The sequence below is a fragment of the Notechis scutatus genome, chromosome 13, assembly GCF_049901735.1.
Source record: "Notechis scutatus isolate UNSWTSFEM ecotype Mainland chromosome 13, rNotScu1.2, whole genome shotgun sequence".
Taxonomy (NCBI): Eukaryota; Metazoa; Chordata; class Lepidosauria; order Squamata; family Elapidae; genus Notechis; species Notechis scutatus.
In genome coordinates, this window is record NC_142021.1 from 388,349 (window position 1) to 499,220 (window position 110,872).

The 110,872-nt window shown below is 60.7% G+C and overlaps 5 protein-coding genes across 6 annotated transcripts; all 5 read right to left on the bottom strand.

Moving 5' to 3' along the window:
* Positions 1-4,997: 4,997 nt before the first annotated feature.
* On the bottom strand, positions 4,998-42,115 carry MYO18B (myosin XVIIIB). The gene is given in 47 exon segments (XM_087942826.1): positions 4,998-5,216; positions 5,741-5,939; positions 5,941-6,985; positions 9,379-9,552; positions 10,283-10,324; positions 11,809-11,942; positions 14,949-15,134; positions 15,224-15,300; positions 15,303-15,360; positions 15,657-15,740; positions 16,149-16,265; positions 16,344-16,457; positions 19,647-19,802; positions 19,968-20,072; positions 20,170-20,280; positions 20,363-20,557; positions 20,757-20,880; positions 21,215-21,369; positions 21,699-21,823; positions 22,478-22,586; positions 23,352-23,471; positions 24,957-25,046; positions 25,363-25,506; positions 25,656-25,784; positions 25,863-25,928; positions 26,567-26,676; positions 27,529-27,721; positions 28,104-28,287; positions 28,991-29,150; positions 29,365-29,497; positions 30,231-30,311; positions 30,581-30,773; positions 31,098-31,204; positions 32,265-32,422; positions 33,303-33,447; positions 34,174-34,237; positions 34,574-34,674; positions 34,816-34,958; positions 35,070-35,268; positions 35,379-35,429; positions 35,431-35,556; positions 35,752-35,864; positions 36,461-36,778; positions 36,994-37,630; positions 37,880-38,035; positions 38,441-38,625; positions 42,046-42,115. Coding segments are annotated over 46 exon segments (7,485 nt in total). The 3' UTR covers positions 4,998-5,216; position 5,741.
* A 1,499-nt stretch (positions 42,116-43,614) lies between these two features.
* On the bottom strand, positions 43,615-59,982 carry GRK3 (G protein-coupled receptor kinase 3). 2 transcript variants are annotated; one of them, XM_087942498.1, is made up of 21 exons: positions 59,797-59,982; positions 57,641-57,717; positions 54,265-54,338; positions 53,359-53,460; positions 52,989-53,063; positions 52,631-52,692; positions 51,904-51,955; positions 51,539-51,630; positions 50,918-51,017; positions 50,445-50,523; positions 50,191-50,321; positions 49,772-49,866; positions 49,546-49,653; positions 49,319-49,385; positions 48,904-49,004; positions 48,319-48,385; positions 48,080-48,175; positions 47,701-47,863; positions 47,305-47,441; positions 47,105-47,218; positions 43,615-46,847 (listed from the first exon to the last, which is right to left on the bottom strand). In XM_087942498.1, exons 1-21 carry the CDS (start codon positions 59,907-59,909, stop codon positions 46,686-46,688), a joined length of 2,067 nt encoding a protein of 688 aa, XP_087798624.1. In that variant the 5' UTR covers positions 59,910-59,982; the 3' UTR covers positions 43,615-46,685. The 2 variants fall into 2 exon arrangements, with proteins under 2 accessions (XP_087798624.1, XP_087798625.1); XM_087942499.1 differs by having other exon boundaries at positions 53,272-53,460.
* A 1,944-nt stretch (positions 59,983-61,926) lies between these two features.
* CRYBB2 (crystallin beta B2) lies at positions 61,927-64,161 on the bottom strand. The gene is made up of 6 exons (XM_026685515.2): positions 64,056-64,161; positions 63,449-63,515; positions 63,113-63,231; positions 62,794-62,926; positions 62,358-62,500; positions 61,927-62,222 (listed from the first exon to the last, which is right to left on the bottom strand). The coding sequence occupies exons 2-6, from the start codon at positions 63,494-63,496 to the stop codon at positions 62,054-62,056; spliced, it is 612 nt and encodes a 203-aa protein (XP_026541300.1). The 5' UTR covers positions 63,497-63,515; positions 64,056-64,161; the 3' UTR covers positions 61,927-62,053.
* Positions 64,162-65,184: 1,023 nt separating this feature from the next.
* On the bottom strand, positions 65,185-88,865 carry KIAA1671 (KIAA1671 ortholog). The gene is given in 14 exon segments (XM_087942497.1): positions 65,185-66,586; positions 66,780-66,866; positions 67,036-67,178; positions 67,318-67,428; positions 67,623-67,812; positions 67,897-68,128; positions 68,618-68,736; positions 75,729-75,857; positions 76,046-76,359; positions 76,362-78,657; positions 79,565-79,658; positions 80,202-81,050; positions 81,052-81,733; positions 88,795-88,865. Coding segments are annotated over 13 exon segments (5,250 nt in total). The 5' UTR covers positions 81,696-81,733; positions 88,795-88,865; the 3' UTR covers positions 65,185-66,544.
* Positions 88,866-89,499: 634 nt separating this feature from the next.
* Positions 89,500-110,324, bottom strand: SGSM1 (small G protein signaling modulator 1). Its single transcript, XM_026685472.2, is given in 26 exon segments — positions 89,500-93,831; positions 94,100-94,267; positions 94,539-94,635; positions 94,885-94,994; positions 95,196-95,278; positions 95,389-95,513; positions 95,690-95,993; positions 95,995-96,209; positions 96,335-96,406; positions 96,611-96,793; positions 96,998-97,126; positions 97,209-97,354; positions 97,545-97,609; positions 97,963-98,101; positions 100,485-100,611; positions 100,874-101,037; positions 101,241-101,308; positions 101,517-101,641; positions 101,957-102,088; positions 102,347-102,492; positions 102,653-102,720; positions 102,936-103,088; positions 103,628-103,790; positions 104,508-104,583; positions 108,969-109,484; positions 110,163-110,324. Coding segments are annotated over 26 exon segments (3,825 nt in total). The 3' UTR covers positions 89,500-93,742.
* Positions 110,325-110,872: the final 548 nt, after the last annotated feature.

Genomic DNA, 110,872 nt, shown 5'->3' on the forward strand with positions numbered 1-110,872 from the left:
TGCTGCAGAATCTCCGCTGTAATTGTCTTTACCACTTTGTTGTCCTCTTCTAAAAATATACATGGGACTATTTGTTCAGAAAGACCCTTCTGAGCCCAAGGAAAATGGAGCAGGTGGGGGAAGGACCACGGCAGAATCTCAGGGGAGGGGGGCTAAGAGAGGGTCTCCGAAGGAAACAGCCACACACCTCTCTGGATTCCCCCATCCAGCCCTGACCTGCCGGGGAATGGGACGGATGGACGGATGGACGGACCTCCAGCCAATTAGAGCAGCAGACAAGGCAGGCCCTGGAGGTCTCTGGGCCCCTGGATTGTGCTTGCTTGCTTCAAGGATTGAGGGAAGAGGAAGAACAGGCATGCGGGGGGGCTGCAGAGTTTCTCGGGGTCTGAGGGCTCGCACCTGCACAAGCAAGCAGTGTCAGCCCCTTTGAGGAACTGGACCCTTAGATCCCACCCAGCATTCCCCACTGTCCAGCGCATAATTGCGGGCTCCGGCCTTCCCCCATGGCTGGCTCAATGCTTGGGGGAGGGATGCAGACAGAGTGTCTTTGGGGGCTTTGCGCTTGCCGCTCCAGGAACCCCCCCCCTCCCAGCAGCCCCAGCGGGCGAGCAAGCGAGCGGCTCATAGCTGGCATTTGTATTCCACCCATTCAGCCTGTTTGAGCATCGCCTGAGAAGAAGCTGCAGCATCGCTTCGGTGGCTCCATTTGTCTCCTTGCCGGCTTCAGCCCCCGCCAGCAAACAGCCATCCTACTCCACCCCTGCCCCTCCTGGGCAACATGGGGGTGGGAGGGAGGGGACAGGGCCTCGGCCAAGGAGCCTCCCAACAGCACCCAGAAAAGGCCCCTTCTGCAGGGGTGTGATTGAAGGAGCACATTGGTCAGCCACAGGAGGGTCTTCATTGGGGTCAAGAGCATTTCCAGCCTGGACCCAGCTTCCTTTACCACAAGCCGGGCGGGAACACCCGGCCAAAGCCCTCCCCCCACCCTGAAGGGGAGGGGCGAGGGCTCTCTTCTCTTTGGAGGCTGCTCCACTCCCCACATGCCAGTCAGGTCTCCAGCGCCTGCTTTCCAGTGATGCTGTTGGGGCTCAGCAGGAGACCCCCGTGCGCCCCTCTTCTCCAGGGCTGCCTCCTCCTCCGCCCCCGAGATGGGGCTGCCCCCACTGGCACAAGTCAAGCCGCTCCGGGCTGGCCCTCACGGTGGGCCCAACATTTGGCGAGGCAAACGACGCTTTCCCAAGAGAGGATGTTTTTATTCATCAGGGGGGCATGAATGCATGACAGCTTTTAATTCCTTTAAAACACAGAAGACCAAAAAAAAAACCAAAAAAAACCCCATCCCCGAATCAGTCCAAGAGGCCCCTTGGATCCGTTTGGCCTTGAGGCCGATCTCGAGCACCGCCAAGGAGGAAGAGGAGGGGACCTGGCCCACATGGCCTGATTCTGCAGGAAGGCAAGCAAGAGGGGGTGGACAACACCCGGGCCGGGGAGGGGGCACGGGGAGCCTGTGGGGTGCATCCAGCCCGCTGGGGAGCTTGCAGCCCACAGGGGCTTCATTGCACAAAATACTTAGACTGCCCAGTGGAGCAAGAGAGGGATGTGCCCTTGCATGCACACAATCCCCCCCACAAAACTACTCCGGAGGAAGGACTGAAGAAGCCCAAGCAAGGAATGTACTTGCCTGCTTCGGGCTGCAAGGGGGAGGGGGGAGGGGGCACAGACCCTCCTTGGCACCTGGGCCAGGCCAGGCCTCGGGCGGCTGCCGAGAGGAAAGGCTCTTGAAGGAAGGAAGGAAGCCGGCTGGAAGAAGGCCAAGGCTGGCGGGAAGGAGGCTGCCTCCCAGAGGGCCCCGGGCCCCACTTGGTGCCACGAAGAATCCTCCGCCTGCCAATCCTTCCCGGCCCCCCTTGGCAGACAGCTGAATGCCAGGCTCCCACGCAGGGGTTCTGCTTGCAATGGCCGCCGTAGAGCAAGCCAAAGCCGCAGGCCCGGGAAGGGCCCGGCCAGGACCCTCCCGCTGCCCCCCGCCTGGCTCCTCTCCCCCAGCAGGCACCATCAGGGAGTTGCACATGGAGAGCGGGGGCAGGGGGCCCTCTATTTTTAGCCCCCCTGCAGAGGCACCGAGAAGCCTCCAAATTTGTGCTCCGAAGCCCATTAAGCTTCAGAACAAACTGTTCGAACACGTCTTCCCCACCAGCCGCCAGGACCATCTGTGGCTCTGAATGCAGATGCCGCTTCGTGAGCGGCTTCCTGCCCCCCACCTTGAAGGAGGGAGCGCCTACCCTGGCCCCTTACACCAGCACCCCTCCCAGGCAGGCAGGAGGGGGCCCGAGTCCCCTTCCTCAGCCTCCTCAAGCCAAGGGGGCTACTGACCCATTGCATCCCCCAATCCCAACGCAGCAGGAAATGGGGGGAGGCGAGCAAGAGCCTCGCTGGGTCTGGCCAAGGCGGCCTTGAGCTGGAACATCAGAGAGCCTGTTGGGAACTGGGGGCTCCACACCTCCCCAGCCCCAAGCTGCCTTTCCCTGAGCGGCAGCAGCCCAGGTCCTGGGAGGGGCCGCCTCCACATCCTGCACAGAAGCCTCCCTAGCTGCATCTGGCCCCCTCCCCAGCCTCCCCCCAGCTCCTCCGTCAAATAGGAGGGGGAGGGGCCCTGGAAGCAGGGAAGAGGAACCCAGGCTGGGGGGCAGCGGAGTTCCCCTCTCCTTCCACCTGCTGCCTGGGGACACTTGGGGTCCGAGTCACGCCCTGTGGAAGGCGTGGCAGAGGGAGGGGCATCTCAGCCTCAGCCCGAGCTGGAGAGGAGGGGGGCCATTCAGCAGCCTCTCCCCCCCTCCCAGAACAGCTGCAATCAAGACCCCCCCCCCTTTGCCTAACAAATGGCGTTTATTCTGAGGAAAAGTGCTTACAGGTGCAGAAAAAGCAGCGCCTTTAATTGAAGCACAGCTAGCAGTTTAATGAAGCCATAAAGAGGATGCAAACAGGGGCATGAAGCGGGAGGGTGGGGGCGCTCGGCACAGGGGATGCTGGGGGAAGACTCAGGAGCCGCCTTAGCGGAAGGGCTGGGGGTCCCCAGGAGAAGGCAGGCGGACTCTGAGCCACGCCCCCCAGTGGCCAGGAGGGCTTGGAGGCCCCCAGAGCAGTCCCTCGGGGGCGGGGGGGTGGTGCTTGGCCACTGCTAAGTGGGGGTCCAGCCCCACCAACATAGGGATGCAGCTGCCCCAAGCAGCACGGCCCAGGTGGGGAATCTCCGTGAGCTTGAAGTGTGGGGGGGGGGCTCCATTCTGGCCCAAAGCCACAGCCGCCCAGGGGGGCAGTTTGGAGCAGTGGAAATGGTCGCCCCCAGCGCTGCCTGCGGTCTGAACTCTTGGCCCCAAGGGGGCTGGGCAGGGAGACAAAGGGAGGGAGAGGACCCCTGCGTGCTGGCCCTTCAGTTGGTCCGGGCCCCTGAAAAGAGCTTGGCCTGCGGCCCCCTCCGGTTGGGACCCCTTGGTGCTCTTGGCCACACGTGGCTGGAGTGAGTCTACAAAAGGAACTCTGGGCCCATTAACGTGGCTCAGCCACACTTTAAAAAAAACCCTTTGGAATGGGGGCTTGAAGGGAGAGGCTGCACCCAGGCAGCTCCGGCCAACAGGGGTACAGCCAGAGGCGGTCTGTGTTTTGTGCCCGCCTGGGTGCCCCCGAGCTCTGCAGCTCTGCTCTGAAGTCGCCCCGGCAGCACCAAGACCGGCCTCACCTGCTCACATTGGGGCTAATTGGATATTCTGAATGCCTAGCGCTGCCCCCCTCCCACCCCAGCCCCTGTCGAGCAGCAGATGGGAGCCGTGTGTGTGTGCGTGTGTGTCTCGTCTGGGTCAGGCTGGTTGGTCCTCTTCCCTCCGCCCTGCCTGTCCTGGGCGAAGGGCGGGGGGAGCAGAATCCACAAGTGCCCCCCTTTCTTCCCCTCCCCTCCCCCAGGCTGCGGAGTTCAAGGGAATGACTGGAAGGGGATCGTTTTTCTGCCTGTGTTCCGTAAACGCCTCCTCCTCCTCCTCTGTTAGCCACGCATGTCAGTTTCGACTGATGTGTTTACACACCATACCTGCAATTTGTTCCAAGCTCATTCAAAAGGCTCCTTTGTCTCCTGCTCCTCCTCCGGGCTGCTCTGGGGTTTATTCCGTGTCCTTTGCTTCCTTTTGTTGCCGTCACTCAGTTACTTTATTATTTTTATGTTCCAGGATTCTTTTAAACTCCTACAAGAAAGCTATAAATGGAAACATTATTTTCAGGGCTAATGCTTGTTAAACAAATAGCCTGTTGCTTCCTCGGAGGAAAACTCCCCGGCTACAGCCCAGCCCTGAAATAGCTGGCAAGCAGAGGTCCCATTTGCAGCAGCCAAAGGGACCCCTTAAGGGCAGCCAGCTGGGCCCCAGGCCTGGCAGCGCAATCAGCCTGGATTCTCCAGAATAGCTACAGATTCAGGAATTGCTGGCGTTCTTGGCTGTTCTCTTCCCCTCTGGGGGGGAGGCTCACCAGGGACGGGGGGCTCCGCCGCCAGCCGCTGAGATAAACTCCGTTGACCGAAAGAGCCCCTGGGGACACCTGGCTTCAACGAGGCAGCCCAGTGCTCGGTCTCCCGCTCCCAGGGAAGGCCTCCCCCCCAGGACTGACCAGTGATCCTTTCCGGGCTCAGGCCAGCAGCTTCCCACCCAGGGAGATGCCCTTCGCTGTGCTGGAGGGGCATTTTTGCACAGGAACTGCTCCTCCTCCGCAGCGACGGGGAGCAGAGCAAGGATCCACCCCCAGGTTGAGATGAAGGAGCCCCAGCGTGGGTGGGAAGGGAAAAGGGAGGGGTCCGGAGGGCTTCCTCCTCCTTCTCTGTCCCTCCCTCCCTCCCACATCCATCCCGCCCACTGCAGGCACCCCTCTTGTCCTCCCGGAGCCCCAGCAGAACCCCACCCCCAATAGTCCTAAGGACGCCTGACCCAACTCTCAAAAGAAACCAAGCGAGGCCCGTCTCCAAGAACCAAAGTCCTTTATTTGGCGTCAGTCCAAGAGAGCTCTCCCCCGGGCTCCTGACGGCTGCACACCTGTCTCTTTCACACCAAGACACCCACCCCCACCCCCCACCCCAAGCGGTTGTGCGTTAGGGCTCCCGCAGCTCCGGTGGGGGAAGAGCCATTGTCCACAGAAGAAAACCTGCTTGCAGATCTGTTTTCCATGCTGCTGCTGGAGCCCTGGAGGAGGAAGAGGAGGAGAGAGGGCAGCTGAAGGAAATCTGGGTCTGCTGTCCCCCACTCAAAGACCCCTCCTCCCCAGACCCTCAAGCCCTGCCTGGCTTCGGAAGAGCACCTGGCCGGGGGGGGGGGTCCCCAGTCCAGCTAAAACGTGCAGGTAAAGCAAGAGGACGTTTGCCGAGGCTGAGCGGTTCCCAGCCGGCTTCTTAACTGGCTCTCAACGAGCTCCCTGGCCAGCGGAGCAGAGCAGAGCAACCTGCAAAAGGCCCCAGCTGGACAAAGAGGCGGCCAAAATAAAGGTAGCGAGGAGGAGGAGGAATAGAAGGTAGAATAACAGGAGTTGGAAGGGACCTGGGAGGTCTTCTAGTCCAACCCACGGCTCAGGCAGGAAACCCTGCACCATTCCAGACAAGGGGTGGCCCAGCCTCTTCTTCTGAGCAGCTTCCAGGGCTGGAGCACCCACAACTTCTGGGGGGGCAGGTCCCCCCACAGATTCACGGCTCTAGGCAGGAGGGACGGATTACCTCACTCTTTTCCCAGGTACTTCATCATGATGCTGGTCACGTCGTCTTCTCTCCCTTCCGCCTCGGACCGTGGGTGGACCTTCGGCCCTTCCGAGCTCCCTCTGCCCACACACCCTTCCCCTTCCTGCCGTGGGACCTGGGGCCGGCACTTGACGCTGTCGGCGCTCTTGGAGGAGCCCACGGAGCCGGAAGAGGAGTCAGGAGTCGGAGAGGTGGCCGGGCTCCTCCTTCGCTTTCGGCTGTGGGGACAAAACGGTCTTCATCTCAGACAAGAAAGTGCGCTGAGGCGGGGCGGCCTGGTCTTCAAAATGGACACTGAGGGGCCGCTGCCCGTCCTTCCTCTCCTTGGGGCCTCTGGACAGGCTGCTGGTGGACTGAGCCTTCCGGATGGCCGGCAGGAAGTCCTCCAAGTCGGTGTTGGTTTTCCGCTCATAACTTAGTGTTGGTATTTTCCAAGAAAAGGGCTCCTTCCCTTCGCTCGGGATCTCCGCCAGCCTCTTGCTTTGGAGCGCCAGAGGCTCCTTCCCGAAATCCAAGGGGGGCTCCAGGCAGCTCCTCCACGGCCCTGGCTGCGATGGGCCCAGCACGTCTCCGCCCAGGATTGGAGAGGCCACTTTGGCGCCGGGGTCGGCTGGGTTCTGCACCAGGGAGTCATAGGAGCCAAACCTGGAGGCCCCTTTCAGGACCGGGGAGAGGGATGGCCGCACCCCACAATCCGATGAGAGGCTCCTCAAACTGGAGGAGCGAAGCAGGTCAACTCCGGGCTCTGCCCCAAGGCCACCCAGGAGGATGGGAAAGTCTTCGTGGTCCTTCAGGGTCCTGCATCTCCTTAGGACGGGAGCCCCGGCCGTTTGGTAGATGGGCAAGGAGGAGGAGGAGGAGGAGGAGGAGGAGGAGGAGGCGGCCTCCTCCAGAGGCTCCTTGTCTGTCAGCCGCTTCCTCCGCAGCTCCTCCACGTACTTGGAGAGCGCAGAAGACGAGGGCCACGTCTTCTCCTCGGCCAAAGGAGAGAGGTCCCTGCTGGCGGAGGGAGACGAAGGGACGTTCTCCTCCTCGGCTGCGGCAGAAGAGGACATGGGCCTCCGGCCCTCTGACTTGGGGGGGCTGCCGGGTCCCTCTTTGGGCCTCCCGTAGTCCCGCCTCAGAGATCCAGCGGAAGGGCCTTCCGGCCCTCCTCCGTAGTCCTTCCTTTCCGCACTCGGCCACGACATCGGCTGCCAGCTTGTCCCCTGGTCTGTGTTCGCCCTGCGAGGGAAAAGTGCAAGGAGAAACTCTGAGCCACGGCTTCACCCCACAGCCACCCGGGTTCCACAAGAGGGACGTCCACCGTTCCACTTGACCTTGAGATGGGCGGAGCTGCTTCCTCTCGAGAGCTTTTGCCAGCCAGAGAGAGAAAAGTGGCCGGACGGGGATCGCCGTCCCCCTTGCAAGGGCCTGGAGGGTGGGGATCCCAAACCGGGTTTGCCAGGGAGTGGGGCTATTCCTTCTCCTTTGCCCCGTACTGGGGGAGAGCTCCTTCCCCCCTGAGAGCCAGAATGATCACAGTCTCTCCAATGGAGGAAGGAAGTGAGAAAGGCCCCGCTGACAAAAGGGTTCCTTTCTTTTCCCTAATTTCTGCTCTGTTTTGAGAAAGACACCTTTGAACAACATTCAGCTTGGCAGTCATAAACCCTTCTGGCTAAAGAGAATGGATGCCGTTGCCACAGCAACGTTACACAGCCTGTAATCTGCAGAGTCAAGACCCCAGCGAGGTTGACCTGAAATGAAATCTACCCTGAGGGGCCTCTGGAGACGACCCTCCACCTGTCCACCCACCCACCCGCCTCTCCCAAGAAGGCTACAGAGGTTGGGAGGGCGGCCCTGGGCAAAGCAGCCGGCACAGGAGCCCCACCCCCAGTGACCTCAGACCCCAGCGGAAAGAGGAATCCGGCCACTCGCAGCCCTCCAGGCCCCTTTGCCCCCCACCCCCAAGGAGCTGGAATGGCGTGAAAAGAGGATCCCTGATGGGCTCCTGGCAAATGAACACCGCCAGCCCCCCCAGTCAGGCTCAGGGCAGAGGAAGCACCTGGGGGCCTTTCAGGGGATCCGGGCTTTGAAATTGGCCACGCAGGTGGGGCAGGTGGGGCCTCCTGCTGCCGCCTCCCCCAACTGCTCACTGGGGCCTTGAGCCCCTGGCTTTCCTGGCCCAGCCTGGCTCTGCTTCTCCCCTCCACCTACCTGTTTAGCATCGCCCCCCCACCCCCGCTTGGCACCCTCTCCTCCCTCTCCCACAGCGCCGGGGCTGCCTTGGGGGGCCGGGTTGGGCGGAAGAGAGAGCATCAGAGGGCCCACATGGGACAGGCCCTGGATGGGCTCAGGTGCCAGGCCTCGCAGGGGGGCCTCGTGCCAGGACCAGGCAGCCTTCGCGCTGCTTGGCAAAGGCAGGGAGGCCCAGGCAGGAAACCGTCCTGCCCCTCTATTGCCTTAGAAACGGGTCCTCTGGGAGGCCCAGGCTCTCCTCCCACCAGAGCCCCTCGGCCAGAGAACCCCAATAGGCAGCAGGGGGTTCCCAAATGCACCCAGGCCCCCCAAGACAGAGCTCCGTGCTGCCCAGCCGAGTGATGCTGCTCCTGCCTGGCTCACAGGCCAGCCTCACCTCGCTTGCCCACCGAAGGGCGGGTGGGCGGGTGGGCCTGGACCTGCCCCTGCAACCACCCCGAGGGAGACCCCCAGCAACTGGGAAGCCGGAGGGACAGGAAACCTCTTGAGACAAGAAGCAAGAGGCGGAGGGAAGGTTGGGCCCCCTCTAAATCCGAAGGGCTTGCTGGCCGAGCAAGACCCCTGCCCACCTCACAGGTACCTCCAAGGAGCCAGCCCTGGGGAAAGGGGAAGGGGACCCTTCGCAGCCAAGCCGGTCAGTGTTTGGCCCTCTCGGCCAGGGAGACGCAGCCCCATGCTTTGGGGGCAGAAAACGCCTTTCTCGTCCGTGCCTTCCAGTCTAATGAGCGGAGGAGCAAGAGGGGCCAGAAAACTCCCTACAGCTTCCCTTCCTCTCTTTTCACCCCCAGGTTTTTTGAAGGGAGCTCCTCATGGGAGAATCGGAAAGCATCCCTGAGCCAAACGGGATTTTTGCAGTGTGCAATCTGCACCAAAACAAATGACATACAACAGTAATTAGTGAAGATTACACAGCAATTAGGATGATTATTATGCTTATGCTAGTTGAAATAATTTATGCAATAATATCTGTACTGGAATTGAAGCACAGAGCATGTCCAGAGACAAAAGGAGAGAAGCGGTAATTGCACAGAGGGACGGAGCATCGGAAAGGCCGGGCAGCAGCGGCAGCAGCCATGACGGTTTGTGCTGGCGAGAAACGCCGGCCCTGCCTGGGATGACAACACACGGCTCCAGCCCTCCAGTGGCACCAGAAGGTCCAGGGCACCCCTGTGCCAGCTGCCACCAGGTCTTCCTCCAGGGGCTTGGCTGTGGGCTGAGGAGGGGGGCTTTCCTTCCAGAGGGGACCCCCTGCCCAGGGGCTGCAGAGGCCCCACCTCTTGGCAGGGACGCGGTAGGCCAGAGTGGGACCCAGCCTCAGGGGAGGCTGCCTTTGCCCACGGGGCCACGAGGCCCTCCTGCCCCCTTGGAAGCCCTCTCACCTCAGGCTCGGCAGGCTCCGGCCATCCAGCGACAGCTGAGAGCTGCTTCCAGCCAGACTGGGAGCTGATGGGGACGTCCAGCCTGACCCCGTCTCCACCCATGACCGGACGCTTCCTTCAGACTCCAGATGTAAGCTCAGTGACGAAGTCGAAGCCAGACTCATCTGACTCTCCCTGCAGGGAGGAGGAGGAGGAGGAGGAGGAGAAGGAGGAGGAGAGGGAGGGAGAGCTGCAGCTTCGGCCTCCTCCTGTGGCCCTCGCCTCCACACCATGTAATGAATTATTGGGATTAGGATTTAAGTTGCTGAGTCCAAGATGTGGGCCTGGCAAAAGACTTGCAAACATCTGGACATCCGCACGGCTGCTTCTCAACTTCAGCCACTTTCAGCGGTGTGAACTTCATCTCCCAGAATTCCCCAGGCAGCAGGCGATCTGTCCCTTGAAAGCACCACCTTCATGCTAGCTGGGGAATTCTGGGAGTTGAAGTCCACCCGTCTGAAAGCTGTTAAAGCCTCTCCCCCAGTGGCATCGCCCTGAACGGGAAACAGGGCAAGCTCAGGGCAGACCCTCCCTCACCCACAGGCACCCTGGCCAGTGACGGGCACCCCCCCCCCAGTGTACAGCTTGGCAGAAGCCAACGCATCTTTTGGCCAGCCGGCTCTGCCATCGCTGCCCTGAACTGCCCGGAGAAACTCCACCCACTTTCAGGAGGCAGAGTCTGGAAAGTGGTGAATTCTGCAAAATGGAATAAATCCAAAATCTACGAAGATCTAATCCGCCCTTCCTTTCTATTGGCTTCTACTCAGCAAGACCGTTTTTCACAGGTGCCAATCAATGGGCTTTACCCTGCAGCCCACCCCCACCCCCGTCAGCCCCAGCCAGGACCCCCTTTGGCTCGACTTACGTCTCCTGCCGGGTAGCGAGGGAATCCTGGGCCGTCTGGACGCTGCGAGGAAAGAGAAACCAGTCCTGGGTCCCAGTGGCCCCTCCCCTCTCCTGGGGACCCTTGAAATCCACGCACTCACCCACATTCACGCAGGGAAACTGAGGCCAGCCCCCCAGGACGGGGGTGGGGGGTGGGAGTCAAAAATGGCACTTAGTTTTTGGGGTTTTTTCCCCCTTTTAATCCTCTGAGCATCCCTTTCGTTTGAAAATTCAGATGCGGTTGGTTTTTTTCTGTACAAAATGTATAAACAACTGGATGTTGGCATTATTAATATTAGATAAACTGACCCGGGTTTCTCTCTTTTCCTCCTCAAAACTTGAGAGTGAAGTGGGGGGAAATGAGCCGTCCTGCAGGGTTGCTAATGCTCTATTAACAGGCTTAATCATTGCTACCACCAAGGAAAATCATTCTGCGAGCCGAAGTGACGTCAAGGCGGAGGAAGGAGCTGTGCTCAACGGGGAGGGAACGCCTCCTCCTCCTCCTCCTCCTCCGCCATTGCCGCCTGGCCACCCCGGGAAGATCCAGGAAATTACCAGAAGGTTTTCCGTTCTGGTCCATCAGAGGAAGCATCTGGGTCTGAATGGCCACCCCGCAAACATGCAAGGGGCAGCAGTCCCTACGGCTGTGAGCCCCCCCACCCCGGTATTATTTGCCATCCTCCCTTTCCCCCCACCCTCCCACCCTTGTCTTGTTGCTGGACTTTCCTTTAGCTGCCCTGATGGAAGCAGGCCTGCCCCCCCTCTTCCTTTTTCCCTGGCTGCCATTTCAGTCACACTCAGCAGCTCAGCAAGGCCCAGATCACAATCGCCCCAGTCTTTACACACACACAGACACACAGACACACACACACACACACACACACACACACACGTCATTCTAGGCGGTCTGCTGTTGAAAAGGTTCCCTTTGTGGGTTTGGCTCCTGGGATCAATTCCCTTTCCTGTTCAATATACAAAGCCGGAGCTGAGCTGGAGAACGGGGGGCAGTCGAGGAGGGAGGCAGCCTGGCTCTGCGAGGGGAACCGAGCCCCCCCGTGTTTGGGCTCACTTTCCCAGCCCCCACGAAAGTGGCTGGACCTCAAGCAAAAGGAGGCTGGAATGGAGCTTGGCATTAAGCAGAGTCCTCGAAGGAACGCAATCAGGGCAGGCCAAGCAAGATCTGGGGCCCAGGGCAGAGACCCCTGTCCAGGACAAAGGCCCCCCCGGCTGGTCTAGATCCTGGAGTCAGTTATCCATCCTTCTCCCAAAGCAGGTGGTGGGGAGAACTGCCGCTGCACCCCACTAACAGTTGGGGTTCTTGCAGCGGTCAGGAAATCTCCTTCCGGGCACCGTCCATGGTGATCCAACTCTCGCGGTTCAGCCGGGGCCTGGGTGGCCTTCCCAGCTTTTCTGGCTGAAAGTGGCCAGCTGGGCAAAGGCCGGGCCCGGTTGGAAGCAGGCAGAAGCTGCCCAGGCGACTGCAGGGCTGGGCTCTGGCGCACTCACCTCTCCGTCTCGCTCTCATCGCTCGACTGCACCTCTTCCAGAGCCACCTGCAAGCCTGCAATACGCCGGATCGAGGTCTCCAGGTCTGCCTGCAAAGTCTGCCTGACCGCCAAGAGCTCGTCCACTTGCTTCTCCTGGGGAAACGGGAGGGGGATTCAGGGGGAGGCAGGACCGGGGGCGGCGTTCCTCCGGAGAGAAACCTGCGGGGCCTCCAAAGCTCTTTCAGGGATGCAGGTGGGAAGACAACGCAGTCACACTACTGGGGCCTTAACTCGGTTATCGCTTTAACCCATTTTCCCAGTTTAACCCAAAGCTGACCATGGCTGCTTTGCACAAGCCCCTTGGGGGGTCTGCTCTGCCCTGAAGCCGCAGCGCCAATCCGGTTGAGGGAACTCAAATCTCAGGGCTTCTCCCTGGCATCTGGAAATGTCCATCCGCCAACAGCTGCCCTGCCTCCTCCCGTGCCAGCCATGGCCATGCCATCTCTGCCCTTGGCGCAGGGTCTTATTGGAGGCTCCAAAGGCTCCCAAGGTAGATGGAAATGGTCACCAAGGGAAGGCCCAGGGCTGGCTTTGTGTTGCTGGCTGTGGCTCCTTCGGGGCTTGGAATCGGAAAGAGGCGGCTCCCATTTGCTGTGGGGGGTTTGGAAACTCGGCATGTGGAGGCGGTCACTGTGCAGACGAGAGATATTTTAATGCCACCACACCGAGATACGTGCGTGCGATGACAGGGAGACGGGGCGAGGGGGCTGGCACAATTGCACATTTCTAAAGATATATTTCTCTCTCTCTCTCTCTCTTTCTGCCCTTTGCTATTTTAAGTATTCCTTGGAATCTCGAACTGCTCAAAATCTCCCTTTGGATTTCCGAGGGTGGCAGGTGAGCCCTCCCCTCCCCCCACGTGCTGCGTCCTCCCACAATCTTGAGAGGTAGGCCGGGCTGAAGGGCAACCCTAATTTCAGACTTCCAAGGGGCAAGTGGAGGGGGAACCCCGCCCCCTCTCGAACTCCTTGCTATGTTTTGTTCTTTTAAGATAAATGCACATAATATTGCCGTTCATTTTTAAAAAATACCCCGTGATTCCCAGACGGATCTTACAGTCCACTTTCTGCCATCTTCCAAAGGCGACGAGGGAGGGCCAGTTATACAAGGGGGAGGCCAAACACCCTCCCCGCCCAAAGGAGCAAGAGAGAAACACGACGGCGTCGCTGTTTTCACCTAGAGGGACCGACGGTTTCACTGCCGTTGTCTCTGGGGAAGGAGGAGTTTTCATGGCAGCTTCCGACCCTCAATAGCAAGGCTGGATCTGAGTCTTACCTAAAATCACTTCCACAATCCCACCTACAATTCAAATGCTTTTTTAAAAAAACCCATCCTTTCTCCAGACCGAACCTCAGCCGTCCAAGGGGGAAGCTGGGAAGGAGGAGGAGGAGGAGGAGAGCAGCCACAGTAACTGTCAAACTGGACTCCTTCCCCAGCCAGACTCCCCGTAGAAACAACCGGAACACAGCACAGAAAAGGAAAGGCACCCCGCTTTCCCCAGCCGCCTGTCTCTGCGGGGCCTTTGGCTGAAACGCTCCTCCATTCTGAGGGCCCGTTTCCCAGCCTTCCTCCCTTGGCACCGCTTCACAGCACGGTTTGCAGACAACCGGTTAACCCTCCTCCCTGCAGGAAAGATCCTTCACTGCCGCAGCAAAGTTGAGGCCTGCCTGCTCCATCCCGGCTAGTGGCTGCCAACAGGAGCCGCCATTCAGATCCTCTCTTTAGCCCTGGGGGAATTGGCTCTAGCCCACCCGACCTGGCTGACCAAAACCTTTGCCCACCAGCTGGAGCCACCCGGGAGGAGGCACAAACCAGCAAGGGAGCTGCGGTCCGACTTCCTTCCAAGCATGACCCTTGCCGGGTCCTCAGCATCCGGGTGTCCCCACCGCCTCCCTTCCTACGCATCTGAACGGTCCGAAGTCGAAGTCGTTTTACTTCGGCCACTGAACGTCCTGGGATTTCACTCGCTCGCTCTCCACCTTTTTCGGCGGGTGAAATGAGAGAGGCTCAGGCGAGGTGGGGAGGGCTAATCGTGGCTAATCCTCAGAGCAAAGCCCACGGCTGCAACTGGCGCAAGCCAATCTTTGGGGCTGAGAAAGAGCCCCCCCCGTTCTCCTCCCACAAGACCGCGGAGGGGCAGCTGCCATTTCCCCAGCTGTCTTGCATCCCTTGCGGTCTATGGCAGAAACAAAGAGGCTCCCCCAGCCCTCCTGATCTCCCCCAACCTCACCGCTGGCCCTCCGAAGGAGGGGCAGGGATGGAGCACTTCCAAGGAGCTCAGGCACTGCTGCTCATCAACCCTCCCACTTTCCAGCCATGAAGCCAAAACTAAGCGACGATGAAGGCCTGCGAGCTGAGAAGAAGGGCGGTGAAGGAGGAGGAGGAGGTTGCTCATGTCTTGCTCAGACTCTCTGCTTTCTCTCCCCCAGAGAATTTCTCTTGGCAGGCCCTTCCGCATCGGCCCCTTCTCTTGCAGCTCCTCCACCACGGGCTTGGTTTGCCGAAGGCATCCTTGGCTCCTTTAATCGGTGCCCAGACCAGGGGGGGGAGGTGGGCAGCGTTTCACACACTGTCACATAAGGATTAGCGGGACTCGAGAGCTCAAGGTGCCACCTTCCTGGAGCTACCCAGGAATAAAGACACAATCCTGCCCCCTACATTTCCTCCACACACCCCTGGGAAGTCCTCTGCCAGCTACACTCTGAGTAGCTACTATGGCGTTCTTGCGCTGGGTAGAAGAGGCCCCCGAGAGACCGGGGGCTCTGCAGCTGCCCCTCTTGGCGCTGGGCCCAAAGAAGCGGGGCAGGACGGCCCTTCCAGCTCCCCCGCAGGGGCCTTGCAAGGCAGGCCGTGGCCCCCAGCGCCCTCAGCCCCAAAGAAACGGGCACAAAGGGACCTCGGCTTCCCAAGTCAATAAAGGCCCCAACTATTGCAAGTCCTCCTCCGGGCCATAAACTCTCCCAGGATGGGTGGTGCAAGGCAGCCTCTTGTAAACAGAGGTGATTTTGAAGCCGTCTTTTCCCTCCCCTGGACCTTTGGGTGCTGAAGAGGCCGAAGGAGCCCCGGGGTTGCTGCTGGCCAAGGCCAGGCCTCTCTTACCAGATCCACCCGCCTGCGACTGGCCTCCAGCTCCCTCTGGGCCAACTCGCTCCTGTCCGCCTTCATCTCCTCCAGCCGCAGCCGGTAGTAGTGGACGTTCTCCCTCTCGCGCGCCTCGCTCTCCTTGGCCTTCTCCAGCTCCTCCCCCATCCTGACCACGCTGTCCCGCAGACGGAGCACCAGCACCTGCGGGGAGCAGCCGGAGGCCTCAGGGGAGCTGAGCAAGCCCCCTCCAGGAAGCCCCTCCCTCCCCCCCAGTACGACCAGCGCCGCACCTCGAACCGCTTGATCTGGACGCTCTGGAACTCCATCTTGCTCTCCAGGTCGCAGATCAGGGCTTCCTGGCGACTGAAATCGAGCGCTCCACCGTCGCCTGCTCCAGGTGGGCAAGCCTGGCCTGGGCCACCTGCAGCTGTTGGCAGAGCGGAAGGGAAGGCGGACCTCAGCCCAGGCGTCCCCCCAGCACGGTTCTCTGGTGGGGGGAATGGGGCGGCTTTGCAGCAAAGCAGCATGAAGACTGAGAGGGGAGCAACCCCAAACTCTGCGCCACCTCCAGCTCATCCTAGCAGCCCTGCACTCCTCCCAGAGAGCCTCCCCCTCAGCTCCAGAAAGGCCTTTGCTCCACCCGCTGACCTCCCGGCCAGCCCCCCGCCCCCCCAGGCCCTGCCCAGGCCCCTAGCTCAACCGGCATGCAGCTCCAGCCCTTACTCTCTCCTGCAGGACCTGCTTCTCCTTCTTCAGCTCTTCCAGCTGCCCCTGCAATTCTCGGATCTGGGCGATGTCTGTGGCTGACTGAGGGAGGGAGAGAAGCCAAGACCTCTGACCGGCCACGGGGTGGGGGGCGGGGGCAGCCCACGGCAGGTAGGGAGGGCGTGCTGGCTGAGCCTCGGCAAGGGGGGCAATCTGTCCAAGCCCGCCTCAGAGCACGGTTGCCACAGTCACCCGTGACCAGAAAGTTGGCCAGCGACACATCCTGACCCCCCAGATGTTCCCGTCAGCTCCGCCTTCTACCTGAGCAGGGGGTTGCTCCCGGGGGCTTTAGGGGAGGGGAGGGCCTTGGAAATGCAGAGCTTCCCGTTGTGTCGAGCAGACTCCCAGAAAAGTGGGAGGGAGGGAGGGAGGGAGGAGGGGTCCCGGTGGGCGGCCTAGAGATGGGGAGTCTGTGCCCGGGAGGGAGGGGTCCTCGGCCCACCCCCTCACCTGTGCGATCAGAGCCTTGTGCTTCGCCATCAGCTCATTCAGGTCCTCCTGGTCCTCCTCGAAGCGCTTGAGCAGGTCGGCCTTCTCGTGCTGCAGCTGGTACAGCTGCTCGTCCACCTGCACGAAACACAGCAAGGCCTCTAGGGGGGCTTCAGGGGGGGGGGAGGCGTCTGGGTCAAATATCCAGTCCAGTACCAAGTGTTTGTTCCTGGTGGCCGTCTCCAGCTCTGAGTGCAAATTCTCCACCTCGAGGGACAGCATCTTCTGAGACTCCTGGGCTTCGGCACATCTGGCTGTGCTCTCTTCGCACTGGCAGAGAGGGACAAAGGGACACCTGTGGATGCCGCTGCCAGGCCGGCCTTTAAACACCCCCCTCCCCCACTGCTGCTGGTGTCCCTCTTGGCTCTCCAGGAGCTAAGTCCGGTTTAGCCCCTGATGCAAGGGAACCGGGGGGCTTCCTCCTCCTCCTCCTCCCTGCCTGGGTGGGAGCACCTGGGAGGAGGAGGAGGAAGGGGGCCACACTTCTTCCCTAGCAGCTGAGCTGAAGAGCCAGGCTCATTAATTAGCCAATGAGGAGAATCTCCTCCAATTTGCAGAGATTAAAGCAATTTGCAAGGCAGAATTTATAAGCGGCTGTTTCTTGAGCAGCATCGACTGCAACCACCCGGTACAAACCCGGGAGGCCAAAAGGCTCTTCCACTCTGGGGCAGCCCCACCCAGGTCGGGCTGGTTTCTTCGTCTTCTTCACTCCTGGTGTTTGCCAGCACCTGCCCAAGGTGCCCACTAAGCCGGGCCTTTGCTCAGGCCCATCCCTGGGCCAGCCTGGACTCGGCCGCTCCAGTCAATCCCCCCTCCCCACCCCGGGTCTTATGGGGCCTTTGCCTGTTTGCGGAGGATCCTGGAAAGGCCGGCTCTGCAGTGGAGGAGCGTCTGGCCGTTTCGGTGGCCAATTTCTGCCCTAAACCAGCCTCGTGCCGAAAGACCGTAAAGCCTCTCCCACCCAGGGGCCACAGCCTACAGCCCAGCCTGAACAACCGGAGGAGCAGCAGGACACTTTGCAGGGGAGGGGCTCGGGCAGGAGCCTCCGGCTGCGGGATCCGCTCCCGGGTCAGAGGATTTTGCAGGGAGCCCTGGGAGCTGCCTTGCAGTCCGGCTGCCCCAGCGTCCCACAGCCGAGATCTCTCCCTGCAGGGAAAATGGGGCAGGGTGGAAAGAGGACTCGGCCCCCACAGGCTCTAAGGGCAGAAGGAGCCCCTAACGCTTACGGGCTGAGCCAGCTGCCCCCCTCCCCATCTCCAGGGGCTCCACCCTCCTTTTCGTCCAAGCGCTGGCGTGGCTGGGTGGCCGTGGCCACGTCCCACCAGCCCCCTGAGTTCGGTCGAATGTTTCTGCAGTCTTGCTTGTCCCCATTTGGGAAGGGAAACGGATTTGGGGCCAGGCAGAGCGCTCTCCTTCTGCCCCCGTCATTCAGATCGTGAACCCCAGAGCTCTGAATGTCTGGTTGCCTGTCCTGAAAGCTTTAGTCTCCCCCTCTCCCCCCACTTGCCTCCCCCTCCCCTCCCGGCCCTTCATTTGTCTGTTCTGCTTCCTCCTTTCTCTCTCTCTCTCTCTCTCTCCCCACCTCTTTTAAATCTGCATAATAAATTTTTCCCACTTGGGAGCAAGCAAACTGAAATTCCCATCCAAAAGGATACATAATGTATGAACAGATCAAACGTGTTAAGTTGGCAGCGCTGCCATCTGTTCAATCCTCTGCTGCACGTTGACCAGGCTCCCCTCCCCAAAGGCTCTGGGAAAGGGAAGGGTGGCAGCAGAGGGGAGTTTTTCCTTCAGCACCCCCCCCCCAGCCGCCACCCTCCACCTTTCCCTGCTGCTTAAACCTCCCAGGGATGGTGGAAAGGAGAAACCAGTTGGGGGGGGGGAGACGGGGGGGGCTGAAATCCACATGGATTGCAGGCCCAGCAAAAGAGGGGCTGCTGCCCAGAGGGCTCCCTGCGCCTCCCTCCCCCAATTGCATCGCCTGTCTAGAGGGAGCCTTGAGACTGGACAGCAACAGCCAGACCTCTGGGGGGCCTTTCACCTGCCCCCTTCTGGATAAGTGGGTCTTCCACATCCAGGAGCAGTCTACCCCAATCCCCAGGCATTTAAAGGCACCTAGCAGAAAGAGGTTTCCCCCAATGAGATGGTCCCTCTGGGGGGACAGATAACAGGCAGGAGACAAACTCACAGCCCAAGGACTCCATTGGCTGCTGCCCTCCCGGCCCTCCCATGTGTAGCTATGCACACTGCATTGCAGTGACCCCTATTGAGAAGATACAGGCATTACAGCGCAGTGAATCACTGGAGCCGTTTGGAAAAACAGTGGGGAATTAAAGCAAGAGCCCTTAAGTTCAGGGTCTCTCCCAAAAGGCCCAATTCTCTGTGAGAGCCGGACCAGATTGGAAATATACCTGAGGGTGGGGCAGGTTGCTCCCTCTCTCCCCTCTCAACCGCATACCCAAACCGAAGGGAGGGAGGGAGGCGCTGCAGCAGGCAGAGGGCAGGCGAAGGGATCGTCCAATCTCCCTCATCACCTACACACCTTGGCTATTATCTGCAAGACCCCCGGGGAGGCTCCCCTGTGCCAAGGGAGGCCTCTATCTAGAGCCTGAAGGGCAGCAGGGCAAGTAGCCCCTGAAGGGACCTGCAACTCCCCTCCCGCTTCTGCCAAACCAGGTAGAAACATCTGCAGTTCGCAGATGCTGTTTACACAGAATTATTATCCCAATTACCAACGTAATTGCTTGCATCTTCGGAATGGTGTGTTTTCGATGGAAACAAGCGAGGGGATTATTTATTGAATGTCTCCAGAATGCTTGTGCAGCTAAATTAGAATTACTCTTCCTGGGGAGGCCCCAGCCATGCAGCCCACCCACCCACCCCACTTTCGGGGATCAGATGAGTCTCCAAGACTGTCTGCCTCCTTTCCGGCTTCCCTCCCAGCCAGCCGCCTGCCCCGGGGCCCGTCAGCTCTGCCGCTGTATCCAAAGCCAGCCGAGGGGCTCTCCACCCCCAAACAGCCCCGTCGGGCCCCCTCCGTTGCTGGGGAAGCTTGCCAGGCGCTCCAACACCCCCACAGCCAACTTTGGAGGTGCCTTTTATGAGCCAAATTCTCCTCCTTTCCCCAGCAACTACACCGCTATTCAGAGGGTCCCCGAGCCCCCAGCCCCCTCCCAATAACAGATGCCAAGGGCAAGGCTTGGTAATTACAACCAGCTAACGCCCTCCGTTAATCAACGAAGGGCCTTAATTACACTCCACGCCCTTCCGGAGAAAGCGGCCTCTCTGCACTCCTTGGAAAGGAGAGGCCGGGCAGGAAGCAGCTCAGGGTTCAAGGGTCATCGAAGAAGGGCTGGGATCTCCAGGGCTGGGAGAAGCTTGCCAAGTGTGGAGCTTTTCCTTCAAGCTTAGGATCGATTCACAACCTTGGTGTGGAGGCCAAGAGGCTCCACTCCTCACCTGCCTGCGAAGCTGGGCCCACTCCTCCTGGCTCCCTGGTGGACCCGGGTCTGCCCCAGAGGTCTCCAGCAGCAGCTGGACATCTGCCAGCAAGGCGTGGGTCCTTTTCAGGTCACGGCGGAGTCGCTTCTCCACGTCGAAGTCCCGGTGGCCGATCTGAAGGAAGGAAGGAAGGAAGGAAGGAAGGAAGTGGGGAGGCCCTTGTATTTGGGCCTGCAGAGTGTGCAGCCTCTGGGCGCCGCTGTCAGGGGCGAGTCCAGCGGGAGAACCCCGGTGCCGGAGGTGCCCCCCGGGCCCGCTGGGTGGCTGCCCTTCGCTCACCTGCTCACAGAGGGTGGCAACCAGGCCCTCCAAATCCCGCTTCTCGCGCAGGAGGCTCTGCTTCTCGTCACACTCCTGTTCGCACTGCATCTCCAGCTGGCGAAGCTGCAGCCAAGCCAAAGGGAGACATGAGGGGGCCTCTCAGGCTGGGAGGGGACACACCCAGAGAGCACCCCCCTCGCCCCTCCCAGGCAGGCCCTACCCGCTTCTGGCAAGACTTGCGGGTGTCCTCCAGCTCCTCCTCCTTGTCTTCCAGCTTCTTCTGGTGAATTTGCTTCGTCTGCTCGATCTCCAGCTCCAGCCTCAGGTGCAGCTGGAGGGGACAACCAGGATGAGGGAAAGCAGGGGTTATGGTGGGCCGGTGCCCCCTGCAGAGGGGAAGAAGGGAGCCTCACCTGCTCCAGCTGCTCCACAGCCCTGGCCTGCTGGCTCAGCTCCTGCTGCTGCTCCTGGGTCCTGCATTCGAGATCCCACAGCTTCTTCTGCAGGGCGGCTGGGGCGTCCAGGCTGGCAGGGTTGCTGAGCTCCTCCACTTGGCAGCTGAGCGTTGCGACCCGCTGGCCCAGGCCCTCGTTTTCCAACTCTTTTTGCTGCCAGGTTGCGGGGGGGGGGGGAGGGAAAGCAGGAATGTGTGTGGAGAAGACCTGGGAGAGCCAGCCTCTTCTGGAGCCTGGGCCGAGGTCCAGGGGTCTTGCCAGCAGCCCCCCCCCCCACTCATTTGGGGCATTGGGGTTCAGCCCGGCAGAAAGGTGGCACGGCCAGGCTCCCCTGGGCCCCCCTGGGCCTCACCTCCAGCCTCTGCCGCAGGCGGCCCAGCTGGAACTGGAGGACGGAGTTCTCCTGCGCCACTTTCTCACGGAGGCTCTTCTCAAAGGCCGACCCTCCCAGCGCCTGGGCCAGCTGCAGGTCGAACCTGCGAGGCAATGGGGACTTTGGGGGCAGAGGGCCTGGCATGCCTGGGAGCTGGTGGAGCTCAGCCTCCCCCCCCCCCAGTGCCAACAAGAGTCCCAGCACCAAGAGCGAAAACAGCGTGTTTGGGCCCAAGGGAAGAAGGAATCCACCTCCCTGCTGTCGGTCCAGTTTTGGGAAAGCAGCGGGGCAGGACGCCCTGGGAAGCCCCTCCTTCCTGGGCCCTCTGCTCACAGGAGAACCCTGCCAGGAAAGACCCCCAACACGTGCCCCCCAGCCTCATCCTGCCCAAAGAGGATGCGTGGAGCGTCGATGGCTCCTGCGGGAGGCAGACTGACTTCTTCTGCTTCTTCTCCAGCTCGTGGCTGCGGCTCTGCTGGTTCTCCATCAGCACCCGCGTGTCCTCCAGCTCGCAGGTCAGCTGCTGGCACTTCCGCTTCAGTTGCTGGGCTGAGCGCCTGGCCTCCTCGTACAGTTGCTGGGCCTGGCTGAGCTGCAAAGCAGGGAGGCCCCCGTGAAGCGCCTAGCCCGTCCCCCTCCATGGCTCATCACGGGGGCCACACACCTGCCGCTGCCCCCACCGCAGGGCTGCTCGGAAGCCCCCTAAGGCTGCCCACGCCAGCCGCCTCGTCCCTGGCACGGGTGAGGCCTTTGGGTGCTGCGGTGTGACTCCCAAATCCCCCGGGGACTTTGCCCGGGATTAGCCCTTCTGGGGGACGAGCAGTTCTGGCCGAGGCACCGGGAGGCCAAAGGCAGCAGCGGGGCACTGGTGGGAAGGCCGCATGCATGTTTACACGCGCGTGTGCCCCCTCCGTGGCCTGCCTTTTGCTCCATGTCCACTTTGGACAGCTGCTCCCGCTCCAGCCTCTCCTCCAGCTGGGCGATCCTTTTGCGCAGGAAGGCGGCCTCGGTCTCTGCGCAGTCCAGGCGCATCTGCCACTCGTGCCCTGTCGGTGTGAGAGGATCCGCATTTGCGCAGCCGGCCTGCCAAGCCCAACCCTGGGGGGGCTGCTGGCACCCACCCAAAGGCAGCCCCCCCCCCCCGGGATGCACTGCCCTCCTGCGCAATTCAGACTGCCAGAAAGGGAGCAGCCGGTCTCAAACGTTTTGGCCTCAGGGACCCTCTGCAGCCTTAAAAATGAGCCCCAGGAGTTCTGGGTCCCATGGATCCGAAGCGCCCCGTGAGCCATGATTCCGTGAGCCTGAGAGGGTCGCAGAGCCCAGCAGTGCTGAAGTCTCCAAACCTTCCCAGGCAGGTCTTGCTCGGAGGGAGCCGGCCGCCTTTCACACTGGCCATAACCTTGGATGCTGCGCTCAGCCGGCTGGCTCCCAAGGCGTCCTGACAGATCTGGGGCAGGGCTTCTCTGGGGCGGTCAGGGGCGCCTCGTGGCTTGACTCAGACTGACAGGTCCCGGCACCCCCACTGCTCCACCTGCCCCTCTCCGCCCCTCAAAAGGATGGCAGAGACAGGTGTCGCTTGGGAGAGCTGTCAGGCGCCCTGCAATCCCCAGAGGCCAAAGGTAGCCGGGTGTTGGGGGGAGGGGAGGGTCGCCCCAGATCCTGCTGACATGCTGTGTGTGTGTGGGGGGGCTGCCTCCCACCTTTCCCAGAGCTCTTGGCCTCGATCTCTCGGAGCTGGAGCTGCTGCTGCGTTTCCCCCAGCTGCTTTTCGGCCTCCTCCAGCCGCTTCTGAAGCTGCAGCTGCTTGGCCTGGAAGGAAAGAGGCGTGTAGGAAGAAATCCGCCTCTTCAGCCCCGAAAGGCCGAGTCCCCGAGAGAGGCTGCAGCTCCCAGGGAAGCATGGCTGCCTGCGGGAAGATCCGTTTCAAGGGAGAGCTGGGCGCTCAGAGGCGGCCTCCTGGAGGAAGGAAGGAGAGCCAGACCGGGCCAGCCCACTTCCTCCACTCCCGTGGGGCTTTCTCAGCTGCGGACGGGCCTTCCTGCGCAATTCTTCCCTCTCTGGAAGAAGCCTCCGTGCGGCTCCTTCTCAGGCTGACCCAGAAACAGGGCCTTGGTGCTGCTTCCCCCGGGAGGGACCGAGCGGGGCCTCATTTGTGGAGGGACCCTCATGCCTGACCTGCCACCCCAAAGGAAGGACTCAGCTCTTTCCAGCAGCTGCTCCAAGATGAAGGTGGAGAGCGAGGGGATGCTTTGGCGGCCGTTTTGGTCGCTTCCGTGTGGGCCGCCCACTTTAAATGGCCAAACTCTCTGAGCCCAGCAGTGTCCGTGCCTGGTGCATTCAGGCCCCACTTTGAGGTCTCCCAGGTAGACGAGGGGGGGGGGATGACCGCAAACGCAATGGACGAACCCCAGGTGGGCTGGAAGGAGGGTAGCTGCCGGGGCCAAGAGTGGCAGGACGAGGTTATGGCTGCAGGGAGAGGCGGTGAGGATTGCTGGCAGGCAATTTGCCTTGGTGGTGCCAGGGATGAGGACCGCTGGTAGCCTCTCTGCACCCATCAACACGCCCCCAATGCACCTGCAGCTCTCCGGCTTCTTTCGCTGCCCGCAGCCTCTCGGCACGTTCTGCATCCAGCGCCTGACAGGCGACGTCTCCTTTCAAGCGTTCGTCCGACAATTCTGCCGTCAGGTCTATGACCTCAACAGAGCAGAAACAAGCGGTGGGAGGGAGCCTCCTCCAGGGACCCCCATCCTCACCCCCACCCCAGGGAAGGGAAGGAAATAAATAGGAGAACCGCCCATTGTTTTGCCCGGAACTTGGGTTCCCTGGGGGGGCTGAGAGCAAAGGCAGACTGGGACAGTCAGGAAGGTAGACCAACCGACCGACTGATGTTTCTCAACCTCTGCAATTGGATGGATGGATAGATGGATAATATAGATGATGAGAGAGAGAGACGAGGGAGGGAGGGAGAGAAAGAGGAAGGAAGAGAGAGAGGAGGGATGCAATGACAGAGAGATAATCTCACTCCACCCATGCTGGCTACTGGCTTCCAGGGGGGCTGCACCGCAATGACCGAGGGGCTCGCTGGGACTCTGGGAAAGCCGGTTTCCGATGGCGCAGCAGGGAGACCCTCTGCCCCTTTGGGCTCCGTCTGGGCTTTGGGAGAGGTGGAGGCGACACTGGGATTGTTGCTTTCCTCCTCTCACACAAATCCTCTCTGCGAGTTTATTGGAAACCATTTGATAATCTCCCGGGTGCTCGGGGCATAATGAGAGTGTTAATTAATTAATTGCTGAAAAGAGGCTGTGGCGGAATGTGCCAAACAACGGTTGTCTAATTCCCTGCACAGCTGAATGTGCAACAAATGCCTGCCAAGTTCGGGGGGGGGGGCAGAGGGGGGAGACGGGGAGGAAAAGCTGGGAAGCTGATCTGGCAAAACTCCAGCCTCTCATTGGGAAGCTGGGACGGAGCCCCCGGCTGGGCCTGGCAGAGGGAGCGGGAACCGGGTGAGGGGCATGGAGCACGCCGGCTGGAGGCTTCTTTCAGAAACGGACTCTGGAGAGGGCCAGGTGCGAAACCCTCGCGGGGCTCTCAGAATGGGACCAGGGCAGTTTGCAAGGCAAGGGCGAGAGCGTTAAGAAGACGCCTTGCCTTTGCCCCAGGCATGACGGCGACCGAGGATCCGCTCGGTTTTGCCTCAGTCATGAAAGCGGATTGTATCTGCCCTGCCCTCTTTCCCCTCCGCTCCTCCTCCTACCCGGGACAGAGTTCTGGGCCTTCCCCACTGGGCCAGGCCAAGTGCAGGTGTGCCACGTTCACCCTCCCTCCTCCGTCACTCTGTGGCACAAGCGCGGGTTGCAGTGCTGCCCCAAGAGGCCTGAATGGGCAGCTGCTGACTTCGCTCAGTCTCAGGAAGATTTTTTTTGGGGGCAAGACTGGTATTTCAGAGAGCGAAAGCCCCCTTGGACTATTTGTGCCCGGAGACCCTGCCACCAGTTGAAACCAACCTGTGGGGGCAGAGCTTGTCCATGCTGGCACCATCTCCATAACTGCCCACAGACACGCCCCCAATGCTAGAAAAAAGCTTCAAGGATCCCCCCACCCATTCCTTGTTCACAGGGACACCTCCGAACATGCAATCCAAGCAGCTCCTGGGTCTGCCAATGCAGTGCCACCGCCTACCTTGGTTTCCAGCAATTCGGTGCTCTGCCGAAACTCCTGGCGGGAAATTTCTGAATTTTCCAACTTCTTTTGGAGCATTGCAAGTTCCTCCTGAGAGGGAGGGAGGGAGGGAGGGAGGGGAAAGGGAAGTGGGTTCTTCAGGGCTTATTCACCACCTGCAACCTTGCGTGCAGGACCAGTCTGCCTGCAGGGGCTGCAGGAGCACCTCCCCAAAGGGGGTCAACGGCCCATCGGCTGCTGGGTCTGCCTTGGGCCGGGGATGGCAGCCAAGGCAGCGGGGGGTGCCCGGTGGGGGTGCCAGAACCTCCCTTTGGGAGAACCCGCTTAGCTCAGCTGAATCCTGCCGAATCCAAGGACAACCGGGATTGGAGCCTTGACCCGCTTGTTCTCCCGGCAAGCCAGGTACCTCCTTGACTTGGAGCTGGCTTTCTGCCAGGCTGATGGTCAGGAGTGGCCGGATGCCACACATCAGCTGCCACCACGGCCAGCTCTTCACGGCTCGGTAGACGGCCAGGTTCTTCTGGATGCATCGGGCAGCCAGGCAATGGATCTGAAGCGGGGGGACGACACCTCAGGGCCAGGGATTAAGGCCACCCCCAGTGGCAGCCGGAGGCCCGAGAGAGACGGGACGGGAGCCCCCCAGGTTCCCTCTGCTGAAAGCCACCAGGGCGGCCCTCCCCCGCTGCAGAGCAGGGCTACCTTCAACTTCCTGAACCTCTGGCGGGAGAGGAAGCCCCTGCAGGCCGCCTGGAGCGGGACCAGGCTCTGGGAGACCAGCTTCTCTCGCTGCTTCTCCAGCCGCGGAAGGACGCCGGTCTTCAGGAAGACCTGCCAAGGGGGTCGGAGGGTGAAGCGGCCGTCTCTCAGCAGGCAGGCGAGAAGCCCCAGGCAGGATGCCCCCAGTACCTGAGTGCGGCCCAGCGCAACGCTCTTCTTCTCCAAATCGAGGGCCCGGAAGAGCTCCTCCAGAGCCTGCAGAGGGGAAGAGCACACAGTCCCTCCAAGCCCGAAATCTCCGGGAGGAGCCGCCCCACAAAGGGCTGGGATGCCCCCTCTTGACTGCTGGCATCGCCCAACTAGAGATCGGGACATTGTCTCTCTCTCTCTCTCTCTCTCTCTTATGGCTCAGGAGAGCCGGGGTCATTTCGGACGTCACAGGGGAGAAAGTCGCCCGGCCCCTGCGCCCCCCACGTCTTCAGCTGCTGGGCCTCCCTTTGGGGTTCCTTTGTGGGGAGACTCGGGCTGGAAGCTGGAATTGAACCTGGGAAGCTTCCGCCCCCCTCCCCCCATTCCTTGTGCCACTCAGACCCCCCAGAACTCAAGAAACCCCCGGGCAGGTGAGGGAGCTGGAGCGCTTGTCGAATGAGTCTCCCTGCAGCGCCACCTGCCAAGCGCCCTTGCTCAGTCCTCCGCCTGAACCCCACCCGCTGAGAGGATCCACGGGGCGGCTGCTTTCCCGGCACAAGGCCTGCGCACGCTTCCTTCCCGGGCGCCCGCTTCACGGCCAGCAGGCGGACGGGCCTGGTGGTCGGCTCTCCTGTTGTGTGGCTGAAGCTGCCGTGGCCCCCTGGGCTCACCCCTCCCCCCGTCCCTTCTCCGGGGCTTCTGACCTTCTTCTCATCCGGCAGCTCATAGGCCGAGGTGAACTTCTTCATCTCCGGCTGAGCCAAGCCCTGGAAGCGCCGCCGGAACTGGGTCAGCTCCATGCGATCCGCATAGCCTGCCCGAGCAGAAACGGAGGTGAGGCGCTTGGCCCCCCAGACCCCGCCACACCCACCCAAAAGAGCCCGGAGGAGCAAGTCCCACCTTGCCCGTTCAGTTTAACACCTGTCTCCCAACCCAAAGAGCCGAGTCCTGGCCAGGCCCCAGAAATCCCCCTGCACCCCCAGCTGGAAATTAAACAGGGGGCATGGGGGGGGGCAGGTTTTTGTAAGATTGATAGGGGGCTTTGCAGCACCCCAGGCCCAGAGATCCCACAGGGAAAGAGCTCCTAGGGCGGCATCCCCTGGAACTTGCCCTGCGGCGTCTACATGCTTTGCTCCGGGCTGTCGCTTGTACGGCTTCTGCTGGGTTTTATTGACATTACAGCCGTTTCTGAGATTTACGCTGCTCTTTTATTGAATTTCATGGTGTTTGCACTTATTATTTTAAAGAGTGCGCTGTCCTGGGAACCATGTGCAGAAACACACTTTATAAATCCCCCCAAAACAAACAAGCAAAGAGAAGTGGCATTTTGTCATTGCAAACACCAACAAGCTGCTCAGAAAGGAAAGAGATTTGGGGCAGCACGAACCAGCCAGCCATGTGGAGGGGGGGGGGAACATCCTAGCGCCCCCTGCCCAGTTCTCTGGTGACTACAATGCCCAAAATTCCCAGCTAGAAGTTGGTCTTGGCCGCTTCTAGGCTTCCTTCCACAGTCAGGCCAAACTTCCCCACTTCCTGTCTCCGTCAGTCGCCTTTCGTGTAACCTGCACCACAACTGCACCAGCCAGGAAGGGGGCTGACATCCCACCCCCCCAGCACCGCCCTTCCTTGCACTCGGCAGGGGGACCCCAAAACCTCCCTTCCGCACCAATTCTGTGGAGCCGCAAGGCCTCCAGGATCAGGCTGCCGGAGAGCTGGGCACGCAGGGCGGGAACGTCCCACGCCGGTCCTGGGGCGGCTTCTGAGGCCTCCGTGGGCGGCCGAGGCACTTCCGGGGTCCCCGGGTCAAGGCAATGGAGGAAGTGGATCCGAGAGCGCTTGACCAGATTGCTGAGAGCGTCCTGTGGGGAGAGGAGGGATCTTCCTTGCCTCATCGGAGGAGGCGGCAGTGGCAGCCAGGCTCCGCAGAAGCTTCGTTTCCAGGAGGATCCACCCGGAACACCCCCCAATCCTCTCAGGCTGTCCTGGGAACGAGGCGCCTGCACCTCCCAAATCCGCTCCCTCCCTTCTCGGCCACATTCACAAAGGGATTTCTGTGCACAAAGATCTGTTGGAAGCGAAGGAGGATCTCCCCGCCTCGACTCGGTTCTCCGGGTCGGAATTTCAGGAGCTGCCTTTGCAAACCGACCAACCGGGATGCAAATGGATCCACAGGGAGAAATCCAGCGCAACCGGAAGGGGATCCCAGGCCGCCCCCCAGCCCAGCCCAGGCGCTTCGCTCACCAGCTGCAGCTTGATCTGGGCGCACACCGACCTCCTCCTCACGGTGGCGAAGCTGCCACTGAAGGTTTTCCGGAGGCAGCCGCTGCGCTTCAGGGCCTGCTGGGAGTGGCCCTCCCAGCCCGCCACAGAGCGGCAGAGCAGAGGCACCTGGGCGCGTGGCAGGAAGACCTTCCTCAGAGCCCCTCTGTGGGAAGGAAGGGGGGCTGGTCAGCAGGAAGGCCCTCCCTCTCGGCCTCCCCAGACCCTCCCAAATGGGGCCCCTGGCAGCTAGTTTGGCCCAGCCGTTGGGTGGCGGGCCCGACTCTCTCTCTCGGCCTGGCTGCCGTGGGAGGGGAGCCTGTGGGCGGCCTGGGGCTTCTGGGAAGGGAGACCCACCCACCGCTTCCTCCTCACGGGTCCTTTTTCCCTGGAGCCTGAGCCTCCCCCCAGATCCAAACCTCCTCCAGGGTGAGCCAGAAGCTGACCCACATCGGTGGCCTTTTCCCATAGGGGCTCCTGCCTTTCTCCCTGGCCGAAGGGCAGGGGAGCCGAGGGCTGGTTTGCCCCTGGCCTTTCATGCCCCCCTCCCCGAATGAACGTCTACCACCCGTCCCAGTTCAAATAAAGCTGTTTTGGCAAGGCCCGCGAGAGGCAGGAGAGGGCAAGACAGCCGGGCCCGGCTCCAACCCCCTCCTGGCCCCCTTCCATTGGCACCTGTGCCTTCCTTGCTTGCACAGTTTGGCGCAAAGATGGCGAGCACCAATGCTCAATGGGCATTGACCCAGACAGCAGACAGCTTCCTGGCCACCCTGGGAAGCTCACCTGCCCCCCCCCGGGCAGGCAGGCAGGCAACCCCTGAGGCCGTCTCAGACCACGGGCCCCCTCCCTCCCTCCCCCCACTCACTCACATCTTGGACTGCTGCAGGAGCTGGATGGCGTTTTGCACGGAGAGGTTCCACTTGGCCTTGCTCACCCAGCCGGTGGCATCGTAGCGGACGGGGTCCTTGCCCAGCCGGTGGGCAACCTCAAACTGCAGGGGCTGCTCACACCTGCGCAGGACCCCCTGCTCTGCAGCGAAGAGGCGGAGTAAGGCTTAGCTGCTCGGCCGGGGTGCGGGAGGATGGAGGGCTCAGAGGGCCAGGCAGTCTCTGTGCCACGGCCTTGCTGGGCACGAAGTGGGCAGCCCTCCCATGGAATGCCCTGGAAGGAGAGACCCTGAGAGGCCCCAAGGCCGCCCCTGAGGAAGGGGAGAGCCCCCCTTTGCCCTCCCCTCCGGCCTTACCTTCCTTCCCAAAGGCTGAGCACAGGCGGTCGAGGGCTCTGCTGTCGCTGGAGCCCTGCATCAGGGCCTCCTCGTCCAGGATCCAGAGCAGGCCCTGGGGGTCCTCCGAGGGCCCCCCGGAAGAGGGAGGCATCTAAAGGGGGACAGACCGGCTGAGCTACGTGGCATCAGCCCCCCAGCATCCCCCTCCCCCGACCCTCCTGTCCCACTGAGGTTTGGAACAAATTTGCTGTGGTTTGTTAATCACTAATGATTACTCATTTTAATTATCCTTTATTTATTGGGGGCTACATACGTATTATTATATCATTCCATCTGTACAGGAAATATTACATTTTCCTCCTAGCAATCTGCAGGTTGGCGAGGGGGAAGCAGATTTGTCAGCTCCTCATAATTTTGTTGGGGGAGGGGGAAAGGTCTGCTTCTCCCTCCCTGCATCCATTGTGGCCACGGTGGATCTGTCCCTCCAGGTCAAGCACAGCCATGCCGACCAGGGGCAGCAGCGTGCCAGTTAATGCCATCCTGGAATCCCTTGGGGCCCCCTTCCCCTGGCTCCTGGGCCTCTCACAGCACGGGCACAGAGCACCCGGGGGATTTCTGAATCGTCGGGCAGGGAAGGGCACTCAGAGCCCTAACCTTCTTCTGTCCACCTTCTCTGGCGCTGAGGGCTCCTCCCTAGCTGGACTGGCATCCTTGGGGGCAAAGCTTCCCCCAGATGTGCTGCTCTGGGTGGGTTTTACCAACCCTCCCACCTCTCTCGCTTCGTGCCAGCCCTGCACCCGAAGCCTCCAGCGCTGCTCTTGGCACCAGGAAGGCTTTGCCCTGCCAACAAACCCTCGGCAAGCAGCCCCCAGCCTCCGAATTACCTGGGACGGGTTCTGATCCACGAGGGCCACCGTGGAGGCTGGCAAGAGCTCAGGCAGGTCAAAAGGCACCTCCACGTTTTCCTAGGAAACAGTGACCGGGGGGGGGGAGGCTGGGGCTTGGAAGGAGTCCTCTTTTCTCTTCTTCCCCACTGCCCCCCATCTTTTCCTCTAAGCCTTCGCTTGGCCTTTGGCCTTTCCCCCAAGCCGTTCTTGGCCGGAGAGGGACAGCAGGGGGGCCAAGGTCCAGCAAGCCCCCGAGTGGGGGAGGGGGACTGGGACACTGCAGGAGATCCCCCTCCCCTGGCCTGGGAGACCCTCCCGGGGGCAAAGCTGCAGGGTGGGTGCCTCACCTCCTGGTACCTGCCCACTTCGGACTCCAGGCTGGCCCTGTAGAAGAGCCCCTGCAAGCGCTCCTGCCCGTAGTTGTGGCAGAACTCCTCAAAGGTGGCCGCCCGCTTTCTCTTCTGATGCCGGGGGCTGAGGAAGCCAGGGGTGTCCACCACCATCAGGGAGGCCATGGAGAGCTGGCTGGAGGAGAAGGACCTGCAAGGGAGGAGGAGGGCTCCCCCGTTACACCCCCGTTTCTGGGGGCTGCTTGCTTTCCCCAGCCAGACTGAGACCTTCGCCTGAATCCCGCAAAGCCACATCCATTATTAATCCATCGCAGCCCCCCCCCCCGCAGCTTCCCTCCCCCCCCTGCCTGCTGCGGCAGAGTCCGCTCCACCTGGAAGCCCCTCTGCGTCTGGGGAGGGGCTACACACGGGGGCGTGTTCCTCTCCTGACTGGCCTTGGTCTCCTGGGGCATCCTACCCGTTGAATGGGTTATTATTATGGCCCTCCCGCCTCGGGTGCCGAAGGGCTGCCCACCTGTTGACCAGCATCACCACGGCCGCAAAGAGCTCCTCGTAGAGGCCAGCAGCCATGCCCTCCAGGCACTCCACCCCGCTCAGCTTGGGGCCTGGGGAAGAAAAGGACTAGTGGGTGGGGATCCCCTCCAGCGGGACCCCCAGCCAAGCTGCCCACAAGCAGAACAGAAGACCTTAAGGATCCACGAAGGGATCCCCCCGCAACCTATCTCTCGAGGTGAGGGCCAGAGGGATCGTGGTTGTTATCAGGGGCAGCCGCAGTTTTGATATCCCCAGTCACTGTGTCATTGGCCACCTGGGCTGATTCGACCGCTGGCCTGGGACTGCAGCAAACCCCTCCCCCTCCCAAGGAAAGGGGCTGGGGGGGGGGCTCCTTGGCTTTGGAGGGACCACGTGGCTCTGAGTCCAGTCACGAAACTGCTCCCCCCCCCCCAATGAAGTAACCAGCTGAGGTGTCCAATTTCCTTGGACAATGGAAAGGAGGGACGAGGCCATTTTTATTGCAAAGCAAATAACACAAGAAGAACTAAGAATTCAAGACCTCCCGAATTGTCCCCTCGTGGATGTTGGCTTTGCCCCCCTACGACAGAAACGTCCCTGCCTTCTCCTCCAACGGGGAGGGGCAGAAGCCCCCTGCCAATCCTCAGCAGGGCCCAGCAACAAACCAGCCAAGCAGGTGTCTCACCTGGCACCTGGTCCGGTTGCTAGGAGACCATCTGAGGCTTACTGGCTGCCTCCCAATTGGCAGCAGCACCACGGCTTGGTCCAGTCCCAACCAAGAGCTGGTTGCGACACAGTGCACAATAGCCGGCTTAGGGGAGGGAGGGGGATGGAAAGGCAGCTGGAAAAGGGGAAGGGGATTTGGCCCAGGGAGGGAGCGCCACTGATCTGGGAGGAGCGTCCAGGGCCTCAGAGGCTGCCTCCTTCCTTCCTTCCTGTTCACACCTCCCAGGTGTCTCCCTGTGTGGAGGTAGGCCTCACAGGTGGGGTGGGGGGTGTGTGAGGGGGGTGCAAGCAGAAAGAGTCAGGGGTCTCCCTGAGGAAAGAAGAACAGGGCTGCAAAGGGTCCAGGCGCAGAGCTTGGAGCCCCACCCGGGGTCAAGGGGCCTGGGAGGAGACCAAGGAGAAAGCACGCTGGGGGGCGGAGGGGGCAGGGGAGCAGCCATACCGTCCGGGGTTCCTCCAAGTGGGCTCCCGCGGTGACCTGCTCCAGGATGCGTTGCAGGTGGTGCTTGAAGACGGCCGTGGAAAGCTCCTCCGCCTCGCAGCCCAGGACGTCCGCCGCCTGGTTGGCCCACTCGAACTTCAGGAACTGTTTCCTGCCCACTGGAGGAAGAGGAGGAGAGCCTGGCCATGCGGAACCGCTGCCCGCTACCCCGGGAGTCCTGGAATGGCCAGTGGAGGGCGGGGGCAGAGGGTGACTGAGCCGTGGCTGGGGGCCCCCACACCTTCCCCAGGCCCAGCGAAGGTGGTGATGCACCCCCAGGCTCAGCCAACCAAGGCCCAGCCGCTGCGGCCACTTCCCAGTCCTCAAAAGCGAGTGAGGAGGAGCTGCCAGGCGCCCCCATTGCAACAGCATCACTGAGGGGCCACCACCATTACCGCCTGCCTGCCTGCCTGCCTGCGATCGCCCCAGCAGATTCCCTGGCCCTGCGTGCCTGTCTCTTGGAAAGGGAAGGGCATCCATCACCAGGAGAGACTGCAGCCTCCCCCACCCCAAAGAAGTTAGGAGCAACTCCGCAGCTTCTCTCTCTCTCTCTCTCTCTCCATCTTAAGAGGGCCTTGCAAACAGGAGGAGTCTCTTTCCGTCAAAGAAACTCCCGCCCAGCTCAAGGGACGAGCAGGGAAGGAAGCCGGAAGACGGCTGGCCAGGCCAGCAGAGGAGACCTGGGTGGGGGCCTCACAGCCGGCCAAAGGGATCCAAGAGGGCGCCTGAGCCCGTCTATAATCCCCTGGGCACCTGGAACGGGCCCGGGAGAGCGGAGGGATTGGATCTCGCTGGCCAGCTGCAGACCCAGAAGCCAGGAGGCCTTTCGACTAAGGCCAGGGAGACCCAGGGCTCTACGGCCCTCGGCCTCAGCAACGGTGCCTCTTCCGGCCAGGAGGGCCTTCACCAGCCTCGCCCAGTAAGTCGGTGCCACTCGCATCCCCTCGCCTTTGGGGGCAGGGCCAGGGCAGGGGCTGCCCCCCCCCTTCCTGGCTGTACCTTTGCAGACACCAGCAGCCCCCAGGTGATAAATGCCAGCCAAGACTCGCCACAGCGCTTCCTGCTCAGCCGCCTCGACTCCCAGGGTGCCCAGGGCAGCTTGGAGCTGTGCAAAGGCAGCCGAAGCCTCCCGCTTCTCTTCCCCCTGCAAGAAGGAAGAGGGTCTGGGTCCAGGGGCCATGGTACCCCTTTCTGCCCAGGCAAAGACGGAACCGGCTGGGGGAGACTTTGCCTAGAATCCCTGGGGCTGCCCCCCTCCCCGAGAGGCCTTTCCTGGCCTTCCTGCTCTCCTCTGCAAGAACTGGACTTGGAGGGAGGCTGCTAATGGAACACGGTCTCAGCGGGGGGGGGGGGGGACGACTTGCCTGACCCCCCTGGGCCCAGCGGCAGCAGCGGCGGCAGCCTTCACAGAAAGGCCCCAGTGCTGGGATCTGCATGCGGAAGCTCCCATCTCCTTCACCCAGGGGGACCCGCCCTGCCAAGGGCCCCTTTCTGCTCCCTCCTTTCCTGCCCAGGACCTGCCCCGGGGCCCACGCAAGGGCTCCCCCAGGCCACTTCAGACACGCCAATGGGGTGGGCTGCTCCTTTCCCCAGCGTGGGGTCCTCTTTTCAGAACCTCACCTGGTCAGCCGCTGGTCTCTTGCAGGCTAGTGCTGCCAAGGACAAGTGGCTAAATGCTGAAGCAACTCCCGTCGGGGAGGGGCCTCCCCAATCCCCTCCCCTCCCCTCTGCCAGGAGGCCAAGCGGAGCCGCATTCAGGAACTGGAAAGGGGCAGAGACCAGCCCTGCCCCTCCTCAGGCCCCCTCAGACTTCCTTGGGGGACACCCAGTCAGGGGAACGGTGGGACAGGGCAGGGCAGGGGATCCTCACCTTCAGGCTGGCTCTGATGCCAAAGCAGCTGTTCTCTGCCATCTGGTGCAGGTGCAAAGTGGACCTATTGGCAGAAGTTGGGGGCAAAGGGAAGCACTTGCAGAAAGCCCTGGTGCCCGGTGGGCTTGCTCAGCATCCTGGGTGCCAGTCAGAGCAACCAAGAGCTGCTCACCACCAGCAGGCCTGGTGCCCAGGCATGGCAGCCTTTCTTGGCTCTCTGGCCCCCTCTGCTGGGGAAAGGAGCACCAGCCGAGCAGCAGCCTCTCCTTCGGGGAGGCCCTCGCCCAGTTCCCACAGGAGGCCGATGTGCCCCTCCCAAGCCACGCCCAGGTCCAGGGCATTCCGAGGGAGCCCGAAGGTCGCCCCGCTCCCACCTGCTGCTTCCTGCCCGGCTGCCTACCTCTGGTCCATGCCCAGCCCTGCCAGCATCTGTGAGAAGACGTTGAAGGTGCCCTCTCCCTCGGGCTGCTGCGCCACCCGGGCTCTTTCTAGCAGCATCGTCTGGGCAGCAGAGAGGAAGCGGACTCCGGGTCAGCTGAAGGGGGCACCTCACTTGGGCACAGCGAGGGGTGCCCCTTGAGCTTGGGGCTGCTGTGTCCCAGAAACCCCCCCGCCACACCCGGTGCCAGTCAACCCTCTTACCTGGAGGTGAGCAGCGGTTACGTGCCCAGAGGCACTGAAATCCAGCGCCAGGACCATGGAGAAGCGGGTTGAGGCTCTGTTGGGCCCAGCGGACACAGTGCCAAAGGCTCTGAGCACGGTGAACACGGCCTGGATCTTCTCCACTGCAAACCCAAAACAGAATGCAGGCGGGGCCCTCACTGCCACCCTCCCTCCGGGACACGAAGGCTGCTGGGCGGGGGTGGAGGTGGGGGGCTGGCCGGAGCGTGGCCTACCTGTGACCCGGTTGTCCACGCTGCCCGCGGTGGCCACAAGGTACTCCAGGATGTTCTGGCAAGTGGTGGTCTTCCCCGTGTTGCTTCTGCCCAGGGCCACGATGGCCTGGTCCTGCCGCTGCGCCAGCATGCCCCAGTAGGCCCTCTGCGCCACCGCAAAGATGTGTGGAGACATCCTGTGCCTCCTGCCTTGGAAGGCCTGGGAAAATAATGTGGGCTGGTGCGTTCTGTGCACAACCACGGTGGGCCCCGCCAGAGGGGCCCCAGGGCAATGTCTGCCCCCTTCGCCCAACCGTCCGGTTACCGTACCTTTCTGGAGCTGCTGGCGGTGGAAGGAACCGGCCTGAGGGCCACCAAAGTGAGGGCCAGAGAAGGTGTAGGGCAGCTGCGACTGGTACCTCTGGCGGAGAACGTGGAGGACGCTCGCCTCGTTCAGGCTGACCAGGGCGGCCAGGTCCTCAGTGTAGTCCAGGCTGGGTGGATTGGCCTGTTGAGGGAGGAGGAGGAGGAGGAAGAGGAGGAGGAGGAAGGAAGCCACCTTCGCCGCCTGGCTCCCTTCTTTTCTCCCCCAGGGAAAGGATTGGGAGGGACCCCGACTGGATGCTCTCGGGACAGGCAGAGGATTGCGCCAAGGCGACCCCGTAGACAGAGTGGCCTTCAGGCGGGGGGCAGGAGCGCTCACCTTCTGCACCTCTCCTTCGCCCACCTCCACAAGGGAGCCATCGGCGTCCAGGCGAGCGCGCACGATTCCTGGAGGCAGCCCCGGCGTGCCCACGTCAGGCTTCAATTCGGTGGCTGCAGAACAAAGACGAGCTCCGATCCGGTCCCTGAGCAGCCCTTCCCCGAAGGCAGCGGGCCTCCCCACCTCAGCAGGAGGCCCAGCCCCAGGAGGGGCTCCTTGGCTCGGCTCTGGGTCCGGACAGGCCCCACGGAAGGAAAGCGGCTCTCTTCTTCAGTGACCCTGCCTGCCTCCTGCCTGCCCCAGGTGCTCCGGTCTTCACGGGGATATAGCCTGTGCACCCCCTCACCCTCGCTCACTCACCCCCCCCCCCAGTCACAAAAGCAAACAGCAAGGGGAGAATAATCTCTGCCTTTTCCTTATTTATCGCATTGATATTCCACAAGAGTTCAAGGACTCTCAGCAGCTTTCTCGATATGAAAAATTAATTAAAACATCCACGGTAGATGAAACATAAAAAAACCCTAAATCATCAAATCCTAAAATAATAAACCGTCTCAGCCACAAACATAGCAATAAAACAAGGCAAAGCATAAAACCCAGCATAAGACCTGAACTCATTCATTCCTCCCCCCACTTCCAAAGTCCCTGGGGAGGGGGCTGCTCTCCTCCCCCCGCCCCACAGCCCCTCAGCGGCACAAGCCAAACCTACCGAGAGCGAATTGATCCTTCTGAACCAGCCAGATCTTCTCCGTTTCAAACCAGACGTCCTCAGGGTCCTGCTGAAGGGGAAGAAGGCGGAGTGCTCCCAGTTTGAAATGGGGAGTGGACAGTTTCACTGGTTTCCTTGCAAAGGTGGGGTGGGAGCTCCCCAGGGACCCTCTGAGATCCCAGGAGTCTCCAGCCTCTCGGTGCCTTCGCCCCTGAAGGCCCTGCCCCACTTCAAGGCCCCCGGAAGAGGCCCCCGTGGCTGGGTGCAGTGGGGCAGTTTCCTGGAGGGCTCTGAGCCGCGGTGGCTCCGTTTCCCCCCCTTCTCAGCACAAAAGGGTCAAACCGACACTCAGGGGAGAGATGCATGCAACGGGCCTCCCTCATGGAAAGGCGGATGGGGAGAGCCAGAGGAAATCCAAACCAAGAGAAAAGGGTGAATTCTAAGCACCCTTCCCCGTTTTGGGGGCCAGAGGTGGGGAGAAGGCCCCGAGCATTCAAGCGCAGGCCCTGGAGGCCAGGCAGCTCCCCGCTCACCTTGCTGGAGTCGGGACCCTCCTCCGGAGCCCCTCGTCCTTCTTCTTTCGCTGCTCCTTCCGGGCATTTCCCCTTTATCTCGGCCGCTGCTCCAGAGGCTTCGGCTTGCTGGGCTCCTCCAGGCCCCCTCCGGGCAGCTGCCAAGGCCTCTCCTGGCCCCTCCTTGGCTTTGGCCTCGTCTCCTGCCCTCCCTGCGCTTTCTTCCCCCTTCCGCTCCCCCTTCTCTCCCAGCTCCTCTCCGTCCGCCTCTTTCCTCTTCCCCGTCCCTTTGGCCCCCCGCCTGCTTTGGCCCTTCCTTGGGCCGCCGCCTCCTTCCTGGGGCTCTCACTGCGCTTGCCCTGCGCGGCTGCCGTGTCCAGCGGGCCCTGGCTCGCCTCTGCAGTGGACGCTTTGGGGCCTCCGGCCAGGGGCACCTTCTCTTCGGCCTTGGGAGGAGCAGCCGGGCCCGGATCCGGCCCAAAGAGCTTGGCGTTCCTTCTTGGGGGCCTATCCGGAAGGGCAGGGTCTTCTTCTCCGGGAGCGCCACCCTCCCGTCCCCTGCCGGCTTCTCCCCGTTCAGCTGCCCCTTGCTGCTGGCCATGCCACCCCCCACTTCCAAGAGGTCGGCCTCCTTGATCGCAACCGGCTTGCTGAGAGGCTGGAAGCAAAGAAAAGCCGGTTGGAACTTTTGCCAGGGGACCGAAGGGCACAAAGGGGGCAGAGATTTCTCCCTGGGGGCAAAGACAGACCCTCCCCCGAGGATTCTGAGAATGGGGGAGGGGCCTCCAGGGCCACTGGCACACGGCAGGCTCCCATCCGGGCCGGCTCTGCTCCTGCGCCCAACCAGGACGCGAGCCGCCTCTCCAGAGGGGACCCCGAGGGGGGATGGCACTCCCCGGCCACTCACCTCTTCCTGGGGGTCTGAGGCGACGTCCTCTCTCAGCCTCAGGGCCTTGGACTCCTTCTCGTTCTGCCGCACGAGCTGCTTGATGAAGCCCCCAGGAATGATGGAGAAGGGCAAAGGCGGGGAGGTCAGCGGGGGGCTTCGGTCCTCTTCCCGGATCTGTTCACGCCAAGTTATTCAGTCAATCGGGGGAAATGGAAGGGGCCCCTTTGAGCAGGCCCCCACCAACCGCCCTGCCTCTGGGAACAGAAGACCCCTCCCCAACCCATGGAAGGCGCTTCAGAGACCAAGCCGAAGCCCCAGATGCGCTGCGAGGGGAGGGGGCTCTGCACATGCTCCGGAGGTCCTAATGGAACTAAACACCCCCACCCCACCCCCTGGCAAGTGGTAAGAGATAGGAAGCTGCCCGTTTCTTTGGACAGACGCGATGCTCCCGTGGCCTTCAACTCTGGGGTGGGAATTAGTTGCCAGTCCAAAGCCGAGAAGTTCATGAAAGGAAGCCAACAAGGCAGAGGAGGAATCAAGCATTAGCAGCCGGGGGGCTCAGCAGCCGCAGGGCTTTGCCTTGAGGGCCTGCCAGGGGGCCTCTGGAGGGCCCCAAAGCTCATGCGGCTCTCCACGTTGCCCCATGCAGCTGAGATCCACTTCCCTTCTGCTCCCACAGGGCGAGTCGTGACGAGATGGCCATGCTGACGAGGGGGGCCGAGCTTCACGGGTGGAGACACGCGGCGGCAGCAGCCTGCGTCCCTCTGGAGGGGGCGCACACCCAGACGGGGGCCGGAAGAAGAGGAGAGGGCGGTCAGGCTCAGCCGGCCCCTTCGGAGACCCAGGCAGGGTGGGCGCCCCAGATTGTGCCTCTGTTTTCCCAGGGCCCTGAAGGAGAGGTGGCCCCCCCCCCCGGCCCTTCTCACCCTGGTGGTCTCCTTCTCACAGGCACAGCCTCCCGCAACCCCTCCCACTCCAAGACAGGTGGGGGGCACACAACGCCTGAGGAGACAGGCTTCCCTTCCCCCAAGGCGAAGGCCCCGAGAGACCTCGACCCCTGGAGGGACCCTCCCTGGCTGAGCGGCCCATTTTCCAGGCAGCCCTCGCCCCCCAATATTCCAAGCTTGGACTCCATGCCAAGCGGCACAGCCTCCCCAAGCCTCTGGACAGGCTTCCCTGGACAACAGCCGGCTTTTCCTGCTGACCTCTTGGAAATGTAGCCTTCGCAGCTTCTAGCAGCCCCTCCCCACCCCCTGCACCTCCGCGCCCCTCAAACGCCCCAGCCAGCATCAAAGTCACCCTGCTGTGCCTGGACCCCAGGGGGGAGGGGAGGAGGAGGAGCCCAGCTGACTTCTTGGGCCATACCAGCTCCCCAGCCCCCTAAAGAGAGAAGCCCCTGCAGGGCCGGCCTGGCCTGAGCCTTCCCCTGAGAGGTGGGGGCACCCAAGGGAGGAATGCCTCAAAGGCCTCCCAGCGGCCTCAAGCGGAGCTCCGGACCCAGCGCCCTCGCAAAGAAGCCGGACTCCATCCGGAGCCCTTGGAGCAGCCGCCACCTGTCCTCTCTGCTCACACCACGGCCATCTTCCTAAGCCCCCCAGCAGCCTCCAAAGAGCCTGATCGGACCAGGCCTTCTCCTTCAACCCCCCACCCCCGCTTTGAAACTGCTCTGAGCTTTATTGAAAGGCCCCGGCGGGGGGGTGCTCAGAAGGAGCCGCCTTTTGCTCGGCTCAGAGAGGAGAGGAGAGGGGCTCCTGCTGGCCGGCCGGAGGTGGAAAGGGGGCTGTGGGCCAGAGTTGAAGGCCCTGCTCCCTTCCGGGCCCCCAGAACCTCTGAATCAGGGGCATGCTTGTTGTTCTTATTACACACACACACACACACACACACACACACACGTATTTGGCAGTCTGGCTCCTGAGAGGGCAGTCGTGGGGAGAAAAACAGGGCCTTGGATGATTTCATTTCATGAACAGGTTCAGACCAAAGGAAAACCCTCCCACCTACTGACAAGATCTAATTGCACTTTGGTGACCGGAGGAAAAGACGGTTCCGCTATTCACATTTCCAAACATGGCAATTCTGGTGGGAGGAATCTAAAGATGAGCAGAGACGGCCAGCCTCTCTCTGGCCACTGAGGAGAACTGGGAAGCAACTGGGATTCCATTTCCTGGGAGGGACAGCAACTGACTTAAAAGGGAGAAATGTTTTCAAGCATGCACTTCCGCCCTTCACGTGGACTGCCTTTTCCCAGCTTGGCCGCTCAGTCCCTGACTCTGGGCCTTGGGTGGGCGAAGAAGACCCCCCCCCCATTCCCAGCTCCCTGGCACTGCAGGTCAGCCCCCACCCCAGAGGGCTACAAGACGTGGGCACTGATTGCGGGTTCCTGCCACACGGGAGCAGCAAAGAAAACAGAAACAACTGCTCAAACGCCATTGCTCCAAGTCCCAAAAGCCCTCAAGGAAGCCCCGCCGTGCCACCCTCCGTGCCCCTACAAGACCCAGGATTCTTCGGTCCATGAGCCCCCGCCCCAAGTCACAATCACTGCACCTGTCCCCTTTTGCACTCTGACGTCTCCAGATGTGGGGTACAGAAAGTCTCCCTTCCACAGGCCCACGTAAAACATGCTGGAGTCCCCTTTCGAAGGAAAAGCCTTTGGGCGCCTGAGAGTCCATGGGGCTGATTTCCAAGCCAGCCAGGCCCGTCGTCTCCCAAGACCCAACTGGGGTCGGCTGCTGAAGGCCTTCCAGGACCCAGAGGCCTTTCCTGATTTACAGGGACACACAGCCCCGCCCTTCCCCCAGCTCCCAGGTTATCAGGGAAAATCCCCTGGCGCTTCCCAGGGTCTGAGCTGGTTCGTTCTTCGCACTGGGGGTCGGGGGTGTCTCTAGGGACGGCTTTCCCAGGAACGTGTCTGGGAAATGAGGGCCTTCCCCCTCCTGGCTGGGTGCCCCTGTTTTCCTCGGGGGGCACCGAGAGCAAAGAGAAGCCCTGTCCACGTCTGGTGGACACTCTTCCGGGGAGAAAGGAGGGCAGGAGGGGACCTTCTCCCCAGCTGGGCTGCCCCAGAGCCCAGGCTGAAGGAAGGCCCTGCTCAGCCATTGCTCTCCAACGCTGTTCTTTGAGCCTTGCTAAAAATAGCCACCTGCTGACCCTCAGGCTGGCATTTGGGAGGCCAAGGCAGAGTCCACCCAGACCTTCTCCCCAGATTCCCCCCACACACACACACACTCCATGCAGCCACAGAGGTCACTTACCTTCTCTTTCAGCCGCCTGGCTGACCACAGACGAGGGGCTTCCTACACAAAGAGCCCTGGGCCCAGCAGCAGCCACAGGTTCCCACCAGGCAGGAAGAAACAGGAGGAGGAGGAGGGAGAAGTGGCTAAGAGGACCCCTCCCCTCCCACCCACCCCAGATGAGAGCCAGCAGCTGAACAGGAGGACATGTCATGGCTAAAAATACCCCCGGGTGTCAGGCTGCCTGCCTGCCTGCCTGCTGGCGACAGAGGCACCCCGCCAACCAGCTGGACAGGGAAGGGAGGACTGGTGCCCTCTCCCTGGGGCACACTCTGGGGGTCAGCCCCTGCGCGTATGGCCTGGGGCACCCACCCACCCAGAAGAACAGGGGTACGAGGTGGGTTTGGGCTCTGAATTCTGTCACTCAGGCTGAATCCTACCAAGCGGAGAGGGGCTATTCCCCAGGCAGCCAAGTCAAGGGACACAACGAACCACAAACCATTAATAGTATCACCCACCACAGCCACCACTTCTAGACCTCACTCCCAAGAGCATTGAGGGGAACGAATAATCCCTTTTGGCCAAGGGCTATTCCAGATCGTCTACTGCCAGAAGTCTTGGATCCCTGGATCCTTTTTCAAGCCCCCCCCACCTTTAGCCGTCAGCTGGTACAGCCCAATCGACCCCCACACCGCTTACTTTTCCAAGGGAGATCCTGACCCTGAGCAGCACTGCCCACCCTGGACTCAGTAATATGGCCTTGCCCACTTCTGCTGGGCCAGAGAGGTTGGGTGCCCTGCCAAGCAAACAGTCGGTGGCGGCCGGACTTTTGACCGGCCTTGTTTGATTTGAAGGTCTTAGCCTGTAGCTCACCGTCCATGATAATCCTGATGAGCCTCCAGACGATGGCCGTCATTGCTATTAAAAACAATCTTAGGAACAAGAATGACTTACGTGGGAGACGAAGACGCTGGTCCAAGGGCTCCCGGAAGCCTTTGTGCCGCTTCTGCTGTCCACCTGCCATCAACTCTCCCACCACGGCCACTCACACCTTGAGATCTTCATCTAGGGGAAACCAATGGCCCAGCTTAGAAACAGCCCTGCCGCGGGCACAAAAGCCCCCCCACCTCCCGTGCCAGAAATGCCAGCAAGTATCACGTACCCCAAAAATGTAAATGCGGTCTTGAAAATGCTCAACTTTCCTTTCAAGAAGGAAAAGATGATGGGCTGAGGTCTCCCAACGGTGGCTGTTCAAGAACTTCCTCCTCCTCCTGGTCTTCCAACTTACACAAACACTTCCTCTCTTCTTTAAGCTCGAAAGAGCTCTGGAGGATAATGTTTCTGTGGTCACTGGATACCCTGAAAAACCCAGCCGTCACTGGCTTTTGGGGAAGAATGTCTGGGGGATCCGCCTGGGGAGCTGACTCAACAGCGCAACTGGCTACCAGCTGCTGCCCCTCCATTAAAGGCGTCACGCTCACAACGGGGGACATTGGTCAACCTCAGGATCTGGTTCAAAAGGACAAAGTATCTCTGACTTGGCTCCTGAAAAAGACCCAACGGAGCCAATTGTCTGAATCTCTGATCAGGCCAAGGGCCCTCCTGGCCTAGTCTCCAGTGTCCCAGAATGGCCAGCCAGGCGTCCCCCGTGGAATGGATCGCACAGAAGAGCCTGGCCCAACGGAGGGTAGCACGGAAGACCCTGGGGAGGTACCTTCCTCATCGAGGACACCTGCAGGCAAATACCAGGAGGGGCCTTTGCGGGGGGGGGGCATTATGCTGTCAGTCCTCTAAGGTTTCCATCCTTGCTCATTTGCATGTGAAAATGTGATTTCTTTTTTTAAAAAAAGGTATCCGATAGATGGCAGCAGATACGAACTTTTGGGTGAAGAGGAGCTTACGTAAAAGGGCTTCTCTGCAGGGCTCCTGTCTACCTTAAGCAGGTAACCCCCCCTGAAGCCAGGAGCCTGCAGAGAAGCCCTCCTGATGCTGTTCACCTCAAGGTGGAGGTCTTGTCCCCACCGGGTTGAGGAAAGGGACGCAGCCTCAAACAGCACCGCTCAATCATGCTTAAATGCACACGGCGGAATTGCTGAAAAACAAACACACAAACCGGATCATCTTTCATCGGTTCACGGCGGGAAGATGCGCCACTGCAACGTGTTCAAAGGCAGGGTGGGAATTCCTCTCTAATCCGTTGGCCTGGAGTTGCAAAGTCCTTCCTCTTCTTCTGTCCTCTGGCAATTTTGCTTCGATAAGAATCGCAGAAGTAGAATTTCTCCCGGCACCAGCTGAGCTGCCCTCCTCGGGGCCTTCTCCATAGCAGAGGGCAGTGGCCTCTGATTTCTTCCTGAAAGCCAGGTGTGACCCTGCCAAGGCTCGGTTCTGCAGACTGGCATTTCAGAACCAACCCACCCAGCCTGGCAGATCGACAGGCTAAATACCAACACCAAAACCTGGGCCAAGGCCAGGGGGGCATTCACAAGACACCTGAAGCCAGAGGAAGGCGAGGGAGGCAGATCCTTTTTCTCTAAACTTGTTTTATTGGGAATGGTTGGACAAAGTAAATCCGGTTTGAACAGCAAGTTTATGAAAACTATAATAAAAAGTTAAAGGACGCAACTGGAAAAGGATCCTTGTTATTTAAATAAAGTACAGAAGACGAAGAAAAATTGTACAGGGAATTAAGTAAAGTAAACCAAGGTGTCCAGGCTTAAAAATAAATAACAGAAAAATGCCTCTTTGTTAAAACATAATTCTCAGATTTTTAAAAAATAAACGTAACTTAATGTTGTACCAAAATAAAACTTTGATTATTAGTTTAATGCTTTAAAAAAATAACAAATCATTAATATTCAGTAGTGCTAAAACCACATCATATTTACATCATGGAATACAATAGCAGGCACAAATTTTTTTCTATGATCCTTTGGATATGCATACATTTTTCAGTGTTTTTAGATATATTTCTCCCATTTTTTGTAATACTGAAAGTAAGCAATATAATCTTAAGATGTTTAAAAATGTATATTATCCCAACATTTTTATCAGTTTTTAACCAGAAGTTCTTCTCTCTCTGCAGCACAGTTCAAGAAGAGTATGCATACATCGTAATTCAAGATGGTTAAGGTACTCCAAAACAGATCTCTAAGACAGCAGTGCGCTGCCGAAGGGGGGGAAACTGTAAATTGCCTTTTGCCCTCAAGAGAGGCTGCACAGATGCGCTATGCCTGGAGCCCTTGGCCTTCCCTGCATGGGTGGCATTGCCACCCTGTCCCAGATCTCCATCAAGGGCGGGTTTGCAGGGAGTCCCTCAAGACGCTGACTTCACTCTGCCCGGAACGCAAACAAGCTGCAACTTACTACAGACGGACGAGAGAAGATGGCAGGATTTTCAAGTAGACCAGGGGGAGGTAATTTTAAGGGGGGCTTTACGAACCTTCATTTTCAGAACTTATTTCCCATCTTCCACCAATCAAATGCCCGAGCGAAACACCTTCTTTACTAATTAGCATTAGTAAGTTAATAACAACTGGTATTATTATAATAATTTACCAAGTATGCCTCTATGAGGAATTCTTGCCCTACCTCCATGCATCGGGGGCGGGTGTGTGTGTGTGTGTGAAATTGCTTATCCTTTTAAAAAGTAAATAGGCAGCAGCCAATCTGGGATTTTCACACAAAACACAAATTTCTCAGAGAGTTTGGAGTGTTGCAGCTCGGAAGCCCCACCGGTTTAACCCATTTCTCTCAGTTGCCCTTCAGCTGCCTCTGGAATGAACACACACACACACACACACACACACACGCACACAGAGAGAGATTGACACACACACACACACACACCCTAAAATACCTAGGCTAATCTGAACAACAGCTTAATCTGGGCCACCCTGAGATGATCTGGGCATTCGGCAGCACAGCCCAGGCCAGTCTCAGCTGGGCAACGTTTTCCGATTCTCTCCAGCCCCTTAAAACCAACCAGCTCACCTCTTCAGCAAAATCTCTGGAGGGAGAAAAACTACCCTTGAAATGTGGCTTCCGAAGCACAGGGCTCTCCTGAAAGCACCACCTGAGGCCTCCTCTCTGGCGGAAGAAGTCCAGGGAGGGGATTCTCCCTTAAGCCGAGCCCGGAGGGGGAGGGGGAGAGGCCAGCCTGGGGAGGGAGCCCCTGCCTGGATTGTTGCAGGCGGCCAAGGACCCAAGAGGGCCCCCCCTGTTCCTAAGCAAACACTGTCATTTCAGTTTTGTTTAAAAATGCAAACTCACCAAGAGCCTCCAGCCCAGCTTCACGACCAGGGAGGCCAAAGGACAGCTGGTTTCTCTCTCTCTGGCCTCCATTAAGCAGGTGATTATCAGGCAATGTTGCCAAATTCTGGGCTGCAGAAGCCCCCCACCCGTCCCTTTGCAGCCCCTCCAGGACACAAAAGAGCAGAGGAGGCCGGTGGCTGTGTTACTCGGGCCAGCAGGTGCACAGGTGCAGTTGGGGCGCTGCAGCTCAGGCCTTCTAAGGGCCCCCCTGGGAAGCCCCTTCCCACCCCGTCTGCTATGAAGGGGGGAATCCCAAGCAAAAGGGGAGGGTGGAGGGGGGCCATCACACCAGCCAACCCCCCTCAAAGCCTGTTGCTGCTGTTCTAGAGGTGGGGGCCCCTTGCAAGAGCAACTTTTCGGAAGCTTTCAGGCCACAAAACAAGAAGCCCGTTTCAGAGCGAGCAGCCAGTCCCACGGCTCCCCACGGCTCCCCACTGCTCCCCACTGAAGGGGGTCCCACGTTCGTCTTCCCAAGGGGGGGGGGAAGGGTTCTTGGGGCCCAGCTTGGCAGGTCCCACAGATGGCCAATGCAAGCTGCTCTGAGCCCCGTCCTTCGTTGGCCGCAGGCCCAACTGCGAGGGGATGGAAGCAGCAGCAGGAGAGGGGGCCCACCTGGTGTGGCCTGCAGGCCGATCCCAGCGTCCACAGGCTCCACGCCAGTTACCGGATTGGCTGAGAGTGTTTTTCTGCAAGTGCCACCAAATCAGGAAAGTCACAGTAGCCTCCACTGTGTGGCTCTTGTGTGAGAGGAGGAGGAGGAAGGAGGGCAGGCAAACCCACCCACCCACATACAATCACCGTCTCTCCCCGGCCAAGCTGCTACTTGCACCAGTTCTAGCCAAGGCCAAAGGAGCAGAGCCCACAGCGGACGCGGGCAGGGCGGCCGGTGAGGGAGGCGGAAGGAGGGTCTGGAGACACTTTGGCCGGAAAGAAGCAGCAGCAGCAGTAGCAGCAGCACAAAACTGGAAGCCACACAAAGGATGTCACGTTTAGTTGCTCGGCGTGTGTGAAGGACCCCCGTGAGGCTCAGAGGCCTCTCCGGCCAGGTGGGCGCAGCCAGGGAACCAGCACGGTGCCCCAAGGCTCCAGAGCGCCATCCCTGCCTCCCCGATGCCAGGGCCGGGCGGCTGGGCTCCTCCAGGCTGGGCAGCAGCCTCCCCTTCCGGCCACGTTGCCTGGCAGAGCGCATGCCCCTTGCGCTTCTCCCTGCCCAGGCGCTGCCCTTGCAGGACCCGGCTCTGGGCCAGCAGGGCCTTACCAGCCGGTCTCCTCCCCACCGGCCGCTACAGGCCGTTGCTGTTGCTATGGCTCAGGGGGGGCTTGGTGAGCTCCACCCCTGCAGAGCGGGACTTGTTCAGGAACTTGGGGGCCCTTCGCAGCAGCTTCTGGGCCTCCATGAAGGCGTCCGTCAGCTCTTTCTTCCACTGCACAAACTCCGGGTCGCTCTAGGAGGAAGGAAAGGGGGCTTCAGCCCCACCAGAGGAGGGCTGCCCCCCAGGACAGAGCAGACCCACCATCGGATGCCGCCTCCAGCCCCAAACCGCGGCTCTTCTGCAACGAACCTGGCTTGCTCTTTGGCTAACCAGGCTGACAGGCCGGGGGGGGGGGGGGGAAGAGCCTCACTGACTCCGCAGCTCAACCTCCTGGTGGCGCAAGAGCCCCAAAGCCCCCATCGAAAGGAATGACCCCCCACCCCGGTTACCTCGCACTGCAGGACAAACTGCTTCCCTCCTTTAATGCGGAGCAGGATGCACCTTTTATCCTTGACCTGCGTTTCCTCCACCGAGAGGATCAGTTCCATCGTCAGCAGGTTTTGCTGAGGGGGCGAAAGGAATCCAGAGGTTGCCCAGCCCGGGAGCAGCCAGGGCAGGCGGGGGGGGAGGAGGGGGGGGCGGCCACTCACCGGGACTCTCCTTCCCCTCGCCACTCCAGCCGGTTGGGGAAGAGGTAGAAGTAGCGCCGCTGCCACTGCGTCAGGAAGGGGTTGCCCAGCTTCAGCATGCAGCCGTGCATGATGCAGTCCTTCCCCAGAGCGTAATCTGGGGGTGGGGGGTGGGGGGAGGAAGCTGCCATAAATGGGAAAGACAGAAGCCCCCCGGGGACGTCCCCCACCGCTGGCCTGGCTGAGATGGGCTGCCCCCAGTTGAAGGAAGGGCCTGCCGGACGCTGCCCGGGGGAGAGCCCTTCTTGAGGAACACACAGCTGGCCGAGAGGCCCAGCCGTTGCAGTTCTGCCCTTCCTGGGAAAGAGTTCCAGGGCCCCCCCTCCCCACGCAGAGGGCAGCCAAGCCGAGGGTACCTTCCTCGTGGCCCAGCTGCTTGTTCTTCGCTCGCTTCCGCAGCTCTGCCTTGTCCGTGTCGGCATTCACCGCCTCGAACACCGTTTCGGCCACTTCCTGCTGCCAACGCTCGGAAATCACCAGGGGAAAATTCTTGTAGAGCTCCTGGTCGTAATCCAGCAGCTGGCAGGAAGGGAGAGGAGGGAGGATTCACTTCCAGAACCGCCGCCTGGTTTGCAAGCAACAGGCAGGTCGTCCGCAGCACGTTGAGGAGCAAACCAGCCCGCTAGTCCTCCGGAGGCCCCACCCCGGCCTGGAACAGCCTCCCTTCCACCACCCAAGGCTGAGGCTGCCCAGTGCCGTATCGGCCCCCTCCTCTCCGGCCCCTCCGCTGCGGACCTTGATTCCCTTCGTGTCCTCTTCGTCGAAGGAGCCGATGTCGAAGGCATCTGCTGCGTTGACCTCTCCCCGGGGGGGGATCAGGGGCGGGGAGTACTGGCAAAGCAAGGAGGGCAGAGTTGCCAAGGGGAGCCGGGGCCTCTTCCCCTCTTGATCAGAAGCGCCAACAAAAACCAGGCCTTGGCAATCGGGCTCGGGTTCGTTCAGGACCTCGGCCGAAGGGCCACCGCTGGGCTCACCTTTTGCAGGTAAACGTGCTGCCAGTCAATGCCTTGGAAGAAAGGGTGAGCCTTGACCTCCTGGGCACTGCGGGATGAAGCACAATCACGAGCTGAGCTTCACAGCCCTGAAGCCGCACGGCTGCCCCGCCTCCCACCCCGAGTGGCCGCCTTCAGCCCGGCAGTGGGGAAAATGGGCCGATGCCGGGGGCAGGAGTTTAGCCACCGCCCAGCCGCAGCGCAGGGCCGGGATCCACCTGGCAGGACGGGCAGGCAAGGCGGGCGGCTGCGAGAATATCTGGGCTGGGCAAACCCAGAGCTTCCCTTGGAGTAAGCAGCCTCCGCCCCTGCTGGGACTCCCTCCCTCCCCCCCCAGCAGGCCCAGCCCAGCCAGAGGAGCCTCTGAAGCGGGAGAGGCTGGGCTCACCCCCCCAGGGGCAGGGAGAAGGGGGCGGCAGTGCAGGCGGGAAGCGGACTTCAAGTTCATTGGAAGCGCCTGCAGGAAGGGGGCTTGGAAAACGAACCCAGCGCACTTTAGCCAAGGAGGAGGCGGGGAAAGAACCGAATGGCCAGCCCCCCCTTCCCCCACTTTCCCAGGGGGCTCACCTGCCACCTTGGCAGCCGAGCCGCTTCGTGGAGTCCCGCTGCAGAAGCCCCTCCAGGAGAGACTGGAGTTCGGGGGAAAAGGAATCCGGCAGCTCCACGTTCTGGGGAGGAAGCACAGACGCTCCAGGAGCCGAACCTGCCCTGCGAGGCGGACCTCCCAAGGGCCCAGGGTGGAGCCCCGAGGGCCCCAGGAGGCCCAAAGCCCCTTCCCCAAGGAGGGAGAACGGAAGCCGCAGCGCACCCAGGCCGGAGCCCCCGGCTTCAGCGACTCTGCCGATTTCCTTGGAGCAAAAGCTCCTGGGCCCCAAGAGCCACGGGAGGAAAAGCACCGGCTGCTGGCTGACCTATTTCGGTTCCCGCCTTTGGAACTGCTCGGGCGACTTCCCTGCCAGGAAAGGGGGCCGAGCCCACTTACCACGGTGAGCGTCATGCGGTCGATCTCGTGCTTGTCTTTGGTTTTGTGCTGTCTGAAAGGGCTGTGCCTGCAAGGGGGGCAGGGGGAGGAGGAGGAGGAGGGATACAGCTGGGAGGAAAACCGATGGATCCTATCTATTAACTTTTCACCCGTCCAGGAAACGCAGCTACGTCCCCTCCTGCCTCACCGCGGAATCGCGCCCGAGAGCAGCACCCCAGCCGGCTCACCCTCTGAGCAGCTTGAACAGCATGCAGCCCAGGGAGAACCAGTCGGCAGTGCAGTCGTAGGCCGTTCCCTTCTGCAGCACCTCCGGAGCCATGTAGCCGTGGGTCCCCCTGGAAAAGGCATGCAGGCGTGGGAGGGGGGCTGGGCCAACCCCACAGAAAAGGGCCCCGGGGGAGGCTTCCCCGGCAGAGCCCATCACGCAGGGGCGCTGCGTCCCCACCCACTCACACGCTGGCGTGGGGCTTCTTCTTGGAGAAATCACAAGCCAGGCCCAGGTCGGAGATCCGCACGTGGCCGTGTTCGTCCAGAAGGATGTTTGCCGGCTGGAGAGAAAGGCACCCGTGACTCTGCCAGGCCAGCAGCCAGGTGGAGCAGCTGGCCAAGGCCAAGGGCAGACGCGGAGGAAGCTCCGGCCCGAGGAGAGGCTCCGTGAAGCCCCAGAAGTGTGCAGGCCTTGCGACCAACCAGCGCTGGCCACAGAGAGAGCAGAGAGACCCTCACAGCCTCCGCTTCCAGGGCCATCCTGCCGCCTCCTTCCCACTTCCATTTTGGGATGCCCCCTTCAGGGACACGGTGCCGGTCGCAGGCAGAGCCCCCGTGCCCTGCCTCGGCCTCCCTGGCGCCATCAGGCCTCCCGGCAGCGTTACCTTCAGGTCCCGGTAGACCACAGAACGGCTGTGCATGTGTTCCAGTCCCAGGATGATCTCGCTGGCGTAGAAGCGCATCTCCTTCTCCGGAAAGACCCCGTGCTGGGAGAGGTGGTAGTGCAGGTCCCCACCTAGGGCCAAGGGGGCCCAACCTCAGCGGCAGCTCTCCCGGGCTCAGGCTGTCCTGTGCCCTGCCCTGCACGGAGGGCCACGGGAGAGCCCCGAGAGACCCCCTGCCCCCCTCGTTCACCTACCATTCATCAAGTCCAGGATGAAGCAGAGCTTGTCGGGCGTGTGGAAGGCATACGTCATGCACACAATGAAAGGACAGTCCTGGGGGAGATTGGCACAGTGCAGAGACCCCCTCCAGAGCTCTGGGCCCTCCTCTCAGGGAGAGCGGCTGGCCCGACAGAGGCAGGAGGAGCCAGCAGCCATTCCCAGGGGCCCAGGCACCATGGACCCCCCCTCCCCGGGAGAGGGGCCCAGGAGACCGACTGGCCAGGCGGCCCTGAGGGGAAGCCCCTGCCCGTTTCTCTCCCTGCCTCTCGACAGGCCTGCCCAGCTCCGGACAGACTGACTGAACTGCAGTGGCGGCAGTCCGTCCTCCCCCCCGGATTCCTGCCTTTCCTGCCAGGGCTCCAAGGAGGCCGCAGCTTCTCCTCCACGCAGGCCCATTGTGGATCAGCCCCCTGGGTGAGACCCCTCCCCCGACCTGCTTCCCACTCACCCCGGTGCTGACGAGGGAGAGCATGATGCGTTCGTTCAAGGCCAAGGTTTCCCCCTGCTTCATCTTGATCCGCTTCTTATCCAAACATTTCATGGCGTACCTAAAAAGCGGCACAAAGAGGCTGAGGCCACCGCAGGCCACGAAAGGGCAGCGCTGCATCCTCGCTTGCTCCCGGGGGCCTCCTGGGACTCGCTCTGCGATTTGCCGGTTTGTGAATCAAAAGGATTACAGCCAGGGATTTCGCAAGCACAGCAACCGCCCTCTCCCTGCAGAGTTTGGGCTGGCTTGGCCTGGCCGGCGGCCGTGCCTGAGGGAGCCCCTCAGAAGCTGCGCACGGCCCCCATGCCCTTTGCAGGGGCCCGGCTCCCAGGGCTTCGCGCTTCTGGCTGGAAGGGGCAAGTCCACGTGGGCGACACCTGCGCCACCAGCCTTCCCACAGCTGAGCAACTGGTTGCCTTTTAATGCTCTGGGCGTAAAAACTGGGGTGGGGGGGAGGGGAACTATGAGCCACAGTTGAAGCACAAGCCAAACAAGAGGGGAAGATGCACAAGGCAGCAACCCCGCAACCCCCTCGGGCTGGGACCACAGGCGTTTCTCTCATCGTGTTCGCAGACCACTGACATTTTCCCTGTGTCCGCTTTACGGCAGCCGTAGACTTCTCCAAAGCCCCCTCTACCGATAATCCGATGGACACTGAAGTCATTCATGGTCAGCTGTGGAGAGAAGGTGGGGGGGGCACAACGTAGGGCCATTCACCCCCTGAGCTGCTCCACTTCCTCCATTTGGGGCCTGAAGGGTTTCTCTGGGGTCACCCCAAGCTGGCCCTTAGTGAAAGGATATTCCTGGGTCACCTTGGGCCCCCCTAAAGCAGGCGCTGTTCATACAACCCCGTTCAGCGATGACCTTGCCCATCCCTGGTTTTATACACCTGCACGGAACATCAGCCAACTGCCAGGAACACGCCTCAAAAGTCAGAAAATACTTACGTGAATGTTCAGCTCTACATTTTTCCACTGGCAATATCTCGTAAACCTATCACTGGACATAAGAGAGAAGGGGGCAAGGTATAGTCCATGACCACAGTAAAAACAAAACTCTCTCCTACGATGAATTGGAAAAACAAAACCAAGTTCCTGATTTTAAAAAGGTCTCTTGATTAGCTTCCCCCCCTAATCGGGTGTCCTGAAATCAGACCTTTAGCAAAAGTTGTTTATGATGCTGCTTCTTAAAAAGCAGAAGAGATTCCAGTAAAAGTTGCTGCCAAAATCACATGAAGCTTCCGTGTTTCCTAATCCCTTAAGATTCTATTTGAAATGCATTTTAAAAAGTGCTGAAATAACTCCTGAGGGGAGGAAAAACTGAACACTGTAATTCAGAGAACTCAATAGCGTTGTTTTTAATTAAAAAACCAGAGGGTGCTTATTTCTGAAGAGTCTCTTTGTAGAACCTCCCCAATACAAGGCAACGGTTACGGTTGTCCATTTTGCACAGAACCTCTGGGGCCCTAAGAGTTCTGGAAGGGTCCACTGAGATTCCCACAGCTGAGCTGCATCTTACGCCCTCCCAGAACACGCAAAGTATCTCTCGTCCCCAGCGGCCATTGCCTCCTTCCTGGCCTGATCCTGAGGTGACCCTGCAGAGACCCCCAAGGGCCATCAGGCAGGGGAGGGGGGGGGGGGCTGCAGAGAAGGAAGACCCCCACCCAAGCCCTACCTTTCCAGAAACAGCTGGAAGATGCTTCCTCGCAAGCTGTCACAGATTTCTTCTAAGTAGGGCTATGGGGAGAAAAGCCAAGAATATTGCAATTATCCAAACCACGGGCTTCCGTACCACAAACCCAAGATTCAAACCAACATTCCCCACTCTGGGGAAACACTTGGGACTAGGCCTGAACTGGCTGAGGACGATGGGATTCAGAATTCGATACATTTTAAGGCTATGAAATTGGGAAACCCTGATCGAGACTCTGAGTCCACCTAATCTCAGCCCTTCTTTGCTTTCTGCCCAAGGAGTCCCGTCAGGATTCACGCGACGGTCATTCCGCAAAGACACCATCGGATCTCACGTTCACCTGGAAGAGGGTGATGGGGACCTGCTTCTTGGCCAGGCGGGTCTGCACGTGACTGACGGCTTCCTTCGAAAAGGCCTGGAGGGAAAAGGCTCGTATTGATCCACTCAGCTCCTTGGGGGACAGAAAACCCCGGAGAATCTTTGCAGCAGGACTGGGGAGCCCCCCTTCACGCTTCCAGGCAGGAGAAGCACAAAAGCCCCCCACCCCCGGTCTTAAAGACCAGAAGCAGCACCCGAGCCAAGGGGTCCCAACCACCCCAGCCAAGCAGATTCCCCCGGACCGCCCCGTCCAAGCTTGACTGAGTGGGAGGAGGCAGGCCCCCCGTGCCCCACTGTGCCAGGACGGACGGCTGGGAGGGGCCCATACGCACGTGGGAGCAGGAGAGCAGCTCCTTCATAATGAAGGTGTCGTAGATTTGGCGGCTCCTGATGAGACGCTCCTCCTCAGAGTCCACTTTCTCGTACTCCTTGATCTGCAAGAGCCAACGGGGCCAAGGGGTTAAGCCCAGGCTTTGCCCAAGGTCCTCCTTACCCACCGGTGGGCAGCGCCCTGGGTCCCGCTGGGAGGGCTGCCGAGTGGGAGCGAAAAGCGGGGCTGGGAAGGCACACTTTGAAAATGGGTTTCAAGGCTCTGTGAAATCCCCTGGAGGGGAGGGAGACCCCAGGCTGATGTACCCCAGTCCTGGGGCACTGCAGGCGGCCTGAACCAACCATTCAGGGCACAGCAGCCCCTGAAATGCCCACATCCTGAGGGCTTCCTGGTCCAGACGACTCTCTCCTGCGCCTTCAGGCCCCAAATGCAGCCCTTTGCGCTTGAGGTCAGCCCTTGGCGTTCTCCCGGGTGCCAACTCTAAGCAACGCCAGCACTCCTCCAGGTGCCGCTTTTCCAGAACGAAGCCTGGGGCACCTGCAAGCCAGTCGTGCAATTCACAGGTGCAGCAGACAGACTCAGTTGGCGGCCTTTCGGGGGGGGGGGGGCTGCCATCCACAGAGAGCGTTTGCAGCAGCCCGCAAGGCCAGCCTGCACAACACGGTGGAAGCCTTCCTGAGAAAGCCCCCCCACCCCGTTACCTGACAGCTGGGGCGAATCATCACTCCTCAAAACACTCAGGGAGCAAGAGATGAGTGTGGAGGCTCTCTGCTCCTCTGATCGGATTTGCTCGGGGCCTAAATGCACCGTTACTCCACCAATTCCTCACATGGTCCAAGACCCTTTTCCTCACTTCAAAAAACCCCTCCAGCTGAGCGGGAGGACCAGGGAGGCCGCACTGCCTCACCTCTTCGTAGAACTTCAGCTGCGGGACGCCTTCGTCGACCTCGCTCTGGCAAAAGTCTCGGAAGAGCAGGAACCCTAGGAGGAGGAGGCAGGCAAGCCAGGGCCACGGGGTGAGAGGAGCAGAAGCGGGGAGGCAGCGGGGGCTTCGGGTGGGAGAGAAGTCAGAGCCAGAGGAGGCCAGGAGCTTGGCAGGAGCAGCCCAGACACAAAGCGCCTCCCCTCCGCAGGAGACCGGGGTGCTACGAAGGAAGGGCTCCCCCTGCCCACCGTTGGGAGGGAAGTTGGGACTTGGGAGCGACAGGCCAGGCCACAGCCTTCCTCTCTCTGCATTTGGCCTTGGACTGAAGCAAGGAGGGGGCCCTGCCCACCCACCCACCCACCCCCACCCTCGCCAAGCACGGGCGGCTGTAGCTTCCAAGGACCACCCAAGGGGGATGCTCCCTCCGACCTCTCTTTAGGCGACCGAGAGGAGGTCAGCTCAGGGCATGCCAGGGTGAGAGCGACCAACGCTTAATTTGTTTTCATCTACGGTCAAACGAAACGGGGCCTCCTGCTCCTTCCTGGCTCAGACCCTCCTGGCACTGTGGCCCCAAAGTTCGCCGAGGCTGGAAACAGGCCGTCCGCTGTGGCCGAGGTGACCCGGATCAGGGGGCGGCAGGGCTTGTCCTCCAACCCACCGTCCACCAGCTGCCGAGTCGCCCTGTTCCCCAGGGCGAGAGGCCCGTTCCTATGGCAACCCCTCCTGGGCCATTATCCCCCACGGTGGCAGTCCAGGGGCCTCCCTGGCGCTTTGGCCTCTGGCGGCCCATCCCCACGTCAGCCAGTACGGCAACAACCTCGAAGGAGCGGCTGAGTCACCCGCTTGGGCAGAGGCGACTCTGCCTCGTGAGTCATCCAGACCAAGCCCTTCGCTGCACTGGGCCCGCCGGGCGCCAGAGACCAGAGAGCGGCTCCGTTGCATGAAGAAGGACTGAGGAGGAGAGGAGCCAGCCTGGCATTTGCCGATGGGCTCAGGGGCAGCCTAAGCTTTGTTTGCAGAGCAAAAAGTAAATATTTGTGTGGGAAACGCTGCCTTTCCTTGGCCAGGCTTCGCAACGGAGGCCTGGATCTCTGGGCCAGGATGACCTAATGGCCAGAATCTGCTGCCCGCCCTGGTTGAGCTATTTCAGGAGTTGCTTTGACTGGGGGTACATAAAATGCTCTGACCCCTTTTGATAAAAAAAAATCCCCTCAGCATTTCCGGTCTCCAACCTTGGACGCTTATTCGCCCCGCCTGAATTTGTGGGTGGTCTTTTTGGGTTACTCTCCCAAGGTACCTACTGCATATTAATAAACGGAATAATTCGCATGAAAACAGTGCAGCCTCCCCCATCTAAAGTATGAAAACAAGGAACGATTAAACAAGTTAATTCAATAAAACAAAACATTACAAGGAAACAAAAGCCATCTCAAAGGGCCCACCCTTTTCCCTAAGGCAGGTGAGCCTCCACAGGTGAGCAACCTGTGGCCTTGGGGTGGTGGAGGACCACAAAGCTCATCGTGACAGTCTGGCCCAAGGAACTAGGCTGGTAAGAACCCAGCAGTTGGTTCCTTTTTATGGACAGCGGCCTGGGAGGCCTGGACCATTTCAGCCTTCTATGGCCAGGAGAGGAGAGGAGCCGATTAATCAACAGATGAGCCTCGATCTGAGAAGCGAGCGTCCCTTACCAAAATGCCAGGGCTATTTTTAAACATGCTTTCGCTTCACATCTGCTTCCTTCATTTAGCAGCCGTGTCTCCTGCCCTGTTATCCCAGCAGCCAAGCAGGCACAGACAGACTCCACCTTTCAAAACGGGGCCATGAGACCAGCAAAGGCTCCCAGCTGGCTACGGATCTACCCCGGCCACCCCCGGCCTCCTAAATGGAGCGGCTCACAGGGCCCTACCTGCCTAGCAGCCCTTCACGCTAGACCAGACCAGGAAACCAGCATCGTGCGCGCTAATACTACATTTCTATGAGCCTCAGACTCCTGCAGGCCTAGAGGAGCCTCCGGCCTCCCAGGCCCAGAGGCCTCCTCGGATTACGCTTCTAGTGCCAGAAGCCAAGGCTCTGTTCTCCGGCTATTGTGTTGCTGGCATCTCTCCCTCCTCTCCCTCCTCGCCTTCAACAAGGCCTAGCCAGAGCCCACGGGTGATGCTACCCAATACAACCCCCCAGGGAACACCACAACACGTGCAGCAGCTTCTTCTTCAGCCTTTTCCAGCTGGACGATCCTCTCCCCTGGCCAAGCCAGCAGCAGCCATTTTAAAAGAGTTCACATTTTCAAAACCTCCTTTTAAGAACCCCTTGTGTAAAGTGGGGGGGGGGATTTAAGTTAAGCACTTTCAGTCACTTTTCACCCTCTCACCCTCGGTGTTTCTCTGTCGCCCAAACAAGCAGCTGCCAAAACCTCCATAAGCAGTTCAAAGTCCAAACCAAGGTTTAACTAATCCTCCTGTGAGTGGCTCCCCTGACCGAAACGAGCATCTTTAGAGACGGTTGGCACACAGAAAACAGCGTCAAGGGCCCCTTTCAAGTCCGAGCACCTGGCCTGAGATACTAATCAGGGCTTCGCCTTTTGCAGGCGCCAACCTCAAGGTCCCGTCCCACCGTCAGGCCGTGATTTCTCCAATCCCAATCTAATCATATTGGAACAAGACTGAAATGGGGAAAATCTCCCCTTTGGAAGATAAGCAAACACCGAGAAGCGCCTGGAGCAATTGGCTGGATTATTCACAAAGCCTGCTTAGAGATCTGGCTTTGCGGCCGTGACACTCCGGTTCGGCTTCTGTTTGGCGTTGTTTCCACTTCTAAGGGCAAATCTTTCCCGGGATTTCCACCCCCCTCCACAGGAAGCAACCCCTCAGCCCACCTGGCCCGTCACCCCCACACGCAGGCAGGCCCTGCCACACGAAGCCCCACACAGCAGGCTCCCCCCTCCAGGAAGTGTCAGCCGCTGCCAGCCAAATCCTGAAGGCGAAGGGCAGGCGAGGGCCCTGCAGCAGAGTTGCCCGCCTGGGAGCGCCATCCCGCTGGCGGAGGCTGTCGAGGGAGCTGCCGTGGCTGGCCAGAGCAGAGGGCCTGAGCCGGGACAGCTGTCCAGCGGCTGCTCTCTCAGCTGCACGAGGGGCTGTGCAGGTTGCTGGCAGGCGAGGGGCTGCCCAGCGAGGCCAAGGCTCAGCCCCCTCGGCAGCTCAGCCCTCCGCAGACTGGCACAACCCCTCCCCTGCAGTGCTTGGGGCAGGGCGTTGCTTCTGCTCCCCGGTGGCCCCGGCAGCACAAAGCCAGGGCTTCCCCTCCAACTCGGGTCGGGCCTCGCCCTGCTTGACCTGGGACCCCAACTCGCCCCAAGACTTACCGATCTTCTGATTGAAGACCTTGTCGAAGGTCAGCTCTCCCCTGTCCTCCAAATACTTCTGCATGACGCTGCGGATGCTGAAAGGCAGAAAAGGCTCTGGAAGTACGAAAGGCCAGAGCTGTGTGAGCGGAGCCCCGTCTGGCTAACAGGGCCGCCAGACCCCCACCTGGGCTCCCTCCCCAGGCCGTCCCCCGGGAGTCGCCTCGCGGGCAGACACTTTGTGGGGTGGCCGGGGATCCTCTCCAGGGGTGGGATTCAACCGGTGCTTCTACCGGTTCGGTCAGGGTGCGTGTTGCTGAAGACAAATAAGCCACGCAACGTGATGCTTCTTTCAGCGGCCTTCTCCGGGCCAGAGCCACCACTTCTCTCCCCAGGCAGCGGTGGGTGCCAGCCAGGGGATCTGCAAGGGGCCTTCCGGCTCCAGGTAGCAGACCTCAGCCACTTCAAGGGGCAACGACTGCCGTGGTCTGACCTGATGCAGCCCCTTTGCAACTCCAGCCACGTGCAGAGCACTGGGCCGCGTCTCGGCCAGTCTGAAAGGCACCTGAGACCAGAGGCCTTCCCTGAAGGGCGGTTTGCTCCTCCCCGCAGCCCCAGCTGGCCTGAGAGGCTCTCCCAGGGAAGGGTCTTTCTCGCTCTCCTTAAGGAACGTCCGTAGCCTCCTAAAGGCCGGTGGTCCCTATGTGGAGTGGCGGGAGAGCAAAGGTCAGGGAGGGAGAGCATTTTTCTCCTTTGAATTCTTCGATTCCTCCCGGCGAGACTCGACTCTGCGGCTCGAACACAAACATCACCAGCTACACACACTGTGAGGAAGCGGTTTGCTTCCCTTCGTCATGGGGGTAAACGCTTTCTCAGCTTGCAGCCCTAAGTGCTTTCCTCCAGGCCTCCTTCATCCACCCGAGGTTGCATTAGGCAGGAGGAACAAAGTCAATTAAGGCTGCATCTCCCTCATTAAGGCCCCCAGACGTGCCCCAGGGGAGCCCTAAGTGGGCGCCTGACTCCCCTCTTCCCTGCTACCCCCCCCCCACACACACACACGCTGCCTCTCAGAGAGTGTAAAGAAACCAATTGAGAGCAGGCATTTCAGCCCACAACAACCAAACCCATCCTGACCCCCAATTCTTCAGCAGGTGAGGGCTCCTTTCCAGCCCCCTCTTGGGGCCTCCCCACCAGAGAGCAGGTGCTGCCATGGACAGGCTGAAGTCCCACCCCCCCGCATCAAGGAATGCCCACCGTTCCTAGCCCTGGTCTCGCTGGCCAAGTGACAGCCAGCCTGCCATACGTTTGAAAGCTCATTTAATAGACATTATTTTTTAAAGCCACAAAAAAACTCCTGTTCTGCTGATTGGCAAGACAAAAAAAGCAACCCAGGGCTCTTGCTGCAGAAAATATAAATAATACAGGTGGGACCTTGTGTCTGAGTGGAGTTTAGAAAACCCCCCCAACCTCCTTCCTTCCTTTCTTGATGAGAGCCAGCCAGGAGACGCTCACCTGCGTCTCTCAACCTCAGCCACTTGAAGCTGTGCGGACTTCAACTCCCAGAATCCCCCTGTCCTTGCCTCTGCTGTTCCTGGTCAAGCAGCCCCTGGAGGGATTCTCTGGGGCCACAGAGCCCGAGGCTGGCTTGAGGAAGGGCCCTCCGGGGCTCATCCCACAGTTCAGCCATTCGGGGTTCTTTGGGAGAGGAAACAGGCCGGACAGCAGCTTCAGCCAACTGGTCCCCTGCAGTGCAACCTGGAGACCTGGCACAGCCCCCCCCACGGGAGCCCCCTTGATCCCAACCCCTTCTGGGCAACCCCTGAGGACCAGAGGGTCCCAGGGGGAGGGGGCAGTTCCTGGGGGGGGGCTGCAGTTCAACAAGCCCCACAGAGCTTGGGGGCTTTTGAAGGCCCAGAAGGGGGCCTTTTTGCTCGGGGGAATGAAGGGTGCCTGGATGGGGGGAAGGATGCTGTTGCTTCGACTTGAGGAGGGGCTGCCGGCCCTCCGCTCCTCCTCCCTGCTGGCACCAGAGGCGGCAAGATGGAGGCTCGGGGGAGAGAGGGGGTCTCCGAAGGCCCGAGGCCTCCCCTGCCCTCCCTTGGCGACCCCCGACCCGGAAGCCCGGCCCCCCGGCCCTGCTCGGTGCCCCGCCGCCCCGCCGCTCGGGGCCGCCTCACCTGGGCTCCGGCAGGGCGAGCTTCTTGCTGGCGCGGGCCGCGGGGGAGCTGCGGCTCTTCTCCATGGCCATGAGGTAGCTGACGTCCGCCAACACCGCCTCCAGGTCTGCCATCTTGGCGGGGCCCGCGGGGCCAGGGGCCACCCAACGCCGCCCGGCTACCCGCCCCGCCGCCGCTCAGGAAGGCGCTCCGCCGAGCGCAGCCGGGACGGGGCTCTAGGCGGCGGGGCTGCGGAGGGCTGCGCTCCGCCGCCGCCCCGGCATCGTCCTCGGCGCAACGGCCCTGCTCGCCCGACCGCTCGCGAAGGAGGCGGCGGCGGCGGCGGCGGCGGCGTCCTTGGAGCTGCGGCGCTGGGCTGCGTCTCCGCGGCGGTCGAGGCGGAGCGCGGGGCGGGGGGGGCGAGGGGGGGAGCGGCCGCCGCGCGAGGGAGCCCCGGGGCAGCGGGGGGGAGGCTCCCCGGCGCCCCGAGCGATGCTGCCCGGCCCCGCCCGGCCTCCTCCGGTGCCTGAAGCCGCTAAGCGGCCGCTTTGGCTCGCTTGCCCCAGGAGGGAGGCCTCCCCAAAGAGCCCCTCGGGCTATGCCGCAGTCTTGGAAGCCCCCTCAGAGGCGGCCCTTTCCCGGGGAGACGCTCTGGGGAGGGGAATCTCTCTTCTTCCCCTTTGGCGGTCGATTCGGATTGTATTAGTCCCCCAGTTGGTGTATTGGAAAAAGAATAATTCAGAAGGGATAAAATAATGCTGGGAACATGAATCAGGTAGATGAAAAAAGAGCGAGAGGGACATTCCTTGTTTCTCGGTTCAAGTAGGTGAATTTGAAAATAATTGAATACAACAACGAGCTCTTTCTAATTGCATTTATTTTATTGTGCAGAAGAAAAAATTGCCTGGTGTTTCCAACAGCCGGACCCCGAGGGCATTTCTGTCAGCCGAGAACTGAAGGCCCTGCCAGAGCCTCCCTGCTTCCTCAGGTATCTCCTTTTAAAGGTTAAGCATGAGACAATTGTGGGGAAAATTAACTTCCGCCAGGGCCAAGTATTTCAGATTTTCATTACGCATTTGCAGCCGGGCCTTTCCCAACCCCTCTGATCGCAATCTTTGCATCTCAACCTCAGCCAGCAACCCAAACGTTTTTAAGAAAAATATGCCAAGCGACTGTCCTTTACAGAAACATGTTTTGCCACGAGAAGAGCCTCCCTGACCAATCTGATTTGCAAAACCTCCGGAGGACTCTCCAATTAGGAATTTAACCTCCACAACCCTCCTGCAACCGGGCTCTCAAAAGTGCCAAAGCCCAGAGAACTTGAAAGGCTGGAAAACCAAAGTAAGGCCTAGCCCCCCCTTCTCCCCCAGTGAAGAGAACTCCAGCAATGATGACAAAAACAACTTTGCTCCATCGTCCCCAACCTTCCGTCCATCCGTTGGGCAGAATTTAAAAACGGGTCTAAATATTTTGCAGAGCGACCTGGTGCCTGGCTCTTGCGCTCACATTTTTTCCTGCCATATTTGGACACGGGGCAAACTGCTCTGAGCCATTCCCCTTCCAGGGACTCTCGGCCACTGGCACCACTTAATCCCATCCGATCCCACATGGCTGGGCATTGAGGAGGGGGGAGGCTTACCAATAGCCAGCTGAATCAGCCCTTTTCTCTCCCTGCTTCCTGAGCAGCCCAAGGCAGACACCCCAGAGATTTGCCCCACTCAATGTCCAACCCACCAATCCAGGCCAAAGCCCTGTTGCTCTGTGTGCGCAGCCAGCTGTCCGTCTCCTCCCCTTCAAGGAGCTGCAAAGCGCCAGAGGCCCCCGGAGTGGCTGCACCCTGCCTGAATGCCTCCGTCCCAGGCAGAGCTGCCCAGAGACCGGCCTCTTCTTTGAAAGCCCCCTCCCCACCAGTTTCAAAAGGGATGAGAAAGGAGGAGGGGGCAGCGATGGTTACTCAGGACTGCCGGCTGGCCCCTCCACGCCAAGGGCAGCCTACCAGACCTGCCTGAAGGCCCACCAGCGGGAGGGCTCCTGGGCTCAGCTCCTCCTTGCAGGCACCTTGGAGGGATGCTGCTGGGCCAGGAGGAGCTTCTGGGGACCCCCAGGGTGGGAAGGAGAAACGGAAGCCGAGGACCGGGAAGAGCAAGAGCGTTTCAGATGACAAAAGCTTTATTCAGGGTTGAAAGCAGAAGCAGAGGCAATGAGCGGAGAGGGGGGGCTGGCCGAGCGGCGGCGGAAGACTGGGAGGCGGGGGGGCACTCCGGGGCCTTCCCGGGGCTTAGCTGCTGCGGTAGAAGGCGCCCTGCTGGTGCCACTGCATGTCCCGGATGCGCCGGACCGACTGGATGTGAGGCTGCTGGGCTCCGAACTCGAGGTTGTCCTTGTAGTCGCCCTTCTCAAACAGGCACTGGTACCCACGGTAGCCAGGGTACTGGTAGCCCACCCACCTGCGGGACAAGGGCCGGGTCAGGTGCGGGCACGGAGCTCCATCCTCCACTCGCACAAGAATGCCCCCAGAATCAGTGACCCAAATTTGGAGCCCCCCTCTGCCCCCCCCCCAAGGAAGGGTCCCCGAGACTCACGTGCCGCTCTGCACGCGCACAGAGGAGACCTTCTCCTGGTAGCCATAGGCATGGAAGCTAGGCACGTCGTCGTCCACAATTTCGATCTTCTTGCCGCTGAAGCTGGGATTCTCGTACAGGACGATCTTGTGCTCCTGGCTGTCCTGCAGGGAGGCAGGGGAGGAGGGGAGGGCCCCAGCCGAGTGGGGGCGGGGGGTGCTGCTGAGCTCCCCAGGCCCAAACTGGATGTTCAGGCTCACTCGAGCGCAGCCCGTCCGGCCTGAGGGCAGGGCAGGGGGGTCTCCGGGCATCTTCCCTGTGGCCGCCGCCACCCTCCTCTCGTGGCTCTGCCTGGCCGCCATCACCATCCCTCCCCAGGGCAGAACCCCATCGCAGGGCGGCCTGGCCAAGGGTCCCTCCCTCCCTTCCGGGACCCCCCCCCCCTTTGGTCACTCACCACTTTGATGGGCCTCAAGGCGGAGATGGTGTCGCTCCTGCGGCTGCTGGTCCAGGAGTCCCAGCGGGGGTACTCCCCCTTCTCAAAGATGAACTGCTCCCCTTTGAAGTGGGCCTGCTCATATCCCACCCACCTGGGAGCAAAGTGAGGCCAGGGTGAGCCCCAGCTGGAAGCCCCCCCCCCCAAGGAGCCCCACTAGAGCTGCTCTCCCTCTGAAGCACTCGGGGGGCTCAAGGGGTGGGAAAGACGATCCACGGGTGCCCCAGCCTGTCCCAGCCAACGGCCTCCCTGCCCCCGAGCCCCCTCCCCCGGCACTTACGGGCCAGAATGCACCATGATGGAGCTGACTTTCTCTATCCCGGCCTCCTTCAAGTTGGGGCAGGGGCTGTTCAGCTCCTGGCAGCGCCCTTGGAAGTTCTCCTGCTCGAAGAGGGCGATCTGGAAGTGCGAGAAGAGGGGTCCGCCAGAGCCTTGGGGTGCCCGGGACCAAGAGGGGAAGGAATCCTCTGCCTCGGGGCCCGTCCAGTGGAGGGGGAGAGCAAGGTGGCTTCTGCCTAGGCAGCCGCCGGTCAGAAGGCCCCTTCCTCCTCCCTCGGCCAGTCCAGCCAGGCCGCCGCCCACCTGCCCGTGGCTGCCTAGGGCTGGGCCCACTGACCTTGGAAGAGGCTTGCAACTGCTTCGAGGTCTGATGGTCCAAGGCCATGGTGACAGGGGGCTGCTCCCTGGGGAGAGAAGTCACAGCAGGGGTAGCACGCAGCCCCCACCCCGTCCACCCGATATGCTCCGGAAGGGCCACCACCGCTCCCTTCTTCCCCTCTTGGAGGCTTGAATGCCCAGGAGGGCACCTGGCACCTCTCCAGCCCAGGGGAGAAGCCAGGCCATTGCCCAGCTCGGGACTGGCATGGGATGGAGAAAGACTCGCCAAGGGGTGCTTGCCAATAAGAGGGAGGAGGGGGAAATTAGCAGTAAGGAGAAAGGAGAGAAGCCTCTTTCTCCAATCCCGGTAAAATCCTGGAAGCGGAAAAGGGATCCTGCCTTCACCGCTCCCAGGGACCTTGGCCATCTGGCCAAGAAAGTGGTCAAGCTTCCTCCCTTTGCCCACTGCGGAGTCTCTCCTTGATTTGGGGAGGGGGCTTCCACCGTCCTCTGCCTCTGCTCTGCCAATCTGCCGTTTTCCTCTCTCGGATTCAACCCGGTTGGGAAAGAGCCCCACGCAAAAGGCACCGTCAAGCCCAGGAAAAAGCCAAGTGGAGGAACCCTACCGGTTGCACCAAAATTTGCTTCTGCTGCTGAAAACCCGCGGCTGAGCCCCACCATTTATAGCAGGCGGCAGAGTCCCAGGCCAGCAGTATTGATCAACATGTGACCCAAACCAAGAATGCTGGATTAAAGTATAATGCAAACAGAGTCAGCTCCCCCCCAACCTCCCTTTGTCCCGGGAGCTATTTCATGAGCTTGCAGTTTGGAGCTGCCCGCTTTGCTTGCTCAGCTCGGTGGGCAAGGAGAGCCCGGTTTTGTTGAGCTCAGCAGGTGCAGCCCCCCCAGGGCCTGGCGCTGCAGAAACCCTCTGCCCTCCTCCCTCCCAAGTGGCCCCAGGGCCGTGTCAGCCGGAGCTGCTCCCTGCAACGCGCCCTGCACGGAACGCGCCCAACCAGCCCGTTGACGGGTGGGCAGGGGGGCTTCTCCATGGCACGGAGGGCTCCAGGTAGCTGGAGGTGGCCGGAGAGGCCTCCTCTCTCTGTGGGAAGCCAGGAATTACATCCGTCATCGGGTGCAGGCGGGGAATCCAGGGACAGAGGCCTTCTCCTCCTGGGGGCAAGCGGTCCAACGGGAGTTGGGGGCAAGCGGCCTGCCATGCAGCTGCCCAGGCCCTGTGCTGGGCCTTCCGGAAGAGCCTGCTACTGTCCATGCTTGCCAGGCTCCTGAGCAGCCCATGGGCACTTCCTGCCCCTGGAAAGTCCCTCTCCCCAAAGGAGGCCGGAGGAGGAAAGCACCCCAGAAGCTCCCCCGGGGCCTGGCCGGGTGCAGCCCCCGCCTGCTTAGCTGCTACTATGGGGGGAGGGGGGGCAGAGGGCTCCCAGGTGGCCTTCTGAATTTGGGGAGGGGTCGGCGGGGCTCCCGTTTCCAGCGCTGGCTCAGAGGGAGACCGAGGCAGGGTCTCCTTTGCAGGCACCCAGTGGCTTTGGGAGACAGGACGCCTCAAGGGCTCCCCCTTGTGGCAACAAGCAGAAGGGAGCCTGGCCGACAGGGTTGAGTGGAAGTGCAGGGCAGCTGCTCCCTTTGACCTGGGAAGGAGGCAGCAGGCAAACTACCTGGATGCCCCTGCAGGGAAGTAAGGAAGAGGGCTGCTTCCACCCATGGAGAGAAGAAAGAAAACCTCAGCCACACCAGTTGCTCTGAGCAAGCTTTTTAATCAGATGGTCGAGACGGAACGTGGCCAGGAGGAGCACAGCCTCCGTGTGCGGCTTCCAGGGGATCTGCCAGCCAAGTTCTCCCAGCCTCAGAAACGCTGCAGATGCCCGGACTTCCTGCTGGCGTTGCCAGGAGAGGCCGCCTCCAAGTGGCACAGGGGTCGGGGCCATCTCCCCCAAACAATGGACAGGGTGCCCGAGGGCTGGAGGCATGGCGGAGCAGATGGGCCTCCCTGTGCCAAGCTGGGAAAGGAAGGAAGGAAGGAAAGGAAGCCGGGGTCCAGGACTGGCACCGGGGAGGCACAGAGGCAGCTGGCGGTCCCACCCCAGGCCCAAGGTCTCTGGCTGAACCCTTGGGGGAGCCAGAGCATTTTGAGAAAAGCACTTATCGGGGTGTGTGTGTGTGTGTGTGCAGCGTGTAAGCACAGCGGGGTCTCAGGAGGCAGGAATGCAGACCCCAAGATTGGGCACAGGGCTGACTCAGCAGCCAGCCAGCCTGCCAGGCACCCTTGGGGCCTTCAGAGGTCGAGCACCACCCCTCGCGGATGCATTCACAGAACCGCCCAACTTGGGGTTTCTCCAGCCGACCAGGACGGAGCAGAAAAGGGCTTGCCAGGGTCTCTGCCCTGTTCCCAGGGATGCCGCCCCCCCCCCCCGGCCACGCAGAGGCCCATTCGTTTGCTGACCGATCTCCCCAGGCTTAGAAGCGGGAGAGAGCCGGACTCTTGGAAGGGCCGGAATCCAACGCAGGACTCCTTGCCCCAAATATCAACAAGGAAATCGACAGCCGACAAAGACGATTCAGGGCCTGAGCCAGTTGGCTTTTCTCCCGTCTGTCCAACGAAAAGGCCGCCTGGGGGGGCTGATTTACAGAAACCCCCAGGAGGAGGAGGAGACGTTGGCTGGGCTTTGCTGCTTCCTCTCTCACTCAACAGCTCGTGCCAGAAACCCTCTTCCTCTGATTCTTGAGCCACGCGGCCCCTGGCCAAGCAGCAAATCCATGGACGTGTCCAGACGATCAGAACCGGATCCTGAAGAAACGAGCGGCGTCCCTTTCCCTTCCGGGCAGGGCAGCAAGCGGGATCCGTCTCTCTCTTCTGCGGAGAGGAGGAGGAGGAGGAGGAAGGCCGAAGCCCCTCCCTCCCCACGGATCGCAGTCCTGGCCTCAGCTCCCCAGGAGGAAGGCGGAGCGTTCGGGGCAGCCCCAGATGCAGGGTGGTGGGGCCGGGGCCGTCCCACAGCCCCCCTCCGAGGCTGGAGTCCAGCAGGGCCCCCAGAGGAAGGCACTGAGCGCAGGTCAAGGCGAGGGAGCCTCGGGAGGGCAGGGAAAGGGCGGGCGGTCAGTTAAGGCAGCTCCTCCTCTGGCCAGTCATGGCTTCAACCTGGAAAAGAGGGGGGAGTGGGGGGGGAATCAGGCCATCTGACCTGCCTGGGCCTCCCCTGGATCACCTGCAGCCTCTTCCCCCACCCAGGCAGGCAGGCAAGGGAGCTGCCCAGGCCAGGGTCAGCCCCCCCTTTGTCTGGCACCCCCCCCGGCCTGCCCCTCCCACTAAGCCCACACTGCCCCTCCCGCACCCCGCACCTCAGATGGGGCTCTCTGGCTGGCCCTGCTTCCTCCTGGACTTCAGCTCCGTCAGCCATGGGGGGGGCAGTTCCTCCGGCCTGAAAGGCAGCAGAGCCTCAGCAGCCACCCTGGAGGGGCTTCCCCTGCTGTGGGGGGAGGGCATGGGGAGGCTTTGCTGAAATAAGGGGGCAACCCTGGCACACACACACCCCGTGGCCTTCAGGGCCATGTGGCCCCCACATCCCCCCAACCCATTTTCTCTCTCACCTCCCTTCCTTCTCGGGGGTGGCCGCCAGCACCCGGCCCCCGGAGCCCCCGGCCGGAAGCGGACCTTTGGGCGACTTGCAGAGGGGCGCAGGGGGGGCTTCCTCCCTCCTCCCTTCCGACTCCTGCCTTTTCCTGAGTTGAGCCTGTGGAGGAAGCCCCAGACGCTCTCAGGAGGAAGCGGGGAAGCAGCCCCCGGGGAGGGCAGAGACCCCAGCTGGGTCCAGAACCCAGCCTCCGGGGGCCTCCAGGGTTTCTGCTGGGAGGGGGCCTTCCCTGATATACCTTGAGGGCGGAGGGGCCAGGCCTGGAAGAGAGGCGGCCGCGGCTGGGCAGGGAACAGCCTCTCTGCTGTTAGGGGCTCCTCCTCCTCCTCTTCCTCTCCTGCCCTGGGGGCTTCTCTTCTTCACCATGAAGGGGAGGGGAGAGTTATCACCAGACAGACTGAACCCTCCCCCGCCAGAAGCTTCAGGACTGGGGGGCCTGTGGCTCCTGCCACCCAGCCCTTCAGGGCCAGGAGTTCTGCACCCCTTTTCCACAGCCCCCGAGATGCTGGCGGGGGGCGTTCCTGGCTGCAACAGCCTTCTCACCGGTCCCACCTGTGGAGTCCCTGAACATCCAGCCGCTGGCTGCTCCCCTCACTGCAGAGAAGGGGGCCGGCTGGGCATCTCCGCTGGCATTCCTCCTGAGGGTGTGGGAGATGGGGGCCCGATGCCGCTGCAGCCTTTTGCCCAGCAGGACGCGGCTCTTCAGGACCCTCGAGTCCAGCCGGGCAGTTGGCTGCAAGAGAAGAGACCGGCTTGCAGCCCAAGCACAGACCCCCACCCACCCAAAAGAGCCAGGGGCACCTGCCCGGCAACCCACCTCCAGGAAGGAGAAGTCTGGGCTGCCCTTCTCGGTGGGGGGAGGCTTGGCTGGACTGGCGTCCGGGCTGGAACCGTCCAGGCTGTGGCTCCTCTGCTCCCTGGGTGAATCCGGTCGGTCAGTGGCCGTGGCCGGGCCCCTCTGGGAGGAGTACCAGGAGGCTGGGCGGCCAGGAGACGGCTTCTGTGCGGGGGCCACGCTGCCCTCCGAGGAAGGAGACTCCGGGGTGAAGCTAGGAGAGGCACCGGGTGAGATTAGGCCCCTGAGTGGCAGCTGGGAGCCTTTCCCATGATTGCAAGGGCCCCGCCCTCTCCTGAGGCAAGGGAGGGGCTTGCTCTGGGGAGGGGGAAGCAGCAGCAGCAGCAAACAGGCCACCAGTGTCTGCCGGAGAGGCTGGAATGGGCCACTTCTCTCCCCCAGGCCCCCAAAAGCTGCCTGGCCAGCTGCAGCACAGAGGGAGCCTCGCCCCAACGGGGTCCCGGGCAAGGAGCTGACTGAGCAGGGAGAAAGCAGCTGGAGGCCCCCACTGCCCCCATCAGCCCCCCCTTCCCATCCGCTAGGAAGCCAGTGCTGGCTCTGGGGGAGCTGCCCAGGGCCAGGGAGGGGTCCTCGTAGCTCCCCTGCCCTTCTTGCAGGAAATGGGGGTGCGAATGTGCCCGTGGCAGCCGCAGCTTCGGCCTGTCCAGCAACAGCAAAGAGACTCCCCTTCCCTGGCCCTCACCTGTCTCCGCTCTGATGCTGGTCGCCCCAGGTGCCATACCTGCCGTCGGCCTCCTGCACGAGGACGTCGGTGTCCCTGGCCTCTGCTGACGGCCGGCCGAAGCACTGCTTCAAGTGGTCCTGGGGAAGATGGGAAGGGAGAGCTGGCATCACCCTCTGCCGGAGAGAGACCTGGGATCTGGGTGCCAGGAGGAACGGGCTGGGGGGCAGCACCTCCGCCCTTTCCCTCCCCCCCCCCCAATTTCCACAGCCAAGGGCCCAACAGGCCAAATGTTGTAACCTCCCCCTGGAAGCAGAGTTTCCGGGGATTTTACAGTGGGGAGCCGACATCTCTGCTCTTCGCAGCCGCAGAGCCTTTCCTAACGACAGGAAGCCAGAAAAAAAACTTTTCTAATCACGTTCGTAAATGTTCCATTTCACCGCTTTATGGATACTAGAGAACTTCGAAACAGTGAGTTTAATTTGACACCTCAAGATTTGTACCTTTTTTGGATTGAAGAGGTTTTAAAGAGGGACTTAAGAATTTTAAATAATATATAACTGGCAAAAACAGAAAAGGGTCTTGATTTAAGAAAGCTTTAAACGGACTGGGAGACCAACAAGATTTGAAACACTGGTTATTGTTGCTATAAGACTTGAAAAACAATATATAGTTCCACTTCCGACTGAAGTGGAACTGGACCCCTGCCAGGAATGGAGGCCTGAGGAAGGTTGCAAATGGACACTAGAGGGAACTAAAAGGCCAGATGGAAAAGAGGGGAAATAGCAAGCCAGCTGCAACTTTTTCCTACAAGAGGTTTTTTAAACATGGACCAAAATATCAATAACTGATATCTCAGAAAAGATACAGATTTCAATGAACAAGCCTTCAGAAGACGATGAGAAAAAACGGACACAGGCACTCTAGAGTTTGCCTGGAAGACAACAAAAGTGGAATGACCAAAATGGGAATACAACAGAGAAATCCAGAAAAGGATCTGTGTCAAGCAAACTTCAGCTGCTCCCCCCCCCCGAATGCCCCCCCCCGGAAAAGCCTCTGGGGAATCTCTCTGAGGCTTCCCAGGTGCTGCTGTCAGGGCCAGCTCTACCTCCCACAGCCACCTCAGGGTGCCCACTACTCACCCAGATACCCATTGCCTGTCCAGGCTGCAGCCCCCGTGGCTGGGGGGGAGCTCTGTGCTGCACACACACACACACCCGGACGCAGCAGGCACCCCCTCCTGAGCCAGCCAAGGAAAGGGGGGGCGCTACATCCCTCCGCCCACCAGAGAGATGGAGGAATCCTCCCCGCAAAAGGGCAGGGCGAGTTGCCCTCAGCCGGAGGGTCACCCAGAGGAAAGGACCAACCTGCCCTGCTTGCCAGGCTGGAGCCAGGGATGACCGACAAGGCAGAGAGGCTTTGAAAGAGGAGCCGAATACAACCTGCTCCCTGTCTCCGGGGGGCGCCCTTTGCAGAGCTCCACAGTTCAACACCCGCTCGCTCGGGGGGAGGAAGCCCGGGGGGCGGGGTTCCTGAAGGGGAGGCGCACGGTTCCCGACTCCTGAGCCCAGCAAAGATGACGCTGGTCGCAGCTCCTTGGCCCTTTTCTCATCCCATCCTTTGGGGCTGCTTTCTGTTCAGCTGGCGAAAAGCAGGAGTGGCCAGGGCGCAATACACCCCCAGGCAAGGCCCCCCACTTCCAAAGCGTTTCCTTCCAAGGCCCACAACGGGGCGAGTCTGCTTTGCACACCCAGCAAGCCCACCCCACACACACAGACACACAAACACACTCCGGGAGAAGGGAGCCCGTGTGCAGCGTCAGAGCAAGAGGCGGCTGCAGCCACAGATAAGCGGCAGTTCCTAGAAGTGGCTGACCTCACCGATGACAGGCTCCCCCTGCCCCCAGTGCTCACAGCTCTTTCCAGGATGTGGGGGGACACTCCTTCCTAGAAGCAGCGAGGAGCAAGGGGCCAAGGCTTCAGCCAGAGGTGGCCAAGGGCTGGGGGGGGGGATCACAAAAGGACCCAAAGGGATAAAGGCGATTGTGGAGCCCCCAGGGGGCTTCCCAGCAGCTTCTTCAATGAGACGCCAGCAGATTTTCTATCTCTCGCCTCCCCCCGGCAAAGACGTTGAAACGTTCCAGGGTATTTTTAACCAGAGCCAGAACAACTCAGCCAGGCATCTGCAGCGTTTCCAGCGATTCGGGGGGAGGAAGCAGGAGCCACTCCAGGAGGCAGCCAGGCACCTTCTACAGGACAAGCAGAAACGGCCCTGACCCACCTCTCCAGGTCCAGGGCTTCCCCTTGGGAGAGAGACCCTCACTCTGCTGGGAAGAGCCCCAAACCTCCCAGAACTCTCTCTAAGCCATGGAGGCAGGGCTCCAAAGCAGCGCCAGCCTTCCAGCCAGGAGGCAGGGAAGCAGAGCAGCTGCAGCTCTGGACACCGGAAGAGAAACCCAACCTCTGGCCGGAGAAGGCAGCCACCCGACCAGGGGAGCAGCCAGGCAAGTGGCTGTATTGAATCCCTGGGCACAGGAAGCGGGAGCCCGTTCCCCTTCCCCACACACACCCCGCCCCCTCTGCACGGCACCCACCAGGGCTGCCATGGAGGCGCCAGTCCTGCTCAGGGCCAGCAGAAGGGCCGTTTCCTTCTGCCACACAAGCCTGCTTGGCACAAGAGCATCCTGGGAATCAACATGCCCACCTCCCAAGGCACCTGCATCTCCTAATGCCAAGGCAGGGTGGCACAGCCCTCTGGAAAGAAAGCTGCTGAACGGCTGCTGAATAGGCCAAAGGGTCAGAGGAAAGGAGGGGCGCGTGGCTGTGCCCACAGCCGCTCAAGCCCTGGGGCAGGAGCCCAGGAGGGGCACGGGGAGGGAGCGGGGAGGGAGCGGCTGTGCCAAGGACTTCAATCTGAGATCGGTGGGGAAACTCGGTTTGTCACCAGGCACCGTCTACAACCGTTTTCTGGAGAAGGGCTTCAGATTACTGGCTTCTGCTAGGCATACAGTGGCGGGAAAAAGACACGCTGTCCGGTGGTCCAGGGCTCAAATCCCCCCTGCCCAAGCCTCTTGCCCAAGGAGCCGCCTGGTTCCTAGTGGGAGGCAGTTCTCAGGTCTCTGGTCTATCCACCAACCACGCAGCCAGCGCCAAAGTTCCCACGTGCTGAGACGCGGTATCGGCCAACGGACAGCGCCCAGCCGTTCCAGAGGGCTGGCACAGCAACCTCTCTGAGAACTTTGCCTTAAAGATCACCTGAAGGCTTCTCTGGCAAATCTTGTGCCAGCCATACCTCCTGGTTAAAGTCCCCTGTGGGCAAAGATTTGTGGAAGAGAATCCAAACAAGGCTCAGGAGCTGGTGCCAGAGCCAGACGCCATCCCGGTTCGCCACAATGGTTCTTGGAATCTCAGAGGAGTGCCTCCCACTCTCAACCCCTTGAAGCTGTGTGGACTTCAACTCCCAGAATTCCCCAGCTAGCACAGTCATTGCTAAGAATCCTAGGGCCGCACACACTCCTACAGCTCAGCCAAGGCCTCTTTTTTTGTGGGGGGGGGGGGCTGCAACGCCTCTTCTTATGGCAGACTTTTGCCCATTTCTGGGAAATGGAGGCCAGACCAGCAGGCCAGTTCCTGGAATGAGTGGTGGGTCAAAGATAAACCATGCAGGAAGCAAACCCACCCAAGCCCCCCGCCCACTTTTCCCGCTAGGACAACATCAAAGAGGAAAAGCCCCCAAGAGGAGGAGAAGCCTCAGGCCAGCCTGAAAGGAGGCCTCTGGGCGAAGCTGCTTCTTCGGCTCCCGGTGGGCTGGGATTTCCCCAGTCCGGGGGGAGGGGGCTTGGCACCCCACACCAACGGGGCTTCTCTGCCCTGCAAGGAGCAGGAGACCCTCAACCCCGGACCTGCCCCACCTTGAGTGCCCCTTCGGCCTCACGCCAGCTGGACCCTGCGAGAGAGGCTGCCAACCTTCGGCCCCTTCTGGAACCCTCTTAGGCTTGGGGGAGACGGGCCCCGGCCCTTCACTCGCCCCCCTTTGGGGAAGGTAGCCGGGCCGGCCGCGTGGGGCGGGGCTCCTCCTGGCCCCGCTCAGCAGTTGCGAAAGGACTCTGCGGCCATCCTCCCCCCCCCATAGCTTCTTCGGACCAAGGCGCCTTTCGCTCCCTTTCGGGGCGGGAGGAAGCCTGCAGCGGCAGCGGGAGGGTCTCCCTCCTTTCCCCAGCCCCAGCCCGTCCTTACGAGCTCCGGCGTGGGCGAGGGCTGCTCCGGGCCGCCGGCGGGCCTCTTCCTGAGCGAGGAGAGCCGGCGCTGGCTGCGCACCGAGAACTGGCGGAAGGACTCCCGGCCCCGCGAGGCCAGCTGCCTGAAGGAGGCCGTGCGCTTGAAGGGGCCCGGCCCGGCCCCTCGCCCGCCGCCCGCTCGGGGGCCACCGCCGCCGTCACCAGGTTCAGCGCCTCGTGCAGCGAGCGGCGCACCGAGCCCACCCAGCGGGTCACGTGGCTCTGCGCCCCCGCCACCTTGTCCCCCAGCGAGAGTCCATGGCCGGGCCGGAGGGAGGGGCGGGCGGGGCGGGGTGGCCTAGCGAGCCCCTCGCTCAGCCGCCGCCGCCGCCCGGGAGCCCCTTCGGCGGGCGGGCGGGCGCTGCACAGCGCAGGAGGAGCAGCCGCCGCGCGCCCCGGATCCCGCGCGGGGAGCTCCGGTCCGGGCCAGGACGCGGGCGCAGCTCCCCCGGCCCCCATCTGCCGAGGCGCCTCCGAGCCCCTCTCCTCGCCGGTCGCCCAGCCAGGAGAGCGCGGGGAGGCGGCGCGCACCGCTCGCTCGCGATGAGCCGGCTGGAAAGGCCGCGCTTGCAGGAGGGGGCAGAAGGCTCCGCCGCCGGCCCGCCCCACGCAACGCCCCCGCCGGCCGGCCGATCCCCCGCCGCCGCCGCCGCCGCTCTGCCGGGAGGAAGCGACAGCGGGAAGGCAGGACCAGGCCGCCGGGTGGGACCCGCGGGAGTGCGGGCGAAGTCGCCATGGCAACCACCGGAGGAGCAGCAGCATCCGCCCCGCGACTCGGACGCATCCATCGGCCCGATGCCGCCGCCGCCACGTCACGCGCCCACCCCGCATTAACCCTCTCCTGCCAGCCGCTGGCCCCCGTCCCCGCTTCCCTCGAGAGGCGCAGCCGTATCCCGAGCCTGCCCGCTGCCAAGGAGGGCTCCTCCTCCCGGTGCCACCCCAACCCGGTTGCTAAACTCCGGGGGTCTCGATGTCCCCCGCGGGCCCAGCTGCCAGGCCCCCTCCAGTCGGACCAGCAGGCCTTGGCTGCTCGGAAGGGGCGACCTCTCTGCCACAGGCAGCCCGGGGCCAACGGGCATCTGGACCAAGGCCAAGGGAAGCGCCCTGGGTGCTCCCTTGCCCCCCACTCCCTCCAGGGCGCTTCCCTTTCCAAGCGACCTGCCTCCTCCAAGTATGGTGGCCGAGGCCCTGGGGCAGATGGCTTCATTGGTGGCCTTGACTGAGCCCTCTAAAAATAGCAGGCGGAGAGGGGGCACAGGTGTTTGGAAGCCCCCCTCCCTCCGTCAACAGGAGTCAGACGCTGCTGCCGCGGCCCCCCTCCTCCTGCCCTCCTCCGCAGTTTCCTGTTTATGCCCCTGGCCTGAGGAGAGGCTGCAGCGATGGTTAAAAATAACTCGCAGCTTCATTGATCTGAAATCTGAGGGCAGAAGCTTCTTCCTTTCCCCTATTTAACAATCAGCAGAATCGCCCCAAAGGCCAACCTCTGCGAAGGCCACCGAGTTTTTAACCACAGCACCCCATAGTCCTTTACCCTGACCGAGCTGGCTGGGGAAAATGGGAGTTGAAGCTCTCTTTTGTCCAGCAATGGCCAGCCGGAACCCCAAAGGCCCTCTTGTGCCCCAGGAGGCATGGACGCAGTCGGGCGAAAAGGAGAAACCGGCCCCTTCCTCACCTTGCAAAGCCCGTGAAAGCCGCCCCCTCGGACCCTCCCTGGTTCTAAGCCCTGTGTGGCTCAAGGAGAGCTCCCCTTAAGCGCTGCCTTAGGCAGGACCCCTTGCAGGGGGCAAGGAGATGCCAATCAAGCGACCCCTCCCAGGCCACACCACTTCCTGCTGGGGGGGGGGGGTGGCCAGCAGGGGGAGCACTCTTTGACACAGCAGGGAGTGCCAGGGGTTGCCCCCCGCTTGTGTTTGGAAGCAGGCCCAGGCAGGGGGTGATTCGCCAGGAGGGAAGATGCCAGGTTTATATAGCTGACCTCAATGTGGCATCCTCCCCCAGGAGGAAGAGGGATCTGGCCCACGGCATGGCCTGCCTGGGGACTCCAGCTGAGGGTGCCCCCCGTGCTAGGTCTGCTCCGGGCCCCACCAGGCCAGTTCCAGGCAGACTTAAAATCCCACCTCCGGGGAGAAGAGCCCGGACCGGCTCCCAGCCCAAGCAGCCCTGGCACCTGGGCAACCCGGCAGCTCCAGAAAGGCCAGAGTCAACATGCTGGAGGGCGGGCCAAGGCCGCTCCTGCTCCCAGCCTCTCAGGAGGGGACAGTCTGCCAGCCCACACAGAGGCCAGGCCTCACCTCCAGCCCAGGGGCCCCTGGCCTCCTCCAGAGGAGAACCCAAGCAAAACCCCCAGGCCGACGGAAGCAAACACCCCCACCCCCACCCCGGGAGACAGGCTCAAGCCAAGTTCCTCTATGAGGAAACATGGTTTCTTCAATAGCCCACGACCAACCGGGTTCAACCCAAATGCTAAGCCACAAACCACGATAAGCCCCAGGCGAGCAGAGCCACCAGGCGGGAGCAGCACTGTAACAACCACCACAAAAATGAAGGCAACGGGGACACAAACCACAATCCCTTCGCCATGACGAGGCCTTGGAGGACATCAGGCCTCCCCCACAAGCCCCCAATTGGACTCCCACTTGGAGGCACTTCCGCTGGGGGACGGACCGAGCCCCACCAGGAGCCCTCCAGCCCGAGGGGCCAAAGGCCAGTTCCCTCCAGCTCTTGCGCCGAGTCCTCCCACGCCAAGGCAGAGACCAACCAGGGCCCAATCCTTGGGGAACCAACTGCTGACCCACGGCACCCGGGGGCTTCCCGAGCGGGCGACTGGGTGCCCAGGGCAGAGGCTGCGGCACTCACCCCTGGCCAGCGATCGGTCCTCCACTCGTTATAGAAACTGTCACTCCGTCGCTGGGCAAGGAGGAACGGAGAGTGCTTGATGGCTGCGGCATTGTCAGGGTCCACTGGGAGGCCTCCTTCTCCGAGGTCCTGTTGGGAGGAGACCCATCAGTGGAGAAGCAGCCCTCCTCCCCCAAAAAAAACCCCTCAGGCGCTCCGAGTCTTGCCAGCCCCTCTTGTCCTCCTCCCTGGATGTCTCCATGCAGGCGGAGTTCAACTCCCCAGGGAGCCAGACGCCCCCGCTTCCCCCTCCTTCCGCCTCCCAGGCCCACACGTACCCGTGTCCCTGCGTGGGAGAGGCAGTCCCCGGGCGACAGGCTTCCCTTGCTCAGGCAGAGCCTCTGACAAGCGTGGGTTGGATCCAGCCTTGGTCCCGAAGGGAAGCTGAGCCTCGCTGGGCTCGGGTGGCTCTTTCCAGAGGAGCAAGGATTGAGGTCCGGCACGGCCCCCATCCCTGGGGATGCGCTGGCACTGCTCCGCTCCGCCCCAGGCTGCTGCGCTGCGGGAGGGCCCTTCCCCCAGACGCCGGCCTGGGGCTCAGCTTTCCACCCAGGCTGGCCGGCCGGCAAGTCACTGCTGGGGCACCACCCCCGGCTGGGGCCAGGACGGCCCACTGCTTCAGACCGGCCTCCTTCCACCAGCCTCCCAGGTCCCTACGGGCAGGGTGGGGGCCGGGACTGGCCCCTTTGGCACTCTGGGGGCCCTGCCCGGTGCCCTCTCCTTGCTCCCTGCCAACCGGAAAGGCTGTCTTCTTCGTCCTTGGCCCGGGGGGCTCGGCCGGCCGTGGCTTTGGCTTCTCGGTGTCTGGCTTGCCCCACTGGGGAGGGCTGCAGGTTCCCTCCCTGGCCTCCCATGGATCCACGCTGCCACGCACACGTCGTCCCTCAGTGCCCGCCCCTTGGCCGCCCAGGGCGTGCTCCTCCCTGGCCTTCTCCCCTCTCTGGTCCGAGCTGCAGGGAAGGGTCCTGGGGGTCCATTTCTCCCAAGGAAAGAAGCTGCTCTCCCTCCGGCCCTCCTCTCTGGCCCAAAGCTTCTGGGACTCTCCCCCGTACTCTGCCATCAGCTCATCAATGTCCACCACTCTCGACCTGTAGTGATCGGGGGCCTCCCGCTGCTCTCCCCCGAGACCGAGGGAGCCAGGGCTCTTCTGCTGGCTCGGCTGCTGGAGGGGCACCAAGTAGGAAGAAGGCCTGGCCCCAGGAGAGAGGGCCAGGTCAGCTCTGGCCGGATGCCCTTCGGCCGAGGCCTCTGGCTGTCTCTGCGGCAGCTCCTGGTCTCTGGCCTCGGTCGGTGGATCCCGAGAAGCGCCGCTTCGCCCCTTGGAGAGGCCCGGCTGGAGAGGCCCGGCTGGAGAGCTCCCTCCCTCCGAAAAGCTCTCTGTGTGCTGGCAAGGGGAGGGACGGGCACTTCTGGAAGGAGGAGCCACAGCCGCAGCTCTCCCAGGCCGGCTATCGATCTCCTCCGAGATCTGGCAGGTGACCGCAAAGTACGTGGCCTTGGGCTCCGAAGGAGAGAGCGGCTTCTGGGGGCCGCTGGGAGAGGTGACCTCCGCCTGCCTGGGCTCCAGTCCACGGGGGGCCTGGGGGCTTCCCTTTGCCGCTGAGCCACCCATCGGATGCAGGGCGTCTCTTCTGCTGGCCAGTCCGGCAGCACCCTGGGGGTTCCCCGGGCCCTCAAACCAGACAGAGCCAGCGTGGGGCAGAGTCTTCCTTCGCCAGCGGCCTGAACCTTTGGCACCCGAAGCACCACGGACGCTGCTCGCCCACCTCACTTCCAGGCTGAGCTCTGGCGGCTCCTTTCCTTCCGCCGGGGCCTCCCACGTTTCCCAGGCTGCTCGCAGCTTCTGCCCTTTGGGATCCTCTGCCCCCTGAGGGGGCTTCAGGTCCAGGCTGAAGAGGAGTCCTGGGCAGCTGGCACTTTGCCCCCGGCCGGCCCTCTGATCCAGCACGCCAGCCCTGCCTTCCCAGCCATCGGCCTCGGGCGCCCCGGCTCCAGTCCTCTGCAGGGTGTGGCCCTTGGGCCCTGTGGCCCCCTCCCTCAGGACATCAGCAGGAGTGAGCCGCCTCTCCTTCCCGGTTTCCAGCCAGGGGGCCAAGCGGCCGCCATCCTTCACCCTGAAAGACGCTGAGGCTGCCCGCTGCCCGGCCTGACTTCTCTCTGGCCCGGTTCCTTCGCTGTGCAACCCAGCCTGTCTCCCGGAGGCCGGGAGGTCCTTCAAGGGGCCGGTTCCCAGGCCAGAAGCCCCACTCCAACCTTCGCTCTTGCTCCGATTCTCCTTCAAGGGTCTCTGGCGGCGGAGAGTGACGGCCTTCCCTCCGGAGACGGCTGCCACCGCCTCGCTCTGCACCGTCTCCCCCACGGTCTGCAGGATCTCGTACCTGGGCTCGATCCTTTGCGTCAGCAGGGAATCCTCCTCCCTCGAGGGATCTTCGTCCTCAGCGGAAGGCCTGGGATCTTCGGGCCCTCCGGCCTCCCGGTTGGAGGCTTTGGTCGCCTGGCCGTCTCCCAGCATTCTCTCCTTCCGAAATTCCTGGCCCTGGGAGGGGGAGCCTCCGAAGGTCGCCCTCAGGGACAGCAAGGCCGGTCCGGCGCCAAGCTGGCTGGCCACCACACTGTGTCTCTCCACGTGATGTTCAAACATGGTGGCTCTGACCGTCTTGAGGCAGGCATCTTCACTGGACGACGTGGACGCCGTTCTCGCTTTGGGGCTGAAGACCAAGACGGGCTCTTCCGCTGGCAGAGAGACCTTTGGCCTGCTTTGGGCAAAGCTGCCCTCTCTCTTGGGGGGGCCCTCCATGGAGGGTGTTCTTGCCAGCAGCGGGGGCTTCCAGGGACTGCCAGCCAGGCCGGCTTCTCCAACATCTGCTCTGCCCACAGGCAGCGTCTCCTCCTGAAACAAGCAGAAATACGCAGGGATTAGGAAGGCGTTTGGGACACCTAACTGGCACCTGCCAGATCAAGTCTTTTTTTTCTTCTTTTTTTGCAGTCAGAGCTGAAAGCGTTCAGGAACACGAGGTTATAACACCTCGCTCTTTTTCTTTAAATAGTTCATAGCGGTATATTAATTTTTTTAGTGCAGGAAACAATACAAAGAAGGTTATACTCCACCATCCATCCAGTAACGTGGATGGGCATTTGGCCCCTAATTTAAACAATCTCTTTAAATTTCAGGTTCGTGAAAGGAATGGCGCACCTCACCAAGCTTTGTGCAAAGGCCGCAGAAACTTCACAGCAAACATACCTGAGAGCTTTGCAAAAATGTAGGTATCGTGGCAAATCTTTATTAAACTGCCCGTACAAGCAAAACTACCACAACCTCTTGCGCGCACACCTCCATGCACACCTCCACTTTCACTTGTGTGGAGCAGAGCCAGCTAACCAGCAGAAGCCTTTGACAGATCAATGAATCACGAGGAGGAGGAGGAAGGAACCTTCCAGAAAGGGCTGGGAGGAACACGAAGGTCGGGCGGCCCTCAGGCGGCTTCGAAGGAGCTGAGGAAAGGCGTGAGCCTTTCTTCAATCTTGGGACACACCAATTCCCATAATCCACATGCTGGCTGAGGGATTATGGGAGAGGAACTTTAAACTTGGGAAAACCAGCAGAACAGTCGGACCGTGACCTAATTTACTGGGAAAAGGACAAACCCCCACAACTTATTACCCGTCGATTTTCTGGGCCACCCAAAAAAGGGATCCTGCCGGGCTTAGAGGGCCCATTTCGCACAGGGTCATTCAGGCCGCATCTAATGTAGGTTTCCCTCCGAGGGGGAAAATGGAGTTTGGGTTCCCCCCCTCACCTCCAGAGCCTCTTGCATGTCACCAGCAGGCTTCCTGGACCATTCAGGCGGCCTCTTGGGCTTCAGCTCCCCTGCAGTCACGGGGCCAGAAAACCTGTTGGCAAAGATTCCACGTCATGAAGGAGGGGAAAAAACTGAAGACACAATGTGCAATTCCCTCCAACCTTTGCAGCTGAAAGGCTGACAGCTGTCACTGTCCCACGCTGATAAAATCTTAGCGCTGGACTCCCCCAAGGGTTTCCTCCCCCTGCCCCAGAATCGGTCTGCCCGCACGCCAACAGGGCATCCCGGGCTTCCATCCTACATCCAAGCTTGTCCAAGACCCCTGGAACGTTCTTCCATCATTCCGATCCAGGCGGAGCTGGTAAAATTACCCGTAAGCTTCCACCTTACTGGACCTCTAGTGCTGGCAGTTCAGAGTTAAAGGTGAACCTCATTCCTCCCTCCACCCCCAGGGCCCTGATTAGCTTCAGAGGCCCAAGGATGCTTCCCTGGAATGCTGAGGTATCCTTCCCAGCTGGATCCCGTCCGGATAGGCTGGACTTCCACTCCCAGAATCCCCTGCAGGGGATTGTGGGAGTGAACTCCAGCCCATCCGGGAGGCCCCAGCTTCAAGGCGCTGCTTCCCCTCCCTTACATCTTCGTCAAATCTGCGGAAAGAGGCCGGGAGCGGAAGGAGTGGCAGCGCAGGCCTCCTGCCTTGAAAGCCGCGTTCTCTGCCGTCAGCACTTGAATCCTCTGCTGGATGTTCAGGGTCTGGATCTCCTTTCCGGGGCTGCGGCGGAGGGACTGGCTCTCGGGGGCAGCCCGGGGCTTTGCTGAAGGGTCCAGGAGTGGGGCGGCCTTTTTAGGGCAGCCGTCCGAGGCGTCTGGCAGGTCGGCCTTCCTGAAGCCGGCCTCCTGGGCAGTGACCTCCCCCATCTCCCGCAGAGGCTGGCCTTGGCCGGCCCTGGGCTGCCCCATGCTGGACTTCCCCTGGCTTCCCTCCTCCTGTGCGCACTTTTGCCCCACGTCCTCCGGGACAGTCTGGCCTGGGGAAGCTGCTCCCCCAACAGAGGGCAAAGAGCTTTGGGGAGGAGACTCAGCCAGCTGGCTGCCGGCACTTTTCGCCCTGGGCCCAGATGGGACAGCCCCACTTAGGCTGGCAGCTGCGCTCCTCGCCCCTGTGGCCTCCGGAGCCCTGTGGCCGGCGGCTGGAAAGCTCTTCTCCTTGCTCTCAGCCGGGGGGCAGGGCTGCTTCTGCCAGGCTTCAAACCTGCTCGTGAGGTCCAGGGGGAGCGGCCTCGGCTTTGGGCTCCCTGGGCCAGAAGCTGCCTGGGGAGGAGCTGGTTGCGTTGGTTCCTGCCAGGATTCCCGAAAGCCAGCCGAGGCGGCGGGTCCCCCTCCTGCCTGGGAGTGGGTCTCAGTGGCCGGAGTTGGACTCTGCTGTGGCTCAAGGCTGCCGGCCGAACCCTTGGGCCCCCCCGCAAGGCCTCCTTCCAGTGAGGGCCCAGGAGACTGGCCTGGGGTCCGTGGAGAGCGAGGGCTGCCTTGGGGGCCACTTCTCTGAATGGGAGCGCAGCAGCTGCCCCTCCTGGGCCTTGGACCCTCCCTCTTCGGCCCTCCCCTTCGCAGGCCGCCTGCTTTCAAAGAGGATGAGGGTGTTGGCCTGAGCACTCGCGTAGAAGGGCAGGTGGGCAACCGGCTCCACGGGGCTCTCGCTCTCCATCGGTTTCTGATCCAGCAGCGGAGGGACGTTTCCAGGCAGCCCCTTGGCAGCGTCTTCAAAGGTCTGGGCCAAGGTGGCGGGAGGCTTTGGCGTAGCACTGCTGGACTTGAGTGCCGGGACAGGCGGTTTCACCGTAGCAAACGTGTCGGAAGACGTCTCCCGGGAGAAGGGCTTGGGGGCCCACGGGGGCCTGGGCACGGTGGAGGGCATGGTGGCAGGGCCCACTGGATGCCCCCTGCCCTCCGGGGTGAGTGGGGCCAGAGCTCGGGGGCCCTCCCCAGGCTTCCGGCTGGCGTCAGACAGCGAGCTGATAAAGGAGTGCCGGAAGGCGGCCTCGGTCCTTGGTTCACTTATGCCGGCCAGCGAGGTCAGGGCAGAGCCGAGTTCAACTTGTGTGGCCATCGCTCTCTTTAAGGGCCTCATGGAATCGGGATGGCGAGGGTCCCGCGAGGAGGAGCCCCCTACGAGAAAGGGAGAAAGCAGTGGGCGTCAATGGGAGGCTGAGGGGCCGTCTATCCTAGCTCCCTATTCCCCCGGAAATGTTCCCCATAACCATAGCAGCTGCTTCCAGGCCCACCAAGGAGGCCTGGATCTCTGCTGCCCCCCAGTGGTGCCCCATTCTTCTCCCTTGGAGCCCCGGCACACGGACACAGGCGTGCAAGCGCGCACACTCTGCCACAGCTCTCCCACAGATGCATTGTACGCCGTTAGCCTCCCAACACCGATCCGGTTCCATTCCCCAGAAGCCCTTTCACACCACCTGAGTGTCCTGGCCCGTTTCACAAGGATCCCACTTGGGAAGGGATCCGGGGGGGATCATTCTGAAGCAGACCTTCTCAAGGGAGCCACCAAAACGGCCGGAGAGAAACAGACCCTCGGGGATTCAGCCAAGGCCGGTCCTGTGAATGAAAAGGGGGGAGGGGGGGAGAAGGCGTTCAGTGGCTGAGGAAGACAGTCCTTGCCTCCTATCCCAGGACTGATAACCTGGACCCCAAGCTGCCCCCTGCCTTGCCCCCTCTGAGTCCCGGGGTTCCCCTTGGGGACAGCTGTAGGCCTCCCCTCTGCTCCACTCCCTCTCGCCTCCTTAGGAAAAGGACAGGCGATCCGGGAATTTAATTGGCTTTTGGGTTAAAGAAAAGAAACCCTCGGCACCCAACTTCACATTTGCATGCCGAGCATTTCATCCCAAAGGAAGCAGCTGATTTGGGGGATGCAAACAGCTCCTGGAGGGGGGGGGATTTGAGGGCAGCAGCTACCTTTTCCCAGGAGGGATCCCCAAGGCCAGGTCTTGGTGGGGGGGAGGGAAACGCGGTCAGGTATTTCATCCAAGCAACTTCCCAGCCAATTCCCACAGCAGGAACCGGACGCCAGCATTTCTTTTTCACCACAACCCCTTTGAGACGCCCCTAAGCCCAGATCCCGGGTGCCTCCTCTGCTTGGAAAGGGGGCTCGGTGCCCCTTGCAGAGGTCCCTGCAAAAGACCCCTCTGGCTAGGTCAGCAGAGGCGGAAGGCTGCTCCTCGCCTCCCGGGAACAGGAAGGCCCTGCCCGGAGATTGTCTGCTGGCTGAGGCAGGAAACAAGCCGCCTTTCCGGCCTTCCCCAAAAGGCAGCCGTGGTTTGTGCAGACCCGTCTCTGTCATTAGGCTCTGTCATGTGGCCTCACCCTGAAATTACAGCACAGCAATTAAGGGGCTCTACAGTAACCGGCAGACTTTAATCGCCCCACAGCAGCAGCAGGGCAAACCAACGGCCATCCGCTCCCAAGCAGACAAAGCGGAACTTCCCGGACCCCAGCATGAAATAGGGTGGGGAGAAGGGGCTGCCATGGACCCTGCTCGACACCCTCCTCTCCGGGGCAGCCCAGAGAGACCCGGGCCTGCCTTTTCCCTCCAGCAGAGAAGAGTCCGGAGGGTAGAAAAATGGGGTGGGAGGCTGCCCGGGCCGAGTCAATGTGGCAACGGCGGTGGTTCTCTGCCCTCGTGCAGCCGGGGCCAAAGCCATCAAGCCCTGCAGCCGCCTCCACTTTCACCGCCTCCGCCCTGCTCACACGGTCAGAGGGGTATCGGGGTGAGTTGAGAGAGCCAACCTGCAGGCCAGCCCTGGGACAGCGGGAAGCAAGCCCGTGGTCCACAGCAAGGCTGACTTCCCCATTCTGCCTTGCAGGCAGTCCAGCAAGGCCTCTGGGTGGCCAGGTGCGCAGGCTGCTGACCCATCCTGCCACAGGGCTCCCCTCCAGCCAAAGGCGCCTCCCTCGCTTCCCTGGGTTCCACCGGGAGCGAATGCCTGGCGTCTGCCCTGGGTGGCCTCCAAATCCCCAGATCCCAAGCCCTCCGGCTTCCCTTCGAGATCTCTTCAAGCAGAGTTGAAAGCTGGTGCCTCACCGTCCAGCTGAGAGCCCCCTGGCCCTCTCAGCCTGCAGGGCCGCTTCCTCTGGCAGCAGCCAAGGGTGGCCCTCTCCTCCCCCCCGCCCCAGCCTTCCTCATGCAGACCCTGGCCCACAGCTGGCTGGAAACAAAACCCTCTCTGGAAGGGCACAAGGGCCGCGGCCCAAGGCGCTGAGCAGGAGCAGACACAAAGGCCACCCGAGCACCAGGGCTCTTTGCCCAGGCCCAAGGCGGCCGAACGGTCTTCCCCAGGAGCCCCTCTTCTAAGCTCTGGGGGCTAAGAGCCCCTTCCCCAGAAGGAGCCCAGGGGGTCTCCCTGCAGGGATCTGCTGAAGGCCAGGCCCAGCCACCAGGCTCCAGCAGCTCCTTCCTTGCAGGAGTCTCAGAGCCACCTGGGATTCTCAAGCCGCGGCAGCCATTCCGAGAGCCAGCCCCAAAGGGAATCTCTGGGGACAAACACCAAACGGAGCGGGGAGAAGCGCTGTGACGAAGCAGCACAGCAGAAGGGTGGCCAAGTGGTGGGCTCGCCTTCTTCGCCCGGAGAGGCCCCTGCGCCAAGGCCCTGGAGCCAGAGAGCAGCCGCTGGGTCTCCCTCCTTTCAGGGCCGAACCCCGCCCCCTGCAAAGCTGGCCTCCAGGCAGAGGCATCCCTGGCACAGCCTCTGCTTCCCCCCCCACCCATCTCAGAGATCCCCTGGGGCAAAACTGGCCCTCTTTGTCCGTACCAACCAGCCATGAAACGCAAAGGTAACGTCTGCCGCTCGCCCAGGCAGGCAGGCAGGCAGGCAGGCAGCCCGAGAAGACAAGGCCAGGCTACGTTGCGCTTTGCGAGGGAATCCCCTCTCGAATTTCTGGTTCGGAGCCCTCTAAAGCAACGGAGCGATGGCCCCGCTTCCCTCGTGCGTTGCGCTCTCTGGAGAACGCAGCTGGCGACCAGCAGAGCCCAGGAAGTCGGGGCAGAGGAGGGGCGCCGGGTCTGTCAAGCAGGCTGCCCCAGAGGCTCTCAGCACCAGCCGGTTCCCAGGCTGCTTGTTCCAACGCGGAGCCACGGGCAGGGAGGGGAAGGCAAGCTGGCACAGGAGGGGCGGCACCTCTGGGTAGCCAAACAAAGAGCTCTTGCAGACAGCCCACAATTCCTGGCACCCGGCACATGGGAGAACCGGGCGGGTGGCTGCGGGTGGCTGCGACCGAGCGGCAGAGCCTCACATGCCGGGAGGCCCCCCTCCCACAGCCCAGGAAAGCTGGGCTTTCTCCCCAGGGCAAAACGAGTGGCTCGCCTGTTGACCTTCCCCAGCCTGTTGCCCACCAAGGAGAGCTGCAACTCAGCAAAGCCGTTCAAGCCGAACACGTCAACCTCCTGCCCGGCCCAACGGCCTGGCCCAGGGGCAGGCACAGCCACTTCCCAGCAAGGGCAGGTCCTCCCTTGCCCTCCCCCCACCCCTAGCCAGTTATCAGTGGTGCTAAAGGAGCAACAATCCTTTTACTGCCCTCAAAATCCACCATATATGGTCACCGGTTCCGATTTATTTCACCCCAAACACGAAGCCTTGATTATTCCCAGGGGCACCAGGTTCGCTTCTTCCTGCGGTTGCCTGGCACTCTCCAAAGGTATCTGTGCAGGAGAAACAGCCCTTCTGCACAAGCGGCCCCCGGCCCCCAGGGATACGCCCGAGGGAACCTTGGCCCAGGGCCAGACTAAGGACAGACCACTCCCTCCGAGCGGCACCTCAGCCTTACCTGAAGGCAGCCACCCACCCGCCCACTTTCTGGGCCAGGTACTCCAGCGCAGGGCCTGCCTCTCCTACCGCCAATACAGACCCTGGGCCGGGGCTGCGTCCTCCTCATTAGCAACCGTGCCCACAGGACATGCTGCAACTGAGGCGGTAAGCAGTGCCCCCCCCCCCGCAAAGGACCGGCAGCGGCCTGCCCAGACCTGTTCCACCGCACCTCGCCTGGCATGCTGTGCCGACCTTTGGCCCGAGATTCTGCCCAGAGCTGGTTCTCCTCTGGGCCTTCGGAAGCTGGCACCAGCCGTCATATGCCAACGCCCACAGCAGCCCCCCGCCCGCCAAGATGAACTATGGAACCAGCTCCATGGGTCTCGCCTTCTGCTCCACTTCTCTCCCGATTCCAGTCCCCAAATCGAGAAACCTGATCTCTCGCAGCTGTCAGCAGAACAAGGAACCATTTCCTTAAAAGCAGCACTGCTTTGCCACACCTATTAACTTATATTAATAAGGTGATAAATCAGTGTTGAGAACGCCTGCCTCTCTCCCCCAGCTACCAAGACTGGCTTTCATCAGCAACTTAGGTGGAACTTACACACACACACACACACACACACACACCCTGGCCCTGCCACTATTCTGGGCTTGGCATTTCCATGAAAAGACGGGTTCAGGAGGACGCAGGGGAGCCGCCTTTGAAGCCCCAAAGCTCAGGAGGAAAGAGCAGCCGAGTCCCCCCAGCTACACTCTCCAGGTCTCGCCCGAGGCTGCACTTTGCAACTCTTCTTGTCAGATTCCGTTTCCATGAACATCAGGAACAGGACAGGAACGGCCATTTCCCGTTTAAGGACTGCAGTGTTTGTCTTCACTGATGCACATTAGGTGAAGGAGGCACAACCTGCTTAGCCACACAGCTTAACTCTCCCCTTCCAGCAGAGCAGAAGAAGCTGCTTGGGTCAACACACGGGGCTTTGTTCTCCCCGGCCTCTTCCCCTTCTTCTCTCCGCCTTAAAGGTTCCTCAGGACAGAACAGCCACCCTCCTAGCAAACTTTAATCTCCAGCATTACCAATTCACTTTTGCCAAACACGGTGCTGCCCATGGCTGCCCCGGTGCTCCAGGATCCACAAGGCTGGCTGGCCAATTTCTAAGCCCAAATCAACCCCGTATTTGTCTCAGAACAGCCTCAACCACCGTCCGAGGAGATGCACAGAGCTCACCGCTGAGGAGACGGTCTCTGCCTGGATGACTCTGAACTCACTCACTGGTTGAACTGGTTGGACTGGCCTCTGCATTCCTTTCGAGCTCTGTCCACATGGCTTAATGGGTGAATTAACTCCTGCTCCGATGAGTAAGTTACCACTTATGTAGCACCGTCCGGGCTCATGGTGCTGGGCAGGAAGACCGAGGGTGAAATTTAAAGCAATTAGGTGATGGGCATGGCTGGAGGACTTGCCACCCGAAGAAGAGGCCCGGGGAGCTTTGCTCTTCCTGCATCCCAGGATGTGGGATCGTGTGTCAGGTGTCTTCCATCGGAGCAAGCCAACCAGCCTTCGAAAATCTAAACGCAAACACTTGGATCGATATATCCCCGGATAACCATATGCTGAGGTATTTCAGTTGTTCACACATTCTTTCAAGAGAAGCATTCATCATTTGCCAGAAAAACCCAACAGAAACAAGCATAGCAGATTTTTTCCGATTAGCTGCTCTATTTCCTGTCCTAACTGAGAAGAATGCCAGTTCTCTTCCTGAAACACACTACAAAAATATACTCACAAGAATTACAGGGGAAAAAAACACAACCCAAGACAAATGAACTTTTTTTCCACGTTAGCCTTACCGCATAGGGGTTTTGGAGCCTGTTTTCAACCACCTGCTGCTCAGTGGGATTTCGGTAATATTGCTCTTTTTCTATCTAATAAACCTCCTGTTAATACCTCAACTTGGGGTCTACCTTCTAGACCACCTGACTATTCATTTTTTTCCTGGGATGCCAAAGGAGAGCGTGGAAGCAGCGCGTCTCTATTGGGGGCCCCAATTCTATAGAATGAGGCCCCCCCAATCCTCCACAATCCTGAAGAATCAACCCTGACAACTTTAGGAAGGTGGCCAAGCTTGGTTCCTCTGGCCAGCTTCCAAAGAAAGGCATTTTCATCATCGCCTTTGTAAACACGCATTGTTTAAAGCTACTTAAGGAAACTCTATTCAATGACTATTATTATGTGGGCACACCTCTCAGTTTGCACACATCACGTGAGAAGAACTCCTGGGCACGCATTTCCAACCTCAGCACAATTCCTTGGAGCAGAAAGACTCTCTGGATCAGGTTATTTGTTTTTTTTTCTTGCCATGAGACCTTCTTATAATTGCCACTGGGGGGGGCAGATTTATGACCCATCCAACAGTCATAGGCTGCAATCCCGGAATGGCATTTCCACTTTAATTATCGTATTGAAAGGCCGAGGGGAGAAGCCACCGAGAACCTCTACAGCCAATTTTCATACTCCAAGACACAGCAGTGGAAAATTACGTCTGAAAGACTTAGACTGGGATGTAACACAGCCTGGCTACCCCGAGTCCTCCCATCTGCCGAGGACTTTAGCTAATCCGACTTTGAATGCTGAAAATACAAGCCAACGCTGAGAGAGTGCCCTCCTTTCAGAATAAATGACTCCGCTCCACTGATGGCACCAGGGACGGGGTTCCCCCGTTTGCCAGTGTGGTAAACTGAAGGCGGCAAGCGAACAGGAGAGAAGCCACGCGGGGAACCCAAAGGCAAATCAAAGGCCAGCAACCTTTGGGCCCTTCAGCCCCCAGCCAAGCCTTCTCTTGCTGCACCAGACTGGACAGAAATAAGGTCCGGGACACAGCCGCCCCCCAGGCCCAAGAAGGTCTCAAGAAGCCCAGCGGGGTCCCATCTGGCCAACGGGGCAGGAAACCCCGGAAGGACCAAGGGGAGTCACCTGCCTTCCCAGAACAAAGCGCTACCTGCGGCCAGTCGGCTTCCTTTGGACCCACCTGGGGGATCCGCTGCGTCGGTCCTCACCCGGAAAGGACCCCGGAGCCGCGACTCCTGCGCGGGGGCCTTTCGGAGGCCCCGGAGGAAAGGGGGAGTCCGGCGGGGACAGTGCGGAGAGAGACGCCTGCCTGCCTGGGCAAGGAAGCCGGGGGAGGAGGGTCCGGGGGCGGCGGGGAACGCAGGGCCCCGACTGAGGGGACAACAACGCCCATGCTCCCCAGCCAGCACCTGCCAGGCTCGGGGGAGACCCCGCAGGGCCTCGGTTCGTCCCGGGGGGCGGGGCTGGAGGGGCACAGGTGGGGAGGGGTCCTGAGGCGGGGATAACAGGCACACCTCGCTCCCCTCCCCCACACACCGCGACCCTCCGCCCCCACACCCCGCAGTCCTCACCTGGGTCGGGCGGCAGCCTCCCCGCGCGCCCTCCGCTCTGCGGTGCAGCCGAGATCGCGGCGAGGAGGCGTGGCCTCAGCCGCTCGGGAGGGCGGGGCCCGCGCAGCCTAACCTGCTCGTCGGCCCAAAGCCTGGCGCGAGGGAAGCACCTCCGTCGCCATGGCGACTCCACGTCCCGAAAGGGCAGGGCTACGTCTCGCGGGTCGGAGCTTCGAAAGAGTCGGGGGGGTGTCCCGTCGATCGCCGGTTCGAGACCCGATCACGGTCGCCAAAGAAGTCCTCCTCGCCCGGCCCCTGCAGCTGCCCTCCCGGCCGCTTGGACAGGCTTCCCGCAGTCCAGCCCGGAGTGGGTCCCACCAGCCCGGTCGCCTCTGGGGCGAGCGCCGCCCCACGGCGGGCCTGGGTCCACCCCCGCTCTCCGGCCCTCCGTGGAGCCCAGGCGGCGCCCCCCACCCCGCCCAAGTTGTGGCCTGCAAATCCCCAATTCCCCGGCCGCTCCCCAGACCCCCTTCGGGCCGAGCGCCGCCCCGCTCCCTGCAGGGAGACCCCCCGCCCTCCGGGCAACGGGAGCTCCGCGGAGAGGCGCGTCGCCTGCTTGGGCAGGCCAGGTTCCACCTTCGGCCCCGTCGAGCTGCCGGCAGGGGCACCCGAGGCCGGAGAGGCAGCCGGGGCAGGCCGGGCGGTTGAAAGATTCGCGGAGGCCGCTTCTTTGCTTCCTTTTACTGAGGATCATTTGAAAATACATAGAACCGAAGACAACATCGAAGTTTCTCTTTGTTTTTCTTTCTGGCCCCACAGACACAAATGGCCAGAATTCCAAAGCGCGATCGAGTCAATGGCAACAGAGGAACAAGGGCGGAATTCAGACAAGTTGGGTTTGGGAAAGAACAAAAACCACCCAGGGACAAAAGGTGAACCATAGAAACTGCGATGCCAGGAGGCACTTCCAGAACGGATGGATGAAGCCTCCCCACACACACACACACACTGCACACACACAAGCAGCAGCTGGTTTGTGTTGGGCAGGAGTTGCTAGACATTTCTCTCCCTCCCTCCCTCCCAAAACCTCCTGGCATTACTGGGGGATGAGACACTTTAGCTCCCTGGGCCAGTTTGAGGACAGAAAGCCCCGATTTAATCTGGGACCCCCTGCCTCAAAGCAGCCGGTGCCAGTGAGCAAGACAGGACTCAGAAGCAAAACGGGGAATTCACCCCTCAAAACCCCAAGGAAGCAGGGAAATTGTGCCTTTTCTGCCCCTCCAGCAGGGGGGATTTATCTGAGAGCTACTGTCCTCTGTGGGGTTAAAAAACAACAACGGGTCCCTTTGAAAAGTTCCTGGCCTTCCCTGCTTTGAAACTTGGATCTCAACTCCTCCAATTAAACCCCCGGAGTGGGAGGTGCACCAAATGCTCCCTTTTGCACACACAGACCCCTCGTCAGAAGAAAAGAGACCTGTTGCGTTCTTCAGGTGTTCCAACTGGCTAATCCCCGTCATCACCCCAAAATGCATCCAGCACAGGAATGCAACAGCAAGGAAGGATGAAACTGAATTATCAGTTGCTGTAGACATAGTGGCCTCACTGTTCAAAAGGTATGGCTGTGTGTGCCCACAACTATCTTGTCTTCCAGCTTCACACACACTCACACACACACTTGGAGTTTCCAGCCTTGCCCACGAGCCTTCCTTCCCAGCTGTAAATTGGATTAGTTTTATTTTAAGGCAAACTCAGGAAAAAGGGGTCAGCAATCACCAGGCTGAGCCAGGACAATCCCTACCTGAAAGGGAGCCTTGCTTCCCCCTGCCCTACAAGTCAAGCCCCCAGCCCAGAGGAATAATGTGGACAACTGAGGCCGGCACCCAGGCCTCTCCCTGGGGGAGGAACTATCATCGCCCCCTGAACAAGCCTTTCAGGGCAGCCAAGAAAGGGAGCGGCTGGCAGGAGGTTACTCATCTGGGGGGTGAAAAGGTGGCTTCGAACATGGACTCTGCCCCATAATACCTGATAACACAGGTGCTCTGGCCAAAGGGCCGTAACTTACAAATTGTTCCCAGGTATTTTATGGGAAGCAGTATATCACTTTGGTTATAAACGAACAGTAATGTTATAAGCTGAGAAAAATTTCCTCCAATGCCTTCCTTGTGTTCTTCCTTGTGAAGCAGAAGAGAAAAATACCTGTTTCACTCACCCCCAGCCTCAACACACACCAGAGGGAAGGAGGGAAGTCCTCAAAATCACACATAGCTCTTGCACTGCGTAATCCAGATACTTTTTATGCATGCATATGTGTGTGTGTGCATGTGTATGCACACCTGCTCACACATATATATACATGAGCTAGTTATCTGTATAATATGTAGCTATATACAAGACAATTTCCTGCTAAAATGTTTACAAGATACATTTTGAGACAGCGACCAAAAATACACCTCTGTTTGCATAGCGATTCATGCACACAGACCTCAGGATGCACAGAATTCATAAATACATGTAAATAATGTCTCCCTGGCATTTGTTTCACCCACATGCTCTCTAAGAGTCACAATCCGCTCTCTGGCTCTATTGGCAGCGAGGACCAGGCACCAATTCCTCCGCTGCCATGAAAGAAGGGGGGGGGGGTGCTTTCTGTAGTCCTGCCAAGAGTCCCTCCGAAGGGCATGAGCTGCGTTGCCCAAGACAGCCTCTCTGGGAGATTCTCTTCTGACCTCAATGGCCTCTGAACACACCAGGCACCCCCAAGGGAAGCCTGGGTGGAGACCAGGGCTAATCTGCCAGGGACTCTGCTGATGGCTCCTTGTAAACAGTTCAGCTGCTGCCTTACAGATTGTGTGTGGGGGGGGTCACTGCTGGTCTCTACCATGGCACCATTATGCCCAGAATGAAATGCCCCATCCCCATTGACCAGAGGGTACCTACCCAAGCATTTATGAAAAGGATCTGGCTTAATTTTCTTGTTCAAAAGCAACAAGACTTCCCTTTCAGGAACAGATCACTCACTCAGGATTGTGCTTTTAAGAAAGATCACTAGAGCAATATCCAAAATTCGACAGCCCAGCACAATTAAAGTGCACATTTGCACACATACACACTCGCACACGTACTGGATCTTTTGGGTGTCCAACCGATTATCCAAAATTCCACTTTGCCCCCAATAGCCCAGAGAAAACATTTTAAAAGAGGAGTTGGTTTCAAAACTCCAGAAACTTTGGTCTCTAAAGGCTCCCTTTCCTGTCAAGTGGTCTGGGGAGAATCTGAGAATGAAAGATCGGCAAGAATGGAGCAGGTAGCCTGGGCATGACTTTTCTTGTGTTTTCACCAATAACTGCACCCAGGTTGCACCTCCACACTGAGACGGCCTTGCTGTTCTCAGGATCACAAGAAACAACAAGTATTTTACTGAGAAAGTTGTGAAAGTGCAAAGAGAGGGAGTCTAATTTGTCTCCTGCTCCTCCCAACATCATCATCTTCCCCCTTAACTAAAAGATGTTTATCTACGATAACATTTTTGCCAAGGGTTCTTCCTCCCTGGGTTATACAATTTGGAAGTCAGCCACTTCCATTTCCTGAACTAATCCCTTTCCCTGGGATTTGCAGAAGGAAGCCACTTAAACGTTTGAAGCAACTGTAGAAATAGTAGCTAGAAATGAGCCATGATTGCAGACCTCCCTTCCTTTGAAGTCCAGCAAAGACATTACCCAGAATGGCAGAATTTTCTGCTTAGGTTCAACAGACAATGTTAAATATACACACATACATGTATCAATATATGTACCAGAAATGCACAGACACCTATGCACACAAGCTAACGGAGAAGGACAGGGGCTTCTAAGAGTTACTCTTTTTGTTACTTTCCCCCCTTCAAATGGAAGGGGTGGTTAGAAGCCCACAGGGGAACTGCAGCATTGTTTTGGAGACCAGGCCTTCCAAAGAAAGAAAGAAAGGGGGGAACAGCTATGGCTAAACGTCTTCTGGCTTGCGGGGGAGCAATTTCACAGCAAAAACGTGGGGACTTGCTTAGCCCAAGTGGAGGCTTTTTCCTGGCAGGTTTTGATAGGTACCGTAACAGAACCCCATTTTGCTTCTCTTGAAAAACACCTGAGTTTAAGAAAACCAAACCACCAACCCTTCTTCCCCTCCCAAGAAGCCGAGGTCCCTGCTGACTGGCGATTCTGGAGCCGGCCAGGAAGACGAGGCAGAGACCGGGCTGCAGCAGGACCAGGGGGGCTGCCTCTTCACCACGGCCCAAGCCAGGCGACTGAAGGGTGCCCTCGGAGAAGAAAGCATGGGGGAGGCAGATGGACACCATCCCACGGCAGCCGCAGGTGGAAAAGATGGAGCTACTTTGGCTGGAGAAAGGCCTCCTCCCTCTGGTGCTCTGTCAGAAAAAGGAGGAGGGAACCAGGCAGAAGGAACCTGCCAGACCAGCACAGGGAGCCACGTCCATTTCCATGAAAGCAGACACCCAACAGTCAATATGGCAGCAGGAATTTGGCACAAAGGCCTCCAAGAAAAGCTCCAGGGCAGCCTGATCCTGAAGGCGGCGGAGGTCTGCCCCAAGCTGGAAGGGCGTCAGCCTGGGGTGGGACGAGGTCCGGGGGGAAAGCCCCACGCTCACAACGCACGTGCAATGCAGGAAGATCTGAAGGGAGGGGGACACGTGAAGGACTGGCCAGTTCCTGCCGTCTTCTTAGTCTTCTTCTTCAAGGGCCCGTCTCCCGCTTCGAATCCAGCTCTGTGCCAGGCCAAAAGCCTCCTCCCCCAACCAAGACGGGAGAGGGAAGGGCCGAGCGCCTTCTTTGGTGAAGTGGACAGAGTGGCGAGGCCAAGCTTTCCCCTGCTGCCTCCCCGGGGGCTGGGACCCCAGGAAAGCCGCTCCCGGCCGGGACCCTTTGCATCCTCCATCCTCCATCCTCCTGGGGGGGGGGGGGCAGGAAGGCGCCTTCCCAAATCACTTGTTCTCAATGAGGGTCTGCACTTTGGAGACGAGTTCCCGGGCCAGCTGCAGGACCTGCTTGGTGTTGTGCCGCTCGGCCATTTCTGGAAGAGAAAAGCAGGAGGAAAAGAGTAGAGGAAACCTTACAACGGGGAAAGGAAAGCAGAGCTGGCTGGCTGGCTGGCTGGGGAATTCTGGGGGTTGAAGTCCACACGCCTCCAAAGTTCCACAGGTTGGAGGGCCCTGCCTTAGACCGCACCCGCTTTGGCGGGGGACGAAAACAGGCAGCCTCGGCCGCATCCCAGCCCAACAAAACCATCGTCGAGGGCGTCTCTCTGCTGACAGGCCCCAGGGAGGCTGGGAGGCACCTACCATTGAAGAACTTGATGATGTCCGTGAAGTCCATGTTGTTCTCCAGAATGATGTCCCGATACACCTCCACCAGGGCCAGGGCGATGAAGAGGCCGTAGCCAGGCGACGAGACCTGGGACGCCGCCCAGATGGTCTCCCAGACAGTGAAGACGTCCTCGTAGACCAGCTCTGGGGGGGGGGGAGGCGGAGCAGAAGCCGTGGGAGCTGCCAGGCCCCACACTGGTCCCCCAGAAGCCCCTCCTCCTTACCCCCGCCACACAGCCAGGCCCAGAGATCACACCCAGCGCCACAGGACACCTGTGCTCATAAAGCTGTGCCAAGCAAAGGGCTGCCAGGCCCCCTGGCTCCCCAACCGCCAGCCAGCCTCCCTGGGCCTCACCCACCATCCTCTCCCGAACTGCCCCCCAAGGGATCCTCGTGCCACTCCTGGCCCGCTCACCTCGCTTGAAATCCAAGAGGAACCAGCGATAGCAGAAGTAGAAGTGGGTGTAATCCCCGTTTTGGTGCATCAGTTCGAAGAGCTCCGAGTCCAGAATCTGCCGGAAAAGCCCCTTTGGGTCTGGGGGAGGACAGCCAGGCCGCAGCCCCCCCGCCCCCAGTGCTCCCCCAGCGGGGTCCAGTGCAGCCGCCTCCCCACAGCCGCCCCCGCTGCGACTGAAGCCCCTCCACCCTCCCCCACCCCGAAGCCTATCTGTTGAATGTCTCCCTGCCCCCCACCCAGCCAGGCCAGGCAGGCCGCGAGGACAGGCCCAGCAGGTGAGGAACGGCCGGCTGCCCCTCCGTACCTGGATGAGGGACCGCATGTTGGCGAAGTGGGTGTCCATGGCTCCTCCGTGGGGGAAGTTCTGGTTCATCCTCTTCATCAGCTCCGTGAAGCAGCTGAAGGTCAGGGCTTCTGCCGAAGGAGCCAGGAGGAGCCACATCCAGGAACCCCCTCAGCCCCCGTGGGCCCCTGAGCCCAAAGCCTCCCAAGCGCCAGGCTCCCCCGACCCAAGGACCCCCCAGTCTCCCTTCCGGTCGTTTCTCCCCCTGCAGCCGATGGATCTCAGGCTGCTTCAAGGGGACCCGGCCACCGCCCGGCCACTGAGCCACTCACCCTCGTCCAGGATGACCAGCAGAGGAGCCAGCAAGTCACACATGCCCTGGACGTAGCCCACCTCAATGTGGTGCCAGATGTAGCTGCATGGAGGGAGGGAGGGAGAGACCGTGAGGGGTCAGCTGCGGGAGGGGGAGGGAGGGGGGGGGAGGCTCTGCAGCAGAGAGCAGCCTCCCCCAGGGAGGAGCCCCACCTGCACATGACGTTCCGCAGCTTCTCCAGGTTGGCCGGGGAGAAGTACCAGTAGTTGCGGTCACACCTCTGCACGTCCTTCTCAATCCGGTGGAGGTTGACCGTGTAGAGGTCCAGGAGCTCCGGCTACGAGTCAGAGGCGGTGCGGGGGGAGACCGTTGAAAGGAGCGCAGAGCCCCACCAAGAGTGCCCCCCCCCAATGGGACTCTGGCCTCCCCAAGGGGTCCCTCGACTCACGACCACAAAGGGGCCCAAAGCCTCTGCCCGGAAAAGGGACGGAGGGGCCCGAAGGGGGAGCTCACCGAGTAGGCGACCCCCGAGGAGGAGACGGGGGAGACCTCGGTCAGGGTGAGGTCGGTGACAGCCAGGGAGTGCGAGTCCAGGCCCGGGTAGAGGCTCTCCATCTCGGGCTCCTCCAAGGGGTCCTCTTCGCTCCCCGGGGAGTCGGGCTGCTCTGCCCTGGGGAGGCCCCCGCTCTTTCCCGGGCAGCTCCTGGCCCATCCATGGGATGGAGGCGTCCAAGGGCCCCTCTGCCTCCTCCTCCCCTTGCCGCCCAGGGGGCTGCTCTCCCTGGCAGGCGGGGGCCCTTCCCCGCTGGCCTGCCCTGCCCCCTTTCCCTCCCTCCGGCCAGCTCTCTTCAGTGCTGAAGCTCCGCTCCGAATAGGCTGAGGCCACAGAGAAGTTCTGGGAGGAAGGGTGGCCGGAGTCGGGGGAGCAGGAGCCAGCCTCGGGGGGGCCCCCATTGGGCAAAGCCACTCGCCCGCCGGCCTCCAGCTTCCTCTCCGCTTCCGTCTGCTCCAGCTCCTCCACCGACTCAAACACCTGGCGAAAGGCAAACAGAGCCCACCAACCATGACGCAGCTGCCCTCGGGTTCCTCAGGGGAGCCTGGGCCGGCTGGTGGGGTCTCCCCAAAGGCTCCCTCACCCAGGAGGGGCCCCTCCCTCACCTGCGTGCTGCCGCTGGAGTCGCTCTGCAGCCGGCTGAAGTTCTGGGGGCCAAAACTGCTACTCTGGGAAGACTGCAAGGGGAAGGGGAGGAGGAGGAGGAGGAAGCCTCAGTCGGCTGGGCTCTTCCAGGTGGACAGAGGGAAGACTCAAACAGGAGCCCCCCCCTCCCCTTTCTGGCCTGGCCCAGGGTAAAGAAGCCGGCCAGGCCAAACCCGCCCATTGCATCCGGTGGCTTAAAGGAGATGCTTCTGGGACGCCCCAGAGGAGATGCTCACGCCACTGCTGATGGTGGAGTCCCGGTGCCTCAGGGGCTCCACGTGGGAGTCCAGGCTGGCCCCCGAGGAGCACTTGGCCAAGGCCGCGGCGTGTGACTCTTTCTCCCGCTGCCGGACGATGGCCTCGCAGCCCAGCCACTCGGCCATGGTTTGCTCGTAGTGGGCCCGGGTCTGTAGGTCCACCTGCCAGCAAGAGAGATGGGGGAATAGCACGGCAGGAGAGACCCCAAAGACGGAGAACCAAACGAACGAGGGCTCGGCGAAAGGAGATTCTGCTTGGAAGCCCTTCCACGGACGCCCCACCTCCAAGTTCCCGGGGCCAGAAGGCACACTTGGTTTCCTTCTCAGGAGCACCTCGGAGCCGCAGACGCCTTCAACCAGCCTCACCTCTTTCCTCTCGGCTTCCAACATCCCAAACTGATAGTGTCCCAGCAGGAAGGGCCAGACGGATTTCCGGATCTCATGCTGGATCCCTCCGAAGTAGACCAGCCGAAGCAGCTCCTTCTCCTCGTAGCTCTGCAGGGAAAGGGCCCTTGAAACGGGCTGGAGGGGGGCGCGGGGGGGGAGGGGAGGGGGTCCAAAGGAGGCATCGCTCTACCGTGCTGTCCTGGAGAAACGTCTCCCAGATCTCTGCCGTCAGCCCCAAGCTGGCATCGCAGGGCACCTCGGGGGACACAATGGCGTGGTTGACCAGCGCCGAGAGGTGCGTCCGGACGGTGGAAAGGTGTCGGCAGTAGGCCAGCCCTGGAACAGAGGATCCAGAAGGAGCAGGAGAGGCTCCCCCAAATGCAAGCAGCTCCCCTCCTAGAGACCCCAGTTCATCCCCACGCAGGGCGCAAAGGCGGCACTGGACGCCCCCAATTAGACCCAGAGCTGCATTTTCATCGCTCAGGGATCTGGAAGGAAAGCCTGGCTCGGTCTGAGAAATACTCACAGCCATAAAATGCCCGAGAGACGATTTGGTACTTCATGTTGTCACAGAGCAGCTTCAGGGGGGCTCTGCCAAGAGAGAGAGGAGGGGGCCGAGTCCCCTTTCTTGAGAGACTGAACTGGAGGGCAAGTGGAGTTGGGGCCGCCTCTTCCCCCTCCCTTGGTTTTTAAAGGGGCGCTTGCTTCATCGCCTCCTGGAAAGGCCGATACTCTCACGGGGTGCCAGGCTGCTCCTCACCCGCCCACCTTCTTCAGGGATTGCAGCCATGCCGTTCTTCGCCTCGCCTCCCCCAGAGCAAAAGGCCCCCAGGCTGCCCAATTCGGGAGCGGAGGCGCTTCATCCATGTGGCAGGGAAAGGGGACACTTGCAGGCCTTCAGCTGCCCCCATCCCGGGGCGCCCCAGCCCTGAGGCCCCCTTCACCTTTCATGGTTGCAGCCGTTCGACCGGCCGTTCTCGCTGGCTGCCCCCTGGGCGCAAGACGGACAGGAGGCCTTGCGGGCGCTGGGCTGCCACATGGAAGGGAGGGCACTCCCGGGCGCATCCATCAGGTCCTGGGCAGCTGCAAGAGCCGGAAATGGGCTGTTAATATTGTGCCGGGAGGAAGAAGCAGCGCTGTTCCAGGAGCAGAGAAAGGAAGCAAAGAGAAAGGCCTCCCTGGGAAGACAGGGGCACCCATCGGGCGAGGCTTTGATCATCATCCAATCATCCCCACCAGGCTTTGGAGGCAAAGTCAGGGAAGGGAGACCAACAGGAGATGCGTCCACCAAGGAAAACACCAGAGAGCAGCAGAGCGCAAGGCTCCCTTCACGCCAAGCATCCCACAAGTGTCTCATCCTGGATGATCCTGGAACCTGGACCAGCGTCTTCCAGCAACGGCTGCATCCCAAGAGGCCGCCCAGAAGCCCCACGCCAAGGCCCACCACGGCTCTCCGATCCTCCCGCTCGCTTCTCCTCTTGCAAACCAACCGGGAGCCAGAAGGTAACTTGGATTGGGAGGCTGCTCCTCTCCAAGATTAAGTCCTTCCCCGTTTGGGTGCAAGAAAAGGCACGGGGGGGTGGGGGTGGGGGGGGGGACAGTTTGCTCTGCTTTGCTTGTCCCCTCAAAGCTTAATGCAGTCTTACTTCTCTGTTATGCTGCACGGATGAATTTTTTATACCCTTCGTAAACCACCCTGGATACCTATGGGGGAAATACCTCCCGTAATATAATTGATATAAATGATTTCTGGGTTTCTAGATTCCATGGAAAAGTTCCTTGGAAAACTTAGCCAATAAAGTGTTCTGTTCTGTTGTACACGGGCTAAAGGCAGGCTAATGTGAGCTGATCTCAAAGACTGGATAGGATGCTGAAGCATTTTGTTCTAAGCAACAGGTGTAACCATCTAAGGCTCAACCATGGCGATTCCCCAACCAGGGCCAGCATCATTTCACCAGGTCGACGTAGGGTGTCCTGAATCACCCAGCAAAACTGCAGAAGAAGCCATAATTCGGGAATGGCAGCACGTCTGTCTTCTCAGCCAGAATTGAGGGCTCAACAAAACAGAACCGCCTTGTTTGAGGAACAAGGAAGTGCGAAACTCAGGAAGAGACTGACAGGGATCAAAGAAAGGACGTTTGCAAAGTCAAGAGCTTGGCCTGTGATGGCATCTGGAGTAGGCGAGGAAGCCCCTCCAAGATCACCTTCCCCTGAGCCCATCGCTTTCCCTTCTTCCATCCATCTTCCCGTCTTCATGCCTCAACTGGCAAATGAGGAGGTGTAATAAGAACGGCAGGAAGACTCATTCCCTCCCATGAGTTGATTAAATCAACACCTTCAGGTGTGCCACAGAGTATGACCTTCTTATTTTTCCTAATTCCACTTAATCTATCTGTATCTGATAAATGTTTTTACCTGTTTTAGTGAAGGCAAATCGAATTGGTTACTTAGATCTCTCCAATTGCAATATTGCCAGGAATAAAAGGCCCAATTCTGCCTCTTCCTCCCTCTTAGGCTTTCTGCCTCTGAAGCAGGTAGGGTGGGCTGAGGAAGAAACCCCCCCCACACACACCCATAAAGGGGGCGGAGAGACGGTCCCTGCCTTGCCAAGCCACAGATGCCAACACAGATGCCAAGCTGCCCAGCCTCAAGAGCCCCCTCTAGTGGGTGAATGGAATGTTACAGCCGTGCTGTCTGGACTCAGAGCTGGTGGGAGAAGGAAGGCCAGGAAGACTCAGGGGCCATTTGGGGATCACCACGACTTTGCCAGAGATCTGGGCCATCCAAGGCGTCTCTTGCCCAGAAGCACCAGCGTTGGCAGAGGTGGGGGCAAGGCAAGAGCCGCTAACCACAGCTGGAGGAGCAGAAAAAGGGGAAGTTTAAAAATGGCCCCAACCCATCCTGTTTAAGAAAGAAAGAAAGAAAGAAGAAAGAAAGAAAGAAAGAAAGAAAGAAAGAAAGAAAGAAAGAAAGAAAGAAAGAAAGAAAGAAAGAAAGACCCACCAAGACTTTGAACGTTTATCTCAGGGAGCATCCCTTCTTCCCTTTAGCAGGCTCTTGGGGCCGGAGGAAGAGGCAAATCTCCGGGAATTATAAGGTTTCCCCCAAAAGAAATGATCAGAAAAGGGATCTGAGCTCTCTTTTCTGACCCTCCCTCCCCACTTCTGTAACCTCCTCAAACTCTCGGCTTCCACAGGTCTTTTGCAAGGGAAGCACGAGTGACTGGGTGAGCTGGATCATGAAATGCCTCTGGGCTGCTCTCCCCCTCCCCCGAGATCCTTCTCGCCCCCAAAGTTACATAATGCCCATTTCCCCCACTGGCATTCAAGGCCACTGACAAAACAAACCAGAAACATTTTGCATTGAAATAATAGTAGAATGGGTTGCATTTCTGAACCGTGGGGCTGTAAGGTATCCTACCGTGCAGAAAACAAACCTCTGGGGAAGAAACCTCTGCTGCCCTTACCGAAGTCCTGGAGGCCTGGATAGAGGATCCGGAAGACGTAATCCGTGGCCTCCTCTTCCTCCCTGTCCGAGGAAGGCTCCCAGGGTCCCTGCAGGTTTCGCTTCTTCAGCCTCGGGAACACTTTCCCCTTTGGGAAGCAAAGCACAGAAGCGGAGGCCTCTCAGGGGGTCTGGAGCAGCCCGAGGAAAGCAGGGAAACGCTGCACCCGACGCCTGGAGGCCTCTCTGGGTAGAGCCACGGCCTCCGGCATTCAGGCGGCCCCGAAGAGGCTTCAGCTGCCGAACCGGCACCTCGGACAACAGCAGGCAGGGCAGCCCGTCCAGGCAAGAGGCCCCCTGCATCCACCCAGCCCCAGCCGCAGGGGTGCAGCAGCTCCAGCCCAGCCTCACCTTCCCCCTTTGCGACCAGAGGGGGGGATCCAGCTGGCCGTGGGGCAGCAGGCCATTTTCCAGGCAGGAGAGGAACTGAAGCAGATGCCCTCCCTTCGGGAACCTCAGCGGAGGGCGCTGGATGCCATCTTGGCTGACCAGGACAACGGTGCCCCCGCTGTCTACTGTTGGCATGAGGGACAAGGAAGGAGGACGCAGGAAGAGGGCAGGTTTGGCCCAAGGGAGCCCAAGAGAAACTGGGCCACCTCCAGCAGGCCCGGCCTCTCCCCACCCCCAAGCCAAGACAGCAGTGGGCTCCCTGCTCTCCACCCAGGCCCTCTCAGAGCTGTGCAGGGCCAGCTCCAGGCCGGGGCAGCCGCCGCCTTACCCTGCTGGTGGCAGTGAAGGTAGACGATCTCTTCCAGGTGAATGGTCATGGCGTAGTCCCAGTAAACGCTGCAGAGGGAAGACGCAGCGCCCGGCAAAGGCACCTTAACAGCCACGGCATCCCCTCCCCCCCGCCGTGGCTGAAGCATTCCCAGGCCGCGGCTGAGCCGGGGGGGAGCCCAAGGCAGGTGCACTCGACCCACGAATTTCTCTCGCACCCAATGCAGGGAAGGGGCCGCGGGGGACTCGTGCGGAAGAGCGCAGGGGGACCAGCCACCTTTTCTCGTAGTCCAGGTCGCCCACAGAGCCGTTCATCAGCTGGTTTGGGGTCCACTTCAGCGTCATCACGTCGGCTGTCTGATGAAGGGATAAATAGCCCGGAATGGCTTCCATGTCGTCTCGCTATCGGGAGGGAAAACAGGAGGCAGAACTGACTTACGACCGTGTTTCCCTAGTGAGTAAATGTTCAGCGTCCAGAAATCATGCAGCAGCTTCACATTAAATGATAATCGGAAGAAGGTTCTGGAAAACCTGCAACGCTCTTTGGAAAGGATGTTGCCCTCCACCGCTTCTCTTGCCTCTTGCAAAGAGCCCCACAAGCAAACAACCAGTCCCCAAAATTGCAGGTGGCATATGGGAGGCACCCAGGGGAGGCAAAGCGCCCACAAGGCCTGCTGGGGGTCAGGCAACCCAACCGGCCCCTCCCAGGCTGCTCACCGGCTGCACCAAGACGTTGTTTTTGCCGTACAAGAGGGTGGCCCTGGAGTTCTGGTGCAGCGACTCTACGTAATCCCGGGCGGACAAGGAGGGCCGGTCATCCACGCTGCCACTGGAGTGCCTTTTCTGGATCTAGGAACCAAAGGGCCGGGGGGGGCAGGTTGCAATCTTGCTTTTCCAAACAATTGGACTATTCAATCTGGGTGCCCAAATCTAACCACTGACATTCCCAACTGAGTTGGAATTTTGCTGCTTTCTCTCTCTCTCTCTTTACCCCCTTTTTGCACTTTTCAATCCGTGGGGTGGGGTCTTGCCTCTTTCCCCCCAGAGGCACCGGGTTCAGGGATGCAGCCCAGCCCAGCTGACCCTCAGCTCCCCTCTGAAACCTACACAGAGTGCAGGGCGCTTGGTGGGCGAGTCTTGCCGGCAATGGGAGCTGTGGATCCGGTGTCTCTGGACCAGCTCGTCTGCTGAGGGATCGGTCCAGAAGTGATCAGCCGTCTTCATCTTAGTGTACTCCAGGGCACAAGGACCCACTGCGGGTGCAGAACAAGGGAGGACCGGTTTGAGAGAGGGAGGGAGGGAGGGAGGCGTTGGGTCTTACGTTCCCCTCCTTCCGTCTTTCCACACCCCAAGACCCTCTGGTTGGGTGTGGACTGCAACCCCTGAATGCCCAGCCAGCCTCCAGCCCCTTACCCAGCAAAGAGGCCAGGATGGGTCCATCAACGGGGTCCATGAGCAAAGCCTCCTTCTCATAGTATTTGCTGCAGGGAGGGGGAAAGACACCCAGGGCTAAGCAGGCGAGGGGAGAAGAGGCTCCCCAACCGTCACTCTTCTTCTTCCTGTATTCCGCCTATTGCAGAACCTTGGGCTGGTCTGGGCCACCTGGTGAGTCCAAGGGGCCCAACGGCCGAGACGGCAGCAGCAGCGCCCAGGACTGCCAGCCAAGGGCCAGCGCCAGGGCGGAGGAGACCTTCACCTGCTGTTTTCCACCAGGTAGTGCACAATTTTGTCCAGGACCTTCTCAAAAAGCGCCGTCCGGATCCAGAGGTGCTTGACTGCCTGCGGGGAGAGGCTGGGGGGCTTTGGAGCTTTGCGGGCGCTTTCCTGCAAGCTGGAGCCCTGGTTTCGCCTGGAAGGGGGCCAAGAAGAAGGAGCCCCACGTTCACCATCACCGGGGATCACGGCCCTCCCCAAATCAGAGCTTCTATCTTTTGGGAAGGTGGGTGTTTTGCCTGCCTGATGCACCCAGGCGCCCTCAACCAGTGGGCCAGGCAGGGAATCTGAACCCCAACCCCAGAGGCTTCTGGTGGGAGACCCCCTTCCACACTTTGGCTGAGAAAGCAGCACCTTCCATGGGGCCCCCGGAAACGGCTCCACTTGCAGAAGACTCCACTTTTCTAAATTACGGTCAAACCAAAGGCAAAACCCCCCCCCACCTCACAGGGGTGCAGGAGCTGAGCGGATGGCTTGGGTTAAACTCTAGCTGGGGACACACACACACTCCAGGCAGCGCTCAGCACCAGCGAGCCAGACGCCATGGAGGGCACACAGCCTAAGCAGGGCTGAGCCGGTCCGACATGAATGCATCTCTCAGCACCGGCCAGGCCCGCAAAGCAGCCAAACCCGACTATTTCCCCAACAGGCTTTCCCTGCGCAGCTGCAGCTCACGTGCTCTCGATGAGCTGCTCCAGGGCTTGCACCTTCCGGGAGAGCTCCTCGGCGGGTGGGAAGCTCTTGCCCACCTTCATAAACAGGGCAGCCATCTTGTTGCTCCGCAGGAAACCAGCTGCCCGGCGCTTGAGCCCGTGGAGGACGCAGGCTTCGACCGCAGCTGGAAGAAAAAGCCCCAAACCTGAGCAACCCCCCAGGAAGCGAGGCCTCTGGCCGAAGGTCCCCTGGCGAAGCTCAGCTGTGGAATGGCCACCTCCACACCATCCTTAGCCAGCCCCTCCCCAGGAACTGCCTTTTCCCCTGGACAGGCTGGAGACTTCTTGGGTGCACTGACAGCTTCCTCCAAGGAGCCCCCCGTGAAGGCTGTGGATCAAGGTTAAGAGCTTGGCTGACCACACCGACATTTCTTAAGGCCTTTGGATGACCCACAAACACACACAGACACCCACGTTGCTTCTTTCCTCTCCAGCTTCTCCTTTTGGGCACTGTGCAAAGCTGGCTCTCTTGAAGCTGGACATTTCACCATCCAGCGTGGTTAGTGCTTACAGTACTCTTAATTGTAACAATAACTTTTAAAACTCGGCTTTTGCTTTTAAACTCTGCTTCCTGCAGGCAGAGCGTAAGTCAAATAAATAGGTTCCTTTTCTCGTACTTTGCTTTGTCCCCAAGGTGCCAGGTACAGGCGGAGACAATGGGCTATTGATTTTCAGGCCAGCCTCCAAGAAGCCGACCATTGGCCTGCAAGGAGCTTGCATGGCAGCCAGCAGCTCAGTAGGCCCACCGACCAGGTGGAGGACACCCCCACCCCACCCCCACTCCACCCCCACGTTCCTTGGCGGGAAGGACAGAAAAGGAGGCCTGGATCGATTCAGCTTACCGCAGAAAGAAATGATATGGCTGCTGTCTTCGTGCACAAACTTCCTTGTGACGGCTTCCTCCATTATTTGCTTGACCTGCAAAAAACAAAGTTCAGCGAAAATGGATAAGTGAAAAGAGATTTCTCTGCCAAGAAAACACTCGCTGGAAATGCAAGAACCGAGGGGCCTCTAGATGTTCCCACTGGTGCCCCCCCCTATTTTCCCAACTTGTCATTAAAACAAAAACAAAAACCCAAGCACTTTTTTCTCCAGCCAAGTTGAAGCAACAGTGCTGAACAGAAGGGAATTTTCTTGTGGCTCAGGAAGCTCCTAGTCTGAATTAGGGACTTTAGAGACCAGCGACCTCCAAACCCCTTTGTTGCTTTGTGGGAAAAGGACAGCAGGCCCTGAGCGAGCCCCCCTTAGCCAGGCTCACATACTGCAACAAACCAGAGTTGGCTGAATGAATCACAGCTACTAGGCATAAAGCCACAGTGCGTAAACGATGTTGTGTCATGTGTGGACTCAGCAACACCCTCTCTCTCCAGGCGTGTTTCAGGCGTGGCCGTTGCAAAGAGCGGAAGGGGAGAAAAGTGGGCCGAGAGCAGAACCCAGGACTGTCCCTCTCTTGAGGGCCAGGGGAGGGGCAAAGGGGAGGCGTCCATATTCCTTGAAATGACCTTTGCTTTCAGGTGGTCTGCAGGATGCAGCTGTGGGAGAGATTGAAGGCCGTTCCGCAGCAGGAAGGCTCTCCTGCCTTGGGCAGCCCCAAGTCCCGATCAGGCACACAGAGCCCAGTTGCTCCCCTGTGGCACAGAGGTTGGTCACACGAGCCCAAGGCAGCAGGGAGGGGGGGCGAAAGAGATGCCGTGTGGGGAAAAGTGACCGGCCAGCCCTCACCCGGTCAAGCCTGATGGGCTCAAGGACAAAGCCAGGCGTGCAAACAGCAGTTTCACTACCGCCTGGCTGGAATCAAGCCCCTCCGGAAGGGTTCTGCAGCCGCCCCTCCCCCTCCCTTTGAAAAAAATAACCGGCCATTTATTCCGGGCACAGCATCCCTTCCCGTTGCTATGGCAACCTTAGTGAAAGGGAGAGGCATTCTGCATCCCATGGGCTGGCAGCCCCTCCCTGAGGCCAGGACCCTCATCTCCGGCCGAATCCTCTGTCTGTTCCACCTGAAGAGGGGGGACAAGGCAGGAGAGACGGGGCAAATGGAGAGGAGGAGCAGGCCGAGCACGGAGCCACGCGAGGGAGCCCCGTGCTTCAGATCAGAGAGCGATGCGGCAGGGTGGCCAGGCTCCTGGTTCCAGCCTCAGGCTGACACCCCCCAATCCGATCCCATTCCCAGTCGAGTGGCCAGAGTTTGCTCCCTTCTGCCCAAAGGCCAATGGCTGCTGGGCAGGGGAGGCAGCATGAGGACCAAGAGAGCTGTGGTTTTTTTCCAGCTTCCTTAAGAGGAAGGAATGGGGACCCTCCCTGCAGAAAAGCCCCCGGGGCACTTCAGGGCCCTTTTGCACCCAGGAGCTGCTTCTCACAGAGAGAACGGCAGCCCAACTGGGACATTCCTTCGGTTCACTTTTCCAAATACCTTGCTAGGCCCTTCATGCAGTACATTTGGGGCCTCTCCCAGCCCTGGTGCCCATCAGCTAAGCAGGCGGGGACTTGCTTGCCCATCTCCCAGAGCGGCACCTCCGTCCTGCCGAAACAACCTTAAATCTTGCCGGGGAGGTTTTGCCACATTCCCCAGCGGGCTCTGCTCTGGAATCCCTCATAAAAGTGACACCTGAACGAGGTTGCGAGATCTCGGCCTGGGCCTCCCTGCCCCATCAACACTTCTGCCTTTTAAGAAAGGAAACACGTCCCTGAGGGAGGGGGGTGGCCTGGTTTGGGGAAGGACCCCAGGGGCACCAGTGGCCGACAGCCCCTCTCCTGTGGCCCCAGGATGGGCAAGAGCAAATGTTTGAGCCCCTCTTTTTCCCCTTTGCGGGGACGGGGGCAATTTTAAGAGTTTGGCCCGTTTTGAAGGAAGCGGCTAGGACCCTACTTAAACCCGAGACGCTGATCTGCTGCGCTCAAGACACGCAAGGTTGGGTCAGGAGAGTCCCCGTCAGATGAACCGAAAGCAGCTAAGCAGGTGTAGCTCTGCACTCCAGGCTCGCAACACAGCAGGAAACCTCGGCCAAGCCCTGTGGGTGTGAAGTCTAGCCAGCCCCAAAGGCTGATCTTTAGCGGGACTCTTCTCCTAGCCACTTGCTGCCCTGGCTAACAAATGGCCTGCTTATGCAATCCCCTTTCAAGCCTGCCTGCCATAAGCTGTCATCAGCCTGCACCGCCAATATCCTGCAGGAGCAATCCAAAAGGGATCCTTTTGCAGACGAAGGACCTAGCGGGATCCTTTCAATTGGAAAAAAAATGGGGAAAGAAAGGAAGTGAACAGCACCTGCACTATTCCCAGCCTTGAGTCACTCTTTGCTCTGCATCACACAGCAGAAAATCGGCCGTGGAACAAGTGAAGGACAGACACTCCGATTCTTACGAGACCCTGGATGGGTTGGGGGAGAAGTTCCTGAGTTTTGCATGAAACGCTGCTCAGAATCGCGGCACCCAAAGGTTCGAAGCCCTTCCCTCCTTCCAGCTGTCGGAGAGGGGGAGGAGCCGGTCCAGGGCCTCCAGCCTTCTCACACCCACAAATGACTAGGTTTGGGGGGGTGCACTCCTGGGTGCAAGGGGGGCTGCCTGACGTCACTCAGCTTGACGTGATTCTCCTCTCAGAATCACAGAATTCTGCACACGCTTGCAGAGTGTGACGCACGGCTCCAGGTGCCCCCCCACCCTCCGAGGGTTGCACTTGCTGGCACTCAGGCCCCTGGATTGTTTCGTGTGCCTGGTGCTGACTCGTTAGAAGGCAGCCGTTCCCATGGAAACAAGCTGACATGATCAACCCAGAAGCTGCACCACCGGGCAAGGATGGGAAGGAGAACCAGGGAGACGGGACTCCCCCCAAATGCCTGCAGGCCCCACGCTGAGGGAGGGCTTCCTCCTCCAGCAGAAAGCCAAGGCTCTCCCCTTCAGAGGAAGAGAAAGGGGGCGTCGGAGGCAGCTTCAGCAGCCTCTGCTCCTCGCCACGGGGAGGCAGGAACCTCAACTGCCTCTCCATCCAAGGAAACAGACCTCGCTGAACGCTCCACAATGGCCCACAAGACAAAGGACCTCTCCGCATTAAGGTAGCCTCCAAAGTGCCCTTGGGGCTCTGGGGAAACAGCAGGACGTGTGGTAAGGCTGTACATTAGTAGCAGAGATGTCATTCTATGAGTTGGTGCCCTGCTGAAGGACGATAATCCGAAGAGAGGCCATGGCCGAATTCTAGTAGCATTTACCTCCTGCAGCTTTAGAAGAACTAAAAACGTAAACATTTGTAACCTGGTACCCAGCTAAAATCATTGCGGGTTAAATGACGCTTCATCAGTCGCTCAAATAAACTCGCAGCCCCAATCATGTCCAGTATTATGCCAGCTCTGCCAACAGTCCCCCTGAAGCTCGGCTGGCAGCCCACGCAAGGAACGCTGGGCAGCCAATGAGCTGGAGGGGCTGCGCTGGCAATTCATCCCCCTCTGCCAGCCTCAAGCCCACAATTCAAGCGGACGAACAGACGGTATCAATGGCTGCAGACCAACTGCCAGGCCATCAATCACACCCCAGAAAGGGGATGCCAAGAATAGGCCGTAAGAGCAGGCACAATGTGCCCGGTTCATCATTAAGGAATAAAACAAGGGAAGCTCCTGGCTGGCAGGCCAGTGAATTAAAAGATGGTTAAAAGGAGGCGGCAGAATCAGCCTGGCCAGCGCTGCTGTGAAGCCCGCCCACCCCAGGACCACCAATGGGCAAACCTGGCACAGGGCGGAAGCAGGAGAGAGTTGGCAATCCGGGGAGTTTCTTCCTGGGCCCAAATTTTGGTCCAAACCCTTTTTAAAACTTGAAGCCAGTATTTATCATGGCGGGAACAGTTCCAGGTCATGAGCTCCCTTGCCCCTTCAAAATCTGCCCCCCTCCAGGGACGCTGCCAGGGGGCAGCCCGGCGCCTCCTGCCTTGCCCTGAAGGCCACCGAGGGGAGGAGGACGCGAGCTCAGCCGGGGCCCTTAACCAAAGCTCCCCAGGCCCCAACCCCGCGCCAGGCCCCGGGCCCTTGCTGGGAAGAGCCGCCTTGGCCCTGGGGGCTGCCGTGCCCCTCCGCGACGCCGCGCCCTTCGCCCAGGGAGGCCGGGCCGGCCGGGCCGCGGAAGGACCGCTGAGCCCCCGGCCAGCAGGTGGCTCTGCTCGGGCAGCCCGGTCCGGGAGGCGCTCCGCTTATGCAACGGAGCCCCAGCCGCGGCAGCAGGGCCGGCCGGGGCTCAGCGGCGAGGGGGCTGGCCGGGGCCCAGGCGCGGGAGGGGCCGGCCGGGAGGAGGCCGCTCAGGTGGGCTTCTCCGGCGCCCGGACTCACCTCCTTCTTGGCGGTGCGCAGGAGGCGCTGCCGGGTCTCGGCCTCGGCGGGCAGCAGCAGCAGCGAGGCGGGCGCCAGCGAGCGCAGGGTAGACGAGCCCCCGGACGTCGCCCCGGAGCCCGCCGCCCGGAGCCCAGCGCCGGGGCCGCCGCCATCCTGCTCGCCCGCCCGCCCCTCCGCCCGTCCGCTGGCTGGCCGGCTGGCCGCGGGGAAGCAGCTGGGAGGCCGGGCGAGGCGAGGCAACGCCCCGCCGCCTCCGCCGCTACGCGCACCGGGCTGGGCAGCAGCAGGAGGAGGAGGAGGAGGACCCTGGAGCCCCTCCCTCTTCCTCCTCGCCCGCCCCAGCTGGCCGCGCCTCCGGCTGGCAGCGGCTCCCCGTCCCGCGGGCGGCGGAAGTGCCTCCTCCTCCTCGGGGCCCAAGGGGGCTCTTTCCCTCTTCACAACGGCCCTGCGGGGCTGGTTAGGCGAGAGGAACGGCGCCAAGATCGAGGGTCCCTGCGCCACCGCCGCCCCACACTGGGGGGCAGGGGGGGGGCACTAAGCCATGGCTCGTTCAATTGGGGCCTGTGGAATAAACTGAGCAAGTTTCTCCTGGGTCCTGAAAGGCCCAAAAGTCTATTTCAAGGTGAGCCTCCTATTGCCTCCCAAGACTGGAGGGGGAGGGGCTGCCAGGCTCCTTCACTTGGAGCAGCTGCCCTCCCCCTTTTCTCTGCCCGATTCTGGGGAGACCCGGGCACCGGACGGGCAGTGCTGCTGGGCAGGGCAGGGGGCACCTTGCTCCAGGTGGAAGGGCCCGAGAGCAAATGCCAAACTTGACTCTCCAGCAGGTACCGTCAGAACAGGCCAGGCATATCTGTGTCTCCCGGGGGGGGTGAAGGAGATTGGGGCTTTCTTGCCCTTTGCCCTTCCCAGCTTGAGTTGCCCAGCCCCCCACCCCTCCCCTCCCCTCCCTCCTCCCAGGCAAATGCGCATCAGCTTGGCCACACCTGTCAAGCCCATCGCTTTGCGTGAAGGAAGCCTCCGCCGTCCAGGCCGGTTGGGCTGAAAGGGAGCCTGGCTGGCTCCGGCCTGGGCCCAGGCTGACCAGGGCAGAGCGGTCCAAGGGCCGCCGGGGGCTTCATGCTCAGTGGAATCAGGCTGAGCCTAGCAAGGGGAAAGGGGACCTCCCCCCCACCGCCTGCCCCTCTGACTGACACATTCATAAATGGAGCTGTCGAAGCTGAAGGGAGATGCGAACATCCAGCTGACAGGTGGCAGAGGAGAAGGGGAGGCAGCCACCCAGGCGTGGCTGAATGGCCGGCTGCTGCCCAGGCGTGAAAAGGTGTGGTGTGCGCCAGAGCAGAGAGCCCCGGGCATCTCAGGAATCGACCCACCTCTCGGGGGGCTTCTTCCTGGTCTGGTCCAGGGCTGCCAGAGAGCGAGGCCTCCGTGAGCAGAGCGAGGGGAAGCTGGTGCCTTGGCCTCCCCTTGGCCGGCAGTCTCCAGGTGTTTCTCCCCAGTGGGAAAGGCAGCTGCCCCTCTAGGTGCCCTTGGGTGGATGCCAGGGACAGCTCACCTAACCCAGCCAGCAAGGCCTGCCTGGCAAGGGGGTTGTGCAGGAGAAAAGCGCCTGAAGTCAGCGCAGGTGAAAGAGCAACTCATTCCCCCCAGGAGTTGTGGGCTCCATCACTGGAGGCTTTTAAGAGGCTGGGCTGCCACTTGCCCCAAATGGCACAGGGTCTCCCACTTAGCAGGGGGTTGGACTAGAAGACCTCCAAGGTCCCTTCCAATTCTGTTATTCTGAGAAGGAGAAAGCAAACCCTCCTCCCATGTTCCCCTCCTGGCAATTCCTAAATCCCTGCTGGGCCAGGACGGGACCCTGCTCTGGGGTGCCAGAGATGCCCCATCCTGTCCCTGGCAGGGGC

Coding starts and splice junctions, on each gene's coding strand:
- GRK3 (XM_087942499.1), bottom strand. CDS start 59,909: ATGGCAGACCTGGAGGCGGTGTTGGCGGACGTCAGCTACCTCATGGCC. Junction 51,018..51,538: donor AAAGCGGACACAGGGAAAAT/GTCAGTGGTCTG, acceptor GCCGCTTTTTAG/GTACGCCATGAAATGTTTGG. Junction 48,386..48,903: donor CTCGGCTGCCAAGGTGGCAG/GTGAGCCCCCTG, acceptor TTCATCCCGCAG/TGCCCAGGAGGTCAAGGCTC.
- CRYBB2 (XM_026685515.2), bottom strand. CDS start 63,496: ATGGCCTTGGACCATCAGACCTCGAAGCAGTTGCAAGCCTCTTCCAAG. Junction 63,232..63,448: donor AGTTGCAAGCCTCTTCCAAG/GTCAGTGGGCCC, acceptor TCGCACTTCCAG/ATCGCCCTCTTCGAGCAGGA. Junction 62,927..63,112: donor ATCATGGTGCATTCTGGCCC/GTAAGTGCCGGG, acceptor CTTTGCTCCCAG/GTGGGTGGGATATGAGCAGG.